This window comes from Lactuca sativa, chromosome 6, assembly GCF_002870075.4.
Source record: "Lactuca sativa cultivar Salinas chromosome 6, Lsat_Salinas_v11, whole genome shotgun sequence".
Taxonomy (NCBI): Eukaryota; Viridiplantae; Streptophyta; class Magnoliopsida; order Asterales; family Asteraceae; genus Lactuca; species Lactuca sativa.
In genome coordinates, this window is record NC_056628.2 from 182,930,970 (window position 1) to 183,075,148 (window position 144,179).

At 36.9% G+C, this 144,179-nt stretch overlaps 8 protein-coding genes across 17 annotated transcripts; 2 read left to right on the forward strand and 6 right to left on the reverse strand.

The window, feature by feature from the left end:
- Positions 1-35,406: 35,406 nt before the first annotated feature.
- Positions 35,407-37,318, forward strand: LOC111878285 (uncharacterized). Its single transcript, XM_023874788.3, has 5 exons — positions 35,407-35,673; positions 35,779-35,852; positions 36,359-36,494; positions 36,590-36,865; positions 36,971-37,318. The coding sequence occupies exons 1-5, from the start codon at positions 35,545-35,547 to the stop codon at positions 37,217-37,219; spliced, it is 864 nt and encodes a 287-aa protein (XP_023730556.1). The 5' UTR covers positions 35,407-35,544; the 3' UTR covers positions 37,220-37,318.
- Positions 37,319-60,836: 23,518 nt separating this feature from the next.
- On the reverse strand, positions 60,837-81,412 carry LOC111878266 (ankyrin repeat-containing protein ITN1). Its single transcript, XM_042895610.1, has 6 exons — positions 81,276-81,412; positions 81,045-81,201; positions 80,121-80,609; positions 79,424-79,546; positions 62,639-63,126; positions 60,837-61,646 (listed from the first exon to the last, which is right to left on the reverse strand). The coding sequence occupies exons 2-6, from the start codon at positions 81,184-81,186 to the stop codon at positions 61,035-61,037; spliced, it is 1,854 nt and encodes a 617-aa protein (XP_042751544.1). The 5' UTR covers positions 81,187-81,201; positions 81,276-81,412; the 3' UTR covers positions 60,837-61,034.
- A 3,655-nt stretch (positions 81,413-85,067) lies between these two features.
- Positions 85,068-93,996, reverse strand: LOC111878274 (transcription initiation factor TFIID subunit 1). The gene is made up of 20 exons (XM_052764801.1): positions 93,787-93,996; positions 93,011-93,086; positions 92,423-92,529; positions 92,248-92,310; positions 92,039-92,084; positions 91,567-91,922; positions 91,313-91,481; positions 90,184-91,180; positions 89,802-90,004; positions 89,472-89,709; positions 89,067-89,403; positions 88,772-88,981; positions 88,603-88,680; positions 88,328-88,531; positions 87,538-88,246; positions 87,271-87,458; positions 87,059-87,190; positions 86,895-86,951; positions 85,710-86,780; positions 85,068-85,618 (listed from the first exon to the last, which is right to left on the reverse strand). The coding sequence occupies exons 2-20, from the start codon at positions 93,069-93,071 to the stop codon at positions 85,268-85,270; spliced, it is 5,577 nt and encodes a 1,858-aa protein (XP_052620761.1). The 5' UTR covers positions 93,072-93,086; positions 93,787-93,996; the 3' UTR covers positions 85,068-85,267.
- A 6,569-nt stretch (positions 93,997-100,565) lies between these two features.
- LOC111878267 (annexin Gh1) lies at positions 100,566-102,686 on the reverse strand. Its single transcript, XM_023874769.3, has 5 exons — positions 102,547-102,686; positions 101,719-101,864; positions 101,411-101,629; positions 101,106-101,318; positions 100,566-101,004 (listed from the first exon to the last, which is right to left on the reverse strand). Exons 1-5 carry the CDS (start codon positions 102,620-102,622, stop codon positions 100,708-100,710), a joined length of 951 nt encoding a protein of 316 aa, XP_023730537.1. The 5' UTR covers positions 102,623-102,686; the 3' UTR covers positions 100,566-100,707.
- A 7,655-nt stretch (positions 102,687-110,341) lies between these two features.
- Positions 110,342-113,552, reverse strand: LOC111878286 (serine/arginine-rich splicing factor SC35). 6 transcript variants are annotated; one of them, XR_002845676.3, is made up of 10 exons: positions 113,367-113,552; positions 113,202-113,280; positions 112,358-112,437; positions 112,203-112,269; positions 112,017-112,088; positions 111,754-111,951; positions 111,421-111,544; positions 111,260-111,334; positions 111,002-111,083; positions 110,342-110,880 (listed from the first exon to the last, which is right to left on the reverse strand). XR_002845676.3 is itself a non-coding variant. In XM_023874790.3 (8 exons), exons 1-8 carry the CDS (start codon positions 113,440-113,442, stop codon positions 111,329-111,331), a joined length of 696 nt encoding a protein of 231 aa, XP_023730558.1. In that variant the 5' UTR covers positions 113,443-113,552; the 3' UTR covers positions 111,092-111,328. The 6 variants fall into 6 exon arrangements, 3 of the variants coding, with proteins under 3 accessions (XP_023730558.1, XP_023730557.1, XP_042751898.1); XR_006184541.2 differs by having other exon boundaries at positions 110,342-111,083; XR_006184542.2 differs by having other exon boundaries at positions 110,342-111,083; positions 111,754-111,945; positions 113,367-113,551.
- A 19,632-nt stretch (positions 113,553-133,184) lies between these two features.
- Positions 133,185-136,242, forward strand: LOC111878275 (uncharacterized). 2 transcript variants are annotated; one of them, XM_023874776.3, is made up of 8 exons: positions 133,185-133,697; positions 134,189-134,329; positions 134,414-134,641; positions 134,732-134,939; positions 135,010-135,146; positions 135,279-135,359; positions 135,451-135,517; positions 135,773-136,242. In XM_023874776.3, the coding sequence occupies exons 1-8, from the start codon at positions 133,393-133,395 to the stop codon at positions 136,091-136,093; spliced, it is 1,488 nt and encodes a 495-aa protein (XP_023730544.1). In that variant the 5' UTR covers positions 133,185-133,392; the 3' UTR covers positions 136,094-136,242. The 2 variants fall into 2 exon arrangements, with proteins under 2 accessions (XP_023730544.1, XP_023730545.1); XM_023874777.3 differs by lacking the exon at positions 133,185-133,697 and having other exon boundaries at positions 134,190-134,329; positions 134,419-134,641.
- Positions 136,243-138,902: 2,660 nt separating this feature from the next.
- On the reverse strand, positions 138,903-139,873 carry LOC111878273 (signal peptidase complex-like protein DTM1). Its single transcript, XM_023874773.3, has 2 exons — positions 139,528-139,873; positions 138,903-139,284 (listed from the first exon to the last, which is right to left on the reverse strand). Exons 1-2 carry the CDS (start codon positions 139,773-139,775, stop codon positions 139,194-139,196), a joined length of 339 nt encoding a protein of 112 aa, XP_023730541.1. The 5' UTR covers positions 139,776-139,873; the 3' UTR covers positions 138,903-139,193.
- A 1,302-nt stretch (positions 139,874-141,175) lies between these two features.
- On the reverse strand, positions 141,176-142,845 carry LOC111878291 (uncharacterized protein At4g14342). 4 transcript variants are annotated; one of them, XM_042895966.2, is made up of 6 exons: positions 142,717-142,838; positions 142,174-142,300; positions 142,040-142,073; positions 141,873-141,958; positions 141,637-141,760; positions 141,176-141,455 (listed from the first exon to the last, which is right to left on the reverse strand). In XM_042895966.2, exons 3-6 carry the CDS (start codon positions 142,043-142,045, stop codon positions 141,408-141,410), a joined length of 264 nt encoding a protein of 87 aa, XP_042751900.1. In that variant the 5' UTR covers positions 142,046-142,073; positions 142,174-142,300; positions 142,717-142,838; the 3' UTR covers positions 141,176-141,407. The 4 variants fall into 4 exon arrangements, with proteins under 4 accessions (XP_042751900.1, XP_042751899.1, XP_023730563.1 ...); XM_042895965.2 differs by having other exon boundaries at positions 142,702-142,836; XM_023874795.3 differs by lacking the exon at positions 142,174-142,300 and having other exon boundaries at positions 142,717-142,845.
- Positions 142,846-144,179: the final 1,334 nt, after the last annotated feature.

Sequence of the window (144,179 nt, forward strand, 5' to 3'; positions counted from 1 at the left end):
AGTGGATTCGGTTTTCCCATTGGCCATTTCCACCGTATAGGTTTCATTTAGCTTCTGGGGTTGTTTTAATAAATGTTTAAACTTCTCGCTTACGAAACTTGGCTCCGCTCCGGTATCAAATAAGATGCATGCATAAGTGTGGTTTAGGAGAAACGTACCGGTCACAACTGCGGGGTCCTGAACTGCATCACTCTGACCCATAGTCAGCATTCTTCCTGCTCCTCTGTTTCCTGAGTTGTTGTTGTTAGGGCAATCTCGACGGAAATGTCCCGTCCTTCCACACCCAAAACAGGTGTGGCTAGGCCCTGTGTTGTTGCTGCCGGTATTGGTGTTGATGTTATTGCGGGGGTTGTTGTTGTTCTGGTTGTTTCCCTGACTCTGGTTCTGAGAAGGATAAGTCCTGCAGAACCTTGCAGTGTGTCCCTTTCGGTTGCAACTGGTGCAATGGAACTCCTTACATTCTCCATGGTGATGGAAACTGCACTTATTGCACTTGGGAGAATTACCGGAATAGGGTCTTGAAGCATTTGAAGCAGCTGAGGCTGGAGCATGTGATGTGGCTGGAACCGGCGCAGTAACAGCGTTAACTGCCACTGTTTGCTGCTTTTTAGAGGTCTCGGGGCCCTGACGCCCCTTTCTCTTGTTGTTCCATCCTTTCTTACCATCACTCTCCTTCTTCTTCTCAGTCTCTACCGGTTTCTCGCCCTTTTTGTGGTTATGATCATATTGCCTCTTTGCCAATCTCTTCGCACTGTCAAAAGTTTCAGGGTTCGCAGCTATCACATTCCCTTGAATGGGGGATGTCAGTCCCCAGATGAATCGTTCGATCTTCTTTCCTTCTGATGTAATCATACCCGGGCACAACAGAGATAGTTCGCTGAATCTCGATATGTAAGGATCGATGTTCCCATTCTGCACCGCGAGATTCCATAGTTCCTGCTCCATCTTCTGTATTTCGCCTCGGGGGCAGTACTCAGCCGTCAACATCTCTTTCATTTCTGCCCAGGGAATAGAGTTGGCGACAGGGAGTGTCATAGCTTCTACGTGGCCATTCCACCAAGTGAGTGCTTGGTCCACGAAAGTGCAGGCCGCGAACTTCACCTTCATCTGCTCGGGGCACTCGCATATCTCGAATACCGACTCTACCTTCTCGATCCATCGCTTCAGAGCGATCACTCCTCCAGTGCCGTTGAAAGTTCGGGGTTTAGCGTTCGCAAAATCCTTGTAGGTGCACGTTTTAGTGGGTCCTTGGTTCGTTCCGTTGTTCGAACTTCCGGATCCCTGCCCGTTACCTCCTCCGTTGTTCCCTCGGTGAAGTTGTGCCATAGCTGTTGTGACCGCAGCAGACACGGCTGCCTGGAAAGCAGTGGAGTCAACTTCGGGCGGGGTTGGTTCGGGATTTCCGCGAGTAACTGGGCGAGGCATCTTTCTGTCATGAAACGGAAAGATGTTGAGTGTACGTGGTTTCTGTGAGGTTGTGATCCTACTAACTAGGCGTATGATGCGAACCTAAACATTACTACCATCGAGCATACAATCATAACGTCTCAACACATAACAACTGGTAATATCATAACAAAACACACAAAAGTTCATTAATATTATCCGCATTTAATACAAGAAAATTTGCTCGTAGGAGCATACATGAGTGACACTAATCCGACAGCATAACGGCTCCATGAGTAGTGTAGTCACTTAAACATAGAGCCTGAGTACATAACATAGTTCCTAATAACCTACTATGATAAGTCTATCCCTAACCGCGATGAGCTGCGTCAGGGGGTGGTGCTGAAGTCATATGTCGAAATGTTGCGCCAGTAGTTGCGCCATCTCTGCCATGTCTCCAATAACCTCATCCCTCTCATGCTCCGCTTGCACTGCCCAAGCCTCCATAGCATACAGCTGTTGTCGCAGTGCGGCGATCTCAGCTTCGAGGGAACGGTTCTCTCTTTGGGGGGTTCGCTGGTGGAGCGGGGTGATCTGGTGGTGCCTCGTCCTCGCATGGCGGGATGGGGTCCTGGTCCCCAACCTGACCTTCCTCGTCGTCACTGTCGATTCCTCCAAATTCGTAGTCAGTGTCTACGTATTCGTCGAGTCCGACATCGTGTGCTTCTCCTGGATCCTCTCCTGGCTCATCCACAAGCATCCCGTGAGCTACTAAGGCCTGATGAAACTGGATACCCTGCTGCTCCTCCTCAGGTTCCTCTTCAGGCTCTTCCTCAGGCTCCTCCTCCTCTAGCCACCCGTTGTTTCCCTGATTAGGGAAGTAGGGGTCTCCCGGGTGATGAAAACCAGCCATGCTGTCTGCGCGAGTATGTAAATATGCTAACATTATTCCTAGGTGCTATGACTATTGTACAGGCTAAGCGAACGTTCTCTTTTTGGTGATAAAGGGTATAGTTTTAGATTCCCTAGCTATCCCGATCTCATCAAGACGTGTGTTAGTTTTACCTTGGAGAGAATGTAGTTGATCAGGCTACATTCACTCCTTGGTATCACTAAGAACAGTCCCGAATTGACCGAGATACCAGTATTATTGTGTTTGATTCAGCGTTAGGTCCTTATCCCTAATGCAAGCAAGTGTGTTTTATTTACTTGTTTTGTTCAGAGTTATGTTAGTCCCTCTTTTTGGTTTATAGTTGCATATCAATGTATGGCTCGACATGCTAGTTCACTATAAACAAAGCTCTGATACCAACCTGTCACACCCCCGAACCAGACGGCGGAAACGTCCGGGGGCTGTCGTGACTCAATTGCATACCATAACATTGAGTATATATGAAACATAACAACATTCGTCACCATTCATCAATACAGTACAACCAGTAGCGTTTACATGTCATACATTGTTTAAACATTACATTCCCAAAAATTAAATTGTTCGATTCATACATAAATAAACTGCAACCGTCACTGAATATGATTTCCTTTGATTCACTGGTTCCCTGAGAATACAAGTATTTTGAAAAACGTCAACATATGAAATGTTGGTGAGTTCATAAGTAGTGTTTGAAATCCAATATTTGTATTGTTTGAAAACCACCAGAAAATCCGATATTTTCTGAAATGAAAAACTTTCGAAAATGTTTGTGAAGATCCATAGGTATGCCTGTTTGTTTCTATACTTGTGAAAATTGTTTATCAAAATTTATATGTGTTTCGAATCCGATATGTTTTGAAAAACTTAGGAAAACCCGATGTTTTCCTAATCCTTTGAAATTCATTATGTTGCGTTGAAACCATTACAAAAATAGAAGTGTCATTCCCAGGCGACGTTGGATTATTTTTTAGCATGATTATTTACTACAAACCCGCATTACACAAACGCCCAGTTTATAGCAATACTAACGATCCCGAAGGCGTCGCTCGTACAAATCACGTTATCCAGCCGCCCTGACTATGTGTCGTCCCACATCCAAAGAGTAAGAGGACACGAAGGCCTCGATGACTCTATTAATCGGTTGGGGATAATATGCGTACGAGGGGTCCCCGACCCGCCTCGCAAAAATATGCAGACTTTTCTAGCAATACCAAAGGACCCTTGGGGACCAGTGGTGTACAAGCCATTGAAAGTCCCTCTACGTTGTGCCAAGTCGGTGAAACTCAACACTTCGTAGAAAAATATGCGTCTTCGGGCCTTAAGATCAGGTCATTGGGCTAGCTAGGCCCAACAAGCAAGATTTTACACTTTTGGGGCCCGAAGATGGTGCGTAGACGTCTGTGCACACTCGTATGTAAGCTAAGTTCCCAAACGTTATTTGTATGAACTGTAGTGTAGTAGTGTCGTAGTGTTAGTAGTTGTAGATTTCTATTGGTTCGAGACCGAGCCAATTCGTTTAACAACGACTTTTGGTATTGTAATGTATTGTACTTCGTCGAAAGCCGTGATGCCATTATTTGATCAAATTGTGTATATTGAATTAGCCTTGAGAATTTTCTGTTTTCAGCCCCTCATTGATTGTAAAGTTTACATTTTCAACCCTTTTATTAAATACTTCCCGGTTTGGTCCTTAAATTAATTTTCTTGACATTTTAACACCAAAAATTATTGAAATTAATATTTTTCAGCATATATTTCATAGAAAACAGTTTAAGTCCCTGAAATTGCAGTTTTCTCGGTTTTAACCCTTCTTTTTCGCAGTTTTGACAATTTTGGCCCAAATTGTGAAACTTTTGCAACTTTGGCCCTTTTTAAATTTGGAAAGCATTTTAAACCTTTGAAAAGGACTTGGATCACTTATGGTCCACTGTTTTACAGAAAATCACAGTTTTGGCCCTCCAAAACAGAAAAATTCGCATAATGGGCCTCATTGGGCCAAAAATGTCATTTTTAGCCCATTAAGCTTGGAATTTATGTTTTTAATCCCCTAAATGAGTATATTTCCAGAAATTGGTTTATGGAAACTGTTTTGGCACACTTCATCCAGCAGAATTCGTGATATGCCAAATTGGACCCTTAATTTTGTATTTTTCACATTTTAGGCCCAAAATTTGTGTTTTTAACCCAAAGAAAATTGTTACTAACCCACTTAGCCATTTTTCTTGAAACACTTTGTATGTAGAAATATATTTGAAGCTAAAATCATTTAACACAAGATATATCTCGGTTTTGAGGGGTTTTATGGTTAGATCCAACATTATAACACACAAATGCATACATATAAGCATGGAAAACATACAAGGCATACAAAACACATATAGATCTACACTTTTACTTGTATCCCCCCCCCCCCCATAAAACTCATAAAAACAGAAAATAGGGGGTATGAAGCTCACCTTGGGTGTGGTTTCGGTTTTTGGAAGAAAAGATGGAAGAAAACTTGGTGATTTTTGGCCTTAGCACCTTTCCTTGGTAGATCTCGAGTTTGAGATGGTTCTAGGGTGCAAGATCACGATTTTTGCATAGTTTAGGAAAGGATTTTGATAACAAAAAGAATTTAAATCATAGATCTATGCATAATCTTACCTTAGATGAAGAATTTTGTGGAGATTTCCTCTTGAATGCTTCCTAGAACTCGAGATTTTTGAGTGGAGAGGGAGAGATGTTCTTGAGTGATCTAGAGAGAATTTGTGAGAGATTTGTGGTGTGTGTGTGTGTGTGCTTGTGGCCGAGAGTGAGAGAGAGGAGAGAAGAGAAGTGATATTTGAGGTGATGTGCATGGAGGAATGAGAAATATTGCATGGATATCCTATGGGTAAAGATGAGGTGGCAACCAAAGTCAACTTCATCTCTTATCTCCTTGGATTTGGGCCTTGGGCCGAGAATGTGAAGGGAGAAAGGAAAATTTTGGGCCTTTGCCCCTAGGCCCACTATTAGAGTTAATCTTGGGTATGTTTTATGTAACATCCCGGATCTCCAGGTATTTTATTGTTTTAAAATTTTGAGTTTTGAGAAGGGACTCGGCGAGTTGGAGCTCAGACTCGCCGAGTAGGGTCGCGATTCTGGACGCGGGATTCGTTCGGACTCGGCGAGTCCAGGATATGGACTCGGCGAGTCCACGCTGTTTAATGAAACCCTAATTTCTCGGGTTTGGGACCTATTTAAATGGCCTTATGGCCGTCTTTTGCATCCATCATTCCATAGAGAGATACCCTAAAAGTGCTTTAGCGATTTGAGAGTGAAAGGAGGCATTTCTTGACATTTGTGTGTTGTTTAGCAAAGAAGAAGGAGGCTCTAGCCAAGAGGAGGCAAAGGGGACTGCTATTTGGTGGATTGGAAGCTTGACCCTTCAATCTAAAGGTATAATTTCGACCCATCTCCTGTTTTGTGAAGTATAATCGATTTTAGGGTTTCTTGTGGCTTTGTTGAGTTGATTTGATGGCCAAATAGTCCCATGCTAGTGGTGAGACTTCGGATCTGGATCCATAGAGGTCCAGAGAGCCTCATCCTTCAAGCTTTATAGAGAGCAATGGAGGTCATGACCTTGTATAGTGAGATTTGTTGAAGATTCTTCATAATTAGTCATATAGAGGTTGTTCATGCATCAAGACTGGGACTTTACGTGATGAATCAGTCTAGGAGGGCCAGATCTATGAATTGTTGGAGTAGATCTGACCTTAGAAGCAAGTTTGGGTGATTGCATGGAATGGACTCGCCGAGTCCGATGAGCAGACTCGGCGAGTAGCTTGAAGATTGCCTTGGACCGGCCAGTGAGTGGTCCAGACGAGTCAGGAGTTGACCCAGTGAGTCAGGGCGAGTTGGAGAGGATTGTCATGTGGTCTGAGTCGAGCTGGGACTCGCCGAGTCGTTCTTGAGACTCGGCGAGTTGAGTCGGGGTGGCCCCGCGATTCTTCCAGGTGGAACTTGTCGAGTCAGGGGGGAGTACTCGACGTGTAGAAAGGGAATCCTAGAGAGTTGGTGAGAACGTCTAGACTCGCCGAGTTGCCGTGTGCACTCGCCGAGTCCGGTCAAAGTTGACCGTTGACCGTTGACCGTAGACCTGTGTTGACTTCTTAGGGGTAGTCAACCTTAGAGATAAAAAGTGTTAATTAGAGCCTTGTGATGTTATAGGAGGATTAGAGCTCGGAGGATCGAGCACGAGGGATTTCCAGGGATCGTGAGATACCGAGACACGCGAGGTGAGTCTTCTCGCTATACTTTACCTTGAGTCGGTAATCAGAGTTATGTGTTAGTGTATGTATGTTATGTGCATGTTATGTGTTGTACTGCATTATTTCTATGTGATCTATGCTGTGCATGTTTATAGAGTTGGAACCGGAAGGTTCATAGAGTTAGAACCTGAGGGTTCACAGAGTTGGGTGCACGGACCCATAGAGTTATGGCCTCGAGTGGCTAATATGTGTTTTATGTGTGGTATTTTGGGGAACTCACTAAGCTTTGTGCTTACAGTGTTAGTGTTGTTGTTTCAGGTACTAGCGATGACCGTGGGAAGGCGCCGGCTTGATCTGTACACACGTGGAGGAATTTGATATAATTATGTGATCTTGGGATTTGTATGATACATATTGGAATTTGAAATTGATGTTTTATTAAATTAAAAGAGAAATGTTTTTATAAATTGTGAAAAATAAATTTTAAAATTTTCGGTGTTACAAGTTGGTATCAGAGCCTTGGTTTGAGGGATTCGAGTACACCTTCGGGCGTATTTGAACTCAAACTGAGGATTTGGGATGTATTTTCCAAAAAGAGTAAAAGATTTTCGAAAAAACGCAGAGCAAGAGATGTGTGTACGATCAGTCAGCGCCCGAACGGTGATTTCTCAAAATACTTTTTTTTTTTTTATTATGTGATATTCATATTGATATGATGTATCCGCATGCTAGAGTAGGCTAGGTATTGCTATTAGGACTAGAGTGGCCTGATGTGTGATGCCTTGGCCTAGGGAGAGGTGAGCTGCTATGAGATGCTTGAGAGTGAGTAGGTAGCAGCAAGGGACTTATGAGAGATCTATTAGAGAGTAGTCTATGCATGATAAAGTACTTGAGACCTGGGATCCGAAGAGAAGGACTTGGAGTGTATTCTGGTGCGGTGCGGACAGTAGTATTGGGCCCGTACTACTGGAAGCACCGGAGCGGTGTGCAGCCCAAGTCAGAATCTTTGGAATGCCAAGAATCAAGGAGAAAAGAGTTGTCGAGTGTGAGCATACTCGTGAGGATTCTAATTTATCGTATGTTGTATTTCAGAGGTAGATCATGGTGAGGACACGTTTGATGCCCGAGAGCAGTGGTACCAGTGAGGAGGAGATCCGCCGGATCATTCAGGAGGAGGTGGCTGCGGCCATCAGGGCAGAGATACCAGAGATGTTTGGGTCTATAAAGACCACCTTGATTGAGACGTTTGATGAGCGCTATGCCGCTCTTTCTGAGGCTGCTACTGCAGCGGCTACCGCAGCGATTGCTGCTGCGAGGCCGCAGGGTGGGGATGCGTTGCTGTTCCGTGAGTTCAGCAACACGAAACCACCGGAGTTTGATGGTACTCAGGATCCGGTGGCAGCTATGAGGTGGATATCTGATATTGAGGGGTGTTTCTTCACTTGCTCGTCTCCTGAGCATTTGAAGGTACGGTTCGCGCTGAACCAGCTTCGCTTGGGAGCGAAGGACTGGTGGAAGTTTGTGACAGCGCATTATTCGCCTGCTGAGCTTTCTGCGGTGACCTGGGAGAGGTTCACCACTATGTTTCGGGATGAGTACGTTCCCCAGGTGGAGAGGGAGCGTTTAGCACAGGAGTTTCTGACCCTCAAGCAGGGTACTGAGTCTGTTACAGCGATCACGAGGATGTTCCACGAGAGGGCGATGTTCTGCCCTGAGCACGTGTCCACTGAGCAGGCACGTATGAGCCGCTACTTGAGCATCTTGAGGAGGGATATTCGGGAGTTCGCTGCAAACTCCTCGTACCGGACATTTGCCGAGCTTCAGGCAAATGCCCGGAAGAGGGAGATTGAGCTTGAGACTCAGGCCAGGGAGGAGGCGGAGTCTCAGGGGAGGGATCGGCGACCGGCATTGTCGCAGCCGGCCGCCAAGCGGGCCAAGCCTGCTGATCCCCGACCAGGGAGCCTGAAGGGCCGCACTTGCGGAAAGTGCGGCAAGGGTCATGACGGAGTCTGCCGAGCAGGGTCTTGCTACAAATGTGGCAAGGAGGGGCACATGGCCAAGGACTGCCCCAAGGGGTTTGCAGTGTGCTTTCACTGCAACCAGACTGGACACCGGAAGGCCGAGTGTCCGCAGTTGCGCGGAGCATCTCAGGGGTCTGCTCCTGCCGCCACCAGAGTTACAGAGAGTCGGCCTGTGAAGGCCGAGACGCCGAGAGCTCGAGGGAGAGCTTTCCAGTTGACTGCAGAGGAGGTCCGCGCCGCGCCCGATGTGGTGGCTGGTATGTTTCCTTTCGTGTATTTATTTTGATATATGATGTTATGCTTATATTATGTTATGTGTAGGTACTTTTCTTGTGAATTCCGTACCTGCTTTAGTGTTATTTGACTCGGGTGCGAGTCGGTCTTTTGTATCTTTGGCCTTTAGCCAGCATATCAGTGCTAGTCGTGAGGCACTGAGTCGGCCTCTGAGAGTCTCCATAGCTGATGATAGAGTGATTTGTGCCACAGAGGTTTTCCGGGGATGTGTGTTAGAGATCTTCGGGGTTGAGTTTCCGATTGATCTGATTCCTATTGCGATGGGCGATGTTTGTGTCATTGTGGGCATGGACTGGTTGAGCCGATTCGGCGCGATTATCGACTGTAAGCGTCAGCTGGTGACTATACGAGACCCTAGTGGGGGAGTTCTTTCGGTGTACGGTGAGGGTACCCGTTCGGGATCATCCTTTTGTTCGGCCGCCAGGGCGAGACAGTGTCTGCAGCAGGGCTGTAAGGGTTTTGTGGCGTATGTGATGGATACGCGAGCGACTTCCGAGAGACCGAGTTCAGTTGGGGAGGTACCGGTGGTATGTGAGTTTCCTGATGTTTTTCCCGAGGAGCTACCGGGAGTACCTCCTGTGAGGCAGGTAGAGTTTGGTATTGATTTGGTTCCGGGGGCTGCGCCTATGGCTAAGGTGCCTTATCGTCTTGCACCTCCAGAGATGCAAGAGTTATCCTCACAGCTTCAGGAGTTGCTGGGGAAGGGATTTATTCGGCCGAGCAGCTCGCCGTGGGGAGCACCTATTCTGTTTGTCAAGAAGAAGGATGGTTCACACCGGATGTGTATTGATTACCGGGAGTTGAACAAGCTGACGGTCAAGAACCGTTACCCGTTGCCGAGGATCGACGATTTATTTGATCAGTTGCAGGGGGCATCTTGGTTTTCCAAGATCGATTTGAGGTCGGGATATCATCAGGTGAGGGTGCGAGATGAGGACGTTCAGAAGACAGCTTTCAGGACGCGTTATGGGCATTATGAGTTTGTGGTGATGCCTTTTGGGCTCACCAATGCCCCGGCGGTGTTCATGGATCTCATGAACAGGGTATGTAGGCCGATGTTGGATCGGTCGGTGATTGTATTTATCGATGATATTCTGGTGTATTCGAGATCTAGGGAGCAGCATGAGGAACATTTGAGGGAGGTCCTTGGGGTACTGAGATCGGAGAAGCTTTATGCAAAGTTCTCCAAGTGTGATTTCTGGTTACGGGAGGTCCAGTTCCTAGGACATCTCGTTAACCAGGAAGGGATTCTGGTCGATCCGGCCAAGGTTGAGGCGGTGATGGGTTGGGAGGTGCCAAAATCACCCTCTGAGATCAGGAGCTTCCTTGGATTAGCAGGGTATTATCGGAGATTTATCAAGGATTTCTCCAAGATCGCAGTGCCGCTCACCAGGTTGACCCGGAAGGGTGTTGCATTCTCATGGGGTCCCGAGCAGCAGACCTCCTTTGAGACACTTCGCCAGAGGTTGTGCGAAGCCCCGGTATTAGCTCTCCCGGAAGGGATGGAGGATTTTGTAGTATATTGTGATGCATCGATTTTGGGGTTGGGTGCGGTGTTGATGCAGAGGGGTCATGTGATAGCATATGCATCGAGGCAGCTGAAGCCTCATGAGACGAGGTATCCCACGCATGATCTAGAGTTGGGGGCAGTAGTGTTCGCCCTCAAGATTTGGCGCCACTACTTATATGGGGTTCGATGTACGATATACACGGACCATAAGAGCCTGAAGTACTTGATGGATCAGCCCAATCTAAACATGCGTCAGAGGAGGTGGTTAGATGTGGTCAAGGATTATGATTGTGAGATCCTGTACCACCCGGGCAAGGCCAACGTGGTGGCCGATGCGTTGAGCCGCAGGGCGGAGAGCACTCCTTTGCGAGATGTATGTTTGAGATTGACCATGATAGCTCCGGTATTGGAGGCCATTCGTGGGGCACAGGCCGAGGCTGTGCAGCCGGAGATGCAGAAGAGGGAACGGGTCGTTGGTTTGGTTTCAGAATTCGTTACGGATGGGCGTGGGCTTATGACTTTTCAGGGTCGGATTTGGGTACCGTTCGTGGGTGGTACGCGCACTTCCTTGATGGAGGAGGCTCATCGGTCGAAATTTTCGATCCATCCGGGGGCTACGAAGATGTATTTGGATTTGAGGAGAGAGTATTGGTGGCCCTGTATGAAGAGGGACGTCGCATGGTTCGTTGAGAGGTGCTTAACCTGCCGTAGGGTTAAGGCCGAGCACCAGAGACCGCATGGCAAGTTACAGCCATTGGAGGTTCCCGAGTGGAAATGGGAACAGATCACTATGGATTTCATCACCAAATTGCCGAGAACTGCCAGGGGAGTTGATGCAATTTGGGTGATTGTGGATAGGTTGACGAAAAGCGCTCACTTCCTTGCCATCAGTGAGAGTTCTTCAGCAGAGAAGTTGGCAGAGTTATATGTGAGAGAAGTGGTATCTCGGCATGGGGTGCCGATCTCGATTGTTTCAGACCGTGATGTGCGCTTTACTTCCAGATTCTGGAAGAAATTTCATGAGGAGTTGGGTACTAGATTGCATTTTAGTACAGCATATCATCCCCAGACAGACGGTCAGAGTGAGCGGACGATTCAGACGCTTGAGGACATGCTTCGAGCATGTGTGTTGGATTTTGGGGGTAGCTGGGATGCGTATCTACCCTTGGCAGAGTTTTCCTACAACAACAGCCATCATTCGAGCATTGGTATGCCACCCTTTGAGCTGTTGTATGGTAGGAGGTGTCGGACCCCCATTTGCTGGGGAGAAGTTGGGCAGAGAGTGATGGGCAGTACCGAGATTGTGCTTCGGACGACAGAGCAGATTCAGCAGGTCAGACAGAGGTTATTGACCGCCCAGAGTCGACAGAAGAGTTATGCAGACAGACGCCGGTCCGAGCTTGAGTTTCAGGTCGGCGACTTCGTTCTCCTGAAGGTCTCTCCTTGGAAAGGAGTGATACGATTCAGGAAGAGGGGCAAGTTGGGGCCCCGGTATATTGGGCCATTTCGTGTGATTGCGAGGGTAGGCCGGGTAGCCTATCGTTTGGAGTTGCCAGCAGAGTTGGGGCAAATCCACGACACTTTTCATGTGTCGCAATTGAGGAAATGTATTGCCGATGAGTCGGCAGTAGTTCCATTAGAGGATATTCAGGTGGATGCGAGCCTGAATTATGCCGAGAGACCAGTAGCCATCAGAGATCGGAAGATCAAGGTTCTGAGGAACAAGGAGGTACCTTTGGTGTTGGTTCAGTGGCAACACCGGAAGGGATTAGAGATGACCTGGGAGCCGGAGCGCGAGATGCGGGCTCAGCATCCGGAGCTATTTTAGAGCGAGACTTCGAGGGCGAAGTCTAATCCTAGTGGGGGAGAATTGTAACAGCCCGGATCTCCAGGTATTTTATTGTTTTAAAATTTTGAGTTTTGAGAAGGGACTCGGCGAGTTGGAGCTCAGACTCGCCGAGTAGGGTCGCGATTCTGGACGCGGGATTCGTTCGGACTCGGCGAGTCCAGGATATGGACTCGGCGAGTCCACGCTGTTTAATGAAACCCTAATTTCTCGGGTTTGGGACCTATTTAAATGGCCTTATGGCCGTCTTTTGCATCCATCATTCCATAGAGAGATACCCTAAAAGTGCTTTAGCGATTTGAGAGTGAAAGGAGGCATTTCTTGACATTTGTGTGTTGTTTAGCAAAGAAGAAGGAGGCTCTAGCCAAGAGGAGGCAAAGGGGACTGCTATTTGGTGGATTGGAAGCTTGACCCTTCAATCTAAAGGTATAATTTCGACCCATCTCCTGTTTTGTGAAGTATAATCGATTTTAGGGTTTCTTGTGGCTTTGTTGAGTTGATTTGATGGCCAAATAGTCCCATGCTAGTGGTGAGACTTCGGATCTGGATCCATAGAGGTCCAGAGAGCCTCATCCTTCAAGCTTTATAGAGAGCAATGGAGGTCATGACCTTGTATAGTGAGATTTGTTGAAGATTCTTCATAATTAGTCATATAGAGGTTGTTCATGCATCAAGACTGGGACTTTACGTGATGAATCAGTCTAGGAGGGCCAGATCTATGAATTGTTGGAGTAGATCTGACCTTAGAAGCAAGTTTGGGTGATTGCATGGAATGGACTCGCCGAGTCCGATGAGCAGACTCGGCGAGTAGCTTGAAGATTGCCTTGGACCGGCCAGTGAGTGGTCCAGACGAGTCAGGAGTTGACCCAGTGAGTCAGGGCGAGTTGGAGAGGATTGTCATGTGGTCTGAGTCGAGCTGGGACTCGCCGAGTCGTTCTTGAGACTCGGCGAGTTGAGTCGGGGTGGCCCCGCGATTCTTCCAGGTGGAACTCGTCGAGTCAGGGGGGAGTACTCGACGTGTAGAAAGGGAATCCTAGAGAGTTGGTGAGAACGTCTAGACTCGCCGAGTTGCCGTGTGCACTCGCCGAGTCCGGTCAAAGTTGACCGTTGACCGTTGACCGTAGACCTGTGTTGACTTCTTAGGGGTAGTCAACCTTAGAGATAAAAAGTGTTAATTAGAGCCTTGTGATGTTATAGGAGGATTAGAGCTCGGAGGATCGAGCACGAGGGATTTCCAGGGATCGTGAGATACCGAGACACGCGAGGTGAGTCTTCTCGCTATACTTTACCTTGAGTCGGTAATCAGAGTTATGTGTTAGTGTATGTATGTTATGTGCATGTTATGTGTTGTACTGCATTATTTCTATGTGATCTATGCTGTGCATGTTTATAGAGTTGGAACCGGAAGGTTCATAGAGTTAGAACCTGAGGGTTCACAGAGTTGGGTGCACGGACCCATAGAGTTATGGCCTCGAGTGGCTAATATGTGTTTTATGTGTGGTATTTTGGGGAACTCACTAAGCTTTGTGCTTACAGTGTTAGTGTTGTTGTTTCAGGTACTAGCGATGACCGTGGGAAGGCGCCGGCTTGATCTGTACACACGTGGAGGAATTTGATATAATTATGTGATCTTGGGATTTGTATGATACATATTGGAATTTGAAATTGATGTTTTATTAAATTAAAAGAGAAATGTTTTTATAAATTGTGAAAAATAAATTTTAAAATTTTCGGTGTTACATTTTAAGCCTAAAAGAATGTAGTAGGATTTTTATATTTTTATTGGACTAGTTTAGGTTATTCATGTATCAAGGCTTTTAATTCATTTCATTCTAGGTCCAACATGGCCCAAAATGTTGAAATAAATAAATGTGGGTCCAATTAGAGTCCAATTAGGGTTCTAAGCCCATGATAGTCTAATTGGAAGCTTATTGGTCCATTTGGATCCAATAAGAGAGTTCTAGCCCAAAATGGACTTAAACAAGAACTTCTAAAGTTTCCAATTGTTTGATGACTATTTGTAGCACTAGTATAATGTATTTGATTGAAGTTTTTGATTCACATTAGCTTGAATGTATGGATTACATGACACAAAATTTCCAGTTGTGACAATTTAAGTATTTCAAAAACATCAAAACCCCCCATTTTTATTTTATTGTCATTTTACAAGTACTTTTGCAAAGAGATTTTCCATAGAGTTATAAATTGAACCAATCTTCGTGGATCGACCCATTTACCACTATACACTATTTTAGTGTAAAATATTTAGGGTTATTTATTTTTGTTGGCCTCGACAACCACCACTTACAATTTTTTGGTTGTTTCAGGTACTTTAGGATCTAAGGGCAAGGGCTCGGCATGATGGCACGACATGCACTATCCGGCGTTTTTTTTAGGATACTCTGATTTTATGAATAATGTATATGATGTTATGGATTTTGAAAAAAATTGTGATTGGAGTTTTATAACTTATTGAAATGAATTTTTTAATTAAAAATGAAAAAATTTGTTGAGATTTTGGGTTGTTACATCCATCCTTTCTACACATTTGCAACCAACATCTTAAGAGAGGTATATAATAGGTATACCAACAGATTGGGTTGGTTACATAGCCACAAGTTTGCTATATCTCCAATAATAAATTGAAACAAAATGCAAGAGTTTAGAATACTTGATTGGTTGAACCCATTCCTCACCAAAACATTTTTGGGGGATGGGATAACTTTCACATGCAGAGGATGGAGCAACATGTTTGCTATTTAGGAACGGGTTATAAGGAGCTTTGTGTTGAATTTTTCTCTACAACGGCGTTTCATGATCATATGGAAGAGCCGCAATTTCCATAGGCTCTAGTTTTCTGGTTGGGAGGCGAATACTGGGAGTGTAGCCTCTCCAAATTTGCATGGAGAATGGGGTTGTACGAGGCACACGAGGCGATGACACCGGTGTTTTCTACCTTTTCACGGGTGTGAGGGAGTATTCAGAGGGTGTATCCGGGTACGAATTCTAGAGTACAATTGTTACGGGGAACATCAATTCCTATTTTTCTCCCGAAAGCAACATTATATCCCCGATTCACCACCTTATCTATCGCCTCATTACCTTTTCCATTCACCACAAGAAACAAATGGATAAGGTCACAAAACTTAATTTGTTCTTCTTATGGACAATTCTGACACCCGATGTATGTTGCAACATACCTTACTTTCTGGCGAGGTATTTGGCGGATCATACGGTTAGTTCTCGGGTCGGCATTTTGTGACCCATTTAGCACGTTCATATGGAGTTATCATTCCCGAGATGACCAACACTTTTACATGGAAAGAGGGGAATGAGTTTTCCTTGATCTATTTGAAAACAGTACGTGTGTTAATTAATATGGGGACACATTGGAGTATACCGACTGATGATGAGGAGGAAGAGCCACCGCAACAATAAGGTAGGAGGAATGTGAGAGGAATAGGAAAGAGAGAGAGAGAGAGAGAGAGAGAGAGAGAGAGAGAGATCAGCCGCTACAACAACATGATCCCATAGGAAGAGGACCATCTCGGGATGAGATGTTATTAGGATATTTGGACCGGATGCATGTTAGTATGAACTGGATTGGTGGTACTATGGAAAACATGGTACAAAATTTTAATATCACCCAACCACCGAATTTGGGGTACCAATATCCGATTTGCCCTTCATGGGATGAGATGTGGTCGGGTCAACACTTTGGAGCGGACACGAGCGGACCAACTGATGATGAGGAAGATGATGAATGAAGAAACTATCCTTTTTATTGCATTTTTAGTTTTTGTTATTTTTAGTCTTTGTTATTTTTAGTGTGTTTTGGTTTTTATTTTGTTTTTTTTAAAAACTTGTAACCAACTATGTGATGGTTGTGTTTCTTCTTTCCACACTTTTGTTGCTTTATTGCAGAATTGGTAGAATATCGTGAGAGAAAATAGAGATAAAAGAGATAAGAGCGAACAAGAAAAGCCGTGTTATTTAGTGTTATGAGTCGAGACCCATAATTTTTAATAAGTGTGGGGTTAATTTTTTAAGAGAAATGAGACTAGAGATGAGGCAAGAGTCAAGAAAAAATAGAGTTTTAGAAGGGTTTAAATACATTAAGACATCCAACTGCATTTCACTTGGATAGAAGAATTATTGTGTCATTTAAAAAAAAAGAATTATTGCAAACCTGCAATCTGTGAAGACCCAGTTCTCATGACGTGAGCCTTCATTCCTCACGTTGTGAGCTCGAATCTATCAATTTACAGAATACGATGTGATACGACACCACGATGTGATTTCTTTTACCACGTCGTGAGGATTAAAAATGGCATTTATTTACTCTTCCAACTTTGCAATGTGGCTATGCTTCCCCACATTGAGATGTTATGATTTGAAGATCCTATGCACCACATTTGATGAAGATCCAGGTTTCTGATTCACATTTTTCTACACATTCACATATCATAGAAGATCCAAGTTCCAGTCGCATATTCAAGATGTTCAAGTTTTTACATACGTTCAGTATCGATCTCACCACTACTGCCCCATGGGAGTCTGTTCCTTTTTCTCCTTTTTATCGCTTTTAAATTATTTTATGCATACAATGAGGGCATTAATAAGTGTGAGGTAGGGGTCAAAAAAGTGAATTGCTAGAAAATTTTAAAATTTAAAATTTTGAAAATTTAGAAATAGATTTGAAATAATAATCTAAAACTTAAATCTAGTAATAGTTTAAACTTAAGTTGCTAGTCTTGTGTAGGATGATCCAATGCGAGCTCAAATGTTTAATTGAGCCAACATATGTTATAGTATATTTGTGGCTTCTCAAGTTTTAGTGAAAAGCCATGAGATATGAAAGGTAATATGGTAGTTTTATGTAGGGGTGAGCATTTGGACCGGCCCGGACCGAACCGGACCGGACCGGCTCTAGGACCGGACCGGTTATGGAGAATTTTGTGGACCATGGACCGGACCGGATGAGTCGTGTCCGTGTCCGTGTTCGTGTCCGGGTCCAGGTCCAGGTTTTCCGGTTTTTGGATCTGTTTGGACCGGTACAACTTTAATTGCATAGAGTATAATAAGTAATCTACATTGATGTATAATATTATAACTTTCAAAATTAATATGTTTCCATTTCATGCCTAACTAATCTACATTGATGTATAATATCATAACTTGCAATTTGCAAAAATTAATTTTCCAAATAAAAGCAACTAACATATAAATCAAGTTCACCAATAAAAGTTAAACAATTTTAAGACAAACATACAAAAGTATTACCGTAACAACAAAAATCATAGTTTAAACTTTAAAATCAATCAAACTAACAAATTTCATAAACTCATAATCTAATCTTCCATTGGCCTCTTCCCCATATCATTGTCATCCATATGTAACATATTTAAAGCTAGTGCAATCTCTACATAAACACAAATGAAAATGTTGTTAGTATTTAATAAAAAGTAATAATTGTATAAAAAAAGAATAAAGATTGTAATTTTTTTACCCAAAGCTATATCATCATCGTTCAAGATGTCACCAACGTTGTCAACTATCAGATTTGTAAACTTTATCACCCAATCTTGGGTGCATAACAAAGCTTCAACTATCAATGTCGATAAACTAGTTTGATACTCACTTACAACTCTACCACAAGTGCTAAACGCGGACTCGGAATTATAGTATAAAATAATACTAAAAAGCTGAAATATTTCAGCTTTGATAGCTCAACTTTGAAGGATTGTAACTCAATGAATATAATACCAAAATAAACAAAATTATAGTCTAAATTCATCTACAAATTGTAAACTAAATGTTGGAAAAAACCATAAGTCAATCCGACTTAAAACGAATGAGTTATGGGTGTTTAAAAAACGTCACAGATTATAAAATCTTGCTAAAAAGCTGAATTTTTTCAACTTTGATGGCTCTACATTAAAGGATTGTAGCTCAGTGAATATAATACCAAAATAAACAAAATTATAGTCTAAACTCATCTACAAACTGTAAACTAAATGTTGGAAAAAATCGGAGGTCAATCCGACTTAAAACGAATGAGTTATGGGTGTTTAAAAAACGTCACATCTTACAAAATGTTGCTGAAAAGCTGAATTTTTTCAGCTTTGATAGCTCTACTTTGAAGGATTGTAACACGATGAATATAATACCAAAATAAACAAAATTATAGTCTAAATTCATCTACAAACTGTAAACTAAATGTTGGAAAAAACCGCAGGTCAATCCAACTTAAAAAGAATGAGTTATGTGCGTTTAAAAAACGTCACAAAAATCTTAATCATGTCCAACCGGTTCTAAACCCAGTAAAAACCGGACCGGACCAGGAAAAAAACCGGACCGGACCGGCGAAAAATCATAGAACCGAGAACCGGCCCGGGGGTCCAAAAAAATGGTCCGGTCCGGTTCACCGGTCCAAATGCTCACCCCTAGTTTTATGGCATAAAAAGTTTTGCAGCATGTACTTGAAATCTATCAAGGAAAGCTTAAGTAGTCATTGCACTTATACTAATACCTCTAACCAATAAAGGTTGAAGTTAAGCTCCCTTGCTTAATCATGTAGGTATTGAGCGAAAAAAGTGAGTTATAAAAAAAAAAAAGAAATTACCGAAAAGTTGAAAGAATTCTGGAGCTATCAAAGTATGAAGATTAAAAGATCAAAATTCTGAAGAATCAAAAGTGAAGATACCAAAAATTAAACAATAAAGGTGGTGAATTCAAAGAATCAAAGATCAATTATTTAAAGAAGTGAAGAATTCTAAAGAGTTCCATTGTGGTATCAAAATTTGTAATTTTTAGATTATGTATGCTTGGGTAGCTTAACCAAAAATACCTTGAGGTTAAGAAAGATTTTTGAGGATGGATTCGAAGGGTTGCAGGAATGAGTGTCATATAAGCTAAGGAGTGAAGGTTCATATGGATTGTGAGTATTTAGGATTGGGAAGTTATTAGGATTTAGACATAAATATACGCATTGAAGTCTTGGTATAATGGTTGAGCTCAAAATGGATTGTTTTATGTGATGTTGGTGATGAAAGTTTGCCTTAAAATAAATTAGTTTTGCTTGAGGACAAGCAAAGGATAAGTGTGGGCTATTTGATATTGCCATATTTATACACATTTTGGGCAATATTTTAATACATTTTTATTAATATTTTGGTTATTTGCAAAAATATATGATACTTATGAGATTAAATTGTATTTTGCAGCCAAAAGAAACAATCTTGAAGAATAAGGACCAAAATTGACGAGAATTGGAACTTTGGAGGATTGAAGATTAAAAGAAGGAAATTCCTACTGAAAAGCCAATCTCACGACGTGATGGGTCGAGCTCACGACGTGAATATCAGATTCTAGAAGATAAACAAACGGGAAGTCTGAATCCTTGTCGAATACAAATTGCAACCTAAATCACGACGCGAGACTTCAAACTCACGCCGTGAGAAGCAATTTTCAAAATCTACAAATTAACCTTCGTTCTCACAACTTAGGAGGTTGGAAAGGGATATATTCTGGAGAGATAACTAAGTTAAAGGTCAGAAAAAGTGTGAAAAAGCATCCATTAAAGGAGAATTGCTTGAAACTTGGAAGATTGAAGAACATATTCACACATTAGTTTGGTACATTTTGATTATGTCTTTTATTATTGAGAATTTGTTTATGATTTTAGCCATGAGTAGTTGAATTTAGTTGCTTCTGTTTAGCTAGATGAAGCTTTAATTCTATGGTTTAGTTTATTGAATTATGGATTTTAATTATTGGTTATGAGCTTGTGTTTGATTATCTTTACCTAACATGTTAATATTTGATACTTTAATTGCTTGAATTCAGAATCTGTGTAGCTTAGTGACCATTAAATTACATGAACTTGTTACCTAGTAGTTTAGTGTCCATTAAATTGCTAGATCTAGGATCGACCCAATCTTAGATAAGTATTAAAAGTAGCCAATTTAGTTGTGGTGGAGAACATAAATTGTGACCACAATCGTGTTTATTTTGATCAATCTTACATAGCTTGTCTACATCTTATAATTGATTATGTGTTTGCTAGTGTATGACCAAACGTAGTTTTACATGAATAAATGAAAACAATAGTAAATTTGGACTTGAATTTCTAATAACATAATATTGTATAAGCAACATTAATAATCCATAATCAGTAGCTAACCATAGAGGAGAAGTGAATTCGAACTAAATGGAAGTGTTTTTGGTAATTGATTGAAATCGTTAGTTAAAGAATTTAAGTTTGTCTGAACTTGCAAATCAGATAAAAAAAACCACTTTAACTTTTGCTTGTTTTAGGTAAAATTTTAATGATTAGGTTAATTAATTAAATATGTTCCATGTGTTCGACCCCAACTTACTTTACTATGCTATACACTGACTAGGTGCACAGCCTATAGGTGCAACAATATATAAGAAATTAGGTTATAAATTTATAGCTAGATAAGGTTATATTTTTACACACATCAACCACACAGGCTCATACAAACACACAAGAGTCACAAAGACAATTAGTATCCTACATACATAATTTAGTGAGCCCGCATTGGTGTCTTCAATTCACGAGCACTGGGAGAAGAGTCACCTAAATTGAAGAACTCTGAAACACTACGACACGATACCTTTCTATGCACCGCTTGCACCCGCAAATCTACTTATACCAGAACCAGATAAAATCTTAATTAATAGCCCAAAATCCTCAAGTTTGACCCATGTTCAAACTTGGTCAAAAAGTCAACGAAAGTCAAATTCAACAAGTCAACTTTAGGCTGGCATACTCGCCATCCAGAATTAGGACCCCATACGAGTACGTGCAATGTACTCAAAGGTACGCCCAAACGTACTCGGCCAAATGGCACTTTTCCATTAATTGCTTAATCTCTTAAGTCCTTTTCATCCAACACTTAGGTCTCGTTTGATAGGTTCTGTCCGAAAAAGTGCTGTCTGGGAAAGTGTTGTATGCGAAAGTTTTCTAACTGGGTAAGAAACCATGTTGTCTGATTGTACATCTGATTAACTATGTTGAATGATGAAAAATAATAATATTACCCTGATGTTCCATACTATGATGGATGAAGTTGTTGAACAATTATAAAAGCATACAAATTGCATACAAAATCAAAATTACACAATAATCATTTAAAATTTCAAATAGAATGTCGATTAAGTTGTTTTTAGTTTTTTTTCAAGTTGATTTTACGTTGTTCTTTCTAGCCATTTTAATTTTTTTTATAACTCAACATGTGATTTTTGACCCGGATTATGTCCAAAAAAAAATTAATCCAATAGAAACGAATTAAAAAATTAGCTAAAAGAAATTAATAATCCAAAAAAGTAATATTTATAAATATATAAATATTATATATTTATAAATAATATTTATTAATATATAATAATCAAATAAAAAAGAATTAATCCATAAAAAGGAAATAAAAAAGAATTATTTAAAAGAAATTAATAATCTAATGAATTAATATTAATTAATACATATATACTATATATTAAAAATAATATTTATTAATATAACAATCCAATAAAAAATAAATTAAAAAATTATTTAAAAGAAATTAATAATCTAAGAAAGAAAGAGGCGGAGTTTAGGACACAATTGTCTTTCCAACCATTCAACCAGAAAGATATCGTTTTGGAGCTTTCTGGGAAATACATATCTTACCAGGAAAGACCCATTTTTTATGGACATCAAACAGTCTTTCCGATCCACTCATCTAGAAAGATCTGTTTGGACCCGGAAAGATATCTATCAAACGGGGCCTTAGATCTAGTCCCACAACATCATTCTAATTCATAAAGTTTCCACCATTATGACTTTTCATGTCTAGAAAAGGTCCAAAAGCCAAAACCTTAACTTATTAATCCATTAAGACATCATAACACTTTCATGGAAGGAATAGAAGGATCAAGATCACATTTTTATGGATCCTAATAGCTCCATAATGGAAAAAGTTTCCAGCTTTATACATTAGAATGGTTCAAACCACCAAGATCTAGACTTTAAGTATCAAAGGGACCAAAAGTGAATCTTTTTCAACTTAATCCATTAAGTCCAAGTCTCCAAACCTTCATATCTGAATCACAATGATGTTTAGATGGATAAAGTTTCCAACTTTATCCATAAGAAAGTCACAAACTTTCAAGATCTAAACTTTATGCACTAAAATGATCAAAAGCTCATAACATCCGAAACTAGCTAGATCTAACGAATGTATCATCAAGATTTAAACTTTATACCTCTAGAAGAGAGATCAAGGCGAACAAAGTCTGGATCTACAAGCTCCAAAGCAACCAACACTTCTCCAAAGAGTTCCTTCTTCTCCAAGGTGCACCATGCACACTCCAAAGCACTCAAAAACACTATCTTTTAGCTCACAAGGCTCAAACTAAGGTTAGGTTTTCATGGGAGGGTGCTGGAGAGTTGGAGGCTGAGAATGGAATGGTTTTAGGGGAGTTAAGGAACTTAAATATGGCTCAAACCACGAAAATAGGGTTTGGGCACTGATTGCGTACGCCCAACATACTCCTGGTATGCCCAACATACTCCTGGTATGCCCACCGTACTCAGGATGCACTAGTACGCCCAATATACTCCCCCTTATACGCCCATCATACTCAACTTAACCCAAAAACGTCCAAACTTCGAATGGTCATAACTTTTTTGTTTCCACTTCGATTTTGATGATCTTTATATCCATGAAAAGGTATTGAGAAGCTCTACAGTCTTATTTAATTCCTTTTGACTTAAAACACATCGAACTAAAATCCATAAATTATAAAAGAAGTACAAAACACTACTTTCCCATTTTAGCCTTTGACTCTAAAGCACAAACCGAACTCTTGAATCACACAATCTACATTGACCATATACAAATGGGTCAAAACCTCTCGTTACCAAAGCCCGAAGCTTAATGATACTTGATCTTCAGGTCATGGGCCCCAATTGTGAAATGGCTTGAAACAGGGTGTAACAACATAAATATAGATTTATATCAAATATAACTAGTTTTTAGAAGTGTTATATCAATAACTAGTAACAAAAAGTTAACAAAAAACACAATAGTTGTATCTCTGATTAGAAAAGACATAACCAAGAGCAAAAAAACATGTCTCAAACGAAAAAAATGCGTCATAACATGCCATAACGCGCCATGACATGCCATATCACACCTTGCTACGTGCAACACTAAAAGACAATGTTATTAGGCTTTCCGTAACGGCGAAGTCACGCCTCACGCCATGACATATAACATCCTAAAGTTCAGGTACTTCTAAAGTCATGCCTATAATTCTATTTCATGTCAGTTGGTCAAGCGGTAGCACCCGTGGGTATAATTGAGGTCTGAACACGACGTGTTTGAGGCACCAACACAGAGTGTCCAGATTTGAGGAGGTGCGGGTTTCATCTTGGGCAACACGGCGTGTTCCATCTTGGAAAATGGCGCATTGACAGCTAGAAAGAAACCCTAATCTTCTACGTTTTTCTCCTTATTTAAAGAATGTGGAGGCTAGAGTTTGTTCACCCTCAACCCCTATCATCCCCTCAAGCCCTGAAAGAAACCCTAACCATTTTTTATCAAATTTGTGAAGCTAGTTTGGTGTTTTGAAGCTAAATAAGGAAGAAGGAAGCAAGGATCCAACAAGCAAGCCCCATTCTTCAGTTTAGCACTCTTCTGGACCTTTGTAAGTTTCCAAGACCCGATTTTTATCATTCAAAGTTGTTAGATCTTGAGTTTTGTCCCTTTTGCTCCTTGTTCTTGAATGTTGCAATGGTTAGATCTCATAAAGTTTGCAATTTTATGAATCTCCAAGTCAAGGTGACCTAGTAGTATCTTGGATCTGATCTATAATCAAGTTTTGATTCTATGCATAGAGATTAGGTTATAAATCCTTATTTTGACCTAATATGGGTTTAAGACATACATTGGACATGTATGTCTAAAAAGCACTGACCTTTGGGATGGTTTAGGTGTTATAATCACTTCTGGAAAGGATGGACTTCATATCTTAAGGATTAAGGGTATTTTGGTTAATCCCTTGCATTATCAAGCTTATGATTTGGGTTTTTGGACCTTTTGGTAGTCCCAATGAATAAATTTGGAAGCTTTACCCTTCGTAATCACATTTTGGTCTAGATATGAGCTTTGGAGCACTTGAAGTCGAAAAGACAGCTGAATGTATTATGTTGTTGGAACTCAGTCGAACACGACACGTTTGCAAGTCAACACGGCGTGTTGGTTGAGGTTTTCCCGATTGTTTAGATACTCGGAACACGACGTGGCCAAGGAAAACACAACGTGTTGGGTCAACATGGACTGTTGACCTTGACCGTTGACTTTGACCAAGTTGGACCTTGAGGGTATTTTGGGATCTTAATGGAATTAATCACTTGGTGGATGTAGGTATTGTGTAGGCAGCTGAGATTCGGAGTCAGACCTCATTAGTTCTGTTCAGTTTGTGAGGTGAGTTTTCCTCACTGTACTTACGGGTCTAAGGCACCAAGGTCGGCCCTTTGGATTGTTATCCTGGTTTATTGTATGATTGTATGTTGTAGTGATCTGTTAGATCTGCATCCTGGTAGATAGGATGATGCTATGATTAGTGATATGTATGATCTGTATGTTTGTTTATTGGTTGGTTATTTGTATGCTTATCTATTACATGTACACATGTTTGGTCGGTGGTTGAGGCTTCACTGCTTTGTACATAAGCCAACAGGTCGGGGTATTCCAACCCAATGGTTGATTAGACCCATAGTATGTTGGCATTCCAACCTGATGGTTGAGGGCATAGGGTTTTCCAACCTGATGGTTGATTGGACCCATGGTATGTTGGCATACCAACCCGATGGTTGAGGGCCTGGGGTATTCCAACCCGATGGTTGAGGGCCTGGGGTATTCCAACCCGATGGTTGATTGGACCCATAGTATGATGTTATTGTATATATGTTATTTGTTGTGTGTTGGTATTTTGGCGGAACTCACTAAGCATTGGACTTATAGTTTTGGGTTATGTTTCAGGTACCTCAAATGATCGCGAGAAGGCGAAGGCATGATCGTGCACCTCATCGTGTTTTGTTCTATGATTTGGGAAAACTCTGATATTAAACATGTTTTGAAAACTACTTTGTAAACAATGATGATTTATGGGTTGTTATAAAAGTTTAAATTTTTCATGAATTTTATGGTTGTTACATGACATACCTTGGCGCGCGCCATGAAATATCTTTTAGAACACTGGATAAACTATATATTATTAGTAAAAAATTATAGGATTAACATTTATATATAATGTTTTGAAATCGCTAAATTTATTCATTATAAAACCAATTATTATAATTATATAATATTGTTAAGCAAATTTAAGTATTTAATTTTATATTTAGGCAGATGTTATACTTTTATTTGCATTTATTTAACATTAATTAATCAATATAATTATTATTATAAAGAAATTGAAAAGTCATGAGAACTTCAAATATATATGAAAAAAATGTTTCTTTTTATAATATAGTATATAAACATATAGAAAGATATAGATTAGGGTTTCCAATAAAATTAATTATTATTAATTATAAAGTCTTGACAAAATTACAATGTCGTTGTGACTTACAAAATAGATATACTTTAGTCATTATGTTGAATTGTCTGTATAGATGGTCATTGTGGTTTCAAAATGTTGCAAAATGGTCATTTTAACTAACAATGTTCTCTTTTCCAGTTACGCGCTTCGTGAAATGACATATATACCCTTCCTGTCATATGGACAGTTTACGTAATTTGTTCATGCTACAGGGACCATTTGTGTAATTTTGTCTATTAATTGTTATCTCTTATTTTATTTATTTATTTATTTTTTATGAATTAATTTTTGTTTGACATTTTGTTCAAATATACGGTTTATTTTTTTTTTAATATTTTTTCGCTTATATTTGTTGATGTTTAAATTTCTTAAATTTTTTGACGTTTTATTCGAGTACATTTATTAATGTTTTTTTTTATGTTTTGCTCGAATACTTTTTTGACGTTTTGTTCGAATACATTTTCAATATTTTTTCTTTTTACTTTTTGTTTCTTATAAGGAAATTGAATAGTCTAACCATTTTTTTTATTGTATTTTATAAAAAAAATTACCACATTTTTTTTAAATAACCACTTAGATAACATTGTATACATTTCAGGCCGTGTTATTAAATATGTCAAATCCGGCTCGATACTTTAGTCCCCTAATTCAAGACATTCATTTCGTATTATGTTTTGGACTTCTCTATTCCAGACTACTCCAACTTTGAAAAATATTTTCTACCGGTGAAGATCTCAAACATTTATGGATATGTGTCGACTGTGTTGTTGATTTGTTATCATCAATGTTATTCAAGTGTAATAGGATTACTTTGTTGACTAAAAATGATCTTGATAAATATTAAACAAGTAAGGAAGGTGTGGAGTACACACTTGTTTAAGTTTGATCAAGTATTAAAGTATACTGTCATTTAGGGGCGAAGCCCCTGAACGAATGGGGGTCTGGGGGCAGCGCCCCTGGGAGCGGGGTCCAAGGGGCGACAGCCCCTGGCGGGGTCTAAGGGGCAGAGCCCCTAGCTGGGGTCGAAAATCCAAATTTTGAATATTTGACCCGGTTTTGACTTTGCATTAATCCTTATACAAAACCCGGATTTATAACAGTTTTTACTGTTGAAAAAAAAAACTGTTATATGACAGTTTTGACAGTTTTTCAGATAAGGAAGGTTTATAACCAATTTTAGTCACTTTTCTGGTACTCACGAAATTACACCATCTCATTCTCTCTTTCTTTTCTCTCTGATTTTATCCGAGTCTTAGGATTTGGGAGTACCACCCAAATACTTCGATTTGAAAGTGATTATCACGATTCTCAGATTTCCAAGTGCTACTAAACCATATTTCTAACAGACTGTTTGTATGATTATATGTTCAAAATAAAGTTGAACTGTTTTTTGTATGATTATATATGATTATTTAAATATTATTCGTTTTGCTTCGATTTCGGTGGTTAACTGTGATTATTTGGAAATAATCACATATAATTATAAAAATCGAAGCAAACTGAATTATTTCCAATCCGCACTACTATAAAAAGATAATTCCAATTAATCAAAATTAACTTCTGAAACCGAATAAAAATGAATTATTTCCAATTAATCACATATAATCATACAAAAAATACTTCAACTTTATTTTGAACATATAATCATATAAAAATTGATACATACCTACAAATGTTGGAGCTTTTCACCAGTAGAAAACATTTTTTGAAATTACAGTAGCCCGGAATAGTGAAATCCAAACATAGTACATAATGAGGTTTTTTGACAGTGGACCATAATATGGGGTTAGATCTGACATGTTTAATAACATGACCTAAAATGTATGAATTTCGGACGAAATGATTATTTTTCAAAAAAAAAGTAGTTATTTTAAAAATAATCACAATACAAAAATGGTTAGATTACTCAATATCCCTAAAAAAACAAAACGTAAAAAACTATATATTAAAAATGTATTCGAACAAAACATCAAAAAAAAATTATTCAAATAAAACATAAAAAAATATTAATACATGTATTCGAATAAAGAGTCAAAAAATTTAAGAAATTTAGTCGAATAAAAAAATCAAAAAAAAATATAAGCGAAAAAAATAAAAAATTAAACATTATAATAAAAAAAAACCTCAAAAAAATTAATTCATAAAAAATATAAATAAATAAAATATAAAGATATTAAATAATAGAAAAAATTATATAAATGGTCCCTATGGCTTGAACAAATCACATAAACGGTCTGTATGACACGAAGGATAAATGTGTTATTTCATAAAGGACTTAACTGAAAAGTTTAACATTTATAGCCAAAATGACTGTTTTTGCAATATTTTAAAACCACAAAGACCATCTATGTAAACAATATCTATGTAAACAATTCATTATAAAGACTAAAGTTGATCTATTTTTGACCATTTATGTAATTTTGTCTAAAAGTATTTAGCATGATCACTATAACGGCCTATTGGAGGTGCCCAACGAAACCAAATATCTCATACTAACAAGATACGATACATAACAGTTCATATGAAAACTAGATTTTGCAAAACTGATCTAACCATTTCATATCTAATCCTAAGAAATCCCTAAATGTATTATAATAAGGAAAAGTTGGTTATAAGTATCTATAGATTATTGTCTTAAAACAAACCACTTTACCATTTCATGTCAATAATTTTATGTAGTTTGTTTTGGAGGGTTAATACCATAAAAACCTTTAAGTTTGGTGGTTTTTATGGGTTTTATCCAAAGTTAGATTTTATGTCGGTTAGTGCCCTCACATTTTGGTAGATTTTGCCATTTTTACCCTTTTAAGAGTTAAGCCGGTTGCCAACCCGGTTGCATCCACACATCACGTGCCATGTGGACGTTGATTAGGTATTTCTCGATGACATGGTGTAGCTATTGTGCTTAATTAAAATTAAAGAATTTTTGGGATGACATGGCCTTAGCTGTTGTGCTTAATTAAAATTAAAGAAATGGAGGAGAAAAAAAAGGTTTTTATTTTGAGAAAATGACAAAAATAGTCATTTATACTAATTACATTACAAAAATAACCAAAAAAAAATTGAAATTACAAAAATAGCCTACAATTTCGCAGATGGAAATGCCCCATCTGCGAAATCACCCTTCCATCTGCAAAATAAGCATCCCATCTGCGAAATCCCCTATGTTTCACTATATAAACGTTTTTTTTCTCCATTTTCATCCTTCTCTACACAAAAACTTTCTCTATCTTTGGGCTTCTCTCGGGATTTTGGCTGGTTTTTGAAGAAAATGGAGGATTATGTCAACAATCCCGCAAATATGGTTAGATTTTAACTCTTTTAATGTTTAAACTTTTTTTTTATTTTATCATTTATTGTATTATTTAGTGTTAAAAAATAGTAATTATAAAGTTTTTGAAAGGGTAATTTTGTTGTGTTTGATAGTTTTAATATTTTTTTAGTATACTTGAAGTTTAAATGCTATTTTGTTAGTGGTTGTTTGAATGTACAAGTAGAGACTGCGTAGATAATGTTTACAATTTGTTATTTTTGTTGTTTGTTTAGTTGTTGTATAACCTGAAAATTTGTATATTCTTATCGTATAATTGTTTATATAAAGTGAAAAATAGTTAAATTACAGTATGTGCAAAATAGTCGTTTGTATATATATTTGTCGTATAAGTATAACATTTGTATAAGTTGAAAATTTGTCGTATATATATTGTTAGAAATTGTTTGTGTTTGTCGTATAAGTTGAAAATTTGTATACAATTGTCGTATAACTTGCAAAATTGTTAATTTGGTTGTCGTTTTATTTGAAAAATTGTTTGTTTATATTGTTATAAAATGTTAGTTTATATAATTAGAAAGATAAAAATTGTTTATATATTTGTCGTTTAAGTTGAAATTTTTTTTAATAAAATGTTTATATAATTATGTATGATATTGTTTTTTATCGTAAATATATTTGTTGTATAACTTGAAAAATTGTTTATATATGTGTATGTTATTGTTTTTTATCGTAAATATATAAATTATTAATTAAGAATTTTATTTGCATTACTAATTGTTTATGTACTTATTGCAGTTCATAATCATATATTTTAAAAACAAAATATTTTTTAGTTCTCTAATTTGTTTTTGTGTTTTTTTTGCAGCATGATTTTAGTTTTATCAATATGAAAGCAATTGTGAACATAAAAGGTTCGGACGGTAATATATGGGAAGTATTTGAAGTTTTAGATGGTGTCAGGCGTGCCATTTTCAGAGATACTGTATTTGGTTATTTTATTGATGTCCCTCGTTTACAAGGGGACACACTGTTGTTCCATAAAATGTTCCTTGATCAGATCCGGCCGGACCCTGTTTTATCTCCAGATGGAATAAAACGATTATATTTTCGAGTAGGCAATACGAAAATGGTTTATGGGCCGGAAGAGTTTTGTTTGATAACCGGCTTCAATTTTGGGGAGTATCCAAAAAACATTGTGAAAAAAGCGTTGGAAAAATTATTAACTAGTAAAAAAAGATGTTTATTGCGTGAGCGGCTATTTCCGGACCATACCAATAGTTCGGTGAAAATCGGCGACCTGAAACGTTTAATTTTAAATCGAACATTCATAGAACTTGACGACGTTGATGCAGTTAGAGTATGTTTGATATACATTTTGTGTGAAGGTTTTTTGGGAAAAGAAATTAATGATCGGGTGCCACAAGATTGGTTTTTTTTGGCTGAGAATTTGGATCTTTGGAACATGTATATTTTGTTTATGTTAAAAGTTTTATTTTATTAAAGTTATAATTTATATAAAAACCAATTTTGTTTTTTGTTTTGTTAGTTTCGCTTGGGGTAGCTATCTTTGGGATTTCACTTATGTTAACTTTGAGGATACATAGAACAAAATAGATAATTATTTATCACTTCATGAGCGTCGACAAACTTTAAAGTACACCGTCTCAGGATTTACGGCTCCAATAAGGGTATAAAAAATTTCTTATATTTGAATTGTTTTATTGTTATGTTTTTTATTTTAATTTTAACTTTTATTACTGTAATTGTAAAAAATTATAGATATGGATATATGAGACGATTCCGGCTGTTCATGCATGTGGATTCGTATTGAGAAAAAATAAAGACATGCCTCGGATGAAACGATGGAGTGGAACAAAAAAATCTGAAATGGGTTGACGTGAACAAGATTTTTTCAAAGCTACAGGTTTATAAATTTTTCGTTTATTATTAATAAACTTGATTATTATACTTTTATGTCCATTTTTAATATGTTTGATTTTTTAGGAGGGGCAACCACCAAGACAAAACATGTTACCGAGTGATGGTGAGATGACATCTTGTTATTATATGTCATTTCAAGAGTATGTATATGGTGAAGGGAAAGCAGTTCCATCCCCAGTACGGGACCATTTTAGGAGACAAGACGAATCTTCGTCTAGTATGTCGTCCAGTGATCGCTCTCATGGTAGAGGTAGGGGCAGTGGGAAACACAACCTAGACGAGGTGTTGAAATGGCTACATGCACCAGAGCAGCATGTGTTTCTGAACCGACAACCTACAGAGGTTTTTGTTGAAGAAGTGAATACTGAACAATTTTGGAACGACATTACTTTTGATGATCCGATAGCGTCACAAAGAAAATATGATAAACAGGTTAGTTACACGCTACATTATTTTTTAAATTTTATTAACATATATGAATACCTGTGTTCATATTTTATATTTGAAAATATAGGTTGTGTAAGATGAAGTGATGAATAAAAACAATACAACTGAAAATGTTTTTGGTGATATTCAAGACGACAAGGTTGTTATAGATATTACCTTTACGATTTTAATAATTACTTTTTAATGTGTCTTTCGTTATTAAGTAAAAAGTTTTATTTTTAATGTAGGTGTTGGAGGAGAGGAATGACTATGCGGGAAACAAATTTGATGATGATGTGTTTGATGTAAATGATTATAGTGAAGTTAAAGAGGTTCTTATACTTACATTAATTTATATTTTGTTTTTAGTAGATTGAATCATTTATTTAATTAGATATTATTGCTTATTAAATTATGTGTCTTTTGTTATTAAGTATAAAATTTTATTTTTAATGTAGGAGTCGGAGGAGAGGAATGACAATGCGGGGAACAAATTTGATGATGATGTGTTTGACGTAAATGATTATAATGAAGCTAAAGAGGTTCTTATACTTACATTAATTTATATTTTGTTTTTAGTATATTGAAACATTTTTTAATTAGAGATTATTGCTTATTAAATTAGGTGTCGGACGAAGATTAAATAATAATTACGGGAATTGTAGATTATTTTAATGAGTATGGTGTTGATGGCAAAGAAGTTACACCCGATAAACCGATGACTCGAAAACCATCACAATATTTGTGCCCTCCTTACACCGAGGTATTCGTTTTATTTATAAACTCATAATTTTATGTTTATGTGAATTATCTAAAAGATAGAGATTTAAACATCTGAATATTGTTTTTAGCTGCACACAACACCGAAGCAAAAAAAGAAGAGCAAAAAAGAAGGTTGATATCAAATCAACAATCCCCGTTCCTCCTCCAGCTTTTGGTGTTGCTCACGACTTCTCCATGTTGCGCCTGCAACCTTACGTAGCACGCGGTGAGGTTGTCATCCAAAATTATTTATTTCATTCATATGATGTCCAGCATCGTTTGTTTAATTTCGTGTTAGATAGAGATTTTTGGAGCTCATTGTTTGGGCATACACACGACGGATGGTTGGAGTCATCGGTAAATTAATTGTTAATTTATTATTTTAAAAGTTAATTGTTTTTTAGTGAATAACAAAAGTATCATGTGTGCAACATATAACCATTTGGTACCGACTATTGATGGAGAGACGGTTTGAGGGCGACCGACATACAATAATGCCTCCAATTTTTTTTGTTTCTCATGCTTTGGAAGAAGGGCAGGACTGGAGGGCGTTTATGGCTGGTATTGCTACGTACCCCAACTTCATGGTTGCTTGGTGGGATGTTGATACGGTAAACTTAATTGTTTATATTGAAAATAATATCGTTATTTTTGTTATGTTTTTGTATTTTGATTTAAGAAACATAATTTTATTTTTTGATACTATGTTGCCGAATCTAGATACTATGTTGAAATACAAATGGACACCACATATTCCATGATGAGCGTGAGGAAAAATGTTGGCAACGGATGTTGCTATAGATGGAGACCTATCAGATATAATTGTAAGCTCCTGCATATTTCGTATGCAATCACGTAGTTTTTGAAAAAATCATGTCCAAGAATCGGTACACTCATTTTTGCATATACCATATGCAACCGGTAATATTTGGTTTTGTCCGTCCTTAGTAACTGCAAGTAACATGGTACCTTTGAACTCGCCCTTTAGGTGAGCTCCATCTACTACTAGGGTCGGTTTACAAAAATTGACAAAAGCGCGTACCTACAATACATTGTATATCTATTCAAATACACCAAAATAAATATTAAAAAATTAATATAATATGATAATACTAACCGAGCAACCGAGTGCGACGTACAAAAACTCAAAGCGACCATCAGCATCTGTTTTAATATGTGTGACAGTACCCGGATTATGTTTGGCCAAGTTGTGACAATACATCGGAAGTTTGGTAAAAGAATCCTCTTTCGTACCCCTTAACGACAACAATGCATATTGCTTCGCACGCCATGCCTGATGGTATGAGATATTGATATTTAATTGAGCATTCATATCATTAACAATTTCTTTTCCCCGATAAACTCTACTATAGTCTTCAGCCAAAACATCAGCAACATATTCACCCAAAACATATTTGTTTGCTTGTTGATGATTAGGTTGCAACAATGTTGAAGAACATGTGTGTACATCAACAAATTTATTCACTTGGAAAAGTCCATCAGATTTTTTAATTGCTTTTGCTCTTAGTAACCAAGAGCAATTTTTCGAAACACACACAACTTCATACCTTGATTTGGTGGATCTACTTGTCCTCGTCTGGAAACCTTCTCGAAGACATTTTTTACCAATACACCGCTTTAAAAGTTCTTTGTTCTTAAATATACTCTCACATTGAATCTTTTGAAGATTCATGTCTACCATCTGTGTTGGGATATCTTCATTAATATCAACTGGGCATGCTGGTACAGGGGGCATACCGTGAAATAGGTTATCGGGAAACTTAGCTTTAACTTCATCACCCAACTCATCTCTATCGGAATTGCTTTGTAGCTCGGTTATATCTAAACGTACATCACCAACATTAACATAATGCCCGTAAACATGATTTTTTTTTTATTCTTTTGACTTGAATTTTTTTTTCTTTTTAGTTTTATCTATCACACGCCTATTCATAACTTTAACTTCTTGTTCGACAACATCATCACACCGACCACCCACATGATTAAGATATGTACCAACATCATCATCACCAACAAACTTGTAATTCTCGGGATCCACATAGTGAATAGGTGAATAACTAACATTAACATTTTCAGCAACACTGTGAAACTGAGGTACACTAGGAGTATTGAAAGTACCTATCGGATCGTTGCTCCCTTTATAACTGCATAAATTACCAACAAGTTGGTTTCCAATTTCACCACCCCCATTAACCTCCTCAACTTCATCAACCACCACAAACACTTTCACAGCCCTTCCTCCACTACATTTGATTACGTTTATCAACATTCTAACATCCATGTCTTCAACTATAGCTATATAATAATTTAATTCAGGATGGTGGAAACGAAGACTAATTCTATATTTGTCTAACAAACCAATTTTGCTTCTTACCAAAGATACAAAATCAGTATAACTAATATACTCAGAAAATATCAAAGCAAATTCAGAAATACCTCCTTGTGGACATATGTATTCCAGATTAGTTCCATTAACTTACCATCTCCCACCGTTTACAAGACAAACCAAATATTCAATCATTTTTTGAGCAAATTTTAGAGAAAGTTCCTAAACAAATAACAACCAAAATGATAATTTTCTACAAAACTTTTTATATAGCAACATGATTTCGTAGTCAAACCAATTCATTTCATAGTCAAACTAAAAAAAAACAAAAAAAAAAACAAAAAAGAACCACAAATTCGCAGATAGAATGAGAGTAAATCGCAGATGGAGCTATTCCATCTGCGATTTTACCCCTATATATAGAGAAAAAAAATTAAAAGCACCTGCAAATGTACAAGCGCCCAAAGCACAGCTGTGCTTTAGGTGCTTGTATATACGCAGATGAAATGGTCATTTCGCAGATGTGACATTTTCATCTGCGAAATTGTAGGTTATTTTTGTAACTTCGATTTTTTTTGGCTATTTTTGTAATGTAATTAGTATAAATGACTACTTTTGTTATTTTTTTTTTATTTTCAACAGCATGAGTTAAGAAATAATGATATATGTAATTCCATACTCTAAAAAAAATCAAATTTTAAAGAATAGTATCAAATTTAATTATTTGTTTTTGAAATTTAAGACTTGTCATATTACTCGAGGGACCAATAATGTAATTATCCGAGTATATAAGTATAAGAACAGGTGAAGTTTAGAGAGAGAAAGCGTTTGATTCTACTGGTACGGTTTTTAAAAGCAGGGCAGCTCAGTAGCCATTTGAAATCGTAGCTGATAAAACGCCGTCGTTTCAAGGGAGTAGATAGATCTTCCCGTTCGAACATTCTCGAAATCGGAAAAATGGAGAGGAACACGCCGGTCAGGAAGCCTCACACTTCGACGGCAGATCTGTTGACCTGGTCGGAAAATCCTCCAGCTGATTCACCGATGACCGGCTCCGCCGCTCGATCCTCCGCCCGTTCTCACCAGGTAACGACAGAGAGAAGTCTAATAACAATGTTTTTACTTTTCGTTAATTTTCAATTTTTCTTATTTGTTTTTGAAGTTTTGTTTGTTTGATGAAATGAATCGCAGCCGTCGGATGGGATCAGTAAGGTTGTGTTCGGAGGTCAGGTTACCGATGAAGAAGTTGAGAGCTTGAACAAAAGGTTTGAGATCTATCCACTCTATTCATAAATAAATTTGTATGCAATATGATGTTCAATTTCTACATATATCTTTTTTTTTTCTTTTTTCTAATCGTTGTTAAAAACAAATTACTGATGTTTCCTTTGAAAATTGCTTACTACATATCATTATCGGAGTCCATTTATTTAATCTTAACTTCAAACTAAAGATCCAGAAGTCAAATCGACTAACAAATAATCATGGATTTAAGGCGCAAAATTATTAAAAAGTAGATATTCTATAGATTTTTTTTTTTTTTGAGCTAACTAAAGTTTGAAATTTGAAATACGAGGTTTGAATTTTTAATTAACAATTGTATGATCAGAAAGCGAAACTTTTCTCTAATCCTTTTCCCCAAATCATACAGTGATTTTCGAAATGCGAGTTTCTTCAAAAACAGTAACGAATCATACTTTTTTTGTATACCAATTAACCGATCTAAATCAAGATATTTGTTGTTAATCGGAATCTGTGTAATGATTTACAGGAAACCAGTTTCCGGCTACAAATTAAAAGAGATCACCGGAAGTGGTATATTTGCAAGTAACGGAGAGAATGGTGTAGAAGAAACCGATTCTGCAACTCACACCCCATCTAATCCAACTAGCATACGCATGTATCAGGTAGTAACTTTTTAAGCAAACCATCGATTTAATTTTCACCATTTTTGAAATTACACAAATTTTGTTCTAATTTATATAATATATCTATTGATCAGCAAGCGGTTGTTGGAATGAGTCACATTTCATTTGGAGAAGAAGAAACAGCATCTCCTAAAAAATCAATATCCGAAGCTAAACAACGAGAACTAAGTGGAACATTAGAGAGTGAATCAGAAGCAAGGTTGAAGAAACAAATTTCAGATCTAAAAAACAAAGAGCTTAGTGGACATAATATATTCGCACCCCCGCCCGAAATCCAACCCCGCCCGTTAGCTGCCCGAGCTTTAGCTCTCCGAGAATCCATAACCATCGGCGAATCCACTCCACATAATGTACGCATTATATAATATAATATAATTTTTGTCTATCTGTTTATCTGTCTGTCTGGATAAATGATGTTTAAAAATTATCTGTGATTTGGTTGTTATGTTTGTCAGAGTAACGGGGGAGAATGTGTGGTGAAGACAGCGAAGAAGATTCCGAATCAGAAACTGACGGAACTTTCTGGAAACAATATATTTAAAGGAGATGACACGTCAGCATTGGTGGAGAAGCCGTTGAGTTCCGCGAAGCTACGGGAAATGAGTGGGAGTAATATTTTTGCGGACGGGAAAGCGGAGTCGAGAGACTATTTAGGCGGTGTTAGGAAGCCACCTGGCGGTGAGAGCAGTATCGCGTTGGTGTAATTGTTAGGTTTTGAATTTGGATTTGACTATCTGGTTTTTATTTATTTTATTTAAGGGTTAATGACTTCTTTATGCAATCAAGTTATGTGTTTTTACTTAGTTATGTTTTAGTTTGGTATATATTTTTGGGGTTAATGTCATAAATTGGTAAGTACTTTAATCTCCACCTAAGTTATCTTTAATCATATTCATTAGATCTTTAACCTTTTTTTTTTTTTTTTGGTTTTCATTATATTTAGATAAGGGAAGTGATTCTTATACATTAATTTTTAAAAATCACAAACCAATTTACCTTTTGTAAGGTTATATAATATACCATTAAAGTATAAATTTAACATATAAATCTAACATAATAAATGAAAATAAATTTTGATAAATGTCAAATTCTTATTAAATTTGACACATGTAATTTTTTAAGATTTTTGAATTATTTTTTTTCCATTTGTCATTTTTTTAAATTTAAAATCCACATTTTAATAAAATTTATATATGTAAAGTAGATCATTTTATTAAATTTCATAATAAATGCTCTACAACTTTCAAAATCTTAAATTATATATTAAATTATTTATTTTATTTATTATATTCTTTGTAATTATGTAAAATTATTACTTTAAATATAGTTAATGCTTATAATTTTATATATTAAATCTTTTTATTATAAACCTGTGTAATACACGGGTCTCACACCTAGTTGTTGTATCATAAACTGTTATTGAATTTGCCGGCAACATTTAATATAACAAGTTTAATAATAGAGCAAAGATTGAATAAAGTCAATAATAAAATAAATTGCATTATATGCTATTAGCACAAAATTTTTATCAATTTATTGTGAAGTTGGATTATATATAAATTTTTTGTTTTTTTTTATTTTATTTTGATGAAATGAAATGAATACACGTGTGGTGAGGTGGGGGTATGATGTTATTGGAGGGTGGTTATGATAGCTACAACCCATAATTAATAATTATGTGTTTGTTGTTGATGGGTTTGTTCAAATAGGTTGCTTTTGGGACAACGTCTTGCAACACCGACTACATTTATGTCATCAACAATAATTACATGGTATTTTATCACAAAAACATTTTGGATGTAGATTTATTTATGATGCAATTTTAGAAATATTAGGGGCTTTCTCTATATAATTGATACATTTGATATGCTTATTTATCGATGAAGGCATAAATGCATAATTGCAAATTGGTACCTAGCTGCGGGCTTATCATAATGTCTTATATTACCTTAGCAATTGCAAATATGCAACAAAGGATTTTTTAAAACCGTAGTTTTCTTAAAATGCCATGAATTATGTCAACATAAAAAACGTGATAGACAAAAGATGGGCCGATCCTAGAATACTTTATGTAAAGTAGATAAGATGATATTGTAATATTTTATGTAAAGTAGAATATTAGATGATATTCTACTTTCACATTCTTACTTTATCGACAAATGTTAGCTGGATAAGTTTGATGATTTTTTTTTGTTATTATTATATTTTATAAAGATAAGGAAAGAAATACAAACTCATGTTCAATGAGAAAATCAAACTTTTAGTTGTAAACTAAAAGCAAATTGTACGATAAAGGGGGGATATGTTATAAAGATAAGAAAAGATAAGTTTGATGATTTTTTTTTGTTATTATTATATTTTATAAAGATAAGGAAAGAAATACAAACTCATGTTCAATGAGAAAATCAAACTTTTAGTTGTAAACTAAAAGCAAATTGTACGACAAATGCAACTCATGTTTAATAGCTAAAAATCAAACTTTTTTAAATTATGTGTTTGTTGCTAATAGCTAAACTGACTTGAACAATAAAAAGGGGAAGGGGATTTGTTATAAATATAACAAAAGAAATGCAAACTCATGTTTAATAATTACTAGTTGTAAGACTTATGTATTACATTGATTAATTTAAAAAAATAAATAAATATAAAGGTCTAAATATTTGAAAACTTTGAATTTATAAAAAAAACAAGAAATATAATAAATTATTATAATGGCAATGTATTTTATCTTTGAATTTTAAGAAATAAACAAAAAAGTAATGACCTTTAATTTTGAGAATTTGAAAATTAAAAGATAAGTTCATTAATGACATTTTTTGCAATTATTACATTAAAATATTATTTGAAATTTAAAAAATAGAAAAAACTTATAAAATGACATATGGAAAAAAAATAATAATTTAAAATAACCATACAATGACGTTTGACAAATTAAATAAGAGTGTGACAAATGGCAAAAAAACTTTCATTTATTAGGATAGATGTGTTTGTTGTTGATGAGTCTTTTTTCTATTATGGCTTGGGCTAATAACTAAATTGACTTTTACAGTAATTTCGGTGGTAACACTTACATAAAATTTCCATTATTTTTTTCATTATTTTTTTTAACAGCAGAGATTTTATTAAAAACTAACAAAAAACTAGCAATGAGCTAGAAAAAAACTATTACATCAAAAAGCAGGAGCACTATGATTATGAAACCAAACAGACCATCATAACTTTATTATGTTACATATATTCGAAATTGAAAAAAAAATGCTTTATGGACAATATCATAAAAAATACTGGATTTTCTAGGAATAACTATGTCGAAAATGGTGGAATTGTGAAAATTCCACAAATACCAAAATGTAGTAAAAATCACTGTTTCTAAAGTCTTTCATTGGTCATCCCTCAGGCGAGTCGAGTTTGGCCAAGAAAGAAGAGAATGCACTGAAATCTAAACTGAAGTCTGTATATCCCACCAAATAGCAATACGCGTCCAAATATCAACCAACTCGTTACATCTAGCAAATAAATGATCCACCAAATCGACAGTAAGGGAGAAAACTGAGCATAAGATCGAGTTCATCATGATACCTCTATGAGACAGTCTCTCATTAGTGGGGTACATTGAATATGAATTCTACGAACAAGAATATTGAGTTTGATGGGAACCCAATTACTCGGCCAAGTCTCTGTACCTCCTGAAAACAACATACCATCGTCTAGATATGATCTGGCTGAAGAAACTAAAAAAATATCCATCACCTCAGGAATCCATCTCAATCTATTTGGACGAGACTCCAACTGAAGTACCTACAACATGGAAGATAAATTATCCCACTGCATCTGCTTAACACCACCTATAGGAATGTGTTTGAGGTTCTCCAGATCCCAACCAATGGACACTCGCTCACTAACTGTAGAAAATCTATGATTATCAAGAGCATAAACTCTTTGAAAAAGAGCTACAAGGGTCGAATCACCTATCCACAAGTAAATCTCCCATCTACTAGTCTAATAGGGCACACTGACTGAAGGTCCAAACCTTTGTCCCGAAGATGAACAAGCATACGAATAATTCCATTCCAAGGACTAGTATAAGACCTCTTAGGAGTAAGAGACCTAACACCACCATTTGTACCATAAATAACTTTGATCAATTGAACCCACAATAGATTAGGAAAATGATAGCATCTCCACCACCAACAAAAAGCATGGCCTTGTTAAAAGAGAACAAACTCCCAACATCCAAACTCCCCATCTCTAGCGAGAACTCCATCCCATCTGTAGGAGTCGTTTTTACAATCGACTAGTTACAGGATAATAAGATCTTGATATTTAACGATAACAAAAATATAAATGAAGAACATAAGATGAGTAATCGAATGATATTACTAGAAAAAGAGGTTACAATATGAAGAACGAAGAACATCTCGGTGGGAGAGATCCCAACCTAGAGTTTCTCTCTGATTAATACAAAAGACTACATATTTGGTGCACCAGGAATAAAATGACCACACTCTCTCTATTTATAAAGAGAGGTACCTTACAAACAATAAAGGGTAATAAAATAACCTAACTTATCACTCATAATTTGTAGAGCATTTCCATGCTCCAACAATCACTCCCTAAATGTTCGCAAATGATGAGGGATACAAATACAATGATAAAAGGCTAAAATACATAGTAACCAACTAGCAAGTGCGGTCATAAAATGATACATAACGAGAACCAAATGTTGAAATGTCTCTGAAACTCTGAAGTGTTTGTGATGTTTGAAACAAGGCGATGAAATCTCTGTAGTCAAATTCTGCTAAGCAACGAAGTCCATCGTCTCCAGTGTTGAAGAGTGAGATTCCAATCTACAGATGTGATCAGTAAACCAAGCTGATCAACTTCAAAAGTGTGCCAATAACTCTTGAACTGAATGTCCCGTAATCAAGTCACACTTTGGCTTTAAAAGTCTGAAACATCTCTTGTTCTCGAATCATAATATACCCAAAATTCCTCAAAAGAATAACCTACTAAAACATGAAAACATCCTGTGATAGAGTTGGAATAATAAACATGTCTGGATCGAGGAATAGAAGCTGAAGTGACCCTCCTAAGGATTGGACTTCAAACTTCAATCAGAACTATCATCACGACGTCGGTTTGACTAAACAAGTAGATGATAAGTCAAGATCAATTAGCACCTCAAACTACTAAATGATATCCTTTTCCCAGATATCTTCAAAATCCATACTCTGTAAAACATAATCAATAATCTGGATGCTCATAATATTCCATCCCTATTTTTGATAACCAATGTCCGTATATCAGAAATAAATAAATAAATAAATCAGGATGGAGAGTGTCGGATACTAAGAGCTTTGCATGTTCTCCTTAGATGTATGAAGGGTCCCGATAAAACACAAGACATAAAGTATATTAATACCTCCAAGGTCATAAGTAGCCGGTTGATTCTGTTGCTAAAAACTGTTCGAACAAGTACCGTAGTAACAAATAAGAACTATGCGTGAAAAATCTCTACTCTGTTGAGAAATACTGATGTACTCAAACTGCGGTGCCAGAACTTCTGAAGCGGTCTTTAATAAACAAAGTCCACTTGATCAAGACACATGGTTCGTCAAGCGAAGATCAAGAGTGACAAGTCATAAAAGGTCTTCGTAGAGCGAAGATTGCAAAACAATTTTGTTGATCAGACGCAACTACGGTGCCAACTTCGCAAAGAGGAATATGATGTCTGACTGAGGTATGGAGGATCATTGGTTCTAATACATTGATCCAAGGAATGATGGTCGATGAACCTAGATTAAAGGGCAATCCTCATGGAAAGAATACAATTCATCCAATATAATCAGCAAGAAGTAATCCATCGTGACGATCGAAGCTTAAATAAATATCCAATAATGAACTCTTTTGTGAAGACAATAAATCGAGTCTTGTAAAAACCATTCTTCACAAAAGTGCTTCCGATCTTGAGTTGCAGTGGTAAAAATTGGTGTTAATAAAAAAAGTTGGTTTTTTAAAAAAAATAGTGTTAAAATAAAAATTGGTGAAAAAAATAATGGGTGCAAAATAAAAAGCTGAAAAAAAATTGTGGTAAAAAAAAACAGGCTTCGGTATTATAGGGAGGTGTAACACCCCAAAGTTCGGAAAGCCAAGAAAAGAAAGAAAAACCTCGAGTTTAAGGGGGACTCGGCGAGTCCAAGGAGGGACTCGGCGAGTCCGAGCGGGATCCGGGGTGAGGTGTTAGCGACCGACTCGGCGAGTCGGCCAAGGAGACTCGACGAGTTGGGTCTGAACGAGGAAAACCCTAAATCCGGGACTTGGAGCCTATTTAAGCGTCTCATTCTCTTTCCTAGGGTTCCTTTAGTGCCTCTTTACCCCCAGAACATCAACCCTAGCCGCCATATCCGTTTTTGAGCTAGATCTTGCATTGAAGAAAGCACTATAAGCTTGGAGAAGGAAGAAAAGCCTTGGAAGTGCAAGAAGGGACTGTAGATCCGAGATTGAGAAGACATTTCAGATCAATTGGAGGTAATAAGCTGCTGATTAGACTCCCTTTTGCATCTAGATCTATTCTTATGTGTGGGTTTTAGTCATTATTGGTATGATTGGTAACCAATTCGAGTTGGAGGGTCAGATCTGAGGTTGCTACCTCAGATCCATGTTGGTTTTGGTCTTGAATCCCCTAAAGTATCAGCCCTTGGTATGTTGAAGAAGCATGTTTGCCATAAACCCTAGTTTAGTGTGTTTTGAGCTTAGATCTCTCAATCTACACGTAAAGTTTGCCACTTTACGTGGGGAATAGGCCCTAGAAGTATGGATCTATGAGTTGGAAGTTCTGTTTGGCTCGAAAAGCCACTGCATGGATTGAAGACTGGATAGACTCGGCGAGTCCTTCGAGTGGACTCGGCGAGTAGCTTGAAGATGAGGAGGAACTCGACGAGTAGGATGAACAGCTCGTCGAGTCGGTTGAAGTTAGGCATGGACTCGGCGAGTTGGATGAACAACTCGACGAGTTGGTTGAAGATTGTCTTGGACTCGGCGAGTCTGTTCTTGGACTCGGCGAGTCAGATCGCGAAACCCTAAACCCTTTTGAGTTGAGACTCGAATCAGTGAGTCGGGTGGTGACTCAGCGAGTTGGACAGGACAGGACTTGGAACTAGTTGGACTCGGCGAGTCATGGACTGACTCGGCGAGTCGGGTCGCGAATAAGAAAGTCCCTGAGCTTATGAACTTGGCGAGTCTTTAGGAAGACTCGGCAAGTAGGGTTGACCTGGAAGGTTGACTTTGACCAGAGTTGACTTAGTTGACTGTCAGACTAAGTGTTATATGTATATTGATAGCTCGGAGAGCTAGAGGAGCAGCGGTTCAGGGGATTGTCGAGTAGCAGCCAGAGGTTTATCAGCAGGGCTCAGCAGTTCAGGTGAGTTTCCTTTCCAGTAGGAACGGGTCTAAGGCCACAATACCGGCCCGTTTAGCTAGCAGTAGTTTCAGATGTTGATCTGATATAGTAGTTAGTATGTTGATGCCTTCGTGGCTCAAACAGGATGTATGTGTTATGTGTTCCGGGCTACGGCCCGATGTAGTATGCAGTATATGTGAGTTTATGCCAGTTGATATGTTATGATATGTTGTGTTCAGTTAGCTTCGGACTTCAGTCCGATGGAGGGGGTAAGGCCCCAGTCAGTTAGCTTCGGACTTCGGTCCGATGTCAGCTTCGGACTTCGGTCCGATGGAGGGGACAAGGTCCCAGATAGTCAGCTTCGGACTTCGGTTCGATGGAGGGGGCAAGGCCCCAGTCAGTTAGCTTCGGACTTCGGTCCGAAATCAGCTTCGGACTTCGGTCCGATGGAGGGGACAAGGTCCCAGATAGTCAGCTTCGGACTTCGGTCCGATGGAGGGGGCAAGGCCCCAGTCAGTTAGCTTCGGACTTCGGTCCGATGTCAGCTTCGGACTTCGGTTCGATGTAGGGGGCAAGGCCCCGTTAGCCCGGACTTCGGTCCGATGCAGTGGGCAAGGCCTAATATGTGCTTTATATGTTTTGTGTGATATGTGGTAGATTGGGGGAGCTCACTAAGCTTCGTGCTTACGGTTTTCAGTTTTGGTTTCAGGTACTCGGTTTTCAAAAGAGGAGCTCAGGAAGATTGCAGAGCACACACCATAGTCAGCTAGCCTGGGAATGTTTGACTCTGATAATGATGCTATGTTTTGAATTTAATACTCGAAAGTTATGTTTGACTTATGATACGTTTTATAAATCCAGTTTTAGTAATGTTTTAAAAGAAATTTTTAGTCGTGATTTTTGGGTCGTTTCAAGTTGGTATCAGAGCCTTGGTTTGAGGGATTCGGGCGCACTCCCGAGTGTGTCTGAACTCAAACTAAGGAAGTGACATATAGTTTTCAAAAGAAAAATCGTAGTTACAAAAGAATTTTGAGAAAAGAAAACAATTTTTAGAAAAAGCAAAAAGAGTTTTGAAAAGAGAAAAGGGTGTGGTGCATGCAATCAGCCGAGCTCAAGTAAGTACTCCCAATTTACCCATACAAGTGATATTATGATTATCAGTATCAGTTTTAGTTTCAGTTTCAGTTTCAGTTTCAGTTTCAGCTTAAGTAGAACAGCATGCTAGAATAGGGCTAAGGATCTAGGACGATGCCTTATGTGCCTGCTTTATGTGTTTCAGCTTGATAAGAATTGCATGCTAGTATTGAGTAGACAGTAGTAGGATAGCCTGTGTAGGTTATGCCTGATAGCATGAGCTTAGCATTGTATGCTAGTGCAGTTTTTCGTTATGAGGATAGATTTGCTTGAGTATGTTTCCTTTATCCGAATGCTGCTTGCTTTGTGCTTTGTGGGACTCTGAGTGATGGGAGTTAGCCATTAGGTGAATACATCACATCACATGTGATCAGGGTTGAATAATCTCAGAGTGCTGGATTTGGCCCTACTGCGCAACTCTTGTCTGAGTCCAACCGTTGTAGGGACGAGTCTTTTACTTGAAGGATTATCTGAGCCTCGTCACATGTGATGGTATTCAGGTGGTGACTAATTGGCATTACTAGGAGGCCTTCAGCAGCTGAGGACTGTTTGGGTAGAGTCAGAGGTTCCCTAGGGCAAGCCTGGGATGAGAGTGGCAGAGATCAGTAGAAGAATAAAAGGGGACTTGGTGGAGTTGAGGTAACTCTTGGGGAAAGTACGGATAGATGTGGAAGGTAGTAGGAGCCCATACTACTGAAAGCAGAGGATCCGTACTCGATTCAAGAGGGGCCGAGGCAAAACCAAGGAACTAGTAGAGTATGTGAGAGATCCATCAGCAGTAGTGTGTAAATTGATCAGGATTTTTGGTTATATTTTTCAGCATGGTGACGTTGCGCGAGATACCAGTTAGCAGTTCAGGTGTCGAGGAGGGGTCTAGCTCGGGCTTCAGAGCCGGGCAGCTTGATGATCAGATGAGAGATTTCATTTCCGCAGAAATTACGCGCAACATCATTGATCAGACTCCAGTGATTTTCGGTTCAGTTAGAGAGGCCATTGTGGAGCTCATGGACAGTCATCTTGAGGCCTTTAAGGCCGGGATAGTTTCAGGGCAGTTTGGGGCTCGTCTAGGCCCCGAATCTTATGGAGTTTAGGGATCCATAAGGGAGGGAGATCCTATTTCTAGTTTCTGCCATCAGGGGACAGGAGTGAGCTGGGCATCCTGTCTTCAAGAGAGACCTTTGGATGATTGGATAGTTGAGGAAGTTTCGCGAGCCATCCGTGAGGATCTGCCCGACAAGGTCGTGAGGATCACTGATAGATTGATCGAGAGGCTCCAGGATCAGACAGTTGTTGCCCAGTCGGCGGGCAGGGAATCGGAAAGGAAGAGGAAAGCGGATGAGACTCATGTAGCCTCAGGTTCGGGAAAGAGGCCCAAGGGTTCGGATTTGAGGGCGAGGAACTATCAGAGCCGCAGTCGATGCGGGAAGTGCGGAAGGACGCACATGGGTGTGTGTAGGCGTAGAAGTGGTGGCGATGCTGGGTGTTTCAAGTGCGGCCAGATTGGTCATTTTAGCAGAGACTGTGTTGTTACCATCGCCCAGGGGCTTGATCCGTTGTGTTTCCATTGCAGTCAGAGGGGCCACAAGAAGGCCCACTGTCCGAGTTTGTATCCAGCAGGGCAGGTGCCAGCTCCTGCCCTTGGGACTTCAAGTATCGCCAGCAGTTGTCGGGGCCGGGCAAGGGTGCCTACGGCTCAGAGCCGAGTTTTCCGGTAGATTTCAGCAGGGATTCGAGCAGCACCGAATAATGAAGGTACGTAACTTTTGTTTTTCTGTCAGCTTATGTTATGATTATATTGTTATGGTTCTGCATCAATTTGTGGTATAAGTGTTGTATTTTAGTGTGGCTTGCTTGTGATTATGTTATATGCCATTTGCATACCTCGGATAATTGGTTGGTAGTTAAGGGATGTGCACTTATGGAGAAGGTTTCGGAGGATGCAGTAACTGTAGCATGGTTGGGAGAGATTTGGTTCGTTTCGCTAGTTCGGAGTGGTTAGTGTTGGGATGGATTGGTTAGATCCCTAGCTATGGCAGGCTTGGGTTCCTTAGCAGAATGATTTTGGAATGGCAGCAAAGATCGGGATCTCTTTTGAGTGTGAAGCAGCAAGGGGCAAGCAGGATCGAAGTGGGGGAGAACCCTCCGGGTATATATGGATAAGAGTCTCGTAGACTCAGAATGAGCGGGCGGCTTCTAAGAAGAAATGGTAGTAGCACAGTGATGGGTGGATTGAGAAGTTCAGAATTAGGAGTTCGAGAACTTTTCCCAGCAGTTAGTTCATGTAATCGAGATGGTTAGAAGTTGGTTGGGGATCCAAGATTAGAGGACCACCTGTCGGACGCATGAGAGTCGGAATGAAGATCCTGAGAGCGGGTAACAAGAGATGTTTTCGTATTAGTAGCCAGTGTCTGAGGCAGCATGCAGGTTGCGTAGATTCAGGAGTTGGGAAGTTGGAAACTTCCCAACAATAGCTTCTTGTATCTAGATTAGTAGACGGTTGGTTTGGGAACCAAGTCGAAGGATTCCTCGACGAAGCGCTAAGTATATCAAGGATATAAGATGTCGAGGATGATGCAGAATTCAAAGTCTAAGGACTGTTTTTTTTTAGAAATAGGGTTGAGGAATCACTAGCGGGACTAGGGATAGTCAGGATGTTCTCGAGATAGCAGTAGTAGTGTTGTAAGTCTGCGGGGGTAGCCGTAGCATTCACTAGCAGTCAGATAGCAGTAGTAGTGTTGTAAGTCTGCGGGGGTAGCCGTAGCATTCACTAGCAGTCAGATGGCAGTAGTAGTGTTGTAAGTCTACGGGGGTAGCCGTAGCATTCACTAGCAGTCAGATAGTAGTAGTGGTGTTGTAAGTCTGCGGGGGTAGCCGTAGCATCCACTAGCAGCCAGATAGTATTAGAGAGTTGTAAGTCCGCGAGCGTAGTCGCAGCCTTTTATCAGATTGGTAGGTAGCATGAGCGCGTGTTAGACGCGGGAAAGCAGTTGTACCACCAGTTCGGGTGCAGCAGTGAGGGTATGGGAATCCACGGGTTAGATTTCGGATTTCCCAAATGGATCAGTTATGGCTAAGTCAGCAATTTGGGCTTTAGATCGTCACATCAGTTATGAGATCAGAGTAGCAGTGGACCGTTGGGGTTCGGGTATGTTGCAGGCTACCGTCAGTCTGGGAGCCATCATGTTGCTAGTCATGGAATTGATGAGGTCAGGATGTGACGTATGGACCCGATCGGTTGGATCGGAAGGTTACTAGAGCCACAGTGACAGGATAACTAGTGGAAACTAGTCCTATAGGAAGATTTCGTTCAGAAGTCGTGAAAGCGACTAAGTGAGGAGCCCCTTGACTCCACAGTTGGGTTGGAGTTCAGTGTTTCAGTCAGTTCAGTGTTTCAGGCAGCTCAATGTTTCAGTCAGTTCAGTGTTTCGGGCAGCTCAGCGTTTTAGCCAGTTCAGTGTTTCAGGCCGTTCAGCGTCTCAGTCGGTTCAGCGTTTCGGGCAGTTTAGTGTTTCAGGCATGTTCAGTATTGCAGGCAGTTCAGTGTTTGGAAGGTTTCAGGGTTCTGGGTCAGTATTGTTTTTGCGTTGGAATGCAAGTGCTGACGATATAGTTGGTTGATTTGAAATTGGCAAGTCCCTCTCAGCAGGATCAGTTGAGCCTTTTGCCGAGTATAAGTGATCTGTAAGGATAGCTAGGCAGGTAGCTTTTCATTCAGGAGGGAAGGCTCGAGTTAGTAGAAGATGAGTAATCAGGTGGGATAAAAGCAAGATGGTTCCAGCAGCATCGTTTCAGTATGAGCGACAGAATGGATAGAACAGTTATAGATAGTTGATGTATCTTCAGGAGTCGTTGGAAGAGACTAGGAGTTTGCGATGGAGTGTAGTGACCGGTGGGAGTCCGGTAACTCAGATGTCGGGAGATTGGTTAGACCAGAGTAGTCTCAGTGCATCCGGTAGGCGGATGGGAGGCAGCAGGATTTTCAGTCGGAAAAAGTAACGTTGAGGAAATTATGGGAAAGAGAAGGATTCTGTATGTTCTATCGGTAGTGATCGGCACGGTGAGTGGCCGGAGTGATGGGCAAAAGGGTGTTGGATTTTCAAGACAGAGAGTTGGAGGCAGTTCGCAGGCAGTTGATCATAGCAAACTTCGAGGACGAAGTTTAGTTTAAGTGGGGGAGAGTTGTAACACCCTAAAGTTCGGAAAGCCAAGAAAAGAAAGAAAAACCTCGAGTTTAAGGGAGACTCGGCGAGTCCAAGGAGGGACTCGGCGAGTCCGAGCGGGATCCGGGGTGAGGTGTTAGCGACCGACTCGGCGAGTCGGCCAAGGAGACTCGACGAGTTGGGTCTGAACGAGGAAAACCCTAAATCCGGGACTTGGAGCCTATTTAAGCGTCTCATTCTCTTTCCTAGGGTTCCTTTAGTGCCTCTTTACCCCCAGAACATCAACCCTAGCCGCCATATCCGTTTTTGAGCTAGATCTTGCATTGAAGAAAGCACTATAAGCTTGGAGAAGGAAGAAAAGCCTTGGAAGTGCAAGAAGGGACTGTAGATCCGAGATTGAGAAGACATTTCAGATCAATTGGAGGTAATAAGCTGCTGATTAGACTCCCTTTTGCATCTAGATCTATTCTTATGTGTGGGTTTTAGTCATTATTGGTATGATTGGTAACCAATTCGAGTTGGAGGGTCAGATCTGAGGTTGCTACCTCAGATCCATGTTGGTTTTGGTCTTGAATCCCCTAAAGTATCAGCCCTTGGTATGTTAAAGAAGCATGTTTGCCATAAACCCTAGTTTAGTGTGTTTTGAGCTTAGATCTCTCAATCTACACGTAAAGTTTGCCACTTTACGTGGGGAATAGGCCCTAGAAGTATGGATCTATGAGTTGGAAGTTCTGTTTGGCTCGAAAAGCCACTGCATGGATTGAAGACTGGATAGACTCGGCGAGTCCTTCGAGTGGACTCGGCGAGTAGCTTGAAGATGAGGAGGAACTCGACGAGTAGGATGAACAGCTCGTCGAGTCGGTTGAAGTTAGGCATGGACTCGGCGAGTTGGATGAACAACTCGACGAGTTGGTTGAAGATTGTCTTGGACTCGGCGAGTCAGATCGCGAAACCCTAAACCCTTTTGAGTTGAGACTCGAATCAGTGAGTCGGGTGGTGACTCAGCGAGTTGGACAGGACAGGACTTGGAACTAGTTGGACTCGGCGAGTCATGGACTGACTCGACGAGTCGGGTCGCGAATAAGAAAGTCCCTGAGCTTATGAACTTGGCGAGTCTTTAGGAAGACTCGGCGAGTAGGGTTGACCTGGAAGGTTGACTTTGACCAGAGTTGACTTAGTTGACTGTCAGACTAAGTATTATATGTATATTGATAGCTCGGAGAGCTAGAGGAGCAGCGGTTCAGGGGATTGTCGAGTAGCAGCCAGAGGTTTATCAGCAGGGCTCAGCAGTTCAGGTGAGTTTCCTTTCTAGTAGGAACGGGTCTAAGGCCACAATGCCGGCCCGTTTAGCTAGCAGTAGTTTCGGATGTTGATCTGATACAGTAGTTAGTATGTTGATGCCTTCGTGGCTCAAACAGGATGTATGTGTTATGTGTTCCGGGCTACGGCCCGATGTAGTATGCAGTATATGTGAGTTTATGCCAGTTGATATGTTATGATATGATGTGTTCAGTTAGCTTCGGACTTCAGTCCGATGGAGGGGGCAAGGCCCCAGTCAGTTAGCTTCGGACTTCGGTCCGATGTCAGCTTCGGACTTCGGTCCGATGGAGGGGACAAGGTCCCAGATAGTCAGCTTCGGACTTCGGTTCGATGGAGGGGGCAAGGCCCCAGTCAGTTAGCTTCGGACTTCGGTCCGATGTCAGCTTCGGACTTCGGTCCGATGGAGGGGACAAGGTCCCAGATAGTCAGCTTCGGACTTCGGTCCGATGGAGGGGGCAAGGCCCCAGTCAGTTAGCTTCGGACTTCGGTCCGATGTCAGCTTCGGACTTCGGTTCGATGTAGGGGGCAAGGCCCCGTTAGCCCGGACTTCGGTCCGATGCAGTGGGCAAGGCCCAATATGTGCTTTATATGTTTTGTGTGATATGTGGTAGATTGGGGGAGCTCACTAAGCTTCGTGCTTACGGTTTTCAGTTTTGGTTTCAGGTACTCGGTTTTCAAAAGAGGAGCTCAGGAAGATTGCAGAGCACACACCATAGTCAGCTAGCTTGGGAATGTTTGACTCTGATAATGATGCTATGTTTTGAATTTAATACTCGAAAGTTATGTTTAACTTATGATACGTTTTATAAATCCAGTTTTAGTAATGTTTTAAAAGAAATTTTTAGTCGTGATTTTTGGGTCGTTTTAGGAGGGGCTTAAATGAGAGGAGGGTTGAGAAGAGGAGAGAAGGCTAAGGAGGGAAGGAGGTCTGTGGTGAGAGGGGTTGATGGAAAGAAGGGAATGGCTACCAAAGACGTGAGGTCTCCGGTGAGAGGGTCTGCAGTGAAGGGTAATGTGGGTTTGAGGAAAGTGGCGAGGAGTAGGAAGTAGCGAGTGAAGTGAGGGAGTTGCGAGGAGGCTGAGGTGATTTGGGGGGAGTTAAAGCGGGAGGTTGAGCAGGTCTTCGCTGAAGGTTGAAGGTTTGGTAGCGAGGAGCAGAGGATGGAGTCTGTGGTATGCTTCAGTCTTATGTACATGAAGTTTGTAGCATGCGGTATGCGTCGGGAGCAGTGGCTACACATAGGAGAGTCCAGCAGACTTCAGATAGTAGAAAACTTCTCGGTATGGGTAGTAGCTTCGGTCAGGCCTTGGTCCTTGGTACTGAGCTCCAAGGATGAGCATGCTGAGGACGAAAAAAGCCATTTTTCATGAAAATTGATACCGTAGAGGCTATAACTTCATGTTAATTAATGGAAATGATTTCTAAAGCATATGGGGATAAGGTGGGGTGTTGGGAAGAGAAAAAAGTGACAAAAAGTATGAGAGAGAAAGGAAAAATATAAGGATAAGGTGAGGAGCTCAAGTAAGAGTATGGGTGAAGATGGCTTGTCTCATGGGATTTGTCAAGGAAGTATGGGTAATGCTTTATGGAGGAGTAAAGGACATCCATCTATCAATCTTTTAATATAGCAAATGAAGCATACCTCAAGTGAACGAATGTATGATCCTCAAAATATTTGCAGATACCTTCTTCAAGAAATCAAGTCTTCTTCAAATATCCATAATATTTTGTCTTCATTCCAAAGCAAAAAAGTGCCTAAAGCAGAATCTTCACACGTTTTAGACCACAAATAACTTCTTCCTTCTTCTTTTTCTTCAACAACAAGATAAAAGATTTGTAAACTTGGATTTTCAACAGAAATATGAACAAAACAGCAACAACATTTATTCTTGAAAGCTTGAAAAAGCTTTGAATCAACACTTCAAAAATTGAAAATTCATCATAAAAAGTTTCCGGTTGCAAACCCTAAAATTCTTGTATGAAAATCGAAAATTACAAGATGAAAGTAGTCGATCTGGAGTCATTCCATTGAAATAATCGCTTAGATATTCAATGTACGGCTCTGATACCAACTGTAGGAGCCCATTTTTATGATCGACTAGTTGCGGAATAATAAGATCTTGATATTTAACGATAAAAAAAATATAAATGAAGAACATAAGATGAGTAATCGAATGATATTACTAGAAAGAGAGGTTACGATATGAAGAACGAAGAACACCTCGGTAAGAGAGATCCCAACCTAGAATTTTTCTCTGACGAATACAAAAGACTACATATTTGGTGCACCAGGAATAAAATGACCACTCTATCTATTTATAGAGAGATGTGCCTTATAAACAATAAAGGGTTATAAAATAACCTAACTTATCACTCATAATATTTAGAGCATTTTCATGCTCCAACACCATCTAACCCAATGCATATGTCTCTCATCTAAATCTGCATCCCAAAAGAAGTTCACCCTTAAGGTCTCCAAGGAAGAAATAATAGAAAGTCGGGTCACGAACATAGACGTGAAGTAACTCTCGATAGAGCCTAAAACGGACTTACCGAGAGTTAGAAGACCTCTAATAGATAGACTCTTGGCCTTCCACCCCGACAACCTACTCCAGAAACGATCGACCATCGGATTCCAAGCTGTAATTCGTGACATACTTTAATCAACCGAAATACCAAGATGTAAGAAAGGGGGAATAGATGGAGCACACCCAATCCTTTCAGCAACTTCCTCAACTTGGTTATACGAAACCCCAACTCCAATCAATTAACTTATATGTACATTGATTCTTAGACCCAAATCCATATAAAAACTTCTAAGGATACGTAGAATATGATTTGCATTCTCTGCATCCTAGTCAACTAAAATCATGACATCATCAACGTAAAGAAGGTGTGATATCTCAATCCTAGAAACATAACTCCCCGTGAAACTATTGAGCTCGTGAGATCTACTCAAAAAAAACATGAAGACCCTACATTGTGAGGATAAATAACAAAAGAGAAATCAGACCTCTCTGAATTTGAAACTTGGCAGTAGGAGAACCATTGACCAACATTGAAGCTCTAGCATATCTCAAAAGCTCCAAAATCCAAACGCGCCATAAAGAAACATATCCCATCATCTACATAATCTTAAGAAGATAATCTCAAGATAAAGAATCATAGGATTTCTCAAAATCCACCTCAAATATCATTAGTAGATTTCCAAAGCCTTACTCCAAGCCACCACCTCATTAAGGAGAAAAGGACCATCCAAAATATGTCTTCCTTTAATAAAGGTCGATTGCTCCGAGCTAACAAGACTATCAATAATCCCCACTAACCTATTAGCCAAAAGTTTTCAAATAATTTTATATTGGCATCCAATGTGACTAATAGGTCAAAATTCCAAGGGAGTCTTCGGGTCTTTAACTTTCGGGATCACGGTGAACCCTTAGGAATGGAGGAGCGTTGATAAAGATGCGAAAACAAAAGCCACCACATCATCTACAACTAGGTCCCAATATCTCTTAAGGAAACGAAAAGTAAAACTATCAGGTCCTGGGGCCTTCGACGAACCACAATCCCAAATAGCTCTTTTGATTTCCTAATGAGCGAAATAAGCCTCTATAAGATGAAATTGAGCCTCAGAAAGACTACTAAAAAGACGATACTCTTTATTAGGCTGCTACCGAATCTTTCAGGATAAGAGACACTCATAATAACTATGGAAATCCTCCTTCACTCTATATGGCTCATCCACCCACACCCCGTCAATGAAAAAACCTCGTATAGCTAACTGACTTCACTTATGAGTAAGAGTGCCATTAAAGAAACTTGAATTCTCATCACCCTCGATGCTCCAATCAACCTTGGCTTTTTGAGCCACTTCAATTTGGGAAATATGATCGATCTCTGCCATCTCCTTTAAGGAAGTAATTGTTATTCTCTATCTGAAGCTGAACCATCATCATTCATAAGAATTATATCTAAAGCCTCAACATTTTCCAGTAGCTCCTTTCTCTTATTAGACATCTGGGTACGAGTAATAAATTTCCTCACTCTCAGGTTAGATTTAAGAGTCTGAAGTTTCTTCTTAAAAATAACCCATGAATTCAAATTTCTTGTCTCATCCACCGAATGTGACCACGAAGCACGTAAAATATTGAGCAACAGCCAGAACTGCATCAACAATCGGCGTTACTATTTCTGTCGGTTCTGGATCAGTAGGCTTCGAAAAAGAAACAGTTAGATACACAAACTGAAGTTCATCATTAACTTCCTGGGGCATTTTTTCGTGAATGTGGGTTGAATTAACATGTTGCTGAACAGGAATACCATTCACTCCTATAGTAGATTCCGAAAATGCCCCTGAGAATTAATTTTTCTTGGTTTGTCTAATTTTCCAGCATTTAGTTCTTCATTTTCCATTCTTTCTATTGTTTCATAAACAGCAAACATATTAGAAGATAAATCTTCTTTTTCATGTAATGAGAATTACTTTCACCCTCTTCAAAATGAGCATAGCCATTATCGCCATCATCCTCATTTATGGAGCGACAAGACGAGAAGGTCGGATTCCACCTAGGAGCTAATTCTTTGATTCTTATTAGGAATGTCACACCATCTACTCTAACATACATCGACTCCCAAATGATAACAAGAAAAGTTGTTAAAATGCACACTCGATTTTTATAAACATCTTCACCTAACCCGTCATCAAGTTGTTCAATAGTTCCCCACTTGGCCAACATTTTCTTGAACGTAGACTTCAAAATGTCTTTAGCATTTTCCCAATCACCCGCCATTGATGCTTTGTAGAGGGGAAAACAGATTTCAAGGAAATCTTCTCTTCTTCCATCTATTTAATCACAAAATGATGCTATACTCAATTTTTAGAACAATAAGTAGTTTTATTTTCAAAATGCAACTATCTAAACTCTAGCTAGTCTCTCCATAATAAATATATTACTATAATGCAACGAAAAAAGATCGGTCAATGCTCTAGAGTGGCAATGTGCATGCAATGTGGCGGCGTACTAGTGCATATTGACAACATTTTGCATATGTAAATTCATGATATTGGTTTTTTTGATGATCTAAGGAAGGTAAGGAAATTGTGATAGCCTTTTTTGAGGTTATTTAAGAAACACCATGAGACTAATTAAGTTAAGCTTGATCTTCTGCATAATAAAGTTAGAATGATGATTTAGAGAATTATTCAACCAATGATGTAATTTAAAGCTTCATATGAATCTCAAGATCACATGCATGATGCCGAGAAGGAGTTACCATCGAGTAGATCTTGATGAGGTAAGTTTAATGGTCATGGTTGTGGTGAGTTACTGTGTGAAGCACTAGGAATGTGAATTTGATGATGCTGTTGGATATAATCTTGATGGTTCAAGTAGGTTAATTGGGTTTTTGTGATGGGTCATGGGTTGGTTTTAGTCAGATCCATTTAGTTGCTGAATTGGTCATATGTTGACCAAGTTTGAAGGAGAATAATGGGGCTTAGTTGCCACTTTGATAGGAAGCACATGCCTATAGGTTTTTAGTATTTCCGTTTGTTTTTTTTTGCTATATATAGCTCTTTTGTAATCTATCTTAGTGTGTGAAATAACAGTAGAATAGTTTCACATCTCTTTCTCTTTTCTTCTTTCCTGTTGTGTACAACAACAAAAGGAGAATAGTTGTTTTGTTTTCTTTCTTATTTGATCAGAAGTTGTAGGGCCTGAACCAACATTTGGTATCAGAGCGAAGGTTGAAGAGGGCCGGTTTGAGAGTCGACTTTCGAAAGGAAGGAGCCTTCGGGTGCGGGGCTGCCATCACAGCGAAAGCCGAGTGTTTGGCAATGACTGGTGTTTGGCAATGGCTTCTTCGAGGTTCTAGTCCTGGCAGAAACTATTGTGTGCAGCAGGTGGCTACAGTTTATTGTGGTGATTTTCCAGTTGAAACAAGAAGCGATGATGGTGAAGTAGGTCGCAGAGGGTCGTTGTGCTTCTCTGTATAGCATACAATGGGTGTTAATAAAGATGAAGGCGATTGTGAGGGTGCTTCGAGGTGGTGTTGCTCATGATTTTCACTGGTGTAGAATCCAATGGTTGTGCTCTTGGTTGTGAAGGCGAGAATGGTAGTTCTTCCGGCGGTAGGTTGTGGGTATGTCACAGGAAAATGGAGAAAGTTACCGGAGATGCATGAGAAAACGAACATAAAATATCCGTCAAGCAGGTGGCTTTGGGTTTGTTTCGTTTTTGCAGGTGAAAGAAGACGGGAAAAGCGAGTTGCTTTGTTTTCTTGATCGGTGGAAGACAGCTCTCGTTTCACAGAAGTGTTAGGAGAAAACGGATTATGTGTGGTGACAAACAACAGCCGGGTATGGAGGACTTTGGACGTGACCGAGGTGAAGGTCGGGTGTCCGGAAAAGTCGGGATTTGGTGATGACTTTGGACGTGGCCGAGGTGGAGGTCGGGTGTCCGGGAAAAGTCAAGAATCGAGTTGGTGATTAATGGCTGTTGTGAACAAGTGAAATTAGCAAGAAGTAGGAGGGTGAAGCAAGATCAAGATCATCAAGATTAGGGGGTGATTGTTGGATATAATCTTGATGGTTCAATTCAGGTTAATTGGGTTTTTGTGATGGGTTATGGGCTGGTTTTAGTCAGATCCATTTAGTTGTTGAATTGGTCATATGTTGACCAAGTTTGAAGGAGAATAATGGGGCTTAGAGCTTCCACATCAAGGACTTGCAAACATACTTGCAATGCCACTTCATCACTTTAAAATGCCACATATGATTTGATCTTTCACCATCTGCAAGGCTTGCAACTTGACTTATATTGTTTTTTTAATCAAAATGCATTAATTAAATATTAAAATCACTTTAAAGATATATGTATGATCAATATTGTAATTTATTGGATCTCATGTTTTATAATCTTAAAAGTCTTAAATAATAAAACCAATTTGAAAATATTGTATGATCAATATGTAATATTTTGATTTTCAGGTTTTATAATGTTAGCAATTTTTATTTGAATTATAGATACTTATTCTCATGTTAATTTATTACTCATTATTATTAACTTTTAATATTATGATATCTTTTAACTTATTATATTTATGTTATAGCAATTCATATGTCGATGATACTTAATTTTCTTTAATAAATTAACTTTATAATATATATATATATATATATATATATATATATATATATAATTGTTGATACAGTAGTGGGGACCATATTTAAAAGATGAGTGTTATTGCACTGATGTGAGTAGTCATTGCAAAACTGACGTGGCACAATTGAAAGATTAGTGGCATTGCAGTGATGTGGATGACCTTAGTTGCCACTTTGATAGGAAGCACATGCCTGTAGGTTTTTAGTATTTCCGTTTGTTTTTTTTTGGCTATATATAGCTCTTTTGTAATCTATCTTAGTGTGTGAAATAACAGTAGAATAGTTTCACATCTCTTTCTCTTTTCTTCTTTCCTGTTGTGTACAACAGCAAAAGGAGAATAGTTGTTTTGTTTTCTTTCTTATTTGATCAGAAGTTGTAGGGCTGAACCAACAGATGTTGCCTGATGGAATTTAACTGAACTGAACCTAAGATCCCACTTGATGAGCTCATTTCTTTAGATGCTTACTACAATGCGAAGGCACAACAATAGAATCAAAATGGAACCTCAAAACCATTTAGAAAGGATTTGAAAATTACTTGACATTAAATACACAGAAGAGTAGTTTTTACTGAGGTTCTATGAATGAACTGAATCTAAGAATCTATTGATCTATTAAAAGATTTTGTGAGGAAGACACTAAGGGGGTGTTTGGCTTAGCTTCTTAAAGTCCAAAAGTCCTTTTTGGAAAAGTTACAAAAAGTTAGGATTTCCTGACTTTTCCAAAAAGTTGATTTTCTTTGTATAAAAATTCCAAAAGTAGCTTTTTAAAACTAGTTTACCAAACATCTTTTGCTTTTTTTCTTTTCCAAAAAGGATTTTTGGCTGTGAAAAGCTAAGCCAAACACCACCTAAAAGGTAGTACATCCAGATATGTTCTTTAATCGAGATATATGAGTTGTCAAAAAACTAATATACAAAGACTAGGTAGTATTTTAAAAATATATTTTAGATTTTGGGGATGCAAATAGTCATTTACCAAGATTATTTAAAGGAAATAACGCGTCAATTAGATAATTAGTATTTAAGTTATGTTTATCCTTATCCTTTCTTATCCTTAGGTGTTATTTTTTTTTAGGAAAATGACTTGTAAGGGTAACGAAATACTAGACTTGTACAAAAAATACCATTGAACTTTTTTTTTGTACACATATCACCAATCAACTATAGCTTTTGTACACATATGACCATTAAACTTCACTTTTGTTCAAAAAATACCATTATGTTACTGGTAATAGTAGGTCACCAGTCACGTAACATGCCACGTGGCATGCCATGTGGCTGCTGACATGGATTTTATTGTATATTATGTACATGTTATACCATTAAACTATTTTTTGTACACATTATACCATTAAACTTTTTTTGTGTACATTTTGCCATTAAACTTTTTGTACACATTTTACCATTAATCTTATATAATTTATTCAAAAAATATCATTTAAAAAAATACATATTTTTGCATAAAATGGGTTTTCCATCACCTATTGTGACTTCCTGATTTTGTAAGGTTTGGGGGAAACGTTTTGTTTTTTTACAATGATACTAAGGACTTTCTTTTACAACTACATTGTGAATTTATGTTGGTCATACATCAATTGAAACCCACAAGGTTTGAACTTGAGACTTTTATCTGGAGTGGCGAAGAAATACTCAATTGTTCATTATTTTAGCTAATGTTTAGTAAACATATTATGTCGATGTTTACCGATAGAAAAATGACTTATAATGATAAGTTTGCTAAGATTTAGAAAATCAGTAAAATCCACATCAGGTGATGGGAAACCTACTTTTATGTAATGATATATATTTTTTGAAATGATATTTTTTTCAATAAATTATATAACATTAATGGTAAAATGTGTACAAAAAAAGTTTAATGGTAAAATATGTACAAAAAAAAAAAAGTTTAATGGTATAATGTGTACAAAAAATACTTTAATGGTATAATGTGTACATAATAAACAGTAAAATCCACGTCAGCAGCCACATGGCATGTCACGTGGCATGCTACGTGGCTAATGACCTATTATTATCGGTAATATAATGGTATTTTTTGAACAAATGTGAAGTTTAATGGTCATATGTGTACAAAAGCTATAGTTGATTGGTGATATGTGTACAAAAAAAAAGTTCAATGGTATTTTTTGTACAAGTCTAATACTTTATTACCTTACAAGTCATTTTCCCCCTTTTTTTTTTTTGAACCGGAAAATCTAATCTGAACTCCTAAACTAATATCACCTAATTCCACCTATGTCCACGACGGGACTTGAACCCTTAACCTTAAAGAGGGAAGACACCACCTGATACCACTGGGCTAGAAGCCCTTTGGTTTAGGTGTTATTCTTTTAGCATATCTAGAATTCATTTTTGCTTCCAATTCTAATAGGGTTCTATATAACCCTCGAGTGATAGAAACATAATCTTGAAGTTCATTTTTATTCTTCAAATTTTATATACTATCAAGATACTACGTGGCTCCAACGCATATACTAACCCTTCATTTGATCTGAATTCACCTTTCTACATCCATCCAGATTATCCATGACAAATACATGTCAATGAAAACCTTGATGACAACAATTATGCCCACTACATCAAATAAGAATGAACTTTACTACTTTTACCAAAATAGGTAACATACTTTGTAATTTTTATTGGTTATTTATCACAATTTTTGTCGAAAAGATCATTGTATTTTTTATTGGTTATTTATCTAACAATAATATATAGCTCCAAACATATAGTCTTTGTGTTGTTGCTAAAAAAATTCAAAATATATAAAACAAGTCTTTTCTGTCCAATGATATTGTAATTTTTTATTGGTTATTTAAAAAATCACTTTATTTAGATTTCTATTTATTTAGCCGTTTGAATTTAAAAATAATTATGTTTCTTGTAGATTGTAGACGTTTAGTCCACCGATGTGGTCTGTAGACTGCACACGTTTTAACTCTTAAGAAACAAACAACACCTAACGTTATTCGTATGGCTAGCCCAGAGCTGTTAATGTCGTCGGAGCTTGAGTTCATGTATTAATGTCTATTTCAAGTGTTTTTATTTTAATTTTGAAGTTCTTTAGATCCTAGTCTATAATAAATAACGAGACAGAAAAAACATTAATGACATGTATCAAAATGTATCAAATCGAATCGAATTATTACAATATTTCACCTCATGGTAGTAATACAGAAAAAAAATATATATAATTACGTACGTCTTCGAAAAGCTACATAATTAACCATCCATATAAAAATCACCAAATCTAAATTGATAGTCTTCGGAACTTACCTCATAATTAAAGTGAGATTTATGGTTGGAAGGAGCACGCAGTGATAAATCTAAAACAATATTTGTTTAGGAGGAAGAAACTTATCATCCAATATGATAGTCGCAAGAAACCAATACTGGCGTCCAATCAACCAGTACAAAAATAGAAAACTTACCATGTACGAGAGTGTAGTCAAAAGATATTGTGACTGTATATACTTTTTTGGGAAGAGTAGAATGAAGTTGTATGAGAAAGCAGCTATCACAAATATGATCGACTCGGCAAGAAATGCCATAGCAAATGTGAGCTTAATGAATAATACTCTAAATAAAGCAGTTTCTGTATAGTGAGAGCTAATGATGGATAAGAAACAGAAAATTGAAGTGGAAGCCAATATAAAAGACACACCATTCGATAGAAGAATGCTATTAAGGTGCTTGTTTTCAGTGAACACAGGCTTACCTGTGTCTTGGTTGTATCCACCTACAAATGTAATACAGGCTGCAAAACTTATGGTTGCTATAAGTGCGGCAACCACCATTAATTCAGATGATATCTTTTTGGTCCACTCCACGCCTCTTGCAACTAGCTCTTTATGATTCTCGTTAAATAATTCACGTGGTCGTATGCCAGCTTTGTTCTTCTTTTCTCGAAGGGAAGGAGGGAGTATACCACACACACTCTGTGAACGCATATATAGATATTACATAATCATGATCAATTTATAAAAGACATTGTATCAACACAAGTCCTTCAACATTGGGATAGTTGAAGAAAACGTAAGGGGAAAATATCCAGTTTTACTTAATTCGGTAATGAGAAATTAAATATCCTCCTACTTTTTCTCCTATATATCCTTCTATATGTGTAACATTTAATGCTCATTTAATGAGATTTAAAAATATTTTAGAATACTAATATGACACATGTCATCATTTAAATGGGTAGGAGGATTGGTAGGATCAAAAGGTAGAAGGATGTTTAATTTCTCTTCGGTAATTAATTTGTACGTATACATGCATTTACCCCTCTCTCTCTCTCTCTTAGAAAAAAATAATGAGACTTTAACTAAAGAAGATATACAAAAAAAGGAGGAAAACTATGAACATAAACTAATATTGTGCGAACGATAATGCAGTAAATTACTGAATATACAAGTATTGTATTGTGTCTTCGATTTGATTTGCGATCGTCGTGTCAAATGTGTAAGATACTTATGGATCTACGAATCTCCAAGGAGAAAAAGTCATCATGCTTAATTTGTTAGCTAGTCATATAAACGGAAAGGGTGATTATCAATTTGCTAATCATACCAACTGCTAATAAAAGATAGATATATTTTTTTACTATCATTAACCGAATAAAACACATATTAAAATTGTTAACCTAAATAATATTGTGTATTATGTTGTATTATAAAACCCATGTGGCCCACTTTGTGTAGCCCTCTTAGTGAGCCCATCATATATTTATTATATATTGCATTTCATGAGAATGACGATTATGAGAAAACACTGATTAGAAAAAATAGGCTTATATTTAATTAAGGTCTCTGTGTCTTCTATCAATATTCTTAGTTTGTCTCATGCAACATCTAAAGCAGTTTGCGTAAGAATCTTTGTTATAAATTAAGTTGGAGTGAAAGATCAAAGCCAAATATAATGAAATACGCACCTGGAACCATGCTAGATCTGTTAGCAGTTGTGCAGCTGGCCCTGGAATGTCCTTCAATAGATAATCACTCCTTGTTGTCTTGCTGAGGATCCCGACTAAATGCAACATATTATTACCATTTTCGTCTTCAAGATCAACTATTGATTCCTTCATTGAGCCTAGAACATGCAATAGGGAGTAGATACCCCTATATCGATGTGTTACAGCAACATGAAAAATACTTTGCTTGTTATCATTTAGTGCTAGTACTTGCTCTGGATATTGACGAATTAGCTCGACTACAAATGCTGTGTTGCCCATTTCTGCAGCTACAAATAGTACACTGGAGGAATAGTACTTATCATCCGTAATCTGGTCAGGAGACCCTCTTACCATGTCATCAATTTTAGTTTTGGGCAATTTCATAATATGTCCCCAAATGATTCTAAGCAATTCCATGGCTTGATTTCCCTCGTTAACAAGTCCGTCATATCCATCGCGTAGGAAAACTGAGAAACCAATTAAGTGGATGATATTATTTACTTTGAATAGTTAGTTAGCTATGAGTTAATTTTGAATGAAAGTGCTTAAATGAGAAATAAAATGTGTGAATACATGCATGAGGGAATATTCACATTAGAAGATAACAATATGACCATTATATATATATATATATATATATATATATATATATATATATATATATATATATATATATATATATATATATATATATATATATATATATATATATATATATATATATATATATATATATATATATAGAGAGAGAGAGAGAGAGAGAGAGAGAGAGTAAATGAGTGATAATTCTCAATAACACATACAAGAAAAATCTCTAGTGCCAATAGACTAACTAATGATATGTTATCAATTTTATTGAATAATGTGGCACAACTTTCCTTTTTCATGCCGGTATTTATAATACATTTTAAACTGAAAGATGGTCTAACCAATTTATTATTCTTTTGTATATTATTGTTGGCTTGTTATAAGTAATAATTTATGTCAAGTTAATACCTTCATTAAGAGGTTTTTATTAATTATCATTATGATTATGATTAGACTATTGAGATACTAAAGTCTCGACGAAAGACTCTCTTAAGAGTCCTGCCCTTTGATGTTTAAGAGTTGATCCCCTTAATTGACCGCTCCAATTACTAGAATAGAGAGCATGTCCAGCGATAGAGCCGTAAAAAACATATTAGTGTACATTATATAGCATACTATAAAATCGCTCCAATCACTAGAATATGGAGTTGATACCCATATATATGTGGTTTGATTCATATTTTTTGGTAAAATGAGTAAGTACGTTGAAATTTTTGTCGGTATATATTCTCTACTAATCATATTCTCTGTGTCAACATTATGTAGGTATGAGACTTGCAAAACCGCCATGGTTATTAGTGTACATTGTAGCCTATTGTTGTAATATCTTATCGATCAATTAAATCTCCAGTTATGGTAAATATCATTCTTTAATATGGTATCCTCTCTCTCTCTCTCTCTCTCTCTCTCTCTCTCTCTCTCTCTCTCTCTCTCTCTCTCTCTCTCTCTCTCTCTCTCTCTCTCTCTCTCTCTCTCTCTCTCTCTCTCTCTCTCTCTCTCTCTCTCTCTCTCTCTCTCTCTCGCGGACCCTAGCATTCGACCTCCTTAACATCACTGCTACTCCTCCTCTCCTCACCTTTCTACCTTCTCGACCCTCTTTCTTGGCTCACCGTGGCTAAAAACTCATTCGTCACATACCAAAAACCCTACGACATAACCAACATCAAGGCATATGTTCCATTAACCCTAGTTCTTAACGAGTTAAACTATGTTACTTGATGCAGGCTCTTTGAGACAGACTGCAATGATTTTGGTGACCTCATAAACATTGATGGCTCTTCCACCCCCACGGCTAACAACCCCGAATGACACAAACTTGATTATATTGTCAAAGTGTGGATCTACGACACCATCACCCGATCGTTCTTCACAATGATCCTTCAAAAAATGGAAGCGCTCAATCAATTTGGAAAAGTCTTGAAAACCATTTTTCCAACAAAAAGATGCATGTGTCATCGAGTTAGATAATGAACTTCGTACACTGGTTAATGGCGAAAAGGGCGTAGCTAGTAACAAGGAAGGTGGGTCCTAGGACCTACTTTTTTATTTTTTTAATAAAGCAAGGTATAAGTTAAAAAAAATTAGGAACTGCATTAATATTGTCAAAGGACCAAAGTAACCCAATATCTTAATCCAATCTCATTAGTCAATAGCCCACTCCATTTAATATTAAAAAAAATAAGGAAATAGAAATATAACAAAATATTTGCTACTTTGTAACATTCAATTTCAAAATCAAGAATGTCTCTATATTTTTTAATAATAATTTAGTGTCGTATATTTCAATGATACTTTAGTATTATATATTGAAAAAAATGAAATTTGAGTATAGTATAGTCTCGTATATTGAAAAAATGTCTTAAAGGTATTGATAACGACACAATTATCAATATGTTTCAAGATATAAAACCTCATAGAGTTTATAACTATTGAAATGATGTTTAAGTATTTTAAGGCATACAACTCGACCCGCCACTACTAGTATTTGTTTCTCTTTCATATTTTTTTAGTTTTATTTACATAAGAAATCATATGGTTTTTTTTTTCTAGATTCGCCACTTGGCGATAATACAATTTCCCAAATTTTCCAAAAGATGAAGCTCATCTCTGATATATTAGAAAATATTGATGTTCTCATCCCCGATAAGACCTATGTCACTTATCTCAACAATGATTTGACCCTGAGATTTAAAAACATCGTTATAAATTTGATGTCACTATGTCCTACGTATAAGCTTCCTAAAGGCACTTTCTATCATTATATTGGAAGAATAAAGGCTTTCTCGCACCCGATCTCAACAACATATCCATACAGACCACCCTTCTTATCCTATTGTTTTTAAACTAGTCTATCATGTCAATCTTTTGGGATCAAACTCAATTTATCTCAACCTCTCGTAACAGCGACTCCGACAACATGCGTCGTTGCCTTGGCAGCCCTTCAACCGGCCATGTACCATCATCGTTGAGCTTCTTCTAGCCCAATATCATTACCTCACAGTTTCCATGATAGACCGCCCCAACCTCTAAACAACCGAGTATCCTCGATGTTGCCCTATATCAACCGATAACCCCCAATCTGACGGTGTTCTATGGTGTCTCGTTAACATCGGGCCTCACTCCACTATGGTAGCGGTTCTCTCCAATGCCCACATATCAAATATCATATTTAACCCACATACGTATCTTAAGCTTTCAATTCCATGATTGTTCACTATATTCTCAATGCAACAACAACAACAACCGGTACATGGATATTGGGCAACAAATCATTTCGCGTCCGACTCAGGTATACTAAATAATGTTCCCTCTAGAAGCAATATTAAATCCTTCCTTATAGGAAATGTTTCATCTATTCCCATAACCTATACTAGACACGCTTATAAACCAATTTGCCATCGACCTTTACACCTACGTAATGTGCTTGTCACACTTCATATTCTTAATAATCTCATATGTGTTCGAAAATTTACTCGTGATAATAAAGTTTTTGTCTATGATGATATTGCGTTTTCTATGAAGGATTTTCGCACTCAATAGAACCTGTTTATAGCTCGGGTGATTTGTACTGTGGTCCTCAATCATTCTAGTATTCACATGCTCTCCCTTCATGTAGTTCATCCTTATGGAATCAACGCCTTAGCCATATGGGGGACCGTGTCCTTAAATCCGATTTCTCTAGTCGTTTAACTTTTTTGTAGTAAAGAATAGTTTATTTGGGTGTCATGTTTGTCAACTTGTTCAACACATCTGTTTACCATTTACTAGTTCTATTTCTCGTTTGTCATATTAGATATTTGTCATATAAGATTTTATGTATCAACTACCATAAAATTTCTTGATTTTATAGAATTTTTAAATGTTCCTTTAACTATTAACTATCAACAACTATCATTCATGTAACGCTTGCATTATTTTGTTAAGTATTTAAGGAAAAATATTTATTTAGTTAACTATGTAAATTTCTTATAAAAAAATAAATAAAAGTTCTTCACCCACGATATGTGTTCATATAAATTTTATTGGTATACAGGCCCGGTCTAGACGGTGGGCAACCCGGGCGGTCGCCCAGGGCCCATGTCTCTAAAGACTCAAAATTCCTATGATATATGGTATATAGAGAGAAAGAAAAAAAATCAACTTATATAAAAATGTTAGGAAAATTATTTTTTCTTTAAATTAGTTGTTTTTGTAATGTTGTAGCCTTATTTTGCTTTTTAATATTAATAGTAAATTTTATAAACGGTTTGTCAATTTTCAACTTTAGAGACACATTTTTTCTTTTCGCTTTGGGCCCACTATATCTTTGGTCCGGCCCTGATGGTGTGTGTGTGTGTGTGTGTATATATATATATATATATATATATATAGTGTTGGGCCTTAAGTGTTGCGTCATTTTGGTTATAATAGTTTAGTCTGTTTTGTATCTGGGTTGGGTCTGTCCACCCGTTATTTATTATTAGGGGTTTAGCTATTTAAGGTGCAAGCATGCACCATATCTTGTAATCGTCAAATCGTCTTTTGTAAACCCTACACGTCTTTACAATAGCAGTTCTTTATCGAGCACTTCTAAGATTGTGATCATTAATCATTCGACATATTTGATATTCATTCAGTGTTCTCGATTCGTTTACCTGTTGACTTTATTCGATCATTCAAGATTTATTCTCAACATATATATATATATATATATATATATATATATATATATATATATATATATATATATATATATATATATATATATATATATATATATATTGTGTACATGCTATACGGTCAAATATTATGGTTATACAATATTTGTATAAAAATCTTGTTATAAACTTAACAAGTTATGTTAAGTAACATAATTATAAAAAGATTATAAGGATAAGATGATAGTGTAAAATAAATATTATTTAGGGTTCATTATCAGCCTGCATCACCCTCAAATCTCATAGAACCCTAACCCTAATCCCTCTTGGTGGTTTTGGCCCATTTTTACGGTTTTGGTGCTCTTTGGGTGCATTCCGTACTGAGATAGTATCTATAGCAGGAGTGCGCACTCTCATCTTTTTAGAGTTTCATGCATGTGGGGCTCCTGAGTTCTTCGGGAAAAAGGACCCAATTGTTAGCAGGCGATGGTTGGAAGAAATCACGAACGCTTTCCATACTAGCTTCTTTCCCAAAAGGTCGAAGGTCAAAATCGCATCTTGTCTTATGAAAGACAGAGCCCATGATTGGTAGGAGGAGGTGGGCCAAGCCTTGGGAGGAAAGGCTATCGAGGCGATGACTTGGGATGATTTTTTGATGAGATTCAGTTCTGAGTTTGCACCAGTGATCGAGGTTCGACAACTGGCGAGGGAGTTTTAGGACCTTTTCCAGACTACTGAGACTGTGGCGGAGATCACTGACATGTTCCGTGAGAAGGATTTATTGGTTCCACAGTATGTGGCGGACAAGGAGATGAAGAAGGCAAGGTACCATGATATGCTGAAGGATGAGATACGGGAGTTTGTGAGCATGACCAGTTGTAGGACCTTAAAGGACATGATAGCGAGGGCCCAAGAACTGGAGATTAATCTGGAGACTGTGAGGAAGAGGAATTCAGTTTGGGCTCAGGTATTAGAGGGATTAACAAATAATCCCAAGGTTTTTGATTCTTGATCGAGGGGATAATAGGGTCAAATTCGTTGTAGCAAGTGCGGAAAGACGAACGAGGGGACTTATAGGGTGGGTGGTTCTGGTTGCTTCAGGTGCGGCAAGATTGGTCACTACAGCAGGGATTTCACCATCACCACCACCACCTAAGGATCGATTTTGATTTGCTTCCATGTCAATCAGAGGGTCCACTAGAAGGCCAATTTCCTGAGTTTGACAGTGGGAGCGATGGCAGCTCCTGCTTCGGCGACATTGAGGATCACTGAAAGCCGCCAGGGCAAGGCGGAGGTACCAGTTATGAGGAGTCGAGCTTTCCAGCTGACAACCGTGGAGGCTCATGCAACACCAGTTGTGGTTACTAGTATGTATCTTCTACTTATCTCATATATTGTTTTGATGTTTATGCTTATTTTATATATCTTGTTGTATAGGGACGTTCCTAGTGAATGGTGTTCCAGCTTTAGTTCTTTTTTATTCGCGAGCACCCGATTGTTCGTATATCTTGCGCTCAGTAAGAGATTCGGTGACGCTCCTGGGGAGTTTGATTATCCGTTAGATGTAAAGATAAACAACGATCATCTAGTGTGAGTATCAAGGGTTCATCGGGATTGTGTGTTGGAGTTATTTAGCGAGCAGTATCCGATTGATTTGGTTCCTATCCCTTTGCATGAGATCAAGGTTATCATAGGGATGGATCGGTTGATCCCTAATGGGGAAATGATTGATTGCGAGCACCAGTTATTTCGGGTTCGAAACCTAAGTAGAGGAGAGCTATTTATCCATAGTGAGGGTGCTCAGTGGGGACCAGCTCTCTGTTTAGCCGCGAGAGCTAGTTTGTATCTTCAGCAGGGTTGTTCTAGTTTTGTGGATTATGTATTGGATACAAGAGAAGAGGGGAAGAGGATGATTGATGATGTGTCGATCATTCGAGAGTATCCCGGTGTGTTCCCGGAGGACTTTCTTGGAGTACCTCCATAGAGACAGGTTGAGTTCCGTACTGATTTGGTTCCTAGTGCGGATTTGATAGTCAAGGCACCTTATCGGTTAGCACCACCGGAGATGTAAGAGTTGTTTATACAACTATAGGAGCTGTTAGACGAGGGGTTTATTAGGCCGAGTAGTTCACCCTGGGGAGTACCAATATTTTTGGTGAAGAAGAAAAATGGTTACCACAGGATGTGCATATACTGCCGAGAGCTGAACAAGTTAACAGTAAAAACCGTTATCCGCTTTCGAGGATTGATAATTTGTTTGACCAATTACATGGTGCGTCTTGGTTCTCCAAGATTGATTTGCGTTCAGGCTACCATCAGATGAGGGTTCGGGATGAGGATTCTCATAAGAAAACCTTCAGAACTCGTTATGGTCATTATGAGTTCATGGTGATGCCTTTTGGGCTCAACAATGCACCAGAAGTGTTCATGGACCTCATGAATAGGGTTTATAGGCTGATGTTGGATCATTCAGTGATCGTTTTCATTGATGATTTCTTAATATATTCTAATTTCTAAGACCAAGGATCAGCATGAGCATCACTTGCAAGAGGTTTTGGAGACTTTGAGGAGGTAGAGGCTTTATGCCAAATTCTTCAAGTGTGAGTTCTAGTTACGCGAGGTGCAGTTCTTGGGACACATTGTCAGTCAGAAAGGTATATTGGTCGATCCGACCAAGATCGAGGATGTGATGCAGTGGGAGGTTTTGAGGTCACCATCTGAGGCTTAGAGTTTCCTTGGCTTAGCATGGTACTATTTGAGGTTCATTGAGAATTTCTCCAGGATCGTACTTCCATTAAACAAATTGACAAAGAAGTCAGTTACTTTCCGTTGGGGGCCTAAGCAGCAGGCAACATTTAAGAATTTAAGGCAGAGATTGTGCAAGGCTTTGATTTTGACCTGAGGGTTTTGATAACTTCATGGTTTATTGTGATGCTTCCATCACCGGATTGGATGCAGTGCTTATGCAGTGGGGTCACATAACCGCATATGCATCGAGGCAGTTGAAGCCTCATGAGGCGAATTATCCTACGCATGATATGGGGCTGGGAGTTGTGATTTTCGCCCTCAAGATTTGGCGATAATACCTCTATGGGTTTTGTTGTACCATTTACACGGATCACAAGAGTTTGAGGTACTTGATGGATTAGACAAATTTGAATATGATGCAACATAGATAGCTATATGTAGTGAAAGATTACAACTACGAGATTTTATACCACCCCGGGAAGGCTAAGGTGATGGTCGATGCGTTGAGTCGCAAGGTGACTAGCGCAACTATTTGAGATCTATGTTTGATAATGACGGTGGTTACCCCATATATAGAGTAGATTCACGAGGCTGGGGTTGATGCTAAAAAAGAGGAGCACCGGAAGATTGATCGCATTGTGGGTCAGGTTTCCTCTTCTGATTATGAAAGTCGGTGATTGTTGACCTTACATCGGAGAGTTTGGGTTCCGTATTTAAGAGGTACCCATCCGATTCTAATGGAAGAGGCACACAAATCAAAGTTCTATATTCATCCGGGTGCGACAAAAAAAGTGTATAGAGACCTCCGACTTAATTATTGGTGGCCCTGGATGAAGCGAGATGTGGCTTGGTATGTGGAGAGGTACTTGACATGCAGGAAATTCAAGGTCGGGCATCAGTGACCGCATGAAAAGTTGGAGTCGTTGGGCATCCCTGTTTATAAATAGGAAGAGATCACAATGGATTTCATCACAAAGTTACCGAATAGCGCGGGGGATGGATTCAATTTGGGTCATCGTAGATCGATTGACTAAGAGTGTGCATTTTATCCCCATTCAAGAGAGCATCTCTGCAGAGAAATTGGTAGATATTTGTATCTGTGAGGTTGTGGCATGGCATGGGGTTCCGGTATCAATGGTTTCGAACCGGGATGTGCGTTTCACTTCTAGATTCTGGAAGAGATTTCATGAGGAGGTGGGTACTCGACTGCACTTCAACAAGGCTTTTCACCCGTAGACTGACGGTCAGAGTGAGCGGACTATTAAGACTCTATAGGATATGCTATGGGCATGTGTTTTGGACTTTGATAGTAGTTGGGATTCGTATCTGCCATTGGCTGAGTTCTCATACAACAACAGCTACTACGCTAGTATTAGTCGACCTCCCTTTGAGATGCTCTATGGGAGGAAGTGTCAGAACCCAATTTTTTAGGGAGAGGTTGGCCAACAATTCATGGGGAGTACGAAGGTGGTACTCAGGACTATAGAGTTGATTCAGCAGGTGCACAACAGGCTTCAAACCGTGTAGAGTCGACAGAAGAGTTATGCTAATAGACGTCGATCATATTTGGAGTTTCAGGTCATGGATATGGTACTCCTGAAGGTGTCACCTTGGAAAGGTGTCATTCGATTTAGGAAGCAGGGTAAGTTGGGCAAAAATATATTGGTCCTTTTAGGGTTATTGTCCGGGTGGCCAGAGTTGCATACCTTCTAGATCTACCAGAGAAGCTAAGTCAAATTCACAATACTTTTCACGTCTCTCAGTTGCGGAAGTGTTTGTTTAATGACTTCGTAGTGGTCCCTTTGGAGGATATTCAAGTGGACAAGCGCCTGAATTATAGAGAGAGACCATTGCGATCCTCGATGGGAAAATGAAGACTCTGCAAAACAAAGTGGTGGGTTTGGTGAAGGTGTAATGGCAGCACCGAAAAGGCTCAGAGTGGACGTAGGAGCCTGAGGAAGAAATGAGGGAGCATTACCCAGAGTTATTTGCAGCGGCGGACTTCAAGGACAAATCTGACTCAAGTGGGGGAGATTTGTAACAATCATTTCTCATGTACTTTTCATTCATATATTAAACATAAATTTCTTGCAAAAATGATCCTTACGTTGGGCGTAAGTAATGAGTATGCGGGGCGTAGTTCATTAAATGAATGTGAGGGTTGCATGCTCTACGCGATCCGTAACTCCATCTACGTAGGGCGTAGATGAATAGTTGCCAAAACCTAATTTTTTAAGGTTGAGACCCTATTTAAACACCTTAAGTCCCTTGAGGCCTCTTCATGCTTAGCCTCCACGTTCCCCAAACAGTGATTTCAAAACCCTAATTCTTTATAATCATGTTATGATCCTTTTGGGTGTTTTGGTGCATTTTGAAGGAGGTAAAATCTACCATATTGGATTGATGTGGCTCAAGCTTGAAGATCCATAGCTTTCATCTCTTTAGCTATCTTCTGGAAATATAAAGTTCTCACCTTTGTGGTTTTATGGCTTAGATCTAGGTTAGATTATTGATTTGCATGCTTTTAGTCCCATAGTTTTGGTTCTTGTGAGTAAAAGCTACTCCATAGCTTAAGGTTGTCATTTCATGGGTTTTCTAAGGATCAAATGTCATAAAAATGAAACATTTGTTGCTATCTTTCATCCATGCAAGTGTTTAAGGTCATTAAAGAGTGATATAAATCTAGGGTTTGGTTTTGGGTTTCAGTAAGCCATGCAAAGGCATAAAGTTAGGAACTTTATCCTTTTAGACATCCACTAGATTCAGATCTGAGTGTTGTACGTTTGCTCTTAAGCTATTAAGGGATTAATAAGGAGGTTGGCAAACCACGTAGTTACGCAGGGGGTAAACCTAGCTACGTAGCGTGTAGCCTGGTTTGACCCTGTTTTCTAAGGAAAATCTCTATGCACAGCGTAGAGAAGAAGTACGCAAAGCATAACCCCAGAAGATGAAATTGTCATCTTAAGGGATTTAGGCCATGTTTGCAATGGTATAGACTTGGAAGGGTAAAATGGTCTTTTACCCTAGAAAGAGAAAGTATGTAATGGACCCTTGATTACGGATTATCAACCTAATTATTAATTAAGGTTATTTTGGATATGTATAGTGTGAGGAGGTTCCCGTACCAGCAGCTCGAGTGTGAGATTTATCGGTTAGTGAAGGCACCATGAGTACTGGGCAGGTAAGTCTTCTCACAGTACTTGTGTGATCGAAGGCACCAGTGTTGGCCCATCACATTATGTGTATACGATGCTAGTTGTCTTTGTGACTCTTGCATGTGTTTGTATGTATGTTTCGCGGGCCCACCACATGTTACGGACGGGCTAATTAACCGGGCGGGGTCCGATGTCGGGTAGGGCCTGATGGGCGGGGACTGTAACACCAAATTAGAGACGATAAGCATCAAAAATGAATTTTTTATGGAAGATTATTTAGAAGGATTAATCTTAACCAAGTTGTAGTATATTTCACAAGGTTTTCGTGCATATAAAGAACGCCAAAATCCGAGTTATAACGAAGAAGTTATGACCTGTCGAAGTTTCGCGACAGAACCGGCACGACCCAGCGCGACGTAAATAGTGAATTTAAGGTATATATATATATATATATATATATATATATATATATATATATATATATATATATATATATATATATATCCTTAGTGATCTAAATTAGAATTGAAGATCTCATCGATAGTAGTGCAACGACGGAAAGACGGATGAAAACGGAGTTCAGATGAAGGAGTTATGAATTTCGAACGGAGTTTTCCTGTCCCGGCCTACTAAAGATAATATATAAGTAATATATTTATAATATATTAAAAATAAAGTCAAAATTAGCCAATGGAGTCTAAATGAGAGTTGTAGAGCATAATCTCACCTTCGCGTCGATATAAAGAACGTCGAAAACGGAGTTCGTATGCGAAAGTTATGAATTTCTGAAGTTCGGGGCGCGAAACCCCAAAACTGTCAGAGACCACGACGTGGCAAGCAGTTCCATGACATGGCAAGTCCTCTGACACCTCCGGGCGTCCCCCAGATGCAACTTGCGATGACGCATGCAGTGACGACCAAGCCCACGACGTGGAAAAAGGTTGCCACGACGTGGCAAGGGCCAATTTTGCCCTATAAATAGATTTGAAGGGCCAGCCATTTAGGGTTGCTATTTTCTCTTCTCTCTCTCCCATTTTACCTTGATTTTCATGCAATAAATATCCCGAATCCCCGGTATCAACCCCGAGACCCGAAGCAAGTCTTGAAGCACCGAAGATCCCAAGAAGAAAAGAGTTTCCGAGCCGAAGCTCTACTCGCGAGAAGTCCGGTGTGTGAAGAGATCACAGTTTCACCGAAGGATACTACTTCTACAAGTCGTAGTGTTGTCTGATCATCTTCTGATCAAGTGAGTGTATAGTCACTTTAATCTTACACATAGATATGAAGTATTTTATAAAATACGTGTTATGTGTATATATATTGTTGTTTATATGTGTGAGTGTGTGGTCACTTTCTTCTAACAATAAATATTAAGTATTTGCTATGAAATACGTGCTATGCGTATAATATATTGTTGTTTATTTGAGATGATTGTGGAATGGATGAATTATATAAGTTTTAATGAGTTAAACTATATATGTATTTTGTATCTAAAAATATGTTGGGTAGAACATGAGTAGATGAGGTTGTTGGTAGGTGATAAAAGGTGGGTTGGACCATGAGATAAAAGAATAAAGAGATAAACTTGTTTAGATCCAAGGGTATGGATCAGATCAAGAGGTTAGTTTTAGGTCCATGAATATGGATTAGGTAATGAGGAAAATTTAAGATCCGGGAGTACGGATTATGTATTTTGGAACTACGTATTCATTCAAAAAGGTATCATGTGTATAGTCCCTTTTAGGAATCATGATTTTAAATACGAGTATTGATTATAATATGAAATATACATATGTATGTGAAGTATTTGTCATTGTCCGAAATACGTGTTAGATATATTTGATAATATACAACGTGCGAATCCGATATGGTTCAATATGTGTTAAGATGTGTATATATGATACTATTACTTAAAAACCTTGTGTTAAGTATACACTAGTTAGCGTTTCCTAAACGGAGATAGTATCAAAAAGTGATTATAAACATTGTAGGTTTGCCTAGTGATGGGTTAAGACTTAAATGGGATGTTTAGTTCAATTAGGATTGGGATTTGGGTAGTCTCTTATTAAGAGTACGTGTGGGGTGAGATTGATGATCGGTGGAGTACGTCCTACGTACAGAAGTACATTTTATGTACGAAGTATTTTTCAAAGCTCTGTGTCTTGGGTGTTGCTTGTGCCAGGGTACTATTATGTTCTCAGGTACGATTCTTTCGCATACTAGAGTACTATAATGTGCAAGAAGTACTATCTTGTACAAAGTCTTTCGACAATTTTGTGTGTCGGTTACAGGAGCGTACGAGAATACTCTATTAGTATTTCCCCATACTTTTATTTTGAGAGAGCTTTGGAGTCAGCGTTTCTTTTATGAAGTGATCAACCGAGCTTCATATGTCAGCATTTTCTTTCACGAAGTAATTAAGGGAACTTCGTAAACTACCTAATAAAGTGCGTTGGTAATAGACCACTGCTAGGTATGTCTGGTGTTATATTGCTGGGATAGGTAGAGTCTGGGGGTATAATACCTCATGATAGTCGGACCACGCCTAGGCATTGTTATCTAGATAACTACCCCTGACTTAAAATGTCTTGTGGTTCTTTGTTTTACAAACGAAGGTTCGTGGTGAAACTTATTTCATTCCCCTCATTTGATGTCTTTATTGATCCTCGTTTACTGTCAAGGAATTTCCGAAGCAGCTTCGTCAGTTGTTATTCATATCGAATCTTTAGGCTAGATCTCGTAAGATCATTGTATAGGGTCAGTATGTGGGGATCGACGGGATGGGATATGTTGTTTTAGAAATATAATATGTGTTCATAATATCAGTGGTTTTGTAGGATCGAGATATACTTTATTATCACGTTGTTTGAATTAAGAGATTTCATACTCTATGTTCCTTAGATAATTAGGTTCATTGGGTAATATTGGAACTAAATGTTCTTTAGGTGTTCTTAAACTAGGTGTCCATTAATTATTGTGAATTGCGTGTTCACCAGAGGTGATCCAAGAACCATGTCAACACTAGACTTTGTGCCAATTCGTTAGGGCAATCCTTAGGAATGAATGGGAGAAGGGTAATCGGTTCTTAGGATAAATATTTAAGAAATAAATGGAGATAAAGGGGGTGGGTAATTGGATTGATTATTTGATAATTAAATATAATAATTATATTATTGTGGGTTGAAAACCCTATAAGCTCACTAGGCTCCCAAGCCTGACCCACTCAGTTTAATTGTATCACAGGTATCGAAACGAAACTGCTTTGTACTGAGAGATTAAAGGAGATGTAAATCACTAAAGTAAATGAATGTATGTTCTGTTTATGCTTCTGTGTCTGTATCGGAACATGACATCCCGAGGTTTTATTATTTAATGAAAATACATTCTCTTTGAGAAATGTCTTGATAAGTTTTTATCATATCTTGTTTTGGGAACAAATTCCGCAACTATTTTAATCAAAGGCTTACTCTGATTTTAAAATAAAGCATAAACAAACCGGTCTTTTCTGGTCGTGAAATTTGGGGATGTCACAGGGACCGATGTATGTATGGTATGTGGTATTTTGGGGAACTCACTAAGCTTTGTGCTTACGGTTTATGTTTATGTTTCAGGTGCTTCCGGTTCCAAAGGGAAGTTCGACATGATTGCATTGCACTACCAGTGTTCCACATTTTATGACTTGTTTTTGTACTCTGATAACTATCTGATACAACTCTATGCTTTGATGGGCTTATGGAATGAAAAAATGGTTATTTTGGTTTACTTAAAAATAAAAATACTTGTTAATTTGGGACGTTACATATTATATGTATGGTATGTGGTATTTCGGGGAACTCGTTAAGCTTTTTGCTTACGGTTTTGTGGTTTAAACATTTTCGGGTACTTCCAGTTCCAAAAGAAATGGTCTGTCTTGACTGCACAACATCCCCTGATGGCTTTTTCCGCATTGATTACTTTTGATTTACTCTGATGTTACATTGTTGGTTTTGGAATATATGGTTGTATGACTTAATGGTTTTAAAATGAAAATTTTTTATTGGAATTTTTGGGACGTTAAAGTGTAACTTATATTGTGTTCATTATTGTTGTGATGAACCTATAAATAAAATTTATCAGTAATACTGATTGATCTACTTACGGGCGTGGTGTCGAGGCAAAATCTTAGTGAGGTGTTTAAAATGGATTTTTCAAAAAATATATTTATTTACTAAATGGATCCTACATCCAATATCATCTTACCTGGTCATTCTTTTTTTGATAGAACTTTATAATTTTTGGGATTAATGACGAATATGGGAAATAGTTAATATACTTGAATAATATAAATATAAACGAAAACTAAAACATAGTAATATTTGTATTTAACTCGTTTAAAAGGGAAAGCAAAAGTGTTAAAAGAAGATTTATCTTACCCGCAAATCTTTCACATTTAATAAGGTGAGTGCGTAGTTACTTTCTTGATGCACAATCTTAATAAAAGTATTTGTTACTTAAAAGATTAAATGTATATTGATTGCTTGCTATTTTTATTATGTGCTTAATGTATGCCATGTATTGTGATAGTATTACATGAATAGAAAATTTGTATTTGAAGTTAATTAAATGTATTGTAATTTCATCTAGTTATAAACTAAGACTTATTATCTATATGCTTAGTTCAAATTAAGTTGAATAACGAGTAGTCTCATTCTAGGGTAACATGTGAGATAGGAAACGGAGTGTAGTATTCCACCTCCTTCGAACAATGAATGGGTGTGCTTAAATCAGAAAATGAAAGGGTATGTCTGAGTCATCTACCAGAATAAGATGACAACACTTGATTATTCTATACGGTCTTGTGAATTACGTTGTTAGCGTGGATTTATAACCCATAGACGTAGAAGAATCATGGGATAACATATTCATCAAATACTCTAAACAAATTTTGGTTGCCTTATGACTTAACACCGAACAAGGAATACCCTAGTTGTGTAGCCACATTATTGCTCACAATGATTCACCCGGTAAGGTGATTCTTCTTGGTGATCGTTGATTAGGTTTGTGAGAATCAATTGGATTGGGTAACTGTGGGTACATTGTCTTATAGATATGTATGTTGTATTATATATATATATATATATATATATATATATATATATATATATATATATATATGTAGTAATGTTTCTTTTGCAGGACTAATAATATGATTTATTATCATTATAAAATTATGGGATTGAAAACTCTATGTGCCTCACTAGGTTCTTAAACCTGACACACTCAAATTATATGCATCACATGTAGTGGTGCTAAAGCTGGTGGAACTTGAATAGGAATATTGAGTAAATAATGAGACAACATGTAATAATATTCAGGACTAATACGTCTTTACGTTGTAACCTATGTTATGTATTAATTATGACATATGTAGTGTTTTGTTATTTTGATACAACGTTTGTTACTAATAAATATTTTATTAAACTGATATTTTCCGCAATAAAGACAACATTGTATTGAAAGAATAAAAAAAAATGTTCTGGAAAATAGGTGATATCACAATTCTCTAATCACATAAATCAGCTACCCGTCACTAAATTGATAAACCTTGGCAATATCACTCTATGACAAATATGTGGGTATTTGATCGGTTTCTAAGTTTATGGCAAACATGTAAGGGACTAGCGAAGGAATGAGGTCGTAACTAAAAGTCCTAAGAGCATTTGCAATTGTGAGTTCAATGGGAGAGTTGAATAAGATGACAAGTTTAGTTATCATTCAATGCATAGAACTTTACATTTATAAGATGTCATCTTAACATTCAACGGATTTGGAGTTCAATGATCATTGGATTTTTAAATGAGTAAAAGGAAAGTTTTCTAATTCTTAAATAAATAAATATTATAAATTAGCTTGTAATGTTCAATTGAACTTTATAGAGTTCAATGTATTATAAGAAAAAAAAATGATAGGATTGTATGGAATGTAGAATGATGATGTGATAATCTATTAAATTTTATAGATTTCAATGCATTGCGAATGCCTTTATGTATATTGTATAAATACCGATTATTTTCTTTCTAAAACATACACAAAAATAGATATTCATTCCATGAAGGAGATTATTACCAAGAATCCAATCGGGGAGTAGAGATTCTTACCAATTCTTTGGATCAAATTATATTGTTTCCTAAATGCACCAGAGTTACGTGCTAGAACTCCAAGTAGACTTCTTTCGCTCACAGCAAGTTCTGGACGATCTTTCACTATTTGTAGCGCGACATCTACAAGTAGTTGATATTTGGTTAATACGGTAACATGATGACTATTGGAAGAAAAGTGAATAATAATGGAACTTTTTGCATCTGATTTCACATTGAGAACCTTGGCAAAAACAATAACAAAAGTCAATATTGACCAATAGAATACGTAGTACTACAAATACGTTGAACTCACTCTAATACCATAATCTGGAAGCTACATATAAAAAAGGTAATTAAAAGAACTGTATCAACTTATTTATCTAGTAAAGATCCAAATAAAACATATGTAGAAAGTAGAAACTTTTGATAATGATTGAAATGCTCAATAGCAAATAAAAGCAACACATGAATTATAAACTGGCAACCATATACGCTTGATCATGATAATAATAGCTGGATTCTCTTCGGTACTAATTATGGGTAGCACAATGTGAAATCATCCATAAAGTTGAAATAAAATCTTTCTAATGGAATGGGAGAAAGAAGAGGCCATAGAGAAAGCGTTTAGAGAAATTAAAATTTCCTCCTATTTATTTTTCCCACTCATTCTCCTACCATTTTTAGATTATGATAAATGTAATTATTATTTACTTACCAAATAGCTCAGCCTCAACACATGCCAAGAGAACACATCCCCGACTCTCATCTGTCCAAAAACCGCTAGTCATTCTTTCTGAATTTTTATACAGATACTTCACCATAGCTTTCTTTCCCGATAAAGCTGCCATGTAAAGTGGCATCTTTTCTTGACTACCAGTGATATCGAGCAAGGCCTTGTTCTTGTTAACCAGAATCTTAGCCACTTTAACATGTCCAGCTACAGCTGCTAAACATAAAGCAGTGTTGGAACTGCTATTCCGAAGCTCCAAGTCCTCGTTTTCCATCAACCTCACCAGATTTTCCACAAAAAAGGTGTTTCCTCTATACGCTGCAACGTGAAGTGCTGTTTCATTGTTTCTATTGATGCTAAACCTTACCAGCTCTTGACGTTTGTCTAAAATGTCTTTAGCGTTTTCCCAATCACCCGCCATTGATGCTTTGTAGAGGGGAAAACAGATTTCAAGGAATTCTTCTCTTCTTCCATCTGTTTAATCATAAAATGAAGCTATACTCAATTTTTACAACAATAAGTAGTTTTATTTTCAAGATGCAACCATCTAAACTCTAGCTAGTCTCTCCATAATAAATATTTTACTATAATGCAACGAAAAAAGATCGGTCAATGCTCTACTAGAGTGGCCATGTGCATGCAATGTGGCGGCGCACTAGTGCATATTGACAGCATTTTGCATATGTTAATTCATGATATTGGTTTTTTTGATGATCTAAGGAAGGTAAGGAAATTGTGATAGCCTTTTTTTGAGGTTATTTAAGAAACACCATGAGACTAATTAAGTTAAGCTTGATCTTCTGCATAATAAAGTTAGAATGATGATTTAGAGAATTATTCAACCAATGATGTAATTTAAAGCTTCATGTGAATCTCAAGATCACATGCATGATGCCGAGAAGGACTTACCATCGAGTAGATCTTGACGAGGTAGGTTTAATGATCGCGGTTGTGGTGAGTTACTGTGTGAAGCATTAGGAATGTGAATTTGATGATGCTGGCTGATGGAATTCAGCTGAACTGAACCTAAGATCCCACTTGATGAGCTCATTTCTTTAGTTTCTTACTACAATGCGAAGGCACAACATTAGAATCAAAATGGAACCTCAAAACCATTTAGAAAGAGGATTTGAAAATTACCTGACATTAAATAGACTGAAGAGTGGTTTTTACCGAGGTTGTATAGCTTTGTTTGTATGTATGCATGTATCTATGAGTGAACTGAATCTAAGAATCTATTGATCTATTAAAAGATTTTGTGAGGAAGACACTAAAAGGTAGTACATCCAGATCTGTTCTTTAATCGAGATATATGAGTTGTCAAAAACTAATATACAAAGACTAGCTAGTATTTTAAAAATATATTTTAGATTTTCGAGATGCAAATAGTCATTTACCAAGATCAGAATATATTTTATTTAAAGGAAATATCACGTTAATTAGATAATTAGTATTTAAGTTATACTTATCCTTATCCTTTCTTATTCTTAGGTGTTATTCTTTTAGCATATCTAGAATCGTTTTTGTTTCCACTCAAGGTTGTTCAAATTTCGATTTTGATTTTACAATATTACAGTTTTAAAATCCTATAAGTGAAAAACGATCTCACACCTTTAGTTTTATTATATAGTCGAGTATCAAAAATTTGTTTATTCAACTTGAAATCCAACGTCACCATTTTATCGATTCATCTTGAGTTAAGCATTGCACATTCATAATAATCCCTTTATATATGAGTTCATTTTGGTTTGTAGCAACAAAAAGTATGGGTGATGCTTAAAAAGTTAAAGTTGATTATATTGTCTTGCGAGAAAATTTGAATACAAGTTCATTTTGGTAGGATCTTACGATCACGATCTTGCAAAATGTAAAACGATTTTAACTAAAATCTCGATTTTGACAACTTTGCTTCCAATTCTAATTGGGTTCCTATATAAACCTCGAGTGATAGAAACATAGTTTTTGAATTTAGTATTTATTCTTCAAAGTTTATACGGTATCAAAGAAGGATATCATATCCTACTAAAACAATGATGGGTATCCTACTAAAACAATGGCGGGTGATACTACAGTCAGTGGCTACGGCACATATACGAATCCTTCATTTGATCCGAAGTCACATTTCTACATCCACCCTGATTATCCACGACAAATACATGCCAATGAAAATCTTGGTGACAATAATAATGCCGACTAGTCCACAAAGATGAAAGACATTCTCCTGGCTAAAAATAAGGTCGGCTTCATGGATGGAACCATCACAAAACCGACAGAAGGAACCAATGAGTACAAAGTTAGCAACGAATTAAGTTCGGTCCTAATATTTCAAAAGTTGTGTAATATCGGGACTTCATCACACATGTAGTAAAAGAAATAAGACAAAATTGCAAAAATTGTCCCTTTGGTATGCATTTTTTGAGGTTTTAGTCCAAACCCCGACTTTTTTGGATTAGTGGTCTTTTTAAGCTAGTTTCGTTGTGGATTTGGTCCCAGAAAACGAGAGAGAGAGAGAGAGAGAGAGAGAGAGAGAGGTACTCTGTTATTTTTAAATTTTTAAAATAAATAAATTAATATTAAATTTTTAAAAAAATGAAAGAAAAATGAAAAATAAATACCCCAAGGGTATTATAGTCATTTCAATTTTCGGAGGGACCAAATCCGCAACTAAACTAGCTCAAAAGGACCACTAATCCAAAAAAGTCGTGGTTTGGACTAAAACCCCCCAAAAAATGCATACCACAGGGACCATTTTTGCAATTTTATCAAAAAAATAATTCAATCTTGACCTATGGTGAATTCCCCAAAATCTATTTTAACCGATGTTGCAAAAATCCCAACCATGCGTTACCCATCCGACTAGAGGGTGTCTGGCGATTAATCCCTGCCTACATAATGACTTAATGAGTGAACTAGTAGAAAATGATGAAATTTTAACACTTTGAGGAAGTTTTATCTTAATAGAAACTATTTGAGGAATGAGAAGTGTTGTATTAATCATATTAACCTATTTTGTTATGATATTAGTGGTATTTACGAACATTGTTATGATATTAGTCATGTTTAATTTTTTTAAAATTCAACAAAATAACAATTTATGTTCTCCGATTAATCACCGTCTACCCGATTAATCTATTAACCCCAGTCCACCGACTAACTAACGTCGAGTGCTTTTACAACATTGATTTTAACTCATAAATCATTTTAAAAACGTTTTCAATAATATCCTCCAAAATCTTTGAAACTCATAACTCATAGTTCTTCAATTCATTTAAAAGTCTTAAACATTTATGCATCAAAAATAAAGAGAATACAATGCAATATGCAACTACACCCTTCACGTTCATCACATAATCTCATTCATAGTTTCTCGTTTTGATATCATTGAATACTATGACATACTTAGTACATAGCACCCTATGTCACGACTTCTCTCATTTCTCTTAGTCTCGTAATGGATATGGGTAAGCTATCAAATTATCGGTCCCGTTCAACGCACAAGTGGGGCGTGTCTACAATATCACACTACCATCTTGGGGAATATCTTAATCTTGTTTTCCATTGACTTTGGAGTGACATACAAGTCATTTCCCAATCATACATGAATGCATAAGTATTGATGCCAAAACTCTTCCTAAAACAAATTAAGTCTTTTCTCTTTATCAAACTCCATAAAAATCATTTGCATGCAATGCACAAGTGAATGAGAATATAGGTAACACCTAGCAAGTAATTGTGAAAACTCTTTAACTTAATCTCATTATAAAAACATCAAAATCTTGTTGTTATGGAACATTTATTTGATATTACTCACTGTTAATGAAATCCAAGTTATTTACACCTCTTAATCACTACCTATTGTCGATCTTATAAGCTTATATTTAAAATTAGAAGCAATCGGAGGTTGAATGCATCATTTCTCGAAATGTTGCAAAATATTCATAGAAGATTTCACACATAGCGTCTGAAATTGCCTTGGGATTCCACACGGGGCGTGTGGAATTTGCAGGTTTTCATATTGTGCATTTTCTCTAATTTAGGCAATGTACTTTGCATAAATGGCCTCTGGTGGCTACCAAATGACTCATATGGACTAAACAAGGGTTATTAACAACATATGGACTCAATTAAGTCATTTCCTTATGATGACTTAATCATTGAGACCTTTAGAGGTCACATAAGCTTTAGGGATGTTTATGTGAACATCATTATACCAACAAATGTAGAGTACTCGGCTTTTAAGTGCAGCTAGGATCGTTTGCACATTAGATGAAGCAAGGGATTCATCCATACCATCGATAAAGTTTGGAAGACCACGATTAATCCTGAAAGGGAATGAATGGAAAAAATAGCATGTCATATCAGTTAAGAGTTCTGAGAATAATTTATTCCGGCTCGGTACAAAACCATCTTTAAATTAGTGAAAGAGAGCAAACTGAAATCAATTTCAAGTTGACAAGGTACAACTAATACATGAACCTGAAGTTTGAATCACCCACTTTCATCATTAGTTGATGGATTGAAAATTCCACCATTAATGGAGCTTGAAGCTTAACATCTCAACCAAGCCTTCATCAAAACCAAATTGGAATTGATTCAATAAAGAGTGGGAGTTATAACATCAAATCATCCATGAATCTAACATCTATCAACAAATTAATCACCAATTTCGGATTTGGGGTTCAACCCAAACCTGGTAAATATGATCTGGTGTGCAAAAAAACAAAGAATTTACTTTACTGCTATGTATACATAAATTCAAGGGGTTACAAAGATAAATGATATATTTATTATAACTGACAAATTATTATGGATCAATCAAAATAAACTTTTTTAAAAATGGTGATTAGTATAAGTTTATTGTAATAACTAATAACTTAAAATCCTAAACTGCCTCCTCCCAAATAAATTAGCAACTACATAAAGTACAAAACATGTAAAAATTATATATCATATATATCCTACCATATATACAAAATTCACCACTAAACAAACCAACCCACCACCAAAAAAAGGAAGTTAAAAAATTCCTGTTTTACCCATAAACCTAAACTACATAACAGGGTAAAAATATACAAATTTTCTACATACATAAAATAAAACCCTAAACATAAATAATGAAAACATAAAATCATTCATTCGTCTATATCCGCTTCCGCTTCACTCAAAACCGCATCATATTCCGATAACAAAAAATCACAAAGCTCCAAGAGCTGATCAGCAAGGGGAGGAATACCCGGATTTCTTCCAATGTTATATTTATGAGCATTGAATGTTATCTGCCACATGTCATGTCTGAACGCATCCCGGCTTTTATACTCCAATCTTCTCACTTTCTCCCGCATTGTTGACAAGTCCATTGGCCGATCTATTATCCGAAGGTAATCCGGCGCTTCCTTTTTAGTCACGGGTTTCAAGAAAAGAAACGACACATTGTTTGCTTTTAGCGTGTCAATTATCTTCTCAAGTATATTCGCCAAACCAACCTATTATGTCATATCACAAAATAAAAAAATAAATATATAATGATCACGGTTTTTGAAATGAAAGTATAACTAACTGGGTAGGTGAAGTTACCTCTCCGCCCCTACGCCGCTTCACGGTCGGGGCATACTCCGCTCCGAACCGCCCGCCTAATTCGACGACGGGTTTACGTTTTGCGGTTCGGTGGTGGTCGCGCTCCGGGACCCGGCGGTCGTCTCGCCTGGGTCGAGGAGACTCCTCGAGATACTCGTTGTTCCTTGGTTCGAAAAATATGTTCTTTTTTTTCTTTTTTTTCTCACGTTGCCGCCTCTCCTCCTCCCTTTCGCGTTTTATGTCCTCCTCGAACCGCCTAATCTCCGCCACTCTCTCTTGTTCTTCTAGCTTTCTCGCTTGTTGTGCTTGTTGCTGTTGTTGTTCATATAATATCCTTTGTCTCTCTGCGATTCTTAACGCGTGTTGGTCTTCTTCCCAAATTTGGGAATTATGATTGTGATGATTATGATGATGATCTTTTGATTTATTTGATCGAGGTTGTTTTTGGAAACCGGATAATTCGGTGATTCTTTTGGTTTTTCGAGGCTCGGTTACCGGGCTGACTTCTTGACTTTGACTGACCTGGTCAAAGTCAAAGACTTCTTTCGGGCGTTTGATGACGATTGTTTTCCGGGGTTGCGGTGGTGGTGGAGGATTCCGGTGACTTTCCGGTGGCCGGATTACGAGGGAGGCGGCGGGTTTATGGGATTCCGGTTGGATGTCTTCGCTTTTTGTTTTGTTGGAGAATATGATTTTGTTGACTTTGATTGAAGATTTGTTGACTGTTTCGGTGTCTGAGGTTACGGGTTTGTCGGAGATTTGTGAGGTGCTGGGAGTGGGTTTTTCGGGGATTTTGTTGCTGTTTGCGGGCCCGCATTTGACTTTGAGGACTTTGGCTTTTAAAGAGGTTTTTTCCTCCTCTTGTGGAGGTTGAGGTTCGATGACTGCAAGTTTTGACCCGCTTTTTTGTATCATCTTTTTTATGGTGTTTTTTGGTTGGGATTTGGTGATTGAGTCTAAACCTAAACCCGTGGATTTTGTGGGCCCTTTTTCGGGATCTTTGCTTTCGATTTGAATGTTGGAGTTTTCTCTGTACTTGGGGCAGTGTTTGTTGGTTTTCATGTGACCAAACTGACGAATCAAATCATAAAATCATCACATCAGAAAACATATATGTAGAGCATATTCGACCTTTTTGTATTTATGTCAAAAAAAGAAAAAGGGATAACATTTGTAAGATCATACCTGACCACAAGCTCCACATGCAAAACTCTCTCTTGCATTTTTCTTTGTATTTCCAACCTACAAAAGAATAATAGATCAAGCAATGATTTATTGAATGAAATTATGTTAAAACCTCATCTTGTTTTTTGTGTCAATAAAGAGAAAAAAGCAACCAACTTACTAACCTTCATAATATTCATTCCATCATTCAAAATTCTAAGCTTCTTATTCAGCAAACCACCAACTTGTTCAAGATCATCCTTCTTTTTGGGTTTCATCTTTCCAGAAAAGTTCTTCCTGTAAGGAAACATTTCATCCTGCCACCCCACCACATGAACATCAATCAATCAATAAAACTATATAAAATAAGGGTCCCACATGATGAATACAGACGTACATCTTTTAATGACTTGACAGCATTATCATTTATAGAAAAGGATCCATCGGGTCGTGTAACACCAGACATAGTTTTCACAGGTGTGTTGAGTCCCTTCAACCTCTCCTTATTTTTCAAATTATGATTCGACATAGGAGTTGCTCCTGTATCTTTCACTTTTTTCTTCTTCCGATCCGCCTCGTCATCTCCTGAATCATAAATAAATAAATAAATAAATAAAAAGTAAAAACAACAAAAATAATAAAATTGATAGTTGATAGTTGATACCATCCATGAGCATTCTACATAACTCAGCAGCTTCAGCAGCTTCATCTTCATTTTCCACATCAGCTTGAGCTTGCGAAGGCATGCGTCTCATTTTAAGACCTTTAACACCAGCCACCAAGTTATTAGAATCATAATTATTATTATTATTATTATTATCATCTTCACCATCATCACATTCTTCAGCATCTAGAAGGTTCTCAAGATCCCCTGCAAACGAATCAAGGTCACTATGTGCTTCAATGTCGCTTTCGTTTTCTTCACCATCAACAGCAGAAAGGTTTTGAACTTGTCTATCCCAAATCTCCTGGCATTTTTCTCGTGTTTGTTGTTGAAGCTGCAAGAAAGACATCCTTTGACCACGTGCATATTTGCTTATGGTTGTGGGGTCCACTTTTACTCCTGATGCAGCTTGTTCACTAGAAAGCTTCCGGATCATTGCAATCCGATGCCATCTTGTAAGTTTTGCAATCTGTTCTTCTGGAACATTGAATTTAATAAGCACCTCGCGTGCAGCATCCATGCTTAATCTACGAAGATCAGCATCAGTTCCAGTGACTGTAGATCCTCCTCTGTTTATAGCAACTTTTTTCTTTGCAATGGCATTTGAAACTGGAGCCTTGGGAGCAGTTCGAACATAACTAAATCCTAATCCTCTACCAGATGGATCACCAACACCAGTAATCTCCAATCTCTCGATGTTTCCTCTATCCTGAACAACAATATTTAAGACTTCATATCCAGGTAAGTATTAAGATAAGTCCATGTTTGTTTTTAGTTTTTATTATATTACCTGATTTGTACAAGCAACAAAGTTGCTGCTTAAATTCCAGGGGGTTATTTGTAATTCTCTCTCGATGTGGGAAGCAGCAGCTAAAGCAATTGCTTCATCAGGGAGCTGATTCATTGCAGAGGAGAGACCAGATGGATGAGTCATGCTGATTCCTAAACGTTTCAGTCTGTACATTCCAGCTAACATGCTTTCAAAAGCACACACCTAACACACAAAAAAAAAATAAGACAAAAAGGAAGATAAAGATTAAAGAAAAGTAAAAAGTAAAAACATACATTTTCTGGTGTCACCATTCTTCTAAGCTCTTCCTCTAATGGAATACGGAAATTTCGCTTCATAACCCATGAGCCCCTCTGGTGATTGGTTCAATAAATATAAAAACAAACTGTTAAAATATTGGTATTATGGGTAATAAAAAAGTAAAGTAAGAGTGTAAAAATTTACCTGAAAATCACAGAATAACTTTAACCTCTTTCTTAAAGAAACTTCAGCTACATTTGCAAACTGTGCAGATAACTCATTGGCACGAATGGCAGGTGTCAAGCCACGTTTTTGAAGAGCACGAAACTCACGATACATGAACACCAGAAGCCTATTCATATTATACATCTGAACACCTTTTGATACAGGGGACATCACCTCCATGTGAGGCTCCTATTTACATTACACATATTTTAAATTAATAAAGATAAAGATAAAGATGGAAAAAAAAAAAACAAAGGAAAGATATAGGTCAAACCTGTTGACCAACAACGTAAATCCGGTCAATGCGTCTTAACGAGAGCTTTCCCTTTGGAGAGCGAATGAGTAAATAGTCAGTGGATGAGAGTTTATGTGGATAAATTGGAGCTCTGTACATATTTGTTTCAAGACATGATTGAGTTGAACCAGGTTTTATATCTCCTAAAAAAGGGGATTTATCAGCTGGATCGAGTGTAAGAATGTTCCCAAAATTGTTGGGAACACTACGCAATTGGGTGGCTGTTTGATCACCAGGACTTGATTTTTGGTAATAAGTGCATAATCGAGCACCCATTCCAGGATTCCCAAGGAGTAAAGGCCTTTCCTCACAATACCTGATACAAAAAACATTAGAAATGTCTGAAACTAAAAATAATGCATATGATCTTGAAAGAATACTTACTCCATTAGAAAAGAATGACCATCTCTAGCTGAAAGATCTGATTTCTTTTTAAAAGATCCAGGAGGGCGTAAGGACTTGTTGTCACTAGGAAGTTTTTGAGCCCTTGGTAATAAATGTATTCTTGTACGAACAAGATGCAGCAAAGAATTTGGTCTAACATCTTGTTCAGCAAGAGATTTTTCATCTTCAAGCTCCTTTCCAGAGTATATAATTTTCACAGCTTCACTTGGTTTAAAATCTACCAAAAACAAAGGAGAATTCTGTAAAAAAATTTAACTTCAACAGAAACTGTGGTAATATTATTATTAGTCCAAAAAAAAAAAGACCAACCAAGCTTCTTGGTAGCTTTTCCTTTGAGAGATGAAATAGTCTCCTCAGCATCTACATGAAGCTTGCTCCCTTTCCCTCCCAAGCTTTTCAATACAATTTTCATTGACCCTTTTGTAAGAAGCTTTCCTTGTTCTTTAAGTGCCACCACATTTTCATGAGGATACCATAAAGCTTTTGGCCTATGAAAATAGGCTATATCTTTACTGCAAATACATTAAAAGAAAAATGAGTGAGTTGACAACATATATATATATATATATATATATATATATATATATATATATATATATATATATATATATATATATATATATATATATATATATATATATATATATATACAGAGTAAAAGAAAAATGAGACTAGAGATTTTTGTGGTTACTTGCTAAGTTTGGCTTTCATTGTCTGTAGCTTGAGAGCAGGTATTGAATGCAAGACTTTAACACCATGTGATGTGCGTTTCTTGGAATGTGATTTCAACTGTTGGGAAGATTTCCTGTTGGAATAGAATTTGTCATTAGCTATATTAAATCTCCCACCTCCATAACCATGTAATAGCTCCAATGAGTCTGGTGCTGACTCAGCAGACCGAGTTGTGATCATGGCTCCAGCATGAAGCTGAAGATCATCTCCATCTTTGTTATCCAAAATTTCAAAAAGCATCTGTTCATCTTGAAGATCAAGAAGTAATTTTGGCTTTGTAACAGATTGATTCGGGTCCCACACTATTCGATCCATCCAAGATCCATCAAGAACATCTTTATTGCGTAAAGTGAGTTTGTTGAATCGTTTAATGGTGTCGCTTTCAACTGTTGTATCTTTTTTAGCATCATTTGTTTCCAATCGTGATTCTAATCTCAAAAGTTGGGGATGATATATGGTTTCTTCAGATGAACTGTAGGATTTTGGAGATTTTCTTGAACCGAATGGCTCTACAGAATGACAAAAATACCCTTGATCTTCCTCGTCTGATTTCGACTCAACCCGTGTCTTGGACTTCAATAATGAGTCGGATTCAGGTCCAGAAATCTCACTTCCACCAGAAGTTTCACTTACAGCTGGAGAATTATCAAAAATTATTCTATTTTCCCAGTCTTGTTGATCAAGAGGGAAATAATCATCACTGAAGAGTTTGTTACTGGATGGGATAACATCATGACAATAGTCTTTCCTTTGATCATCAACTTCTGAAGCCACTGTTGTATCTTCATCAACAATCCCAGATTTTGGAAGGTCTAATTTATCCTCATGTGATGTTGATAAATCATCTTGAAATACATGTGTGTGTCTCATGTAAGGAAAACCTTTTAAAGAGCCCTTTAAAAACGCCTCTTCATCTTCCTCCACAATATCAGATACATCCATGGACTTGTATTTTTCTGCAATATATTTACACAAAATGTTAACATAGCAACAGGTTAACAACATACAAAATATCTCACATAGTAAAGCATACTTGTGTTTTAGGTACAAATGATTTCTTTAAATTTTTGATATAATGAAATGAATACCTTTTGGAACAGAAAACCATTGTTCCCTCTTTACAGCTTTCTTTAAAGGCTCATGAATAGCAAATATTTCTGAAAATCGTAAGATCACATTTCCATCTTCTACACAGAGAACAGGAAGTGGTGTTGAACTTTTAGCTTCAACTGGCTCTTCCAACATATCTGTGTCCTCCTGAAAACAGAAGTTATATCAAATGTATCTTTAATTCTTTATATAAATGATGTCTTTAAATAATGAACACAATAAATGTAATAACCTTTTGAGGCTCCATAACATCAGGATCTGAGTTTTCTATTTCAACTGCAGGACTACCATCCTCTGGAGAGCATTTTTCTTGAGGAACCACTGGTAATGAAGGGCTTTGAACTTGGTCAACTTGGTCAACATTATCCACACGATCAAGTTCTTTCTGTAATTCTTCCTCTTCTTCATCTTCATCATAATTTTCATCATCAAACAATGAAGATGAGGCAACAGGTGGCACAGTTGTAGAAACATAATCAGATTTTGGTAATAGATAGTCCTCCTCAGTCAATGCTTGGACTTCTGGTCCCTCATACTGTTCATCAATATCTTCATAATCAACTGCATTTTCAGCCTTCAGATCATAATCTGTTTGGATGTAGCACAAGAGGTGGGATTAGAAAATTATCAGCTATAATGTCCACGTAATCAACCATTATCCTATAACTCCAAAGTCATAAATTCATTGACAAAAACAATGATACCTTGTTCAGCAACATCAGCAGATGTTTGTGAAGTTTTTACTGACAGCTGAGTAATGAGATAGTAAAAGAACAAAGAGTTAGATCTAGATACTAAAATTGTGAAAAAGTTCTTATCAGTTATCATACCAAAACAGAGTACATGGAAATGTGTAATGAGTAATAAACTAATAATAAACACTAGTTGAAGGAAGAAGAAAGCAGTTGTATACATGGATATCTGTTAGTGATGAACCAAGCTTGTCAGCTAGTGCAGCAAGATGCTCCTTTGCATCCTGAGAAACAAAACCATGGTTTTAGTATCCAAGTTGATATAAATATATTTAAAGATATAAACACCTATAAAAAAAGAAGAAGAAGAAGAAGAAGAAGAAGAAGAATAGATACCTCATCAAGGTAATCAATATCAAGATCACCAGCCCCATCGATATTTCCAAACATGAATTCCAAAAGACGATTGCCATCACGAGCATCTTCATATTCATCATCATCATCTGCCAATTAAAATTTTAGAATTCTAAATAGCATACAAGGCAAGTCACTGAATTCAAGGGGTTAAATGTGGAATCCAAATTAGCATACAAGGATGGCAATCAGAATCAGGATTCAAAAGCACATGTGTATCATCAAAAACAATTTTATATTCTAAATTCTAAAAAACTACTGTTTTTACTGCACTTGTTTAGATGGGCTGACAATTGAACTCATATGAAGTTGCTAAACAGTGCAACAATTAAAGGTTATCCACTATCCAAAATGTCATGCTTATGATAGTCTCTTTAATTGTCTACATTTGTCGCGTGTTACATATTTACAATGTTATATTGTTATTCACAACACTTGATTGTAATCAATAGTGGTAATTTATGCTTATTATGCCTTTCAAAGCAAACTAACACATGTTCTTTCCAAAATTGTTTGAATAAATTTGTGATAGGCATTGATGCTGAAGAGTTGAGTTTCAATATTAAATACCTTCATCACGGTCATCAGTGCCCCTACCATCTTGAGAAGTATTCCCAGCATCAGAATCCATTATATGTAATGAAGTCTGCCACATGAGAAAGATGTATTTAGCACAATATGAATATGGTTTGTCTTGGAAGAGCAAAATGTCTTCTTAACCAAAGCCATGAGGGAATAAATCATCCGCCCTCAAAGGATTAGGTTCAAAAAAGAATTTTTCTGGTGAAACCTATCACTTCTGAAACAAATCATTGACAGGAATTCACTTGAAGCATCAATGAGAAGCAACCAAAATATGCTAATTCCAAAGTATTACCAGTCAAAGAGATAACTTTTCTATTTTCCAGCAAAATTTTAAGAAATATATGCAGGAGATATGAAAACCCCAAAAAGAAAAGACACATAACTTGGAATTCGAAAACTATCTGAATTGAATTCAAAGACCAATGTGAGCTCATTTTTTGTAGGAATAGGAGTAGCAACTACAAGTATAAGTTAAATTCTCTTTACCGGTGTACTGGAATCATTCACCATTCATAGTCCATAACAAAGAGACCAAAACCCTAACTTATCAGCGAAAATAGGTAGAAAGAATTAAAAGAGCCGGAAATATCGAAGAGGTAGAAAATAAAGCAAACTGAAACCCTAATTCGCTTACATACGAAGAAATTGTTCAACAACGAGTGCAATTGTCCGACAAAACGAATATGAATCGATATAAATACCTAACCGTGTGAAAAACAATCACAACAATACTTGATTGATAGTAGAAAATTGCAAAGCACCTGAGCCACCAAACTGGGTGTCGAAATAGATCGATGAAAATGTCAGATCGATTAATGATTGCGTAATTCCGATGCTGAATTCAGAACACTCATGCTCTAAAACGCATTACGTAATTCAACTTCGCCGGTAGGATAATCGAACACAGGAGCAGTGAGAAGCAGGAGGAGGAGGATCGAAGGCAGGGAAGGAAGAAAGACCAACAGAGTCTCTGTAAAAGGCGAGAAATTATAATGTTATTTCAGGGGCAATTTCGTCAAATCAAACATTAGCCGACTTTATGCATTTTTAGTTAAGTACAAAACGGTTTAATTTTAGGATAAAAGTAAAAGTACAGACGTGTTGAGGATGGCTGGAAAAGATGATTGTGAATGGTGGTGAGAGGGGGAAGACGGTGGTGGAGAGGAAGAGATACGTCGGTGAACGGCGAGTGTGGGCCACCAACGGCCGCAGGGGGGAGATGTTTAAATATTTTTTTTAATTTCTAGAATTATGATATTGATGTAAATCAAAAGCATAGGTTAAAAGTAAAATGTATATGACCGATGTGGGATAAGTAGCCATTGCAAGTTCTTTGGTAAGGTGGATGAAATCAAAAGGGTTTTGAAGGAAATGGTGGAAGATGGATTTGATCCTGTTAGTTTGACTTTTAGCTACCTTCTTGAGGGCTTAGGGAGATCTGGTAGAATCAATGATGCCATTGACATGTTCATGAAATTGAAAGAGAAGAGAAGATGTGTAGATTCTGGTTATGAGATTTTCAAGATTTGGGAAATGTGGTATGCTTTTGAAGATATGGGATGAGATGGAAGAAGAAAGTGGTTGTTTTTGTGATGTGGAAGTTTATGAGTACATCATCAATGGATTTTGCAACAATGATGAACTTGAAAATGTTGTGATAGTTATGGAGGAGTGTTTGAAGAAAGGGTTTTGTCCTAGTAGGGTTATGTGTGCTAAGTTGAGTAACAAACTAATTGCTTCAAAGAAAGTAGAAATGGCTTATAAACTGTTTATAAAGAAGGTTGTAACGACCGAAAAATACAACCAATTTTAATTTTTTTCAAAACAGCTCGATTTCATTAAAATCTTTACAAAAAGGTTTTCAATACAAAACATTTAACGTGTTCCCAAAATCACATCACTATAAAATCATGAGGAACGGTACGATCACGTCTTCGCCTAGCCACGATCTCCTGAAGAACCTGAAAACATAAAACCACAACTGTAAGCCTGAAAGCTTAGTGAGATACCCCCAAAATACCAACCACATATCCGCCCTTCCAGGCCACGACCTTCCGGCCCAAAACATATTGCCTTCCGGCCCATAACATATTGCCTTCCGGCCCATAACATATTGTCTTCCGGCCCATAACAAAACATAACATAACATAGAACAACCATGTATACCGAGTCACACTCCAGTCCAAGCAACCGTGTGCACATAACATATAATCATATAACAGTTCACAGTCAACAAATCGGTCAAACAGATCACATAACATATCATCACCCTAACCAAGATATCGGCCTAGCCGATCACTAGCATAACATCCCCCTACGACTCATCCAACGTACTAGTTACGCACATACGCCTTTCCAGGCCATGACCTTCCGGTCCACATCACAATTCCTTCCGGCCCACAACATGTAATGCCTTCCGGCCCATAACATAATGCCTTCCGGCCCGTAACATAATAATGCCTTCCGGCCCATATCCCGCAATATCATAACAACAGACAACTACCCGGATTTCCATCCGATAGAGGGTCGGCCTTCGTGCCTTAAACCCTATTGATATAGTGAGGATAACTCACCTCGAAATTGCCGACTGAACAGATAACCCAAGCTGTTCCGATCACTGATACGATCTCCACCACCGGACAACCACCAATGCACTGAACTCAAAACAATAATCAACAATTACCAAAATGCCCCTGGAAACCACTGGTCAACCCTTGGTCAAAGACAAGGTCAAAGTCAACCCATGACTGACTCTACTCGCCGAGTCAACCCGATGACTCGCCGAGTCCCCATACTCAGAACTTCCCTCGATCCGCGACCTAACTCGCCGAGTCACCCCGAGACTCGTCGAGTTCAACAACTTTGAGTCCACTCGCACACAACTCACCGAGTCATCCCTTGACTCATCGATTCTCGACTCGACCAGAAAATATTGGGACTCTTCGACAAGACTCGCCGAGTCCAAGAACAGACTCGCCGAGTCTAAGGCTATCTTCAACCTACTCGCCGAGTTGTTCATACAACTCGCCGAGTTCCAGGCCATCTTCATCCAACTCGCCGAGTTGTTCTTCCAACTCGTCGAGTTCCAGCTCATCTTCAAGCAACTCGTCGAGTACAGCCATGTGACTCGCCGAGTACCACCGGTCTGAATCCATACAGAAGCATTCCAGACCATGCAATTGATCCAAAACATAGATCTAGCCTCCTACAACTCATCCATCACGTAAAGTGGCAAACTTTACGTGAATCCAAAGAGATCTATGCATTTTGCACATTAGGGCTAAGGTTTGGGACATGATAGCTTCATCCAACACTCAACACAGGGACTTTCATGCATTCCAATTCTTCTCCATTCCAGATCTGAGGTAGCAACCTCAGATCTAACCTCTAAACTCCAATACATCCAAAGATGTGATCTCTAATATCCCCAAAATGATGCATCTAAGAAATAGCAGCTCAAAAACGAGATATTACCTCAAAAGAACGCCCCAACTGCAATGAAACTTGAATCCAAGCAAAGCCCCTTGCTCCAAGCCTCTCCTTCTCTAAGATCTCTTCAATAATCACCTCTCCAAGCTTTAATTTGCTCAACAATGGTGCTTCTCCACGGTTTTAGGGTTTCTGGGACTCAAGGGAGTGATAAAGAGGCTGGTAGGAAAACATAATGTTCCTTATATAGGGCTCAACCCCGAGAATTAGGGTTTTCTCCACTCAGCGCCTACTCGCCGAGTCCACCTCATTGACTCGCCGAGTCGGCTACTTAACACGCGACCAAATCGCGACTCTACTCGCCGAGTCCATCCATGGACTCGTCGAGTCACTCCTTCCCAATTTACTCTTTTAGCCCTTCCACTCTACTCTTGATATTTCGGGATGTTACAAAGGCACTGTGATTGAAAATGGATTAAGAAAAAGAAAACTTGATATAAGGCTTTGGACATGAGGGTGGGTAATTTCATCAAAATTTTACATCTTATCTTATTTACATACACTATTGGTTTAACAACAAATCTTAGATCTGCATGTTTTGAGTATTTTTCTTGTCTTGAACACCAACAAGAAGATTTAGATCACATACATTTAATTTTTATTATCATTTTCTGGTTTTTGGTAAAGTAATTTGCATTTCAATTGTAGATCAAAGTTACATACATTTTTGTAATGTGACCAAAATGGGACGAAATAGTTTTTGCAACATTACATTACTTTATATTATTTTGTGAAAGTATGAAGAATTTTCATGAAATATAAATGTATAATTTTGCAATTTGTTTTTTTCGAAAATTTATGTTATATTCCAAAATAAATAGCAAATTGAACGTGGGGAAAAACAAAACCCGTTAAGGTTGCACCTTATACAACCATCGTTGGGTTCATTGTGGTGGTGATGACATGGACCTTTCACCGCACCAAAAACACCACACCGGTATGAGACACCACACTCTCTCCTCTTTTTAAACTTCAATCGGCTATGATAATTGAAAATAGTATTATTATTATTATTATTATTATTATTATTATTATTATTATTATTATTATTATTAGAGTAAATTACATGGATGGTCCCTGTGGTTAGGGGTAACTTGCATGTTTGGTCCCTAAAAAGATTTTTTAACTCGGACCATCCCCAAGATTTAAATTTATTACCCGCTTAGTCCCTTAAACTTTATTTTGTTGCGTATTTGGTCCTCACTAAACATAAAAAGACAGTTTTACCCTTATCAAATTTATTTTCAGATTTTGTTAATTAGAAAAACATTTTACAAAAAGCCCATGTGGGTCCCACCGACCCAATTATTGTTCTAGTATGGTCAACTGCTCCTCCACTCCTTCGTCCTCTTCACTATCCTCCATCTTTAGCGGCTCCCAATTATTGTTCTAGCATGGAAAGCTCCCATCTTCCTTTACCTTTGTCGGAAAGCTCTCAGTCACCTTCTTACCATTTCACGTCGGACATCAATTTCAACCTAACAACCTCTCCTCCATCAACACCATCACTTTCTTCACCCTCGATCGAGAAGAAGGGGTGATGACGAAGCTTAGGGCTCCACACTGCTGCTCAATCCCTACAGCGGAGGCTGTGTCAGCGACCTACTAGTGCTGCTTGGACCACCGTCGACCTATGGACAAACGGAGCCCTAAAATCACAGGATTACATATATGTCTCCTAACTCTCTTGGTTATTTGGGTATATTAGGATATGAAGCATTTGGTTAATGATTTGTGATTCCTTTTTTCATCAGGTTGGTTATTCAACTTGAAAACTCAAATTTTAGGTATTAGAATGTACACCCATCACCGATGCTCTTCATCTTCACAAACATCGATCTTTGTCTTCAAGACCAGGGTTGATTTCTTGGATTCATCATGGATTAGATTTCAAACATTTTGATTTATGTGGTCATTGTGGGCTTTTGATTTTAATTTCGATTTTGATTTCTAGGTTCATATGGAAAAACTCAATTTGTGGGTTTCATCTAGATTGTATCAGCGAGTTTTTCCTGGGGATTTTAGTTTTGGATGTGAGTTGTATATCGGATTTTTGTTTGGAATTTGAGTTGTTGCTTTGATTTCAGATGTATTTCATATTTATGGTTGAGTATTAGGTAATTTGTGTTGATCTTATGGTGATTTCTTTGATACCTGATATGTGGTCGGAGATAGTGACCGGAGCCGGTGTCGGGAAACAGGATAATCTTCCTTCATTGGGGGGGAGGAAAGAAGATTAAGTTGGGTGGATCCATTCAAACAATTATTAATAATTTATTTATTTAATATTAGGTGAAGTAATAAAAAAGAATTAACAAAATAAAAATATATCATTAAGGGCAAAATAGTCTTTTGAAGTCTGCCAGGGACCAAACGCGCAACAAAATTACATTTTAGGGACCGTCCGAGTTAAGAAAAAGAATTAGGGACCAAGCGTGCAGATTACCCCAAACCACAGGGACCATTCGCGTAATTTTCTCTTATTATTATTGTTGTTGTTGTTGTTAAAAACTAACGGTATTTACCACTCTATAAAAACCAACCAATTGTAACCTTGAATCTCATACCTTTTTTTCACTTTCATTCATTTTTACAACAAAATGGATGCCAACAACATCGTCCCAAAATCCGGTCAAAAAATTCATCAACTTATTTCCCTATTCCCCTCCCCCCCCCCCTTTCTCCTTCTTACTATTACAATTTCAAAATGTTCAACAATATTATCCTATGCCTATGCCAAATACTATCCACAACATGATCGATAACTTTGTGACTTTTCACGATCAAGTTTCACCGACCTAACACACCTTGCACCCCAAAACCACCCCCCAACCCAAAAATTGAAACCCTCGACAAGTCGGATGGCAACTTCGTATGGGGAACTCAACCCCTCTCACCCGAATAGATCTTTAACAACCAACTCCCTCTACGCGGCAAAGGAAAATAAGCGACGACCAGTAAAACAAAGGCAATCTCTCAATGGTGGATTCCAATGGAAGAATCGATGCTAAAAAAAGCATGACATATCCTATGATGCAAAGGAAGGAAATGCACAACTGATTGATCATGTTTTGCTATTCATTACCGAAAGATTTCTCTGACAAATAGGGTGTGGTGACTACTGTAGTAAACACCAATTGAATACAAAGTTTCGAGATATTTGTAAGCATATTTCAAAGATGAACGAGTTGTACAACAACCTAAAAACTAAAGGAGAAGCGAACATAGTGATAAAATTCTCTAAGAGGCATATCAATTATTTCGTGATGGCAACAATGGAAGGTCATTCAAATATAATGACATTTGGAAAATTTTAGCACAAAGCTCGAAATGGAGAGACATGCAAAAGAAAGAGGTCGAAGTCGATGTAAGAAAAAAGAACAAAAACATTGTTGAGGAATTACACAACTTCTTCCAATGTTCGTGGCGGGTTAGATTTGAATAAAGATGACACGTTCAACAACAAGGAAGGGGGATGGATCTTCAAGTGCATTGGATTCACCAAATCAGAAGAAATGTAGAAAATGACAACGAGTTTCGAACAATATAACTTGAATTTCACTGAACATTCAACATTTGAAAAAGATAAAGTGGCCAAAAAAGTAAAGGTTTGTGAGGAAAAACAACGCTTGAAAGATATGAAATTTTTTATGCAAAACACCGACCATCTTTCGGGGGACAACCTGGTCATCAAGAAAAAATATATCGGCCTGATCTCGTAGTTTGTTTTAGTTTCGTTTTTTTCTAATTCATGTTTTTTTTTCAATTATTTACTTTTATATTTGTAAGTAACGAAGTATTTATAAATTTTGTTTTTATTAACCATTTTCCTTAATTGATTTTAATTATTTATTAAAGAAAATGAACTTGTAGTAATTTTATTTTAACAAAAAAAAAAGGGAAGTTAATGTGATTATTTTCTGGATTTTGCTGAAAGAAGAATGAGGGAAAATAAGATGATGCTAAGGTTATATAGAAAATATAAAATGCTTACTATAAAATTGAATTAGTAGATTTTGATAACACATCACTATCACTTCCTTCTAGTGGTTACATTAAAATGTAAAATGCTTTATTTAGATGTATACACACATATGTGCAATGTCACAACACATAAGCAAAGAAAAATTAAGCCAACAATTTTAAAAATCATAATAAAACTGCAAACAAACAATCTAAAATAAATTTAGATTTTAAGATTCAGTAGTACCAACAAGAGCTAGAAGCATGTCTTCATAATCTCCTCTAGTATCTTTAGCAATAGCTTGATCTAATGAAACACTGCTTCTCTTTTTATATTCTTCTTTAATAATTTTCATGTCAAATTCAGCTCTTGTAGCCACAATTCTTGAGAGTGCACTTTCATCAGTCCCTGTCTTCTCAATTGATAGCCTTAACCTTTTCTCAAAGTATTTCACAGGATACGTTAATCCCTTTATTGTTGCCCTTAAAATTGCTAAAAACTCGTCTTTTGGATCAGCTTTTAAATCCTATAAACATTTTTTATTTTTTATTTTGACATAAATAAAATTTAATATAAACTCATTCTTGTAATGATTCAAAGTCAATAAGTCAATGTTCATAATCATACCTTGTTAATATCTTGTCCAAACTCATTCTTGTAATGATTCAAAGTTGCATTGATTTGTGGTTTGCTTCTTGTGGTGATAATTCTTATAAAATCATCATCGTTATAACATTTCTCTGTAATTTTATCATGGAGTAACTTTGCTTCTGTTTTTGCAAGCGACATGTCCACTTCATCCCCTTCGTATCTGTAACTCGTCACCAAAGGCCATAACAACTATAGAACCAAATAAAAAAAAAAGAACAATGAAATTACAAAAATGCCCTTGAAATGAAAACAAGAGTTTGTAGTTTTGTAATTTGTACTACCTTTCGGAAGTCCCCAGTTGTGGAATGTGCAACATCTTCTTCCATGGATTTCTGATAACGAAGATGATAAGCTTTCTTTGCAAGAAGAAGATCTTGTGAGGATCTTGTAGAAGCTATTTCAGCAAGAACATGGTTGCTTTTAGCTCCTTTCTTTGTTGCTTCGTTTGCCAAAAATGCATCTCTTTCAGGTGGATCGAGTGTCCAGAGAAGAATAATCCTCTAAATTAATTAACAAAAATGGATCAGATTAAACCTGGTTTTGAATAGATTTATGAATGGAGAAGTAATTAAATTAGGTTTGAATGTACCTCGAAGTCGCTTGTGAGTTCCTTTTCAAGAGCTTTAAGGAGATCTTCTTTGTAAGTTTCAGCATAAGTATGGCGGATAAGCTTACGTTGGTCTGCGTTTCTGTGAGCTAAAATCTCGATGATCAAACCCTCGTTTGTTCCCCATCCTTCAACAGAATCAAAAAAATTGGAAAGGAAATTCATCAGGAAAAGATGTGATAATTGATTCGGAAGAGGATTATTAGGTAAATAATGCACCAATCATCTTCTTCACAAATCCAAAGCGATTTATAACTTTCATGCATGATCTTCTTCGTTTTCCTAGCATTTCTTTTGATTAAAACATCATAATCAATCGACATGAAATTAATCATATCATATAATTGATGATTGATCTATCCTCCAAAAATAACTCAAAACAGGCACAAATAAAGGTTGGATTGGATCGTTAATGCGCCATTATAGGATAGAAGTGAATTCAAAATCATCAAATTCGCGAAATGATTAATATCTTTTTACAGATTATTGCATATACAGAACAGGTTACATGATAATCAATTTGTATATCCAAATTACGAGATCAGAACATTCATTCATACAACAGCATTGGCAATCCGATGATAACAATAATTTCCAAAAACTGATCAAATTAGATAGAAATTTAAGAATAGATTTGTAGATAACTAAGAAGATAAACAACAAGGGTAAACAATTGGTTAACACGTATGAAGATATTAACGAGAGATATCAGTCGAGATTCGTACATGATCAAATTGAAGTGTACAGCATTGACAATCTAATGAAAATAATCAATTATTCTAATTAAAATGGATGAATTTATAGAAAAACCTTCAAAAGCTTTATGAAGCTGCTCAACGTCGTCGGAGACGGGAGGAACTTCTGCCGGAACGGTAATCGTCGACATCCTCTGTGCAACAATGTCAGGCGTTCGCTCTTTTCCAACTTGGCTTTATAGACGTAAAGATTACTATAATTGCTATTCTTTGATTTTTACAATTAAATTGGTCTAAAAATAGATTTTGGAAGGTTGAGTTATTAAAAGATTAAATCCTACGAGATACAAATGCTCTTGTTACGATAACAACTTATTATTTATTTACCGATAATAAAGATAAAAAAAACATATACCATTAAAGTAATTGACATTACTTATAAAATAAATTTCTTATGCTAAACTGAAAATATGATATTAAACATTTCTAACATTGATGCATGGTGTGTGTGGTGATGTTTGGTTGAATAAGTTATACCATGATCTATTGTCCATGTTTGATATTCTCAACATCATCTTACAATTATACTCATAAATTTAATTTTGTTGTTGAAGGTGCTCCGAAACCCTAATTATACATGACAATATGTTATCAAATATGCAACATTTCTAGAAGTGTGACAGGTGTTCCATCAGCATAATACTTTTCTTTTATGCGGCTCTCTATTTATAATTGTTACATGTTAAGCATTGTACGTGGAATCCAAAAATACCATTAATTGTGTGATTATTAAATGGCTATTACGGCTCCCATTTTATAATGAATGTTTTTTTAGGGTTTTGGAGTATGATTAGGAATCTTTATAAGAATCTATATAAAGTCATTTGGATATTAATGGGCAAATTTCGTCTTTTTCATGGGACTGGGCGAGAGGCGGCTTAGAGGTGGGAGGGAAACAAGTCAGTTTCAGGCATTATCGGATCATGTTGTTGTTTTTAGGTTTGATGACGACTGTGACAGGTGGATTTGGGAGGCGACGGTGGAGATGTGTTTTCGATGAAAGCTTTAAGAGATGTGATGGCTATGCAGTCTAACAATGGGACTTTGGATTATTTCAGTTGGGTAAAATGGGTCCCTCTAAAAATCAACTGTTTTGTTTGGAGATTGATTAAAAACAAAATTCCTACTTTCTTGAGCTTAGTTAGGCGTGGAATTAATGTCTCGTCTACCTTATGTCCTTTTTGTAAAGAAACTGATGAGAGCATTGATCATGTTTTTTTCTCCTGATCTTCTTTCGTTATGGTTCTGTGGAGATGGTTGGTGAACTGGTTTTCCCTTCTTACGAGCCTTCCTAATTCATGTGATGACTTATTGGATATGCTTAATTCTACTGTGAGGAGCAAAAAAATCAAAATTTTGTGTTTGTCTCTAGTATACACCACTCTCTGGATGTTATGGAAAGCCAGGAATGCAATTGTTTTCAGAAACGAAAGGCGGGCGATCATCAAGTGTGACATCCCCAATTTCACGGCCAGAAAAGACCAATTTGTTTATGCTTTGTTTTATAAAATCAGAGTAATCTTTTAAAGAAAACGGTTGCGGAATTTGTTCACAAAACAAGATATGATAATAACTTATCAAAACATTTCTGAAAGAGAATGTATTTTCATTTAATAATAAAACATCGGGATGTAATGTTCCGATACAGACACATAAGCATAAACAGAACATACATTCATTTACATTATTTATTTACATCTCCTTTAATCTCTCAGTGCAAAGCAGCATTCGTATCGATACTTGTGATACAAAGAAAACTAAGTGGGTCAGGCTTGGGAGCATGGTGAGCATATAGGGTTTTCAACCCACAATAATACAATTATTATATTCAATCATTAAACAAACAACTCAATTACCCATCCTCATTATCTTATTTACTCTTAAGGTTTTACCCTAAGAATCAACTATCCTTCATTCATTCATTCCTAAGGATTGATCTAAGGAATTGGCACGAAGTCCATTGCTACCAAAGTTTATCTATCAGGTATTAAATCCATAGCTATCAAACACTAACTCCATAGTCGTCGGGGTTTACTCAAGTGACGCTAACTCCATAGTCGTCGGGGTTTACTCAAGCGGCGCTAACTCCATAGTCACCAAGGTTCACTTTACAGGCACGAAGTCACATCGTCACCAAGGTTTACTCAATAGGCGCTAACTCCATAGTCACCAAGGTTTATACAATAGGTGCTAACTCCATAGTCACCAAGGTTTATACAATAGGCGCTAACTCCATAGTCACCAAGGTTTATACAATAGGCGCTAACTCCATAGTCACCAAAGTTTATACAATAGGTGCTAACTCCATAGTCACCAACTATCCTATCTACCCATGTTCTACCCAACATTTTCATAGATATGAATACTTACACGGTTTAAATCATTTAACACATGTATAAAACATCAATTCCATGCCCATCTCAAATAGACAAACAATATATAACACATAGCACGTATTTCATGGCAAACACTTCATATATATGTGTTAGAAGAAAGTAACTACACACTCACACAAAACATATACTTAATACATTCAAACAATACTTGTATTAAAATCGTGTTTATGAAAGGGACTATACACCCACATATATAAACAACTTTATATTATACACATAGCACGTATTTCATAGTAAATACTTAATATTTATGTGTTAGAAGAAAGTGACCACACACTCACTTGATCAGAAGATGATCGGACAGCATTACGACTTGCAGAAGTAGTATTCTTCGGTAGATCTGGAAGATCTTCACAAAAATCGGGCTCCTCGCGGGCAGAGCTTCGGCTCGGGAATTACACTTCTCGGGATCTTCGGGCTTCAGGACTCACTTCGGGTCTCGAGATGATATCGGAGCTTCGGGGGTACTTCTTTGCACGTAAATCGAGGTAATATGGGTGAGAGATGAGAGAATAAGCAACCAAACTCGGCTGGCCCTTCAAATCTATTCATAGGGCAAAATTGGTCATTGCCACGTCGTGGCACCTTTTTCCACGTCGTGGGCTTGGTCGTCACTGCATGCGTCATCGCAAGTTGCATCTGGGGGACTCCCGGAGGTGTCAGAAGACTGGCCACGTCGTAACACTGCTTGCCACGTCGTGGTATCTGATAGTTTTGGGGTTTCGCTCCCCGAACTTCAGAAATTTATAACTTTTGCATACGAACTCCGTTTTCGACGTTCTTTATATCGACGCGAAGGTGAGATTATGCTCTACAACTCTCGTTTAGACTCCATTGGCTAATTTTGACTTTATTTTTAATATATTATAAATATATTACTTATATATTATCTTTAGTAGGCCGGGACAGGAAAACTCCGTTCGAAATTCATAACTCCTTCATCTGAACTCCGTTTTCGTCTGTCTTTTTATCGTTGGACTACTATCGAAGACATCTTCGACTCTTGTTTAGATCACTAAGGATAGATATCTATCTACCTTAAATTCACTATTTACGTCGCGCTGGGTCGTGCCAGTTCTGTCGCGAAACTTCGACAGGTCATAACTTCTTCGTTATAACTCGGATTTTGGCGTTCTTTATATGCACAGAAATCTTGTGACATATAATACAACTTGGTTAAGATTAACCCTTCTAAATAATCTTCCATTAAAAAGTCATTTTTTACGCTTATCGTCTCTAAATTGATTAGCCTTGATCTACGGGCGTTACATCAAGGACAGTTCTAAGGGGTTCCCGGTGTGGCACCGGCAACCCCTAACTTTTCTGGCCGCAATGAAATTTTTTCGATTTTTCAGTTTTTTCTACCTATTTTTTATGTATCGGCAACACCTACCATGTATGTCTGCGTCCGTCCTGGCCGATCATGATTACAGCTGATGATATTAATTTAAACACTTTCAATTGGATCAAACATAGGTCTAATTGTAATTCTATTGATTGGCATGCTTGGAACTCCTCGACTATTTTGGACTGTTTTTTGTAATTTGGCTCGAGCTCCTTGTTTATGATGTTGTTGTTTGTTTGCTTTTAAGCTTTAATAATATGCTCACCGTTTCAAAAAAAAATAAATTATTCATTCCATTGTAAATTCTTTCTTCTCTCTCTTTAGAGATTCATCAGTCATGTAAAATGGGACAGCCCTAAGTTACATCTAGCATGTAATATTAAGTAGCAAACAAAAACAAAGGTATTATGAATATTTTAGTACAATATATTATGTATTTTTGAGGTTACATTAATGTGCTTCAAACCATACATTTGTTTGCAATTAAACACACACACACACACAAACTGATTCATCAACAAATATCATCCCAACCCTATCACATTCACAAATATCATCCCAACCCTATCACATCGTTGTCGCATTCTTAAGATTATATGCATCATACATTATATACAATTTCAATATGACAAATCAATCATATTTTAATGGACTAAAACATATGTCATGTTAATGTTGAAGCAGTTGGTATAATAAAGTCAGTATGGTAAGATTATATACATCATACATTATATACAATCTCAATATGACAACTCAATCATATTTTAATGGACTAAAACATATGTCATGTTAATGTTGAAGCGGTTGGTATAATAAAGTCAATATGGTAAGATAGGGTGTAACATTAGTGGTAGTTAATGAGATTAACCAGTGTCATCACCAAAACCAGTAACAATTTAAATTAACCAATTAAGTATTGTTAGGACACTTGCCCATATTCTCACTTGGTTTTAATGATGGTAAAATCAAAACTCGAATTTCATCTTTGTTTAATAATATCATTGTAATTTTTTTTTTTGAGATTAAATATTTAATGGAGTGATTTGTAGAAGAGAAAATCATCATCCTATGCTACTTGGGGAAATTATCAAGATGGTAAAAATGTATCAAGTGGTGGATTAGCTCTAGAAAGGATGCCTTAATCTCATAAAAGTGTTGCCTTAATTCGAGAAAATGATGCTACATTACATTACAGGAAGTGGAGGGTGAGTCAAAATCTAGTATATTAAAACTCAACTAAATATTGTTGAAATATTTAAGTGGTGTTTAGCAATGTTTTAAAACCCGGGTTCACCCGGCCGGTTCAACCGGTTGGACCGTGACCCGAGGTAGAAGGCGGGTCAATTGAGAGCGATTTTTTGTTAAAATACGGAACGGATCGAACTGGCCGGGTTTCCCCTAAACCGCGGTTCGACCGCTTATGTGAGCCGGTTAAAACTGGATTGACCCGTTTTAATAAGGTTTGGATAGTTGGATACAACAAGCCGTTTGCGGTTTCTTTAATGTTTTCAATGTTTAAACTTTATGGACATCAAATTATTTGTTTTATATGTTTATGCATTTTGCAGGAAAGTAAAATATATAAAAATAAAGAAAGATCATAAATCAGGTTGGCCCGGCGGTTCAACCGGTTGACCCATGAACCGGTAATCAGACCGAATCAACTAAAAACCTGGATTTTAAAGCATTGGTGTTTAGGCACCACCTCACATTAATTTACAAAAATGCTTGCTTTATAAAAATTAAGAGGTGAAAACTCTGAATACTTTTGATGAATTTCTATTACTTTTCTCTCTCAATTCCATACTCAAAGCAACCAACAACAAGATCAAAATTTCTATATTTCCCCGCACAAAAACTTCGGTTTATGTCCCCACTAATATACTTCAAATTGTAATATATGATTGAATGTTAGATTACCATTAAAAGTGTAAGAGTGTGAGTAGATCAACCATCGACTTGAATTAAGCCCAATCACTTTACATCATTGTCGTTCACTTTTCATTTTATTTCGACAAAACTACAAATTTAGTCCTTGTGGTTTGCAAAAATCTTTGGATAGGGTCCAAAAAGTTTCCGACTTGCATGAAAGGTCCAAAATCAAGGTTTTTCTGAGTTTTTGGTCCAAAAAAACTTGAAATGACGGTTATACCCTTTTAATTTCTTTTTTGTATTTTTTTTAATTTTTCAAATAATATTTTAATTTACAAATAAAAAGAAAAGAAATTAATTGTCCCTCTCTCTCTCTCTCTCTGCACCATGGTTTTATCGTTCTTTGTTTCCCTTCTTCAACATCTTTTTCCCCTTCTATATTTAACTTGACAATTAGGAAAAGAAAAAGGGAAAACATGAATGTGATTGTTTTTCAATCTCAGAATTGATATTGATTTGAAGTTTTTAAGAACCAAGATGTGCCCCCTTTCTTTCCCCTCCACACAGGTCCAATAACAATGTTTATTCTCCAAGAAATGTGAAGAACCGATGAATTGGGTCTTCTCCACCTGCAATTTGTGTTCATGTTGAAGGTGGATGAAGATCTGTTATGTTTTTCGGAAAAACCCTAGCATCCGACGCCACCAACCTTTGATCTGTAACGAATCGGGTCTTCTTCATCGTTCTTCCTTTAGGGCTTTCTGGTTTGATCTGTCCATCAAGCGATTTAAGGCACCTGGACATGTTGTCCTTACTAGTGAACATACACTATGGATCTCCAACCTCCAGAGAATCGACGAGCACCACCGACGACACATCAACAACTTCAGATCCAAGCTTCGGTGATCCTGGTGGTGGAGGAGCATCAACCGCCCATCAAACTATCCTCAAAGCATTCATCGGAGCAACCCATATATGTGTGGATTCGTTGAATGTGGATTGATGTCGATTTCTGGATTTAATGTATTTTTTTGTCTTCATTCTTGTTGTTGTTCATACATATTGATCATCCTTTTCTTTTTCCAGATCAAAAGAAATTCGATTTAAATACATATCGCTATATCTATCTGTATAATTTTGGTTTGAGATGAAGATATGAAAAGGATTTCATCTAGTTAGTCGTATATATACATAGATCGAGTTTAGGTTTAGGGTTCGCATCAGAAATCGATTCATATTAATCGATTCAAAAGATGTTTGTTAAGAAGGAAATATGAAGATACATGTGTGAATTCGTTGAAGAAGAAGATGGGGGATGAATGAAGAACTAAGAAGGATGTCCCCTTTCACTTTGCGTTTCAGAGAGAGAGAGAGAGAGAGAGAGAGAGAGAGAGAGAGAGAGAGAGAGAGAGAGAGAGAGAGAGAGAGAGAGAGAGAGAGAGAGAGAGTGTGTGTGTGTGTATGTGTGTGTGTTGGGGATAATTAATTGCTTTTCTTTTTATTTGTAAATTAAAATAGTATGTGAAAAATTTTAAAAAATACAAAAAAGAAATTAAAAGGGTATAACTATCATTTCAAGTTTTTTTGGACCAAAAACTCAGAAAAACCTTGATTTTGGACCTTCCATGCAAGTCGGAAACTTTTTGGACCCTATCCAAAGTTTTTTGCAAACCACAAGGACTAAATTTGCAGTTTTGTCTTTTATTTCCCTAACACTTACCTTCATATTTGTTTGGTTGTTTAAAATTTAAATCTTAGTAGTATTGTTTGCATAACTTGGTTGTTTATATAGTGTTTGACGTGATATTTGTATTCAAAGCCATTGTATTTTTATAACCACGTCTCCACAATACGCACATTTAATAGGTATAAGATATGGTTGCCATTCCAAATGGTTTGAAGGCTTTGAAGTGGAGAGTTTCTTAGATTAAGAATCAACACAAATTGTTAAAAATTCGGAAGAAAAAAAAAACTATAAATTTGCTCAATATCTTTTTTTTTTATCTTATGAGCAAACCTTAGTATGTTGCTTTGGTTTCTTGTGCCTAAGAACACAAAATGTCTCTAATGAATTGTCGTGCAGTTATAACTTACCATAACATATTTTAAACTACCAAGTAAAACTCTCAACGTTTTAATAATTTTAAAGACCAACAATACAACTTTAAAAAGGATAGCTCAGCTCATATTCGTTTTCATAAAGAAAAAATATACAAATATTTAACTAACAAAAGATATCAAACAATATGTAAAAATTCATATAATCTCATCAATATTACATTAATAGCAATCGCCTCTTGTTTTATACAAACTCAAAAGATATGATACTATTCTAATTTCTTCTATTAATATAACATATAATTGTTTTGAGAGATGGAGAAAATTAAGCTAAAAATGAAAAAGAGTTAAATTCTAACATCCTGAACCAATTTACTTAAAACTGAGGAAAAATACCAATAATGGCACAAAAATTACCACCTCGTTTTTCTATTTAAGGTTAATATTAATATCATGGCTTAGCAACCAACTCCTATTGTATGATAAGTCATTTACTGCAATTTTCCTTAAAGACACATGCATATGTAAAATGACTATGCATGCAACATGATAGAAGAAAAAAAAAGTGATGGAAAATTATTATAAAAAGGAGAAGCATATCAAATTGTGTTTACTTCTAACCTTGAAAAATAACGAGAATGATTTTTAGGCTCTGCATCATCATCAACTACAGTATCATGATCATGATCATCTCATTCTCAGCAACCAACTAAAACTCCTTTTTTTTTACCCAAAATATCTCAAGTCAGCAACTATTTCATAATATATTGATATCCATATCTATAAAATCATATTTCCTACTTGACTTGAGCAACAAGAAAGTGTTTTGTTTCTCTTACCATTCTCACAAGCTGAAATCAGGTAACAAAAAGACACCAACAGCATCAACAATCTCATCTCTCCCCCACAGCAACATCAACACTTCCAGATACCACACCAAAAAAATACATTCAGTTCCCAAATTTTTATACATATCCAATTTATAAAACAATTTAAAACCAACACCCATAAACATCCAAATCCAAAAGAAACACAAAAACAAACCGAAATCAGTATTAAACATACTGAGCAAATGCATGGGATGAAAAAATATTAACCTTAACAATACGATGCACCAACCAGCAAACTAGTTCAAAAATCCATCTTTCAAACCTTATTTCAGTCGATCATTCCTGTCAAACAAAAGATAAAAGTAATCAGTAAAAAATATATATCAACATCCGGAATCAATGATTCCACAAGTAAAAAAAAAACTTACATCGGAATCAGAACGCTGCAAAGGGCTTCTGGAATCAGCTCCAGGTGATGATGCTTTCTCATTTCTTCCTCTAACTGGGCTTCTGCTTCTAGAAGGTGTCCTACGTGGAGGAGGAGACCTGCTTCTGTGTAACCCATCAGTTTATTGAAACATGACACCATACTAGACAAACTTTCTAAGGATAAGGGCATTCTAGTCTTTTCAAGACTAGTACTCTCTACTTCTATGTAAGTAACAAACACATATAGAATAGTGATTAGTCCATCAGGTTCTTAACAAAAGATCAACTTTCTAGGGATATTTTCAATGATAAGGGCATTTACGTCTTTTTACCTTACAGGAGACCTACTTGGGCTTCTCTCATCATCATAATCATCATCATATCTGTTCCTCCTGTGTCTTCTATGATAATCAGGGCTCCTACTCCTACTTCTGTAACGATCTCTGTCCCTTCCATAATATCTCTCCCTGCTTCTGCTGCGACTTCTCCTCCTGTAGCCCCTGTGGCTGTATTCATCTCTATACCTGGAACTACATTCAGTAAAAATCAACTCCAATACAAGGGTAGAATGGTCAAAATTACATCCTCATCAGACCTTGGTCTTGGACTTCGGCTCCTTGATCTACCCTTCAGCTTTTCTACTGGTTCAAGTATCCTTCCCTTGTGACTAAAACAAAATGAAAACAACCACATTAGCCAAACAACTGTGTACTTTTTCAACTCTGATTCTTGGAATTTGGAAATATATTATATTATATTATATGTGAAGAATGTGACTCACATTTTTTCAGCATTTGGCCCATATTTGGCAAATTGAACCATCATCTCTCTTCCATCAACAACTCTTCCTGAAAGGATTTCCACAAGTGACAAGTGCATTTATTTCAATCCATAAAAGGAAATACATTACAAGAAAATGAAAGATCAAATACTCACCATCAAGCTTTTCGACTGCCTTTTGTGCTTCATCTGCATACTTGTATCGAACAAAAGCAAACCCACGAGAATCTCCAGTCCTTTAATCACCACAATAATTACAAGTTTAAAAAAAAAACAAATGTGATTTAAGTTTAAATCTGTCAACTTTATCTGTTTTGAGCAAATATATGGATGACAAATGAATACTTTTGACTTTACAAATTCGTATCTTGAAAGATGATCTATTTGACTTTGGATAATATGGATTGTAGAGTTGTAAGAAAGAAAGTAGTTCCTCCATGGTATGAAGTTTGCAATAAGTTTTAATTTCTTATGTTCTTGATAGCGTGTTTTGCTTGATCTTCAAGCTAAAATGATTTCTTAGCTACACATGATTCATGCAAGTTATTGACAGCAATGATTTTGATCCATAAGAATCCCTGTTTTTGGGTGTTGAACAGAGTTTTAGACATTTGATTGAACACTCCTAAAAACCTAAGTTTAAGTTCAAATGATAGCTACAGACTTTACAAAAAATAGTGCTAGAGAAATTTATGTGTTGAACTTGCAAAGAAATCAATGTCGATATTCTATATCATACTTTTAGCCATCAGGTACTTGGGTAAAAAAATAGATCTTCTTGAAGCTTCACAAAGTTTTGAGGTAAGAGTTGATAACTCCTTTATCTAATTTATCTTTTTTAACAGAGAATTCGAAATGGAACAATTTTCCTATCCACGATCGGGGTATATAATTTATAAACAACAAAATCTCTAAACAATGACACATTCATAACGATTCAATTAAACGCCACCTAACATCGCTCGTGAAATTGTAAATCAAATTGAGGGGAAATTCGTACCTGCGATCTCTAGGGATGAAAACATCAACCACTTTCCCATATTTATCAAAAAGTGGGAACAAATCATCAGCAGTAGTACCTGAAAACAAAATTAGGATAGATAATTTTATTTTACCAGAATATCGGATTTGTATAAATCAGAAGACAAAATTAGTATAAACTTACGGAAAGTGATGTTAAGCACGAGAAGCGAATAGGTATCTGTGATATCTGGAGGGCCTGCTCTACCAAAATGCGACATTTTTGTTTCTCCTCGCGGGACGATCTAGGGTTTCCTGTTAGGGTTTGTGTGTGCGATACTGCAATCTACTACCTCTGAAGCGAACCAATTTGTACCAGCCGTGAGAAAATCGATAAATAAGAGTGCTTGAAAGAGAATACTAAAAAAAAAATCAAAACTTTGTATTTACCCTGGTAAACTTCAAAATAACATATTTATCCATATCTTTTTTTTTAAACATTTTTTTAAGTTTTACATCCCTTTAAATTCTTATATTTATCCGTTTACTATCATATACCCTATTCAAAAAATTCCAATTCAACTTCAAATGTTCATCTAAAAGAAGGTTAAGAAAGTTGATTGAAGTAGTTTCTAAAAGAAGAATGGTGTCTCTACATATAATATCATCGATTTTGCTAGGGTTTTTATTGTAAGGGAGAAAAATGTAAAGTGGTTTGTCATTGAATTTGTTATTGAATAAGATAAGACTTTGATAAGTGATCGATTTTAAGAACTAATTTGAAAAGGATTGGATTTTGTCAGACCCCCAAACCAGAACGGCGGAAACGTCTAAGGGTGGATGATTTTTATGTACAGTATCATAACAAATGAATAGTAGTGATCAAAGCATTACAATCATCATATTGAATATTTAATAAGTTTACATTGTATCCAAAACATTTATTTCTTGATACCATATACATATGGTCAGAAGTAAATAACATGATGCGACGACGCCCCATCCTCCAAAAACTCTTTGGTTACTTGTTTACTGATTTCCTGATAATACAAGTGATTTTGAAAAGTGTCAACAATTAAGTCGGTGAGTTCATAAGCGTTTTGTATGAGAAAGATTTGTAACTGTTTTGTGAAAAATTATAGTGTATACTTTTAGAAAATCCAATATTTTCTGTAAAAATGAACTGTAAGTCTTACCAAGACTAAAAATGTAAGTAATGTTGTATTGAGAAATGATGTTATGAAGTTTTATCTTTATAACTACTTGAATGTATGTTAACCCCGTAAACCAAATGTTTTGTTAATACCCCATGTGAGTTATTATAACCATACTTATGCGACTAGTGGCCTGCTACGACGTTCTTCAAGCGTCGGAACTGTTAGACATTTGTCACCCTAGACCTGTCGGTCTAACTATAGCTAACAGTTTAGGTGCGAGGTTGTCAATCATGTATAGATCTATACACAAGTGGCACGCTCTCCCTACAAGAGACTCTGGTTATTATGCAGGACTTAGTGTGTACTCTGGTAGGCACGCTGAAGTCAAATGTCTCACAAAATTGTATCAACCGGTTTACGTGAACTAAAAACCCCTTTTTCTTGTAAATAAAATAATTATACGTTTCTTCCATAATAATAATGTAGTATTTGTGACTCCCAAACTATACCAATTATAGTTTATCGTGTTTATTTGTCAAGACTTATTCATATAATCATTTATATAAATACTATAACATTCGCGATTTTTCCAGGTATTACGATTAATTATCTTAAGTAAATTATGGGATTGTTTGGTTGGGCTTTGACCTTTGGGCCTTACAAGTGGGCTGAGGAAACTGCGTACGCGGGGCGTACATTGCCACATACGCCCAACGTACTCGTGATAATGAACCGCGAAGGCCATACAAGTACGCCCAACATATAAAGAGTACGACCAGCATACGTGTGCAGCTCTTTAAACCATAAAATTTGGGGTTTACTCCCTATATAAAGAACATTACCCCTGTTTGTTCAGCCTCCCTTCACCCATAGCCAGCCACCACGAAAACCCTAGCTCATATTTGTGTGCATTTGTGATTTGGAAGCCATTTGAGAGTGTTTGGGTGCTGTGTTAGTGAGAATGGAAGAAAGGAACTTGAAGAAGAAGCAAGGATCCACCAAGAGCTTGTAGATCCAGGAGATTGGCATCACTTTTGACCCTTTTGAGGTATCAAGTTCCTTACTTAGCCATTGTATGTTTAGATTTGTTCATTTGGGTATTTTATGTCACCTTTTGACCCCATTTTTTTTTGAATGCTTGAGTATTGAGGGTTTCAGAGCATAAGATTTGTCTTTTTGGACTCTTAGAATCATCTATGGTCATAAAAATCGAATCTTGATGGTTAAGCCACAACCATGCAAGTGCTAGATGGTCTTGAAGTTTGTTAAATGGACCAAAATTATGTTTTGACCCTAACCATGCATGCAAGCACATAAAGTTTGTGAATTGATGGTTTAGGAGGTCTTAAAGGACCTGGATCTGCGGTTTGGACGAAAGGACTTACTGGATTAAGTCATGAATGAAGTCCCTAGGAAGTTGGCCAATACGTTGGGCGTACTCCCTAGTACGTCACGCGAACTGGGTGAACTCCCCGTTTTGGTCAAGGACAGCGTACGTTGGGCGTACATGCCAAGTACGTCGCGCGTACGCATGCAGAGTGGATGTTTTGGGCTTCTGGGACTTAAGAGAATAGGCCTGGACTTTTGGGCCCCGTGGCCTACTATGAAGTATGATTTTGGACTTGGAGATCTGGAACTAGAGTATCGGGCCTAATGGGCCATGATTGGACCCTTTGGAATTATTATATTGGGACTTGGAACTTTTGGGTCTATTTGGGGGATAAGGCCCAATTCAGAGATTGGGTAATTAGTGGGCCCTTAGGGAGCCTTTGATGGGCCAGAGGAGGGTTGGGCTTGATAAGCCATAATTAGGACTTATGAATGTTCTAATTGGACCAAGGGGTAAAATGGTCATTTTACCCTAAATAATGTTATATACTTTGATTGAGTGTTAATATGATTATGATAGCCGAGAGTCATCGGAGCAACTGTTAGAGACTACTTTCCGTGAGATTCGACATGCAGTTTTACGAGGTGAGTTGCCTGCCTTCTAGTAGAAGTAGGTCTAAGGCCACAATGACGACCCACTAATAGGAATTTATAGTTAGACGATTTGTTTGTGTGATAATTGTTTGGTATGCTATTGGTTGTTATGTTTTATGTGCCAATATGTTATCATTCTATGTGGTAGTGGTAGGGTGAAATAGTCCTCGATATCCGATTGAAATAGACCGAAGGGGAGGCCAGCACCAAAATATGCTAGGCAGTTATCCAGTTGAAATAGACCGAAGGGGAGGCTAACACCTAGATATGTTAGGCAGTTATCCGGTTGAAATAGACCGAAGGGGAGGCCGGCACCCAAATATGGTTGGCATAACATGTTATTGTATGGTATGTGGTATGATTGGGGAACTCACTAAGTTTTGTGCTTACAATTTTCAGTTTTGATTTCAAGTACCTCTTCGTCGAAGGGGAAGGAGCTAGCACGGTAGCAGCGCATCACACACACATATTATTATTATTATTATTATTATTATTATTATTATTATTATTATTATTATTATTATTATTATTATTATTATTATTCCACGACATGTTTTATGATATTTGACTTATGAGATTTCGGGCTAATATAACATGGATGATGTTTTCAGTAAACAATTTTATAATCTACTTAATTTAAAATGAAATTTTTGGTCATGATTTTCTGGGTGTTACAAATACATAGTAGTTATCTTGTCTAGTTTCAAAATGTATTGTCAAGACATCATATGTTTGGGTTATAACCCACAAAATGGTGAAATAACTATAATGTACCCCTTCTTGTTAGAAAACTATGTTTTGGGTAAAAAGCTTTAAAAACCATGTAGTTTTGCAACCATAATTCTTATGATTTTATAGCATAGATTATGTTTTGTTTTTGTTACTTTTGCATTTCAAAACTAATATATCACAAATATTTGTATAAAAGCTAGTGATAACCATATCTCATGCAGATAATGTCTTATATTTAACATAGAGATAAAAAAATGCAAGCATTTGTGTGTCAAACCAAATTTTACTTGTATCCCCCCCCCCTAAAACATAGAAAACTCAAAAATATGGGGGTATGAACTGATGGGTTTTAGCCATATGAACATCCCTATGTGCACATGCAACCCTAATGCTTGGATCTAGGTTTCTCTAATTGATCATATCTAATGGCTAATATACAATAATAACAATATGAAATCAGAGATTAGAAGTTTACCTTAAACCACTTGCTTGATCTTGTTGTCCTTGAGGCTTTAGAGTCACAATTGTCACTCCTCTAATGGCTTACAAACACCAACTAGCAAGAAGATGAGTTAGGAGAGAGGAGGGGGAAGGAAGAATTCGGCCAGGGTTTCCTTAGAGACAAGTGTGTCGAATTCCCTCAACCCATAGGGTCTATTTATACTAGTAAGGCTCCTAGGGTTTCACCCTTAAACCCTAAATGGATAACTTAAGCCCTAAGCAATCCAAATCATTTCCATGATAAGCCTTGGACGATTTTATGGCTATCCTTAGCCCTAGAAATCGTCCACCCCTTACCCTTAAAGGATATATAGCCCAAAGTGCAACTATCAAACAATTGACAGTTTATACCCCTTTATTTAATTAATCTCTTTAAGTCGCCAAATTAATTCCAAATTAATTTATGACTTATATTAATCAAATAACAATATTATTATTCCTTATACTATTCTTATAATATATTAATAATACTCCTTCTCTCATTATAAATCATCCTATCAAGTTGCTATGGTGAAGGCAACCCAAAAGGACCATGCTCAACCGGGTTAAATACTTGCCATATATAGTTGCAGCCTTAGACACTATTCCAACATGAACTCACCTAGAGTATGGTTGTGGGTTGTTTGAAGATATGATCTGAAGATCTCCAAGCCTAAACACTTGAATGGGGTTGATGAACTTCCTTGGAAATGATATTATCCTAAATGTTTTAACACATAATAATGTGTGTAAATAAGATGAAACTAGTGTAAAAATGTGTAATAACACTAGATATCCAAGAAGAACTTACCAAAACTCTAAGAACAAGCTTGGATAATTTGAACTTGGAGGATTTAGACTTGGTTCTTTAAGAGAAAATGAAGTAATGGGAAGTAATATCGAAATAGTGGGGGGGGGGGGGGGGGGGTTTATGGGGTGATTTCGGCCATATATAAGGAGGGTGGGTGAAATGATGGTTATTTTGATATATGGGGGATAATAGCATCGTTATATGTTGGGTAATAAATCTTATGGGGAATTGACGTATCTATCAAGTCACAAGGTCAACTTTCTTTTCCCCTTCTTACCACCGAAATCCCTTAGAAAAACCACCGAAATCACATGTGATTTTGGTCCTAGGTGATTTTCGGTCTAGGATGATTTCGGCCTAGGTGTGATTTTCGGCTTAGGCTTGTGATTTCGATTTGGCACCACCCACAAAGGGTGATTTTGGTGTAGTGGTTCTTAGCATGTAATTTCGGTTCTTCTCTACTGAAATAACCGAAATCTCAATGTTTTCGGGGTCTCAAAACCGAAAACTCCAAAGCAAGTTTTAATTTATGATTTTTGTTCTAACTTGTTGACTTTCAAAGGTATATAACGACCATGGTTTTCAAGGGTTTATTTCAAAAAAGTTATGATATGGTTTTACTTATACATAGATACATTTTAGACCTTGCTTGACCCAAAATTTGCCAATTGTCACTGATTCATTGTTTATTTCAATACTCTTGATTATGATTTAACGTTGCCAAAAATCAAAGCAAGAGAGTTGATGTGAGTCGACTATCATGTGTCATGTTTGAGGGGTTGATGGCGGAACGACGCTAGGTTGTGAGCCTTGATGCCTAGAGTTGTTGATGACACGACATAATGCGAGCCTAGATACGCAAAGTCATTAATGGAACGACGCAAGGTTGTGAGTCCACTATTATTTTTTAGGGGTTGATGGCGGAACGATGCTAGGTTTTTTAGCCTAGATACCTAGAGTCGTTGACGAGACAGTGCAAGCCTATGAGTCAACTGGTGATAAGGGAATGACGCAATGTTGCAGGTCAACTGTCGATGACGGAACGATGATACGCTATGAGTCAAACGGAACAACGCAAGTTCACAAACCATTGTTTATATATACTGTATGTGTTTTTGAATATGTGGTATATTGGGGAACTCACTATACTTTATGCTTACATTGTTAAGTTAAATGTTTTTCAGGTAGTTCATATGTGAATGGGAAAGGCGTAAAATTGGCTTTATTTGCATTTTTATGTCCTACGCGGGGCGTAGGATAGCCTCATATGTTGAGCATAGGAGGAAGACTTCATGTGGGGACTTAAAGACTTAAATTATGTGTAAGTTGAACTACACAATGTGTAGTGCGTAGGATCAAAAACCCTAATTCTTGGGGTTGTGGGCCTATTTAAAGGCTCTAACTCCTTAAAGGCCTCTTCATACCCAAACTCCATCCTCATATTCAGTCTCTTCGAAACCCTAACCGTTTTGTGAGAATTTGAGGTCTTAAAGTGTTCGTGTGTGCACCTTTGAATGAGAAGACCACTTGAGAAGCATTTAGGAGCTCCAAGCCTTGTAGATCCAAATCCTTCATCTTGTTATCCACCTCTAAAAGGTATAAAGTTCCCATCTTGGTATTCTTTCATGCTAGATCTAGTTAGTCATATGCTTTTTATCCCATAAACTTTGGTTCTTGTGAGTATGCACTACTCCAGACCATTTGAAGACCATTTCCTGATGTTCTTAGGGTTGTTGAATCATAAAAATAAGAGCTTGATCACTATCATCTACCACATGCATGAGATATTGAGCATTAGAGTACTTAATGGAATTAGGGTTTGGTTTTATTGCTCATTGATGGAATGCAAATGGATAAAGTCATAGACTTTATCCATTAGGATGTTCCTATGGTTTATATCTAGAAGTTTTGAGGAGCTAACTTTATATATTAAGAGCTTAATGGAAATTTTGACAACCAGTCGACTAAGCGGGGTGTAAATTCCTCTACGTTAGGGGTAGCTTAGTTTTGGCCCGTTTCAATCTAGAGCTCTACGTTATGCATAGAACTGCTTGTACGTAGGGCGTAAGAGGGTTACTCATTGACTTTGACATTGGTTAAATTTTTGTCAAAATTAGGTTTTAGATTATAGACTAAAAGATGTATTTTCTTTATTACTGTTAGGTGACTTGTGTACCTGTCTATTATGTGGGATTTGTTGTGTTTAATTGTTGTCTGTAAGGTGAGTCTTCTCACTACATTTACATGTGTGGTATTTATGTATGTGACCAGCTAGGTCTTAATTGTTGATTGTTATATTTTAATTGAATTATTGATAACTTTGGGATTGTTGAGAATCCTCGGGGCTGTTGATTACCCCTAAAATGTGTTGTTAATCCACAGGGCGTGTTGTTAACCCACTAAGATTGTTGATAATCCTCAAGGTTGTTGATAACCCATAGTTGTTTATTATAATGTGTTGTATGAATATTTTGGGAATGACTCACTACGCTTTATTGTTTATAATTGTAGATTGAATATGTTTCAGGTACTTTTGATAATCTGTAACATCCTAAAATTTAAGATCAACAATTTCATTTTTGATATAACGATTCATAAAACAATTTATAAGAAAACATCATCAAGTTAATTCATTTCATTAAAACCAAAGATCACATGTCTCAAAACCATATCATAAAATAGTAAAAATGTCAGAGTATAAATCCCAAGAATCCCGTGTGTGGAAAATCATGTGTGTGATGCACTGCTACCGTGCTGGCTCCCTACCCTTCGATGAAGAAGGACCTGAAACAAAAACCGAAAATCATAAGCACATAGCTTAGTGAGTTCCCCCATCATACCACATACCATATAATAACATAATGCCTAGCATATTTGGGTGTTGGCCTCCCCTTCAGTCTCTTTCAACTGGTAATTTCCTAGCATATCTGGGTGATGGCCTCCCCTTCGGTCTCTTTCAACCGGTAACTGCCTAGCATATCTGGGTGTTGGCCTCCCCTTCGATCTCTTTCAACCGGTAATCGAGACTATTTCACCCCTACCTCTACCACATAATAACATATCATACCGGCACAAAAAGCATGTCAGATAATGGCATACCAGACAATTATCACAAAGACAATCATCTCATATAAAATCACATACTAGTGGGCTGACATTGGTGCCTTAGACCCACTCCTAGTGGAAGGTAACTCACCTCAATGTCGTAAAGCAGCTGAACTGTCCTCGGTACCAGGATCGACTCACTACTAGAATATAAGCCTTTAATGACGCGCAAACCATGACACACAGTGATTTACGATACGCAAAAGCGTGTGCCCTAAAAATAATGTCATCTCTTCTAAAATTTGAAGGATTTAGAACGCGCATTTTTATGTGCCCTTGAAATTAGTGTCAGAACAAAAAAGAAAAAAACACGGAGGGCACTCAGCATAAAAAGTGTGTCGTCTAATCTTGTCGTTTTATATTTTTTTTAGGAAGGCGCGCATTCTTGGGTGTGGGGGGAAATGAAATCCCAAAAAATTAAACGCCCGCCTGAATTATCTCCTTCTAAAATCCTCTACCAAAAAACCCTAATAATCCTTTAAACAGCTCGTCTTCCCCCCCCCCCTCTCTCTCAAGCCTTAAGCCCTAAACAGCCTCCACCAGATTTGAACGAGCCCTCGCCAGTTACCTCTACTCCAGCATCAAGCTCTTGCTCCGCCTATGGAGGCGGTAGCGCTGCTGGTGGTTGTCCTTCAGCTTCAGCCACGCCTCTTCACGATTATAGTCTGTAGCGCTGCTGGTGGTTGTCCTTCAGCCACGCCTCTTCACGACAAAAAAAGTGCACGTTCAAGTGTACATGAAGAAGAAGGCTCTGTTTCTGAACCTTCAGTAATTTACTAGAACTAAATTTCTTTCAGGTACACTGTGTGACTTTGTTTTATGCCATCAGAACAATTGGTGATATCAAACAACAAGAAACACATGCAGAGATTATGTAATGATCGTTTATTCCATTCAATTATTCACTTGAAACATGAGTAATTCACTAGGATATTCAATGCAAGTGTGCAGAGGCTTAATCTGACTTTCTCCACAGAGGTGCAGATAAGTATGGGGTTGCAATTCAGGATTGTCTAACAAGAATGCCTGGCATATCTTTAGTTGCTCGTGAAACCACGTACTGTACCTTCCATTCAATCTACTATATCATATGTGATCTATCTGTATAACTATGAATTGTTTAGAATTGTTTCGTATTCTTCTTGGTCAAAACAGAGTAGTATACAGATACATATATGTGCATACATGTGAATATAGATGTGTACATGCATATACATATATAGATATGAGAAAACATATACATGAATAAATAGTTAGAAGTGGGATCCATCAAGCATGTTATCCATGTAATTTGAGATAGTTTTATAGTCCCCCTCACTACAAGTTTCCCAAAGGCTAGTTCACTGCAGTTTCTCTTTCTTAATTACTAAACTACCCATCCCTCAAATTCAAATACCATTTTCACTTTCATGAAGGCCCTCTTCTATTATTGGATCACCTCCAACTTGTTCTCCCTAGTATATGGATTAAGTAAGTTAATAGAAGTATTTTGGCATGATTCCACCGGGTCAGTGGAACAATTAAAGTCAACAGTTGACCAACCTTTGACTAATAGTCCTCTCAGCAAGATGTTATGCAATGTTTACCGTGGCCTTCATTATTTCTTTTTTACTGAATTTGGAGTAGCTGAAAATCCTCCTCTCCTTGGCTACCTTCAATCTTTGCTACAATTATCATCCACAATTTTGCCATCACAAGCAGCTAAAACAATGAGTGTCACAAATTGGAATTATTTTAATTTTGTCCATTTAATGCAATAACATTTTTTGTTTCATGTGTTGTTACGTTTTCGATGTTTTTGAACAGTGGAATGACGGAATGGAATCTGGGATTCTGAGTTCTGAAGATATTGGCTACTTGAAGAAGAGCATACACAAAAAGAAAACTACAATACTTCCAACTGTACAAGATAAATGGATTTCTTTACATGAATCCTTTGGTCTTTTATGTCGGTGTGATGATGAACATCTGAAAAAAGAATTCAAGAACTTGAACAATGTCGATTTTCTATGTTTTGGGGATCTTAATCTTGAAGAAAAACAAATCCTTTGGGATAAGATTTCTGTCTTACTTCAGAATTTCGGAATCCCTTTGCTTTTTGAGGTACATCTTACTCTCTTTCTCTCTCATACATATACTGGAATCTCTTTCTCTCTCTCTCTCTCACACACACACACACTCAGGTTTTACATGTTGTGACACGTGAAGCAATATACTATGGCCCAACAGACAATAGTTTCAAAGCTTCATTAATAACGTGGGCCCTTCCATATGCACATCGTTACATTTACACCAATCATCCAACTTATATCATGTTGTTTGAATTAACTTCTGATTTTTTAATGTTATTCTTATTTCAGTAATAAAGAAACCCTCAGTGAAGAAGTTTCTCAACATACCCGTAATCATACCTCCACCACCATCTCCCGCTAACTTTTTATTTTGATGTTATTTTAGGTACAAGGGTAGCTATATCGTATCAAAATGAGGCTTTTTTTTCCTTCCCTAACTCTTCTAAGAACGATTCCAACATTTTGGATTGTATTTTTCTTTTCTTGGCTTCTTTTCGAAGAAAAGAACTTCTTGATATATATTGTGATAATAGTGGATATGGTGAACAATCATATAGATATTTGATTTGTCAACTTGATGTTTGAAGGTTTGAAATAACTTTATTGAATGCAAGTGAAGTCTTTCATGTAAAATATGTTGGAGCTTTCGCTAACTGCTTCAACAGTTGCCACCAGAAGGACAAATTTGGTTATTCACCTTATTTCATTTATTCACATAATATTAAAAAACATCTTTTTTTTTATTGATTTCTCTTTATTTTCTTAGGCAACTGTTGCTGAAGTCCAAACTCTGCTGAAGTCCAAACTCAAGTGTATGTCTCCATCAGGTAATTAATTTTGATAATGCATCTTTATTGCTATTAAACACTACTATAGATTATAGAATCCTGATACATTAGTAATAATCATTTTTTTAATGTTTTCAACTATTAAACACTACTATAGAAGAAGAGGACTCTGTTGTGTTTACATGCAACACACTGGTAGGTGTATCTTGTAATTTGTTGATGTATATTTTGGGCTAAATGCTACTTTCATTTTTTAGGAGGGAAAAAGATAAAGACCTGACGTTACAGGTAGTAACCACTGAAAGCCAGGCTGCCATGAAATTGGTATGTAACTTAACATAGTTGGTTCTAATCCTTTTATTACAAGAAAATGTATACTTTTATGATTTAGTTAGAAGGTTTGTTACTTTATTTTGGGGTATTTGTGGGCAAAACAAAAGGAAGATGAGATACAGGGATTGGAATTGAGATTAAGGTTTCGTGAGGCTGCAGTAAAGAGGCTTGAGGGTGTGGACAAAGTGAGAGAAGTTGAAGGAAACCCTGATTTTTCCAACAAGGATGTCGGGTGAACTCAACAACCACCAATGGTTGCAGAAGTGAGTTGAAGAGCTGACATGGATATTAGACTTTGAAAAACATTTGAGGGTATATTTTTTTATAGTTCTTGTATCTAGTTAGTTTGTAAATTTTTGTTACAACTTTTATTGATTTGTTTTATCATTCCATGGAACGATTATTTGTATGACATTAAATTTATGCAATGGATTCTATTTTTTGTATATGATATTTTATTTTCTATTATGAAACATTAAATACAAATTTAATTTGAAAATAAGTAAATCTATAAATAATATTTTTTTTAAACATTTAAAATTATGATACGCAAAAATGTGTGTCATCTTCTTTTATGACATGGCCTTTCTTGACAGGGGCTTTCTTGATACGCATTGCATGTCATTAACACACGCGTCGTAAGGTTACGACACGCGAATGCGTGTCGTCTTCCTTTATGACAGGGCCTTCCTTGATACGCATTGCGTGTCGTAAACGCGCATCGTAAATGAGCGTCGTAAATGCGCGTCGTCTCTCTTTATGACAGGGCCTTCCTTGATGCGCATTTGCACGTCGTCTGAGCCTTTTACGACGCGCAATGAGCGTCGTAAAAGGTTGTTTTTCTAGTAGTGACTTCTCTCAAACTCCTACACATAACAATCTGTTTTAATTACTCTTTCATACTCATAACCCCTTTAAGGGTCAACTTTGGTCAATGGTCAAAGTCAAAGGTCAACACTCTGGTCAAAGTCACCCTTCTGGTCAAAGTCAACATCCTGGTTGACTCAACTCGCCGAGTTCCCTGATTCATAGAATCTCGAATTCGCAATCTGACTCGTTGAGTTACCCTCTAACTCGCCGAGTTCTTCCTCATGACAGATTCGAGACTTTTTGTTTGAACTCGTCGAGTCCTTCCTTGGACTCATCGAGTTCTCCTTCATCCAGTGTCAGGACATTTCACTCCCAACTCGCCGAGTTCACCATTGAACTCGTCGAGTTCATCTTCATAACAGTCGAGACTTTTGCTTTCTACTCATCGAGTTCATCCTTGGACTCGTCGAGTTCCTTGGTCTTTAAGTCCATAAACACGTCTAACTAGTCGAGTCCTCTTCTAGAATCAACAAGTTTGTTCAGTAACAAAAAAGGTTGGGGGATTCACGACCCAACTTGCTGAGTCGTATGAACGACTCGTCGAGTCCCTCAAAACCCAAGTCTATCCAGACGCTTTTAGTTGGGCTTAATGCATCCAAAACATAGATCTGGCCTCCTAGGGTCGATATAACACGTAAAGTTACAAACTTTACATTCATGCATGTGCTTTCTAGCTCCAAAGACCTTAAAATGAGGCTCACAAGTTGAATGGGACTCCCATGGCCATAAAGTTGGCACCTTTATGCCTTGGAGTCCCTCAAAGATTACATATCTAAAGTCTTAACCCCAAACATGCTTGCATCCATGAATGGTCCCATATTATACTCCAAAAAGCCCTAAACTACACCATGAAGGGATCTAGTAAATGAATGGACAAGGTATAGACTTTATACCTCGGATGAATTGGAAATGGAGCACAAACTTTGGATCTACTTGCTTCCTCTTGATCTCCCAAGCTTCCTCTTTCTTCTCAAGCTTTAAAAACACACAACAATGGCTTAATAACACTCAGAATGGGCTAGGGTTTCGTGACTGAGGTTTGGATGTGATGGAGGCTGAAGTTGAGGCCAAATAAAGTGTTTAAATAGGGTGCAAACCCTGAAAATTAGGGTTTCACTCTTGCAGCCCTACTCGTCAAGTCGAGGCTCTCGAATCGTCGAGTAAACTTCAAGTCCCACGTCCAATCATTTGTTCCTACTCGACGAGTCTGGGGCCTCCAACTCGTCGAGTCCCTTTGCAAAAATGAATATTTTTAATTTAAAATACATACTAGAAACTGGGAGTTACATGATCGCAGAAAGGCAAAAACTTAACCGTACACTTCGGCTTGCAGATTTTATGATTTCACGTTTTGATACTCTGATTTGGGATGATTGCACTTGATATACCTGAGATTTTATTGTCTTGGTTTTTATAACACTCAGGGTTTTTCTATATTAAAAATGAAAAATTTTGTGGAAAAAAATGGATTTTACATAACCAAACTTAGTTGTTCTACCATCGCATTTTCCCTATTTTTCAAGACAATCAAAGATAGCCATTTAAGACTTCAAAATCTTACAAACACCGGTGGACTAATAATTATATATATATATATATATATATATATATATATATATATATATATATATATATATATATATATATATATATATTACGTCGTTTTGTTATCATATATACATTGTAATTGTCAAATGTTCTTATAATTCAACTCCTAACTTGCTTTACTTCCAAAAAGTTTATAAATTTCACATTCACCTGCCTCTTACATGATTTTCATTTCCAACTATCATATATATAGTCTAGTAGGTGTTCGACAAAAAGATGTGGTGTAATAGGAAGATAATAGTGAAATTTTGAAGAGCTTGAAAGTAAATCAAGTTAGGGGTTGAAGTTTAAGAACACTATAATGAATATATCAAAGAAAACGACGTATTATGGTGGGTTTGGATACCTAAGCTTATATATATATATATATATATATATATATATATATATATATATATATATATATATATATATATATATATATATATATATATATACCATTTTTTATATCATTGTGTTTTTGTTTTTTATATCATTTTTAAACATTAAACATTATGGTTAACAATACTAACCGTTAATCAAAACAATTGACCGACAAAAAACCGTTAACCATAACTAATACTAATCAAACTTAATGACCATCAAAATGTATTATGTAATTGTAATGGATATGGCTTGAGTTTGTCTAATAACATAACCAAATCGTTCACACACGCCCCAAAATACATATTGACTATAAGTTTGATAAGTTTGTCCGTTTGTGAGAGATTTTTTGAAAGTTCTAGATTTCCTTTATTTTTTATTTTTTTAGGACGGAAGTTTCATTTAATTGAAGGCACTCATTTTTGTTGCAATAAGTTACCACCTATACAAGGCCCTAAAAATATAATATAAAGCGTTACAAAATCTATAAACACCAAGGGATATGGGTGGTTTTGATAAAAATACATAAATAATAAAATAAAATTAGACCGATTTTGGTGTAGATAGGGACAATGGCACGATTTGTTGGAAATGTGTTTACCAATAGTTTGAAAGTTCATGTTTTGTTTGAAACTTTAAGATTAGATTAAATAACCTATGAGTGAGTCGTTTAGAAAAAATTTTATGATCAACTTAGTTTTAGTTTAGAAGTGGATTGTGAATCAAATAAATACATATGTTTGTTTTGGTAAGTGAAATATATAATTATATCAACGCCATCGGCTTTGAAACTCGACCAAATACATACATATGCTTGTTTTGACAAGTGAAATAGTACATGATTATATCAACATCATATGCTTTGAAACTCGATCAAAATCGAATTGGTATTGAATCTTGAAAATCTTAAAGTGAAAAATTCTGTAGACAAAAATTGTACCATATTTAACATATTATAATTTGATTTGGTCTTATTACTATTTAGTTTGTTGAATTTGCCCATCCCTAGGGTACATCCCAAGATTGTGAATAACGACAAGAAATATATGGGGTGTGGGGTATGTTCATGTTTTGCATTATGTTTGTCTTCAATTTATAGTTTTTTACCAAGTTTCTTTCCCATTTTATACCCCTTCCATAATAAAAGAGAAAGGTAGAGCCGATTAATAACTACCCAGAACACATTAGATTGATTAGTTACCTTTTTTACTTACCTTACTTATGATTTGTTTAGTTGTTAATCACTTAGCTTAATATGGGACTAGCCCGCCTAGTGCGTTTTGCTTTTTAAATTGGAGATTTTTATGGACATTTGCAAATTTTACTAATTTGGTGATACTAATTTCTAACCATTATTTAGTCATTCAAAAAGAAAAATTCTTTAAAATTAGTGAGGATGATATTCTAAAAGACACACCGAAGTATATTCTATATTTTATCGATTCAGACAACGGAGTTATCTTTTTCTTAAATATTACTATTGTAACGCCCCTTTCTAAGAGTAATTATTTATGGATCCCCGAGATCAAGAGTAAGGGCATTTCGGTCTTTTATGAGCAATGAGTTTTATTCGAGAAGGTTTCAGATCAGGGTGTGTTGCTAGAAGCATAAGGCTTCTTGCCACCTTTTCGTGGATATAAAGTTCGTCAGAAACGGCCTTAGAATAAAGGAGTTATGACACTTTGAAGATATTGGCATTTATGGCACTTAATGGAAGAAGTTGTCAAGGAAGGGCTATGCATGCGTTTGGGACACGCGTGGGTACGCCCATCGTAGGCTGGGTTACGCCCAGCATAGTAGAAGGAATGACCAAGGGTGCAAGGACGCGTACGCCCAACGTACTAGAGTTATGCCCAATGTACGCTCAGAGTCTTAAAACCCTAATTTTGGGGCCAACCACTATTTAAAGAACATAAGGGATCAACCCTAGCCTCCATATCTGTTCCCTTATCCTCAGAAAACCGTAGATAGCCATTCCATCTCCATTGTTGGGTGTATTGGCCTTGTGAAGCTTAGTTTGGCAAAGAAAAGCTTAGAAGGAGAAAGAAGAGGTTGGCAAAGAAGGAACTTGGTGGCTGGAGCTTGTAGATTCGTGATAGCATCACCCTTTGCAACCACTTGAAGGTATAAAGCTTCTTGCTTGACATCTATTTTGGGTAGATCTAAGTGTGATGGAGTTTTGACACCATTTCTTGTCCTAAAAGCCCCATCTTGATGCATGATGTGTTTTGGTTAAGACGAGTTGTCCTTTCAGACCATTGGAGAGGTCTTGAGTGAGAAAAATGAGGTCCCAATGGCTTTGGTTGTCCCATGTGAGAAGTAGGAAGGTCTTAATGGGTTAAGACCTTGAGTTAAGAGCTTTATGGACGTCCAAAAGGATAAAGATTGAGACTTTATGAGTCCTAGGCCCTTTTGTCACTGGATCTAGCATATGGGCTTAAGTGCTTAAGCCATTAAGCACTTGGAAGGATCTTTGGTCCAGACGAGCGTACACCCCACGTACCAGAGGAGTACGCCCAGCGTACACCCTTTGTTGGGTTTTCAATTTTGGGCCTTGAGTAATTGGGTTATTTATGGGCTAGCTAGGTTTGGGCCGTGACTGAACAATATGGATGGAGTAAATTGGACCCAATAATTATTATGGACCTTGGATTTAGGCCCGTTTGGAAAGGTGGGCCCAATTTAGTAAATTGGGCCAATAATGGGCTTTGCATGAGGATTTGGTTTTGGGTCTTGGCCCAATAAAAGGATAATGGACTTAATGATTGTTGTGGGCCCTTGACCTAGAAAGCCATGAAGGATTCTAATGTGATGATTTGCATGTGATAGTTGGGATTTCCGGTGAGTCAGCAGTCAGAGATTTGCAGGATTTCGACAGTTGCAAGGTGAGTTATCCTCACTGTACTCAAGGGTCTAAGGCACCAAGGTCGGCCCTTTGATGTGTTGTTTAGAGCTTATTATGTTGTGTGATGAAATGCTTGCTAGTATCCTAGTATATAGGATAATGACATGAGGATATGCCTTGTTAGCTTAGTATCCTAGAGAAATGGATAGTTGTATGATGGCTAGTTCTGTTGGATCAGCGCCCTGGTAGTTGGGTAGTGGTTATTTATAGACCGGTAGTTGGTCTTGCCTTATGTATGTTGGTAGGAGGTTACCTGCGGGTTATATATGTTGAGCAGTAGCAAAGGGTATTCCATCCCGGTAGGATGATAGGGCCCTAGTATGTTGGTTCTATAAAGTATTATTTGGTTGCATGTTATGTGTGCATGTTTGCTAGTATAAATTGGCATTCCAACCCGGTGGTTGTGGGCCAGGAGTATTCCATCTAGATAGGATGATTGGACTTATAGCATGTCGGCATTCCAACCTGATGGTTGAGGGGCCCGGGGTATTCCATCCCGAGGGATGATTGGAGCCATAATAGCAGTAGTAGTTACCGTATGTATAGGAGGTGGGGCATTCCAACCCGATGGTTGTGGGCTAGGAGTATTCCATCCCAGTAGGATGATTGGACTCATAGTATGTTGGCATTCCAACCCGATGGTTGAGGGGCCTGGGGTATTCCATCTTGAGGGATGATTGGACCCATAATAGTTATTGTTGTACGTATAGGTGTATGGGCATACCAACCCGATGGTTGTGGGCCGAGAGTATCCCATCAAGATAGGATGATTGGGCTTGTAGTATGTAGGCATTCCAACCCGATGGTTGAGGGCCAAGGGTGTTCCAACCGGAAGGTTGATTGGACCCGTAGTATGTTGTTCTTTGTTGTATGCGTATGTTTATGTGTGTATGGGTACTATGGGGGAACTCACTAAGCTTTCAGGCTTACAGTTGTGGCTTATTGTTTCAGGTGCTTCAGGAGATCATGGCAAGACGAAGACGTGATCGTACCGCTCCTCATGTTTTATGATTTTATGTGATATGGTTCTGGGGGATACTCTGATGTTTAAACTATTTTGAAAACAAGATGTATGAACGTAATGGTTTTTGAATGAAATAAAATGTTTAAAATTGGTTGAAATTTTTGGTCGTTACAACTATGTATCTTGAATTAATTTTACTTATATTATTAAAGTACTTACATACTTTTACACATACTTATTATTTATTAAAATGTAATCATTATATTTTAGTTAGTGCATACAATATGCTTCTTAAAAGGAAATGGGAAGGGAAAGACAAAATCACACTGTATGCTCGCTTACCTCGATCTTCCTCCCTCACATTTCTATTTTTATGTGTTTTTCTCCATATTTAGCAAAAAGTCCCTGATGTCGTCGCCCTATTCTCCCCATACCTACTTTTTTCCCTCTCGAGATCCCTTGGTCAAAACCACTCATCCCTTCCCGAAAGGTAGACCGGAGTATGCCACCTTCATAATGATGAGGTTTTATCAATGTGATTGTTTTGCCCCAAGTTGTGAATTGTTGGGCCTTTGTGTTGAAGGCCCCAAAGATGGCATCACTTATGATACATTGAATTATTTGGGGGTTGGATATTCTTGCTTGGCATGACCAATCTTGAGTATAGATGGTGAAACATGAACTTCACCTAAAAATAATGGGCGGCAGTATTTTGGGAGTATTCTCTAATGCCTAAGTCGGTAAGGGTTTTAGTGTGGTTAAGACTTAAGAGTGGTGAGTATAGGAAACTTGTTGTATACCTTATGCATAACATTCATAAGTATTTACAGTCGTCGGTAGACGACAAGAAGGTGGAGTTCATCCACAATCAGTGATCGCGTACAAAAGATGCATGAGATTTGTCCTTATGGAATGTTAGGCTATATCCAAAGATGATGGGATAATATGCATGAGGTTTGTCTTTTGTCTCCTACAAACATGTTTTTGTGGCATAGGCCATGCTCCAACGATCGTAATTTTGTTGGTATGGTCATGCTCTAGATACTATACTACAATATGAAACTGTCTTGAAATGGTGATACGCATATTACATAAGTTTGAATAGATCCAAACCTCATGGCCAAACTTGTTCCTAAGCCCTAACCGTAACATCTAACCTCGATAATGATTAACGAGTATATGGCGTTTGATTATCTCCAACTTCTACACATGTCTTTCAATCAAATATGAAAACCATTCACACACCCTAACGGTTTGACCACGCAAACCTCTTAACTACCTTTGAAATTGTTTTCATCATTTATCGTGTTATATGAATAATTCATGATCATTAGTATTTTTGTAAACGACATAATATTTTGTGGTCCATAACCTTATCAACTTTGATCAAACACAACATATATAGCTTTCAGTTTGATAACGACATATTTTGTTAAAGCTTCCATTTGTAGGAATGTCTATTATCAATTTATCATAGAGAGAACCACACCAACTACTTACTTCTATAGATAAACCGGGTCCATTTATAACTCTTTGCGGTCCAATAAAACAGTTATCATCAATTTATATCTCATGTACTTAAAGTTGTATATTAATTCCAAAGGTAATCACAAAAATATTAAAAGTGGAAAATCATCATATATTTTCCTACTAACTATGTTGATATCAGTATATTACACTATCTGATTAAAAAAATATTAAACAGAGTGCAAACAAAAAAAAGTTTTAAAAATAAAAGGCATATCAACTCGAACAAGGTATAAAAGGCGAATATAACGATAAAATTGAAAAAAATGAGTTTAGGGCTAAAATATTGAAAAAAAAATTCTATAAATTACATTGAAAAATAATAAAATATGATATGGTCATTGGTTGTACCAAACTGTACAAACAATAAATGCAGTCAAGGAGTTCCCCTCAGAGTGACAACTGAAGCAAGAAGCCAAAAGAATAGCTACTCGTTTACACCAAAAACGTGAATCTCTGTGTCGATAATCCCCAGAAACCCACACCTACTGCGTGAATACACGTCAACAGCTTCAGTCCCCGTAAAATTTACCATGTCGCCGTCCGGCGACGATTCTACTGTTGCCGGCGACGGTTGTTTGTGCGAAGACGGCGGCGATGGACGGAAAAAGTGTCAACAATGCGAACGGAAGTCAAAGAAGAGTGGTCTTACATCGTCTTCGTCATCATATGCTTTGCTTAGCTTCGATTCGTTTCCGGTTGAAGATTATGATAAGCGGTGGAGGATCTTCACTGCCTCTGTGAAAGGATTTGCCATTGGAGCTGGTATTAAAGGCGGCTTATCGCTCTTCGCAATCCTTGCTCGATTACGGCGTCGACGATCGTTATCTTCTGCTAAGTAAGTGATTTGAACTCCACTTTTGAGTATTATCGGTGTATATATCATTGGATCTCTTCAATTGCTACTTGCGTACAACCCTTGGAAAACTAGATGTAAGTTATCAATCGGAATAATTTGAACTTCGAAATTTTATACAAGTTTTTCGATGCACTCTCTCAAATATTTTGAATCCGATCACGAATACTACTGATAGAATTATATTCATTATGATTTTTTTTGTAATTTTTGGCGTGACAATTTACTGTTCATATCATCATATGGAAAGTCCATTATGATTTATGAATAAGTCAATAGAGCTATACTACGACTTGGTAGATCAAACATCTACATCTGAACCTCAATATTTTTGAGGATTTATGATATGTCTAATCAAAGCTACAGCAGTATTTTAACAACCTTTTTCTTGTGGATTAGTTATATTTTTCGAAATTGATTAGGGGATTTTGATTGTTTATACAAGTTTTAGATGTTTGATGTTTTTGATCCAGGAAGGTGCACATGGCTTCAGGTGGTGAAGATTTAATTTTAGCAGTAAAAGAAACACTGAGATATGGTCTCTTCCTTGGCACTTTTGCTGGGACATTTGTGTCTGTTGATGAACTTATAGCTGCTTTAGGAGGACACCGAAGGCATTTCCATTTTCCCCTTTCTCTATTCTTATATTTTGAATGTTCATTTTTCATTTCTAATTTTCTTCAATAATAATGCTTCAGAACAGCAAGATGGAGGGCTTTATTAGCAGGAGCAATAGCTGGACCTTCAATGCTCCTTACAGGATTCAACACACAACACACAAGTTTAGCTGTTTATATTCTCATGCGTGCAGCTGTTCTTGCTTCACGTTGTGGAATAAAAAGCAAACGATTTGGGCGAATTTGTAAACCTCTCACGTGGGCCCACGGAGACCTTTTCCTAATGTGTCTCTCATCTACCCAAATTCTGTATGCATCTTCTTCAAAATCTCACAATTTTTTTCTTTTCTCAAATAAGGGGGAATGAATGATCCTGGGTTTCCTTTCCTAATTCCTCAGGTGTGCATACATCTTAAAGCAAGACAGTTTACCTCAATCATACAAATCTTTTCTCAATAAACATGGTGGAAAAGACCCAATTATCCTTCAGGGTATTAGAGATATTGCTTGTGGTATGCCCTTTACTAATCTAGATCAAATACAGAAGTACTACAAGAGCACAGGTGTTGATGTAGTGCTTGATCCTCAAATGAAAGTTCCTTGTTCGGTATGTATCCCTTTTTAATTTATTTATTTTTTTAAATCTGAATTTGCTCATTTAATATTTTTTTTTTCAGATTATACATGAAAATCAATCGTGTAGTTGGCATGCGATTTCGTTCTTTATTCAAGCATATAAAAGAGCAATACCTGTTTATCTTCCAGTTTATTTGATTCCTGCACTTATAGTACATCGTCAAGGACTTGCAAATCGGTATGTTGTATGTATATATTATTATATTTTAATTCCCATGTTCTTAATTTAATATTTTTCTTTCTTTTTTTTGTTTATGTCATGATTAAAGGTTTGCTATAAAAAAAAGTGTTTTCATTTAAACTTATGCAGGCCTTTCACAATATTGGCTAAAGGTCTTTTTGGTACTGCAAGATCCAGCCTGTTTCTCTCCACATACTGTACTTCAGCCTGGTAAGCTTCACATCAGTCACAGTCACAGTAACAGTTTTGTTTTTTTTTTGTTCTGATTAATAATTAATTAATTTGGTTGGATTTTTATTAGGGTTTGGACATGCTTCCTCTTCAGACTTTTCAAGAGATGTAATGTCACCATGTTGGCATTGGGCACGGTATTATTCTAACACCCGTTGAATTTTTACTAATTTATCCAACAATGTTTCACCTTTTTACCAATTTATGGAACAATTTTTTTCACCAATTTTGACAACAATGTTTGATATTTATACCATTTTATGCAAACCTTAATTAAATGTTGCATCATTTGGTTCTAAAATGGAACGTAATTACAATTATGTATTTTATGTAAAAAGTAAAAAATCGGTTTATGTGTGAAAGTAAAGATTTTGTTATTGGACAATGGATAGTTCCCAACGGGTTTAGGATTGGCAATTGAGAAGAAGAGCAGAAGAATAGAAATCTCACTCTACTGTCTAGCACGAGCCATTGAGAGTTTTTTCACAACAATGTCTGAAATCGGATACATGCCACATTTAAAGAATTTAAAAAGAGTTGATGTGTTGATTTTTAGCTTATCAACATCAATCATAATGCATTGTTACGCGATTGAAAGAGATGTTTTTCGCTCAAAGTACTTGAATGTGCTTGATTGGGTGTTTGGTGTTCCTCTTCCTCCATATGACACCACCCCACGAAAAAACAAGAATCAAACCATGGAGATGGAGTGAATTGAAGAACATGTTTGGGTTAAGGTTAATGACACTATTTCACATTTTTGTATTTGCTCTAGTTGTGTTCAATAGAATATAAACTTCAATTATTTTTTTAATGTTACCATTATAACATGTTATAGAAAGTTTAAAAGGTTTTATGATTATGTGGTTGTTTGATAAAACTAAACCATTTGAGGTTGTTTGATATACCTTTTAATGAGTTGGATAAGAGGGTTATCAGATTCATACTGTTTGATATCATAAGTAGAAGCCTAAAATTCAGTCATATAGTTTCTGATATGCCTCTTACTAGGTGATAACAGGTTGAGTCTGATTCGGTTGGTAGCTATCAAACTTGTTATTTGGTCTGATAAAAGGTTGAGTATGACTTTACTCGATCAGATCACTCAAGTAACAACTATCAAACAACTCTTTGCACTTGGTTCTTGAGTTTTTTTAGTGAAAGAAATGAGAGGAAATTGAAGAAAATATGTGTTGTTGAGTTTTTTTGAAAAGATATGAAAGGAAGGAAATGCGCGGATAAGGGTGTTATGGAAGTCTTTCTTTTTAAAGAATATGATGAAAGGAAGGAAATGTGAGGATAAGGTTGCTATGGAGTGTTTTTTTTTTCTTTTTTTTAAATAATATGAATGGGAAGGGATACAAAGGAAATGTATTATGGAGTTTCATTTAAGGGAAAGAAAAGTAAATGAAAGAATTGAGAGAGAAAGAAAATTGTTGTTTGACAAAATTGCAAAAATGGTCTCTATGGTATGCATTTTTTTGGGGTCTTTGTCTAAACCTCGACTTTTTTGGATTGGTGGTCATTTTGAGGTGGTTTCGTTACGTTTTTGGTCCCTCGGTAAATTGAAATGACTGTAATGTCCTTCTGATATTTTTTTTAAATTTAATTTAAATGAAAAAGAAAATAAATAATTTACTTGGATCCATATCTCTCTCTCTCTCTCTCTCTCTCATAAAAACCCTTTCTTTTTTCATTCCTTCACAATGAATCTTTAATGGCTTTTTCCCCTTCACAATGAATCTTTATGGCTTCTTCCCCAGAACACTGTATAGATTCGAAGCTGAAGGATTTCCCCAAGTTGTCGATCTCTTATGGGTCATTAGCAGAGGGCAGGAGGTGAGCAAGGGAAGGGAGACAAGTACCTGCATTTTATACTAAGGTCCTCCAGTAAACAAATGTGTTTTTTCGACATATAAACTTCTATTTTAGATTAATAAGGATTGATTGATCAAGATGGAAGAAATTAGATTGGTAACCAAATGTGTTTTCCAGCATATGAAATCTCCTCCTCCATCCACTAGAATAGATCTACAGTGATAGAGGTGGAATTACGAACCCTCCGATCTGAAAATCTTTCAATCAAAACCCTAGTCATTTCAGTTTGGTCTATTCACCAAGCCAAATTCTCATCATCATCATCATCATCAAAACATGGCATCTCAAAAAATAAAAAGAAAAAAAAATTGAAAAACGAGATCGATTTTGATGAAATTAAGATGATTCTAAGATCAACCCAAAAGTTTATGCTACAAAAAGAGCATGATTGTGATCCCCTTTGTAAGTAACAATCAACATGCTTGGATCATCAAATGCTCTCTCGATATGTTTTCAAGTTGGGCATCCTCTCATACTACTACACTTGTAGTATCCTCTATGGATTTTAGGGAAGAAATAAAAGAAATTAGAGATGAATTAATGGCGTATTCCAATTCAAACTTTTTGATGGGTAATGAATTTTAAGCGTGAAAATGGTGAATTAAGAGAGTAATTTTATCTAGGATGTAGAGATCTTTTAATGGGTTTTTGGCCGTACCTAGGGATGAGCAAAATGACCGAACCGGCCGGAACCGGACCGGATCCGGGAACCGGCTTCGGCCAAAATCAAGAACCAAATCGGCCGGCGGTTCTACCGGTTCCCAGTTCCTACCGGTTATTGTCGTGTCATCAAATGTTGGAACCGGTCCTTGAAAAATAGCATCATACGGTTCCGGTTCAAAAAATCCACAAAAATAACGTCCCGGTCTCGGCCCGACCAGTTCCATCGGGTTCCGGTTCCGGCCGGTTCCCCGGTCCATATGCTCATCCCTAGCCGTACCCTCTTCATCCTCAGTTTTTTTAATCATATAACGAAATGAGATTAAATTTGATGTCAATAGTAAGGAGATGAACGAGGGCGATTTGGGGATGAAAATCGATCTGGTGAGCTCGATTCCCAATTGGGGGGGGGGGGGGGGGGGGGGGGGGGGGGGGAGGAGAGAGAGAGAGAGAGAGAATGTGGGTCCAATTTAATTATTTTTTTTCATTTAAATTAAATAGAAAAAACATAAAAAAACATCAAAAGAGCATTAAAGTCATTTCAATTTACCAAAGGACCAAAACGCAATGATTCTACCTGAAAATGACCATAAATCCAAAAAAATCAAGGTTTAGACTAAAACCCCAAAATAAAGCATACCACAGGACCATTTTTGCAATTTTGTCTTGTTATTTTTCATCAAATCTTTCCTCCCACTTTTGGGTGATTGGTAGGGAAATAGGAGGAAGAAAAAAGAAGGAAAGAAGGGAAAGGGAGAGAAATGAAACTTCTATTTCATTCTCTTTCTTTCCCCTCATTTTCTTTCCTTATAAAACTAAGAAGGAAGCTTTGAATGTTTCACATAAGATAGAATTTCTTAAAAACCGTTCAGGGGAGTTCGTTCAAATTTCGAACATGTTGAATGCTAATCGATGCTATTGACAAGATGTAGCAACTTGAATGAATACAAACATATGATAATTAAAAATGATTATACATACTCAAGTGCTAACACAAAATAAAATTCAAACAACAGTTTCATTCAAAAGCTTTTTGACAAGTATTAAACCCAATAAAAACATAGAATAATATCAATTTAATAAATATATTATCTAAATTTTATTAGACAAGTTTTAAAATAGGAATATATATATATATATATATATATATATATATATATATATATATATATATATATATATATATATATATATATATATATATATATATATATATATATATATATATATATATATATATGTGTGGTAGGCAGTTTCAAGTCAACTATACATAACTTAGGTTGATGATATGTACATCCACCATTTATAGAATGCATACCCATAAACCATTGCGTAAATCATTGTTCTTATAGGGTAGAACCTAAACCTGCCAAAACAAAACAAAACAAAAAAAATACACAAATATAACAAAACGCATTAATATATAGATTCTAATCGGCTACATTGTTTTTATACAATTTTAATAAAACACATTAATATAAATGGTTAATTTAGTACCAATGTTATTTATATCATATTTATCTAATCATAAATCATACACCACAAGTAAAATTATGAATTTGAAAAAAAAAAATCCATGAAAAGTGCGACAAAAGGAATAGAAATGGACCTGGAGGGAGTTGGAGGTGAGTGAGGGGGATGAAGAGGAGGCAAGTGAGGAACAGACAATGGAGAATTCCATTGAGAAACAGGACGATCGAAAAACTCCCAATCAGGAAGAACGACGCCTCCGATCGCTAACATTCCGAACAGATACGTCGCCATCACCTTCTTCAAGGAATGCGTGTACAGTCCTATCACCGCCATGATTGCAGCTAAACATATCAGAGATCTTCGCAGAGTTGCATCATCCGCCATCAATAGATGTTTCTCAAGTTTTAGGGTTTACGCCAAGATTGTGATTGTCACATTGAGAATTGAGATGATGAGGCCATGGGGAAGGGAAGAGGGAGAGAATGTGAAGTAGTTGGCTGGTGCCATAAATGCATTCTTGTACTTCCATCATTTAATGGAAAACATTTTTTATTTTTATTTAAAAAGATTTTCAAAATATAAGTTCAAGAATTATAAATTTATATTAAGGGAATTATAAGTTTATATTAAGGGTGTCAAATCAGACAATCATACCATGTTATTGTTTGACAATATACGATATGACATGACAAGATTTTAGATACTACGACACCGTATCATTTTCGTTAATACGAAAACGAGTAGATTAAAACAGGACACAAAATACCAAACCTAATGTTGTCATTTTTCATCTGGTTCCCATCCTAACAATCGGACATAATTTCTCTCGCTTTCTCTTATTATCCATTTCCTCATCCTCATCACAAAAAGACAAAACCTAATGGTCTCTCCTAACATGAGCAACAAATGTTTTTTTTTTTCTTTTTCCATATCATCAACCTCTTTAGCCATTATGAGATTATATATATATATATATATATATATATATATATATATATATATATATATATATATATATATATATATATATATATATATATATACTATTATCTCAAATAGCTTTTGTCTCTAGCAAAATGATTTTCCTTGTAGCACTTATGACAAATGATGCTATTTTCTCCCCCATCTTATGCGGTGGGAAAATTTTCAGTTTTCTCAACCTTCAGTGCTTCAGTTTGAGAGAAATTGGTAAGCATCAAAGGTTGTTGAGTTTGTGGTCGATATGGAGGATTTTGGGATATCCGGTAGGTTGAGTAATATGAATTGGAGGGTTGTTTTTGGGATTGTAGGATCTACTAAGTGGAAGGCGGGTGAATTGTTGATTTTTAAATTTTTTTTTTTTTTTTTAAACTTGGTAGTAATGGCATCCTATTGAATTGTTGACTAACAATAACAATATAACTTTTTTAAAGGTTAACCTCAATAATGTTATTCTTTATTTAGTTCTTTTTGCATTGCCCCTATTTACTATTTGCTCAATTACATCCACCCTTAGGGGGTGTTTGGATTAGCTTATTAGCTTATTGCTTATTTGTAATGGGAATAAGCAATAAACAATAAGCATGGGGAGAGATGCTTAATAGCTTAATAAGCTGAATTTTATCCAAACACTCAAAATTAACTCATTGTGAGAATAAGCAATAAGCACCTCTTATTTTCCTATCCAAACATCCCCTTAATAGAGAATGTACATTAAGCCAGAGGGTTTGGAGGTCAAATACCTTACGAGTGCAAGAAATTAAGACGTGATTGGAAACACTGTAGGCTTTTTCAACAAGAATAAAGAAGATAAATCAAGTCTTTTGCACAAACAAAAAATCATTGTCCCACCTTTTTGAATAAGACGAAAAATTACAGCTTATTCCCAACATAAAACACTAAAAAAAACAAAGATTAATGTTCATCACTAAATACATGACTTAAATCATATAGAACATACATCAAGTTGATAGTTGATAGATACTACACAAGTTTTTCATAAACAACTATAAATCTCCCATGAAGAACTTGATGCACTTATTCATCTTCTCTTTCTGGTGGAAGACCACATGGCAACAACATTTTCTACAAAATGAAGAAAAAAAAAAAGAGGAATTACTTACTACCTTCTTTAACTTCTTCCTTATTAGTTATTACAACATTGTACTTCGAAAAATCTACCCAACTATATAATATTTCTTCCATTTAACTCCTATCTTTTTTATAAACTTGATATATTATGATTATATGAAGAATAATAGCATACCTGCATAAAATTGTAGCGTTCTCTTCCAATTGATTCATTTTCTGCTATTGCAAAGTATCCAAGCATTGGATAATGCCCTACATATGATGCATAGCTGTCTCTTTGGATATTAACAGCCCATTCACTTCAACCAAAAAAACAAAAATACATAAACAATTTAATGATTTTCAACAAAACTAATATCAACTCTAAGTGTTATTTTGTAAAATAGTGTCAAAAAAAAAAAAAGCACTCACAATCTGTTCATGTCTGCATGCCCTGTTCCCACATACTTAGCTTGCAGATGCTCAAGTTGGGAATTGATATTAAACCTGTCACTAGCCTACAAACCACTCATAAAACAATGTTATTTTGAAAAAATATATTTTAAACAAATTATCAAAACAAATGAAATTGTATGTACCTGCATATTGCCTGTGTTGATATAAGTTCAGATGCTGCAATGTCATTTGTAACAGATTTGTAGGATTAGTATCAAATCAAATAATCAAATAAGTTGTTAACTTGTTATATAATACTGAATTTTGAGAAAGCTACAGTAGAGGTTCCATCGTTAGCAAAAGGACTACAACAATGTGCAAAACCACGTTCCACCATGGCAAAATCAATGAAGTTTGCATCAATCTATGATTTTGTGTTGTTAAACTAAGTCTGGGACATTTTCCTGTTCATACAAATTCATATCACATTGTGATTGAGAGTGTAAACAATTATAAAGTGGTGCATAGGAAGCAAGTCTGTTTTTTCAGCAAGTAATGTAATTTCAATAGAGCATAGCAAGTATGAAAAACGAATTTCAGCAAGCAATTGTAACGTGGTACATCCGTACATAGCAAGCAATCAATTTCCTGTTCTACATAGCAACTTAGCAAGCATCGATTTTCAGCAGAAATTCGATTTTCAACAACCAATGTCAATTACAATAGATTCCGTTTACTTAGCAAGCAATTACAATATCGATTGTAATGAACATCGATTTTCAGGAATCAATCGATTCTCACAGGAAATCGGTTCATGAAAGACGACAGCTCAATCGATGGTAAATACGCAATCGATTCTACATACCAGAGGGAGACTCACTTATAGGCGCAAGAGATGGAGAAGACGCAGCAGTCGTGCGATCGATATGGAGAATACGAACGTCGTCGGCAGCAAAAATTATAGAGAACGATATATGAAGGTTTGGTTTTTAGATAGGTTTTGTGAAAAGTAAAAGGGGCAATAATGGTAACCTTTCATTTTTGTTGAGGAAAAAGAATGTAATTCAAATAGTCAATCCAATTTTTGAATGAATTCATTTTCATTCATTTTGGTAAAAAAAATATTTCATTTAAAATTTTAATTTCATCACAAAAAATTGAACTAACTAATTTAATTTCATCTCAAAAAGTTGAATTAACTGTTAAAATATGGTGGAATTATATTCAAATTTTCTTCGATTAGCTAACCAAACACCCCTTAATAGTTACAGAAGTAAAAATATCTTTCGATAATTAAAAAAAAAATAATTTCTTACGGTAAATTAAAAAAAAACTTAAGAGCTTTTTCTATGGAAACGGTAAAAGATGCAGTTGATTTTTTCTATGCCTCAATGACCGTTTTGCCCCTTATTTGTTGACATAAATAAGTATGATTAAGGTTTGTTTTATCGTGTCGTTCGAAAACGTTCTTTAATGTCTTAAAGTGCAATCTTGCTCACTACTCACTAGTTTTTTTTACTTATCATTACAAGTAACGGCATCTGAATATGGTCAATCACTGTTAACAATTGTTGCAGTCGACCCTACAAAAAAGAAACGTGAAGATTTGGCAACATGACAACTTCTACCAAATTTTGGGCTGTCTAAAGCTCTATGTGATAAATGTGGTCTCTTCTTTAAGGAATATTAAAACATGACTTTGAAAACCCATATTTATATTATAAAGTGGTGAAATTTGGTTTGGATCAATGATCAAACAACTATGTTGAATCTAGGCATCATTGTTTTTACAATCAAAGTTTGGTTTGGGGAAGGGTGGTAAAGTTTGTTATTAAAGAAAAAATTTGTATTCAGACAACAGACGAAACACATTTAAGATGCTCCTCAATTATGTTATTGTCATGCAAGCTACATAATTGAATTAATAAGTGGAAGATTGTTAAAAATGAAATGATTCGAGGTCGTGAAAAATTAAAATCCAAAATAATTTTAACTTGCGGTGTTTGGATAATTCCATATGGTTCATCAAATTCATACATTTGTGTTGTCGCTCAGTTCATTGGGTAAATCTTTGACATTTATTGTGTCATGTTGAGTTCATATCGTTTTGTAATTCTAATTGGAAATCTAACTCTGATGTGGAAATCTGAAGACCATATTTTATTTACATATGGGGTGGCTTCTGTGATTTGGGGAAGTGTGCAACTAAAGTGCGATATTCAATTTCCCATCGTGTTTAACATCCAGGAATGACTCTTTTGGCTAGATGATGTTCGGGTAATGAGTGGAAATAATGTTGTGTTTGATTCTTGCAAAGTATGGAAAAACACATTTTTTTGATAA

What these genes read in the sequence shown, in the direction of transcription:
- LOC111878285 (XM_023874788.3), top strand. Translation starts at nt 35,545, where the DNA reads ATGGAGAGGAACACGCCGGTCAGGAAGCCTCACACTTCGACGGCAGAT. An exon ending in CCTCCGCCCGTTCTCACCAG is followed by an intron (nt 35,674 to 35,778) that starts GTAACGACAGAG and finishes AATGAATCGCAG; the next exon opens with CCGTCGGATGGGATCAGTAA. An exon ending in GTTGAGAGCTTGAACAAAAG is followed by an intron (nt 35,853 to 36,358) that starts GTTTGAGATCTA and finishes AATGATTTACAG; the next exon opens with GAAACCAGTTTCCGGCTACA.
- LOC111878266 (XM_042895610.1), bottom strand. Translation starts at nt 81,186, where the DNA reads ATGAGCTCATCAAGTGGGATCTTAGGTTCAGTTCAGCTGAATTCCATC. An exon ending in TAATTTGATCCAAAGAATTG is followed by an intron (nt 63,127 to 79,423) that starts GTAAGAATCTCT and finishes TTGGTTTCTCAG; the next exon opens with TTTTCCTACGCGATGGATAT. An exon ending in CAGATCTAGCATGGTTCCAG is followed by an intron (nt 61,647 to 62,638) that starts GTGCGTATTTCA and finishes ATGCGTTCACAG; the next exon opens with AGTGTGTGTGGTATACTCCC.
- LOC111878274 (XM_052764801.1), bottom strand. Translation starts at nt 93,071, where the DNA reads ATGGATTCTGATGCTGGGAATACTTCTCAAGATGGTAGGGGCACTGAT. An exon ending in ATGTAGAATGCTCATGGATG is followed by an intron (nt 87,459 to 87,537) that starts GTATCAACTATC and finishes TTTATGATTCAG; the next exon opens with GAGATGACGAGGCGGATCGG. An exon ending in AGCGGCGTAGGGGCGGAGAG is followed by an intron (nt 85,619 to 85,709) that starts GTAACTTCACCT and finishes ATGACATAATAG; the next exon opens with GTTGGTTTGGCGAATATACT.
- LOC111878267 (XM_023874769.3), bottom strand. Translation starts at nt 102,622, where the DNA reads ATGTCGACGATTACCGTTCCGGCAGAAGTTCCTCCCGTCTCCGACGAC. An exon ending in AACTCACAAGCGACTTCGAG is followed by an intron (nt 101,630 to 101,718) that starts GTACATTCAAAC and finishes TAATTAATTTAG; the next exon opens with AGGATTATTCTTCTCTGGAC. An exon ending in TTGGACAAGATATTAACAAG is followed by an intron (nt 101,005 to 101,105) that starts GTATGATTATGA and finishes AAATGTTTATAG; the next exon opens with GATTTAAAAGCTGATCCAAA.
- LOC111878286 (XM_023874789.3), bottom strand. Translation starts at nt 113,442, where the DNA reads ATGTCGCATTTTGGTAGAGCAGGCCCTCCAGATATCACAGATACCTAT. An exon ending in TTCATCCCTAGAGATCGCAG is followed by an intron (nt 112,438 to 113,201) that starts GTACGAATTTCC and finishes TGGTGATTAAAG; the next exon opens with GACTGGAGATTCTCGTGGGT. An exon ending in GGCAGTCGAAAAGCTTGATG is followed by an intron (nt 112,270 to 112,357) that starts GTGAGTATTTGA and finishes AAATCCTTTCAG; the next exon opens with GAAGAGTTGTTGATGGAAGA.
- LOC111878275 (XM_023874776.3), top strand. Translation starts at nt 133,393, where the DNA reads ATGTCGCCGTCCGGCGACGATTCTACTGTTGCCGGCGACGGTTGTTTG. An exon ending in GCTTTAGGAGGACACCGAAG is followed by an intron (nt 134,330 to 134,413) that starts GCATTTCCATTT and finishes ATAATGCTTCAG; the next exon opens with AACAGCAAGATGGAGGGCTT. An exon ending in CCATGTTGGCATTGGGCACG is followed by an intron (nt 135,518 to 135,772) that starts GTATTATTCTAA and finishes GACAATGGATAG; the next exon opens with TTCCCAACGGGTTTAGGATT.
- LOC111878273 (XM_023874773.3), bottom strand. Translation starts at nt 139,775, where the DNA reads ATGGCGGATGATGCAACTCTGCGAAGATCTCTGATATGTTTAGCTGCA. An exon ending in TCACCTCCAACTCCCTCCAG is followed by an intron (nt 139,285 to 139,527) that starts GTCCATTTCTAT and finishes TTGTTTTGGCAG; the next exon opens with GTTTAGGTTCTACCCTATAA.
- LOC111878291 (XM_023874795.3), bottom strand. An exon ending in CATGCAGACATGAACAGATT is followed by an intron (nt 141,761 to 141,872) that starts GTGAGTGCTTTT and finishes TTTTGGTTGAAG; the next exon opens with TGAATGGGCTGTTAATATCC. An exon ending in AACGCTACAATTTTATGCAG is followed by an intron (nt 141,456 to 141,636) that starts GTATGCTATTAT and finishes TTCATTTTGTAG; the next exon opens with AAAATGTTGTTGCCATGTGG.